Source organism: Electrona antarctica (genome assembly GCF_951216825.1).
Source record: "Electrona antarctica genome assembly, chromosome: 22".
NCBI classification, from domain to species: domain Eukaryota; kingdom Metazoa; phylum Chordata; class Actinopteri; order Myctophiformes; family Myctophidae; genus Electrona; species Electrona antarctica.
Window position 1 is genome coordinate 31,404,161 of NC_136805.1, and position 144,161 is coordinate 31,548,321.

The window sequence follows — 144,161 nt, forward strand, 5'->3', positions numbered from 1 at the left end:
TGTTTATATTTTACTATGAAAACCTGCATTTCCTGTGCGTCCGTCCGTTAGTTAGTCACCCCATGCACGCCTCCATATGGTCACGCCTCCATATGGTCACACCTCACGACATCACACCTCCAGGTCACGCCTCGTGACATCACTGTGACATCCATATATGGTAACGCCTTGTGACATCACTGTGACATCCATATATGGTCACGCCTTGTGACATCACTGTGACATCCATATATGGTCACGCCTCGTGACATCATTGTGACATCCATATATGGTCACGCCTCTCACGCCTTGTGAAACATCACTCCATATATGGCCAGTACAGAATTCATTCCATGTTGATCTGACCTAGCCTGGTTAATAAACCAGACCGAATCAGCCGTTGGCAAAAAAAAGTTGCCTACCAGCGGATTACGGTCTGGCGAGGCTCAGTAGCACGCCTCTTTCCTACAGCAGAGAACAGGTCGGACCAATCGGGACACGGTATGCAATATAGGCGGGCTTTGGTACAGTGACGTTCAATGCTTGAGACCTTTGACTGACAGTAGCTCTGACCAATTGCGTCAAAGAGAAAATGTTCCCCGGGAAATGAAATCCAAGTGGAGCCAGCCCAGACTGATATACCGCGACAGTGTTGTGTGATATTAGTCTGGCTTATTAGCCAGGCTAGATCTGACCCCCCCATGCCAAAGCACCAGCGGCATTCGGCCGTCACCCAGGCGGATGCGTGCACGCGACCTCACCACCAAGGTGGCTTCTCGCAGTCAGGCGTCTTACAGGTCGTAATAGAAGATTATTTTATATTAGTGTGATAAACTAACCTTTTATGCTTTTAACCTCACTTTTAAGTCACTACAAAACATAAATTATGATAAAATCTTTATCTTTGGGGTACAGACCCTGCGTAAGTGGGTATGAGGAGCTACAGCTATATGACAAATAGTAATAAAACAATTGTACACTTATACCATTAATGCTGGTAGAAAATATATGTTTTGAACCTAAACCGATTAAACTAGATCTTTGGTTTCAATGGACATACGGTACTAGTGTTAAATTAAATAAACCACAACACAATTAGTTATAGATTAAAACATAATAAAATCACCAGAGAAAATCACTGCTACTTTTATGTTTTATAGGCTGCTAATTTGAATAATGCAAACGGAGTAATTAAATAATTTGAAACTAACAGTAAACTAACACTAGTTTAATATGAATAAAGGCATGAATAAATCACACGCACGCAAATGTGCCAGTCATTTGTGGTGTGTCTTTGTCCAATTTCCACTTTCCCACCATCACAGTTGTCGATGCGACAAAACGTACAGTAAAACATTGATGCCATCCATGCTTGTGATCCAGTTTCATGCGTTTACGGTTTATTGTGGTTCCCCATTTAGCCCTCACGGCCGCAGTGAAGTCTACTCTTCCTGGGGCCGTATATGCATGGTCAGCTAATTGGCTGAGGTTTCAGTTCCTTCTTTAATTTTCTCGTCTAGGAAAAATAAATCTGAAATGAACTTGTCTTTCCAAGTTCCCTTAAATTTCTTCACGTTGCATTTGTGCCACTCACAACCTGTAAGGATGCATTTGGTTCCCAGTGGTGGAAAGTAACATTTACTTGAGTATACTGTACTGTACTTATTAAGTACAATTTTGCGATATTTGTACTTGAGTGTTTCCATTTTCCAATACTGTTACTTCTACTCCACTACATCTCAGAGGTAAATATTGTACTTTTACTCCACTACAATTACTTGAAAACTTTAGTTACTAGTTACTTAAGTGTATGGCTGAGCTCACACCTTTCATGCAATTCTCTGTGCTCGTTGGGTGTTGTGTCATGGCCGCCCAGCGGCCCAATGCATTTCCAATGGAGATCACATGGTTTGACCCAACATTGTGTTGTGTGAGGGGGAGGGGCGGACGACTGCGCCCCTCCCCCTCACACAACACAATGTTGGGTCAAACCATGTGACCTCCATTGGAAATGCATTGGGCCGCTGGGCGGCCATGACACAACACCCAACGAGCACAGAGAATTGCATGAAAGGTGTGAGCTCAGCCTAAGGCTGAGCTCACACCTTTCATGCAATTCTGTGCTCGTTGGATGCTCGTTGGATGCATGTTGTGTTGTGTCATGGCCGCCCAATGCATTGCCAATGGAGGTCACATGGTTTGACCCAACATTGTGTTGTGTGAGGGGGAGGGGCGCAGTCGTGCGCCCCTCCCCCTCACACAACACAATGTTGGGTCAAACCATGTGACCTCCATTGGAAATGCATTGGGCCGCTGGGCAGCCATGACACAACACCCAACGAGCACAGAGAATTGCATGAACCGTGTGAGTGCACCCTAAGGCCTCACTCACACGGTCGCTGCACTGCATTGCTGTTGTGAGTGTCATGGCCGCCCCAATGCATTTCCAATGGAGGTCACATGGTCTGTTGTATGGCTTTCAGCTGTGTTTCGACTGCCCCCCTCCCCCTCACACAACACAATGTTGTGTCAAACCATGTGACCTCCATTGGAAATGCATTGGGGCGGCCATGACACAACACAACATTCATCCAACAAGCGCAGTAAAGGTCTGAGCTCAGCCTTAGGCTGAGCTCACACCTTTCATGCAATTCTGGTGCTCGTTGGATGCATGTTGTGTAGTGTCATGGCCGCCCAATGTATTTCCAATGGAGGTCACATGGTTTGACACAACATTGTGTTGTGTGAGGGGGAGGGGCGCAGCTGAAAGCCATACAACAGACCCCTCCCCCTATGTTGTGTCAAACCATGTGACCTCCATTGGAAATACATTGGGCGGCCATGACACAACACAACATTGATCCAACGAGCACGAGAATTGCATTAAAGGTGTGAGCTCAGCCTAAGGGTGCACTCACACGGTTAATGCAATTCTCTGTGCTCGTTGGGTGTTGTGTCATGGCCGCCCAGCGGCCCAATGCATTTCCAATGGAGGTCACATGGTTTGACCCAACATTGTGTTGTGTGAGGGGGAGGGGCGGACGACTGCGCCCCTCCCCCTCACACAACACAATGTTGGGTCAAACCATGTGACCTCCATTGGAAATGCATTGGGCCGCTGGGCGGCCATGACACAACACCCAACGAGCACAGAGAATTGCATGAAAGGTGTGAGCTCAGCCTAAGGCTGTTTGCAAAAAACAAACAAACATGTTTATATTACTCCTAAACATTTTGCCAAACATCTCACACAGTCCTATCCTCCTGGTGGAGACCTGTGCCCAGAAGGGCACTTTTTCTAGTTCATGCATGGATTCCTGTTACATTCCACATTGTTTTATTTTTGTTGTGTCTGGGTTTTTGTCCTCCCAGTGAGTCTCTCTGTTTCTCCCTCCTTGTCTCATTCTCTGCAGACCTGAGGTAATCAATCATCTCGGGCTGTGATCAATCACCATTGATTATTGATTGGGGAGAAACCATTACCTGGTTTCTCCCCACCAAGTGTGTTTCCAGTTACCAGTCTCTGCCTCCCTAACTCTACCTTCACCAATCCAATGCCCATGCGACCCTAAAACCACACCAGCTTTTGTGTCTCTTTGATAACACCCAGGGCAACCTTTATATTAGGTAAGGTAAGACAGGAGCCAACACATAGGCAGAGTTAAGTGGTGGTTGCCACTTTTGTATTTATGAATGTTGGATATAGTTAGGCACTGGCAGGCAGGCTTTTGTTTTCTGTTAGTTAGACTGTCTGTGTTCCCCTATAGCTGCTGTTTTTTGGGCAACAGCCATTTCCCCTTCCTGTGGCCTATTTTGTTTCGGCTCTGTGTATGCATGTTGTAAAAAGTGTAAAAACAGTACCTGTTGTAATCTCTAAGTACTGGACCCTCGTCTGGTTCTGACAGACAGGTAGTGTGTGCAGGCTGGGTGGTGTGTGACAATCCAGTTGAAGTATTCCTTTGGTACGGCGACTGCGGCGGCGGCGGGCCCGGGAGAACAAATTAACGGACACGAGACAGTATCACGCTAAGGTTCACAAAGTTTATTACACAAACAGGAAACATATATAGTGCTGGATCATAATGACGTGACAATAGATATGAGACAGAAGAACGTGCCTACTGCAGCAAGGCTGACCTTGCTGCCACCGAGATGTCTCTCGTAGCCTATCTATAAAGTATGCTACAGTACAGGCAGTACACAATACATATCAAGTACACTGTATCTCAAGTTCAAGTACATAGACTAAGATGTACTGTGCATGGGCTAATATCATAACAGTACCTTGCACTCATACCTCGGTGTGGTCTTCCTCATTTGCACCTCAATGCTCATCCCTTTTACGTTCGTTAATCTTTACAACCTCCATCCTTTACTCTAAGACCCTATGGGTTTCTTAACCATTCAAAAAGTGCGTTGTTCCTGACCAACGAGCACTGGTCTAGTAATAATAATAAATATAGCTGCAAGCAACTATAAGAGCTGGATCAAGCCCAAAGAGAAAATATCTATATACAATCACACAATGAGTTGTTTAAACACTGATGACAAGTGATAAATAAAAATATCAACATGTACAATTTCTGAGATGACCCCAAAACAAACAAACATGGGGTAATAAATAAGTAATAAATAAAAATCACACCTGTGTGAACTGAGTGGTGCAAGGTCTTATATAGCCTGATCAGCTGTGGTCTGACGTAATGTCAGTGACCATAGTAACCATGCTCATTTTTTTGGTACGAACACGGGTACACGGGTACAAAGCCAGTTGTTGGAGTGGTTTACACCACTCAAAAACACGCGTGTGAAGTGAGTAGCGCTCTTATCATCATACGTCATCATACATCATCTCATTCCGGCCAATCACAATTTGCGTCCTCACCTTCGTCTTCAATGTTTGTGTTTACACAAACACTCAAAGCTGGACTCACCTGTGTGAAGTGACGGGCGCTCTTATCGTCACATTCCGTGCTCAGACAATCAAATCATCACAAAAAATGTGGTACACACAGACACACAAAGCCGGGCAACCAGATTTGTGTGTAACCAGAGTCAGACTCCATTCACACATGGAAATGTGATTTCTTTGACGTGGCCAAAAAAAGGCTGAAAAGTGGATCCAGCAAATCATAACAATTTACTCATCAGGAGATCTAAAGGTCCTTTGACGAATGATGAGTGTGAGCTTCAGTTCCTGAGGATTCTCACGGCCCTCTACCATATTGCCGGATGTCATGAAGAACTATAGCTCAGAACTGCCAAAACTGCTAAAATGGCGGAAACAATAAGGGCTTGACGCCTAGTAATAATAATGTTGGGAAAAAAACAACAACAACATGTAGGCCGACTGTAGTAACTTAACAGGACAGTGAAGAATATTGTATGTTGCATTTTTTTTTATACATATGCCTATAGTTTTATTTATTGTTCCTCCAATCCTCCTTACTGATGGTGTTGCGCTTCTAACGTGCTAATCTCAGGATATAGAGATTAATCACAGGACGGAACTTTATTGATATCATAACCGAGCTCATCGCTCCACAGGCTGGGAGCGCCTTTTGGGCAACATTCGATGTCATTTCCGGTTGGGACGTCATCCAAAGTGGTCCCCCTCCATTTTAGTGGATGAGACAGAAAATCTTAAAACGTGAATAACTCTTGATCTAAATCAATCCGTCCAATTCTAACCAAAGATTATGTTTTAAATCGCGTTAGAATTAATCATACCTCCCGTTGTTGTCGATTGCCTCGGGGGTGTTTTGGCTACATCTAGCTACTTCAGCTACATCCAAGATGGCGCCTGGTGCACCTTGAAATGTGCTCCGTTGCTGCAAATCGCTGGGCGCTCTGATTTAATGGTCCTAAATACCCCCGGGCGTTCAGGGCGTTAATGACCATGGCAACCCGCTCCAAGCCAAGGCACCATATTTGGGCATGGCTGGTGATGTCATGCTACATCACTATGCTTATAATATTTACAATAGCTCAACGTGACAGTATTTAACTCAGTCAATAGTGACAGTAACACACTCAGCATTCCCACTAGCCTTCTCTGCCTACGTGCGACGCATTCATATTGCTATCACGGGCAAACCCCCCCTCCAACAGCTTACAATGTCCAAGTTGGAACAGATCCTAATTACAGAGCCCCCCTCCATCATCAGATTTAAAGGTCCCTTTACAAACATAGTCACCACCGATCTTATACTGAAGAATCCCTCTGAACGTAGAGTATGTTTCAAAGTCCAGACGACGGCCCCGCGTCAGTACTGCGTGCGACCGAACAGCGGGATCCTTGAGGCCGCAGCAGACGTCAAACTCTCTATAACGATACAGCCGCTAGACAGCATAAACTTGAAAAGCAATAAAGATAAGTTCATGGTGAAGAGCATTGTTGTCCCGCCAGAAGTTTCCGACACAGATTCATCGCTTTGGAAAAATGCAAACCCCGACAATGTCATGGAGACCAAGCTGAGATGTGTCTTTGAGCTGCCTTCTGAAAACGACACAGTGAAGCAGGAGAATGACGTGACCAAAGCAGTTCCCGTGATGAACCGTGACATCCCTTGTGATCTCACGGAGACCAAGCTGAGCTGTGTCTTTGAGCTGCCTTCCGAAAGTTACGGAGTGATGCGCGAGAGTCACGTCGTGGATACGACCAAACAAGCAGTGAGGAACTGCACTACCGGTGACACGCCCTCTGCGGCCATGGCGCCAGCCAAACCTTATAGTGATTCCCTGGATGACACAGAGGTGAAGAAACTGGCCAAAACCGTCAGTGCCTCCCTGGATGACACAGAGGTGAAGAAACTGGCCAAAACCGTCAGTGCCTCACTGGATGACACAGAGGTGAAGAAATTGGCCAATCCCGTATTAAGTGCCTCCCTGGATGACACAGAGGTGAGGAAACTGGCCAAACCCGTAAGTACCTCACTGGATGGCACAGAGGTGAAGAAATTGGCCAAACTCGTCAGTGCCTCACTGGATGACACAGAGGTGAAGAAATTGGCCAAACCCATAAGTGCCTCCCTGGATGACACAGAGGTGAGGAAACTGGCCAAACCTGCCAGTGCCTCACTGGATGGCACAGAGGTGAAGAAATTGGCCAAACCCGTAAGTGCCTCACTGGATGACACAGAAGTGAAGAAACTGGCCAAACCCCCCAGTGCATCCTTGAATGACACGGAGATGAGGAAACTGCTGCAGGAGTGCAAGAGGCTGCAGGCTGAGATTAGCAACCTGGCGGAGGAGAATCGGCAACTGAAGGATGATGGTCTCAGAATGACAGGTGTGGCCCTCTCGGGCCATGTGACCTTAAACCCCACACCGGCTGAGGAGAAATCATGCTCCATCACCCGTCTCGACCGAGAAGCCAGCACGTTCTCGCTGGCCTCATGCCTCATCGTTGTATCGGCAATCTACATCGGATTATTCATAGGGAAGTTCATGTTGTAAACTGGGAAGATGTGTCACCACCAACCCCAGCTTCAGAATATGAAAACAACGAAACAAAAATAAAACCAGGCCTGGATTGACTTTGCCATAAACGTTAAAGGTGACTTCCAGTGAATCATGTCTGTAGAATCAACTTTAAATATTACCCCCTAAAAAAGGGAATAAACTGCCCAAAGACATCTCAGTTTACATGAGACGGGCCATGCGAGAAGAGAGAATCTGAGACAATAGAGCATCACAACTGCACAAAATAAGTATACTACTGTCAATTAATATCACAAGCTGAAGGAGAAAAAGTCCAGTGGATACTGTCCGTGTCCAACAACATGCAATCTTAATTTCTAAGGTATGCTGACATGGTCCAGAAAGAGAAAAGATGGGAAATAGTCTACACACAGTGAAATAAGACTTCTAGAAATGGTGTCATAACAGACAAGCACATATCCAATTATCACATAGGAGGAGGACTCTGCTTATACATCGCTGCCCATAACTCTGACTATGTTGGTCCGCGTGCGGTTATAGGTTAAGTACCAAAGTGCCGTCAGACTAATGACACTCACATTGAGCAAAACATTTAAATGGTAAATGGTGCATTTATATAGCGCATTACATTCACCCATTCACACACACATTCATACACCGATTGCGGCGGAAGCCATGCAAGGTACCAACCAGCACATCGGGAGCAATTTGGGGTTCAGTGTCTTGCCCAAGGACACTTCGACATGTAGCCAGGAGGAGCCGGGATTCGAACCGCCGACCCATGGATCATTGGACGACCTGCTCTACCTCTTGAGCCACAGTCGCCCCATACAAATACAAATACAACCACCCACGCACCAGTCAAGAGTAGTGTGGATATCCACACCACCGATGGTTTCAAACCACAGTGACAGCCAGGAGACTGAACTTCCTTAGACAGTGCACATAGATCACCACGTCATGGAGACACACAGCTGGTGCCTCAAAGCCATTATCAGCCAACTGGAAGGCAAGCATTGGATGTGACAGCCCTGCTCACATGGATATTGAACAGAAGTCGCTTTCATGCAGCTGCCTATGAGAAAGTGCATATAGCAGAGATGGCTCCAGAAATGTGTGACTGGGACTCGGAGTGCTATGGGGCTGGCTATTTAGAGGGGGGGCTAATGAATCTTGGTTTACATAGAAGTCAGTCAATTAGGCTTGCTTGGAGGGGGCTTAGCCTCCACCAGAGGGGGCTAAGGCCCCCCCTTTCTCCCTCTGGAGCCGTCCCTGGTGCAATGGTGCATAGACAGGACGGTGACTCTACAAGTTAACAATGCGGTGTAACACTGCTGTACTACTTACACTGAATTCACACCACCACTTCCGTATTCTCGCCATGGTTCCGGCATGATATGACGAGGGGCAACCAGAGGCGGAGCCAGCAAAAAGTTCCATTCAACTGAAGATGGCAAAAATAGATCTACAAACTCACACAAGCTTGTAGATCTGGTAGACCACAAGCTTGTAGATCTGCTATTTGTCTTGTGTGACAATGTCACATAATGGCATTAGTGTATGAAAAGAATAAAGTTATTTAAATGGTGCATATAGCACCTTTATCCAAAGCACTTCAAGTTGTCCATTACACTCACACATCGATGGCAGAGGAAGCCATGCAAGGCTTACCAACCTGCTTTGCAGTATAAGTGAAAATAGCATATCTATAAGCTCACCACTGTGAACTGAAATGTATTCTTCTTTTATTTCTTCATGAAGTTACTGAAAAAGGTCATTGCATCTTGTTTTTAAATTCATGAAATTGTTTTCTTTTTGGGATGTTTTTTGAAAATGTTTTGAAATAATAATATTAATATATTAAAAGAAAATTAGGAAACCCAAAATAAAGGGACAAATACAAATGTGTCCGCGACCCACAAATGGGTCCCGAACCCAGTGTTTAGGATCGAACCAACTGACATCAAAATCTCAGCCTGTAAGGCTACAATGGAGCAACACCATGGAAACAGGCCCGGATTCACTGACGGGCTATAGGTGGGGGGTTTAGGGGGGTGAAAGAAGTGAAATAAGATTAACTACCGCCGCAAGCAACACAATTAAAAAGCAAAGGCAGCTGAAGGAGCGCCAAAACAGAGATAAATCTGCGCTGCCGACATTGGTAGAACCTTGGATCCACATGATTCAACTTCCACCAAACCCATAACCTTCTTTTGTTAAGTTTTGTTGGACGTCTTTACTGTACACCTGATTTCCCATTCCTCAAAACCTCCCTGAACCCATCTATTTAAACTATAGCCTTTCTGAGTTCACATGACTTCAACTTGTTACTTCAACTTGTTACTTGTAGTGCTTTTAATTCTTATCTTTTGTTTCTTTTCCTAATAAATGTGTCCTTTTCTATGTCCTCTCCTCTGGCTCCCACACATGTAAGAGTACTTATTTTTCTCCCGATATATTATGATATCCAACTATAAATGTGCAAAATTACTGAATGTGTGCATCTGTAGGTCATGTATCTTGAACAAACAATCCCAACTTGTGTCATCCCCGAGAAGGCCAGTGCCCAATTGACACCGGTACAGGGGCAGTTCACCCATTTTCAACCTTATGTTCAAGACATTGATCCTCAATAATGCTCATTATAAAGAGGTCTGTCTTTATCTCAAAAGTTGGTCATTTCAAAACACAATTTCAAACTTATTTTCATTGATGCAAGAACAATAAGGGCTTCTATTTCAGCACAGCCTGTAGTTTCCATAGCTTGAAATCCTTTCCACTTTGAACATTATAGAGATGTTCAGCACCCTTATGTTGATCCTTCCCCTGCACCCGTCTCTTCGATCTCTCTTTTTGACTCCATTCAAATTCTAGACGAAAACTAGAGTTCTCAACAGGCCCGAAAATTAAGGGCCAGCCCAGTTAGGGCCCAGGCCTTAATTTTCATTTTCATTGCATTCTTTCTTTTTGAGTGGTGTAAACCACTCCTACAACTGGCTTTGTTAGTTTACGTGTCTGTCTGTCTGTCTGTTCGTACCAAAAAATGAGCATGGTTGCTATGGTCACCCAGTTCACACGGGTGTGATTTCATTACGTCAGACATTACGTCAGACCACAGCTGATCAGTCTATATAAGACCTTACACCACTCAGTTCACACGGGTGTGATTTTCTTATTCAGAGAGGTACATTCAACACTGTGGACGGAGGTCATCCACAACACATTCTGTGTCGTTTTGACATTGCTTTCGTAGGACACGTCAACATTCGCTAAATGCACAAATTGGCCTTAATGATATTCATGTCACATAACTGTCCATCACCTCAGTCATGGTCTCGTCTGTGTGTTTAATCAAGTCATTATAACGATCAGTAATTAGTTATCACCCTCATTATGGATTTGAGTGTAAGTGCAGATTGTTTATTTTTTACCATTGAGCTAATTAATAGAGATTGTCTGCTTGGTCATGGGATAAATTGAATCATGACCAACAGGTAGACTCTCAGAGTTAAGGGGGTCCTTGGAAATAAACCATTTGAGACCCCTAGTAGTAGTGAACTCCAAATATGCCATAGTGTAAATAAGTGTCATACATATTCAGAAGACTTGACATTCAGTAATTGGGTCTATGTTCAAAATAAAATTATAATGTTGTGTAAAACAGAAAATCAGATATGTGCCACGGACAAGACCAAGTCTTTGCCACGGACACACGTGTCCCTGTGTGGACACACTGATGACTCCTGCTCCAGATGGTAATAGCTTTGTGCAAACATATTCTCGGGCTGTCCCCTCATAGTTAAATCAATTAGTCGGTCAGTTTGGTCTTAGTTGACAACCGCTTTGCTAGTTTTTTATGCTCCCCCTCCCATGCACATCTCGTGTAAAAAACATAACCCATGCATTTCCAAAACTTTCAATAGCAGCCGTTGTGAAATTGCATTTGGGATGTTCGATTCTCAACTTCAGGAAGGTTAACTTTGTATGCAGAAAACTATGTATTAACATATTCCTATGACTATTAGACGACTAACAATTCCAGTCGAGGACAGCCCTAGTATGTTCAAACATACTAGTATTATTTGCAGCAATGCAGTAAGGCGCCCCTCCAAAAAAGCCGAATTGACTGACTTCTAATGTAAGCCAAGATGCATTAGCACCCCTTGAGCTGAGAAGTTTGGGAACCACTGTGGTGTACAAACACAATACACAACACCACAATAGCCCACTAGATTTCTTAATCTTTAAGTGATTTCTAAGCCTATTGTGTTACAGTACACTACTACACTGAACACAGTGACTCACTTTACGTAGCTTCTTCCCTCTGTGACAGAGCTTAAAGACCAAATATCACGTTGCCTAGAGACCAAACGTCAACAATCCCTTGTGTGTTATGTGTGTGCGTGCGTGCGTGTGCTGACTGACTGGCTGACTTAACAAGCTCTAACATTTCCATTCGGAACAGGGATAATCCGCCTTCCTGGGTTTTATTTACACTGCTCTTCACTTCTGTTTCGTCTCTTCATGTATAATTCATAGAGAGAGAGAGAGAGAGAGAGAGAGAGAGAGAGAGAGAGAGAGAGAGAGAGAGAGAGAGAGAGCGAGAGAGAGAGAGAGAGCGCGAGAGAGAGAGAGAGAGAGAGTCCACCCGTCAGTGGCTGATTGAATGTATTGTATTTGTACCTAGAATTTTGTCCTCAAAACTGCTTTTCTTTCTAGGCCTACTGCATCCAAAGGTAAGTGAGCGTGACTTGCATGTCTACACAGTGAAAACCTCTGTGTTAATGTAACTGACTTACAAATGGATAAATTAACATCGAGGGCTGGCTTTATTATTTAAGATTGTAGGCTGTAGACAACTATTTATTTTGCTGTTATCATGCTTAGGAATGTTATTCACGTGTTAAAATTATGTCACTAGAACTTTAAACAGCGAATGTACTGTAGGCCTATGTGAGAAATATATTTTGGGTGCGCTGGTTTATTATGACTTGACAACCTTATACAATATGAATATACTTGATCGCAACCCTATTAAGAACATAATCATTTAGTCGATTACACAGTATTATTGTGCCAAATCTGTTTACTTAAGTTATACCCAAGTTACTGCAAGTAAGTAAGTCGTTTCTGGAATAAATCCATGCATTCTATAAAGGTAAATAACATGTTTAACCCTAGACATATTTTTGTCACACCATAAAAACAAACATATTTCTCATCAAAATATATTTAAGTACAGCAATACATGGCAACTTGAGGTACTTTTCTTTAATATTTCATCATGACCTTTCACAAAAAAACTAAAAATAGATATCATGGGGAGGCCCTATCATAGGGGGGGGGGGGGAATCGGTGAAAGACATGCATATTAATATTATTTAAAAGATCACACCCGTGTGAAGTGAGGGGCGCTCTTATCATCTTTGTTTAAGCAACGGGTGCTAATGTTTGTTTAAGTCCTCAAAACAAACATTAGATTTCTCTTTATTGTCTATGGCTTTGGCATGCTGCTAGTCCTACATACTTACACCTAGAAACCCCATTCAAACCTATTTAGGTTCATCTTACAGTGGACATGTTTGCCTGAAAGGGAATCTTTGAAATGTTTCATAGTTTTAGAAATATAGTGCTTTCAAATTTGAGAAATGTATAATGGGGCTCAATGGCAGCTCTATGGCATGTCAAAAAATCACTTTCACCTAGAAACACATTTTATAATTCAGCTTACTGTGGAGACAAATGCTGGAACTTTTTACTTTGAAATGATTTGTAGTTTCTGAGTTATTTAACTTAAACGCCCAATGCATTCTCAATGGCAATAGCACAAACTTTGGCATGCTACTAGTCCTACATCAGGGGTGCACACACATTTATGACGTGAGATCTACTTTCAAAATGACCAGCTCAACAAGATCTACCCACTGAAAAAATAAGTATACCATTGCAGAAAATAGTTTAAATATATAATGTACCTGGGGGGGCTTTGGAATAGGGAGGGGGGAGAAATTATGACAGGGAGTTTCTGCTGTCAAAATATGTCCCCCCCGTATTTAACTTAAACGCCCAATGCATTCTCAATGGCAATAGCACAAACTTTGGCATGCTGCTAGTCCTATACTTACACCTAGAAACCCCATTCAAACCTATTTAGGTTCATCTTACGGTGGACATGTTTGCCTGCTTTCAAATTTGAGAAATGTATAATGAGGCTCAATGGCAGCTCTATGGCACGTCAAAAAGAATCACTTTCACCGTCCTAGAAACTCCATTCATACATTTTATAATTCAGCTTACTGTGGAGACAAATGCTGGAACTTTTTACTTTGAAATGATTTGTAGTTTTTGAGTTATTTAACTTAACGTTGAAAAACAGACCCTCAAAAATATATACAAAATAAAATAAAAATCACACCCATGAGAAGTGAGGGGCGCTAATATATTAAAGTCTAAATCATGTTAATTAGGTGATATAATGGTGATGTAAAACAAACGGTGCAAACACAAACATTAAACGACATTCCCTTCATTGTCAATGCGTTTACAAAACAAACATTGAACTAAAGACAAACATTAAACCTGTGTATAGGAGGGGCTAGCGCCCCTCAAAAATAAATGGAGCTGGGAACTTCTCCTTTGGTCCATCCATTCCTGGGATATGTGAGAATGGTCCAGAATGTTTAGTATTCTAGCTAGGGCTAAGATAGCCCTTATCTCCTGGATGTCCTAGTGTTTAATGATGTCACACATAGTTCCTTTGTCACAGTGGATATCACTTAAACCATGGTGGAACAAGTTCTAACCAGATCTTACGAATACGAGACTGCTCGCCCTGGGCGTACAGCCGGCGGAACAGCGCGGCCTGGTATTCCTAAAGTAATCCAAGTAAATGATGCTTAAACGGTTAAACCTAACCTTATTCCTAACCTCAACCTCAGTAAAACGATGCCTAAACCTAACCCTATTCTTAAACTTAACCCCAGTAAAACTATGCCTAACCCTAAACTTATTTCTAACCTTATTCTCAGTAAAACAAAATAAAGAATACAAGAACCGCCGCACCGAGCTGTCGGCGTCAGGTCGGCGAAAAAAAGCTGGGGCGAGTTGGAAAAGGGGCGAGCGGTCCTGTTACCGATCTCACTAACCAGTAACCAAAGACCATGACAAAGAACTGACAGGCATTAGGCCCCAAGCTTTAGAGCTGTTGATCCCAGCTCTTGGGACCGTGACCACTCCAACTCTTGCTCCTCTATTCTCCCAAATAATTGATTGTGCTCAGCTGGTGTCCCAGTTCTTAATAAGTCACCGATTAGACACATAATGAACACCAGCAGTGTTGTGTGTGTGTCCTCGAGGACCCACTGACCGGCCTACAGGTTAGACGCTTATATCCAACGGACCAATAGTGTAAAATAAATGTATGCTCTGTCTGCTCTTTCTTCACTATCAAGCCCAAGGCACTTAACCACACAAGTATGGTGGTATAGAGGGAGGGGGGTCCCCAGAGGACCCCAGTCAACAAAATATATACTGTAGGCTAGTAGTTATTGAACCCTTAATTTCATCATTTCTAACTGGACAAATGTAGCAAAAGGGCAGCACCGAAGTAAGACCATACACGCTCAGCCAATATTTCAGCAAAGTTTGCAACACTTAATAAAACCCTTTTGTGAAATGCTGTTGTTCCACTTCCAACCCCTGACAGCAACATGGCCAAAGGGAAGAAGAAGAAAACAGTGGAGTCTAAAGGGAAGAAGATGACCCTGAAGATGGCCAAAAGCTGCCTGAAGTCTCTGGCGGACGGCTCCAGGTGTCTGGACCTCAGTAACCAGGGCCTCTCCACCGTGCCAAAGTGCATCGTGAAGCTGTGTGATGTGGAGGAGCTGGACCTGAGCAGGAACGTGCTCCAGAAGCTCCCAGATTTCATAGACAGGTTCGCCAACCTCCGCTCCCTGGATCTGCACAGCAACCATGTGAGTTGTTTTAGGAGGGGGGTTGTGGGTAGAACAACAGTTGATAGGATAATAGTCGATAATCAATGATGGAATTAATAAAAGAATCGACTGATCCCTATTTTTGGCATGTCATTATCAGGGCTCATCAATATGTCCGTAAACGGACAAAGTCTGACAGTGTACAAATAGACCCAAATAGCAAATAATAATATAGACACCCAAACACACAAAGTTCACATGTTGGAGCGGTTGTCACCGCTCAAAATAAGTCAAATTTGCAAATCTACAAGCTCATCATTTTTTTTATTTATTTGTATGTAAATTGTTAAAAGGATCATTGGCTATTATATGACTTAATACCTATACAGTAAGTGCCTTCAATAACTAAAATTAAAATCCCTTTAAATATTATATAAACTTTATTACAGGCTCGTGGCCCACAAGGTAAGACAGTACATCACAAATAGAGAATAAAAATAAATAAAAAATACAGTACATTTACCCCGCCCCACAGGTTACTACTCTAGGTGAGGCACTCATGCCAGTGTCCTCTGATGGTAGAAGTGTACCTTACAGAACTACGGCCTGGGTCTGTCATCTGACCAATGAGTCCATTCAGTGAGCGATCCAGCCTGCTCATGAATTTGAATGTCAGGTTCCTCAACAGAGCCATGAATGTAGTGAGACCCAATGAACAGAAAAGCCCACTGGCTCTAGTGCTCCTGGGTTTTTTTAACAGGATTCGAAGACAGTCATTATAGGCTACTTGCAGCTTGCGTAGACTCTCCTTCTTATACTTCACCCACAGTGGAGCTGTGTAGAGAGGGGTGCAATAAGCTCTAAAGAGGTTTACCTTAACATCCGTAGTACAATGGTGAAATTTACGGACCAACATGTTGGCTTGTACATATAGCATTCTCCTCTGTCTAAACATGTCCTCATCATCCTCTAAGGTATCTGTTATGATATGCCCAAGATATTTTGTAATCTTGGACACGCCCATAATTTGACCAGACAGATGAAAGGCAGGAAACTTAAGTTCCAGATCTTCTTTAGTTCTACATATCAGTACCATGCTCTTCTTAGCATTATAAAGAATATCAAAGTCAATACCATAATTTGTACATACATTGAGTAGCTGTTGGAACCCACTGCTACTAGGAGAAATTATAGCAAGGTCATCTGCGTACATAAAATGATTAATCAGGCTATCACCAATCATACAACCTGTTCTGCACCCCTCCAGCTGCATTGACAGGCCGTCCATATATAAATTGAAGAGGGCTGGGGATAAAATCTACCTGGTGAAGGACATATTGTATTTATTTCATCTTTTACGCAAGGGTGACAACGCCCGTCGCAATGGGGTGTGCATGATCGGCCTTTTTCAAAAAATAAAATAAAAACATATTTAAAATATTGATTTGATACTCACATTAACCAAGAAGTATTTAGTTATTTTTTAGTTAGCACATGCATTCCATACATTCCCCCTAGGGCTGGATCACACATGGATAAATGGCGTCATCAACTTGCGACAGGTGTTGTCCACCTTGAGAAAAGATTAACTATTTCTCAAATAAATTAGGTTATTTACTGTAGTTTTAATCAGTTATAGAAGGAAAGTATGTATTAAGGCATGAGGCTTAATAGCCAGGGATTCCTTTAAACTGTGGTATTATCAAATGCATATTAGACTACATTCACTGTAGGGTTAGAAACATGCATGTGTTTAATTCAGTCTGACAGAAGAAGGAATAAATTCCCGCAGAGACATGGATTAACACCAAGCCTCCAGAGTACCTGACCAATGTTGAACTGGTCAAAGCAGAGCTGGAACTGCTTAAAATCAGCCCTCAACGGCTTCTGACATACATATGGGGAGGGGATGTGATTGCAAGAGATCGAAAATAATGCAGAAGTAGAGCGTTCTTCCGGGTCCTTCAAAAGCCACAGAGCAACTTCCATTGAAATGAGCAGTGGGGGTGGGGCTGACCGGTCTCTAGATTATAATATATCATTTATGATTTTAACGCCCAATCTTTGCATGTATGTCTCTCCTTTCCTCAGCTGGAGCACATCCCAGAGTCCATCGGCCGTCTCCAGAGCCTGGTGTCTCTGAACCTGTGCAACAACTGGCTGACCAGCGGCTCTCTCCCCAGCGAGCTGGGCCTCCTGCGCAAGCTCCGCCAGCTCAACCTGGGCCTCAACCGCATCCAGCTGGTCCCGTCCTCCTTCGCCGCCCTGAAGGAGCTGCGGCACGTCGGCCTCTTCGACAACCATCTGACGCGCTACCCGGACCACCTGCGGAACCTGCCGCGCCTGGAGCGCCTGAACCTGGACAACAACCCGATCACGGTGGCGGAGCGCGGGCCCCGCGACGCGGACGCCATCCGCAGGGTGGAGAGCCTCTACCTGGTGAAGGACAGCTGCCTCTGCGAGGAATGCCTGCAGAAGGTGCAGACGGAGAGGCAGAGGCTGGAGAGCAGGGGGAACGGCGAGCCGGTGTCGTCCAGGTCCAGGGTGACATTTGCTGGGCTGGTGTCGCCCAACTCGGTGGCCCAGCTGGACCAAGAGATGTGGAGATAAAAATTAAGGATGCATTCCCTTTTTATTTATTTTTTTTTCATTTGAGACTCAAAAGAGACATTTGGTGCCTCCACCATACCATTAGTCCGACATACGGTACATGACATACATGTGGCCGGTTAAGACACATATGTGGCCGGTTAAGACTCACCCGTGGCTTTCGCGTGCGGTTATAGGTTATAGTCCAGTAATAATGTAATTTGACCTCTAACTAATTGCAAAAAAACAAACTCAACTGATTTTGCATCTTCAATATATCCTGAATAACAGAAAGAAAGTTGCCTGGAATTGTCTGAGGGGAAAGTGTTGAAAATGGCCTGTACAGTATGGCCACCATTGACATCCTATTATAAGGCAATATTTTCTAAATTTCCTTATGCTTTAAGTAGCATGTGACATATCAAACTAGGTTGTTGTCATGATGCTGAAGCCATTCCAAGCATTAGTTTTGCATAAAAACACTCATTGGGCAAAATTTGGCCATAGCAACTTGCCAAAATGTAATGAGGTCAGCACTTTTGGGCAAGTTGCTATGGCCAGATTTAGCCCAATGAGTGTTTTTATGCAAAACTAATGCTTGGAATGGATTCAGCATCATGAAAACCCCCTAGTTTGATATGTCACATGCTACTTAAAGCATAAGGACATTTAGAAAATTTTACCTTATAATAGGATGTCAATGGTGGCCACACTGTAGAGGCTATTTTCAACCCTTTCCCCTCAGACAATTCCAGGCAACTTTTTTTTCTGTTATTCAGGATATATTGAAGATGCAAAATCAGCTGAGTTCGTTTTTTTTGCAATTAGTTAGAGGTTGATCCTGTATTTTCCATAGATTTCCTGTACTATTAGGGTTTAGGGTAGGCATGCAGGGTGTCGAACTATTGTGTGTCGGACCAAATATAATCGTTGCTGTCAGGAGGAAACCTCCTAACTAAACTTTTGCATAAATCAGTGCTATTGAACACCCTGTGTGTTGTTTTGAAAATATTGAACAAATGGAAAGTAGTAAAAAGTGCTTTGGACAAAACCACTTAACTCAATTGGACCCTCAACTCCACCACCTCTCCCCCTCTCATGGAAGTCATTGACAATATAGAAAGTCACAACACCAACTTTGATGAAAGCAGTATTGCTTTGTTTTCAAAATATACGGTTTTCTTAAATTCCTGAAAAATGTATATTTTTAATTTCCTGAAACATTTTGGAGTTGGGTTTCCTCCCGACAGCAGAGATATGCACCTACTGTAACACCTGTATGGAACTGAAATGCATGATGAATGAAACACTTAACCCGTTAAGACGGGTTAAGTGTTCAAAAAGATTCCACACTGTGAGCTTGTATGTAGATCTGCTATTTTTGAATAGCCAACGCTAAAATCTAAAATGGCATTGTTTTCCCAGTTTTAATGGGCTTTTTTTCCAGATAGTGAAAATAGACGCTACGCACTCACAACACTCTCCATCTCATGATGTGATAAGTTGTGAACTTGTAGATCTGCTAATTCCATTTTTTTCTTTTACGATTATTTTTCTCACGTTGTCACGTGTTGTGAGCCAGGAGAGGATCACCACACAAGATATTGGGAGAGTCAGCATGGAATATTTGTTTTATGAATACATGACCGATGTTATTTTAATGAACTTGTAGTTTTTATTTTATCGCTGAATCTGAGTCATGACCTGTGTGGTGCCATCCAGTAGTCCTAGTAATTTTCTCTCACTCTTCAATGTTCTTCTATCCATCTAAAAAAAATAAAGAATAAAACTAAAGGTCTACCTAATGTACCATACTGAAATGTGGTAATAATAAAAATAATAATAATAAAATAATAATTTAGTGATGGTTTGAACACAAGCACAATATTAGTCATCAAGCAATTTTAAAATACACTCACTGGCAACATTATTTTTTTTCTAAGTAGGCCTAACTCAACGACGCTTTACATGTGTGGGGGCCAGGGGAAAGAACAATAACAACTTTATTAGGAATTAAAAGCAGAAAAAACACTAAAAGTTCAATTCAAGTCAACTTGAACTCCTGAACCAGTGGGTTTTACTGCACCATCTGCTGTCCATTTTGTATTATGCAATATAGTGTACGCAAGCTCTCTTCTCCTGCACAGTACAAACACATGTTATGTTGGTCTTCCTGTAAGTATACTTACAGTATAATAGATACATGAAACATGAAAGTCAATAAAACAAATCTGTACAATTTAGGCATTTGGATCCTCTTAATCCAGAGCGATTTACAGTAAGCGATTAAGGAACACACATTGGTAATACGCCATATGCATAGAAATAGTGATCTAGGTGAACAAAGAACCTATCCTCAATCTAAACAGTACAACACCAAGAAAAAAATCAATAATGTGTACATTGAGACGATACACATACACACTATAGGATGACATGTGGTCTAGTTCTACCTGTCTGTCTACTCTATAACATGCTATCTAAGTACGATTTAGACTTATTTAGACTTTAGACGTATTATAATAACGTACCGGTATTATAATAGGAGCCAACCAATCATATCAACGATCGACAGGTACTACCCGGAAGAGCACACGCTCTACAGTAGAGGGACGTGCAACAGGCCAACAGCTCGTGCACCAAGGCCCGCCCCCGCTCAATCATGATTGGAGGAAGGCCCCTCTCATCCTGATTGGATGAAGGCTGGGCCCTCTAGCCAAAAACAAAACCTAAGGTTTTTTGACCCCAGGGCCCTTTCTGAAACCAGTCCCTTGACTTGAAGTGCTCTCAGGAGGTTCCCTCGTCAGAAAGTGCCCCTCCAGCTGAAACAAGTTCCCTTGATTAGGGTGCTGGGTATACAAAACTGTTTGGAAATACACTCGCCCTCCTTGTGCAGAAACAGGAAACAGACACCATTCGTTGCCATGGTTACCATCACGCAATTGTGTTACGTGTTATTTTGTTTGTACAGTTATATTGCATTGCATCGTGTATGTTTGTGACATGTGGATTTCATTAATATGGAAAAAGGAAATACAGCGTGACTGTCAAAAATGACATGTCATATACATCCATGGTGTTTATAAATCATTGTGTTAAAAGTTGTTGTGTGGTTTCATAACTTTCATTTATAGTTTTTTCACGGTGGGGTAAATAAAGAGCCCTTGTGAACATCAGTTGGAGCATTGTCTATTCTGCATCAGATGACGATTGTTTAGGAGGAGTTTATTTATAATTTATTTGTGGTGGTTCTTACATTTGTAGGTCGCGGTTTCCATGCGGACACAGAGCAGGGCTGCACAAGGCAATCGAGTCTAGATCGGCACAGACTCGCTCTTGAGGGCTTTATAAGCCACTTCCACTCAAGGCTGCTTGGTTTCGGACGACACTTAATATGGCGCAGCCTCGCGTGAACGCGCATATCGAGGGCAAGTGTGTAGAGCGAGTGGCGAGGAGCTGGTTTCAGAAAGGGGGCAGAGGTTAACTTGGGACAGGGAGGAACTCCTTATATGGTCAGCACTCTATAGTAGGGATGATTATCAAAAGAAAACAAAAAAAGGTGATATTTGAATTAAGTGAAATCACCGAATATACCTTTAAGTAAAATTGTGATTTGATTATAATAAAACGTATTCCTTGGTTGTAAGAACTTATTTAATTTAAAGTAAGTGAATATATTTGCTTTGTAGATGGGTATATATTCCAAAGTTGAGAAAAACAAAAACACTTGACACAATCGTTTTTCTATCTATCTATGTCCGTTAATGTAGTGGTCACCAACAGTTGACCACCATTATGTCTTATATGTGAGTGAAGGACAAATAAACCTGATATCTGTGTTTGTGTCTGTCCTCTCGACCAAGTATGGAGTCACACACTGACATCATCAATATGATATCATCAGTATGGGACCACTCAATGACGTGTGACATCACCATGATCTAAATGTATCTATTTCTAGAGAAAGTGAAACAAGAACACATCACAGAAATATCATTCCACGTCGGCTACAGAACTCAATACTGACACAACCTGAACCGGCTCCCCACTCTGTCAGCGGAGTGGGAATTTAACAAGAACTAGGATTCAAAGTAAACTTCTGGTGGCATTTTACAGGAGGGATTGTTAAAACGACTTGACTGGTTGTAGATGGCTTCCGCTAAGCCTGTCTGCAGGAATGGTGGACACGTAAGGACATAAAGGAATGCTCCGTTTTCAAGACAATACAGCATCTTATGGACCTCCTCTTAAGATCTCGTGTGAGACGTTCAAACCGGAAAAAACAGCAGAACATGGATCCGAAGGAGAAAGTAAAGGAATCACTGACCGGGAAAAAACATCAGAACATGGATCCGAAGGAGAAAGTAAAGGAATCACTGACAATATTACAGGAGAAATTACAATTATTTAATGAAGTTAAAACAAGCTGTGACCAAGCAACAGAACACATTAAGGTCCAGACTCAGAACACAGAGAGGAAGATTAAGGAACTGTTTGAGAACCTTCATCAGTTTCTACAAGAGGAAGAGGAGGCTAGGATCACTGCACTGAGGGCGGAAGAGGATCAGAAGAGTCAGATGATGAAGGAGAAGATTGAAGGTCTGAGCAGAGAAATATCAACAATTTCAAACACAATCAGAGACATAGAGCAGGAGCTGAGAGCTGAAGACATCTCATCCCCGCAGAACTACAAGGAAAGAGTCCAGCTCACGCTGCAGGACCCACAGCCGGTCTCGGGAGCACTAATCGACGAGGTCAAACACCTGGGAAACCTGACCTTCAGAGTCTGGGAGAAGATGAAGGACATCGTCTCCTACACTCCCGTCATCCTGGACCCCAACACTGCCTGTGCAGAATACGTCCTGTCTGACGATCTGACCGGCTTGAGACGTGACGACGACGAACAGCTGGCGCTTCCCGACAACCCCGAGAGGTTTGACCAGTACGGCTACGTCCTGGGTTCCGAGGGCTTTAGCTCGGGGACTCACAGCTGGGATGTCGAGGTCGGCGATAACAGATGTTGGTCGGTAGGCGTGTTGGCAGAGTCTTTCCAGAGGAAGGGAGACGTAGGCGGCCAGTACTGGAGAATAGGTTTAGACGACGGTGAATACAGAGTAGCCTCTAGACCGCCGGGCTCCTCCACCGGGTCGGCCACGCTTCTCTCCGTGAAACACAAGCCCCGGAGGATCAGATTCCAGCTGGACTGGAAAAGAAAAAAACTGTCCATCTCCGATCCCGATGCCGACACGCACCTGCACACCTTCCCGCACACGTCCACCGACGTACTCTTTCCATTCTTGTACAATGGTGATGATACCGTTCCTCTGACGATGTTACCGAGGTAAACCCAGACAGCTGCTTCTGAACTCGTTGACTGCCTCGTTGACACTGTGGAAGCCAACCCAAGTTGAACAACTGCATTGCATTTACATAATTTAATATTTTACTCATTATAGTTGGTTGGAATTAGGTGATTTAGACTAGTTATGTTTTTATTTTCACGTCACAGCCTTGTTTAATTGTTGTGTTAATTGTAATGTTTTTGTTTTTTACTTCACAGCATCCGTCACACAAAGCTTGTAGCCTGTTGAACTCTATTCAACTAAACTTCACTCCTCTCAACTAAGCTGCATTTCCATCAGGCCTTACTGGTTCAGTTGGAATGTCAAGTTGATGTTGCAGTGCTGGGGTCTCCTCCATACTAAGGGACTCCATACATAACACATCTGTCTGTTGAAATAAATGGCAGGCCAAAGGTTGCAAATCAATCAGGGGGACAACAGAAACAAGGCCAATCAAATGCAAAGCAGTCGATATTCACTGTTGGGGAAAGAGAGAGAGAGGGGGGGGGAGGGGGAGGAGGGAGGGAGGAGGGAGAGAGAGAGAGCGAGAGAGAGAGAGAGAGAGAGAGCACAGAAATTACAGTGGAACTCAAAGTGTGTAATAATAACCAACAAACGTCTATAGCCAAACAGCAAAAAAACTATCAGTCATGAACCAATACAGCCACATCATGAACCACAACAAACCTCTGCAACCACAACACAACACAACACAACCTACTGTTTATCAGTCTTCAATAAATTTACATTTGGTATTGATGGCTGTTAAAAGGAAATACACCAGCTTGAATCACACTAGTATACACAGCAAGTACAACACAAACAGCAACAAAGAAGCAAACAAAATAAGTTCCTACTTCCTACCTTGAGCCGTCTTCTACTTGAGCTCGTGTGTCTATATGTGTTTGTTTGGGGCGTGGCTACCGGAGGATTTTAAAGAGTGGCTTGAAGCCTGCTGTCAGGGTTAGGGACAGGGTGGGAGTGTCTATCAATTTGCTGTCAACTGTCAAGTGGTGAGTGCTTTAAGTGGACCAAATTGAATAGCAGTGTTTGCAGAACAGCACAAAGGGTTTCTGACTTCACTTAATGCAAAAAAATACATTTATTTATAATGTATTGAGAATTATAATACTATGAATCTGGCAAAACAAGTGTACAAGCAAAATAGGCCTACTTGAAGTCATTTATACTGTTCTTTGCCTTATAGGAGTATGAGTTTCTATACTTAAACAGTGTAATAAGGATTATAAGTATATTTTTATATAATGCTTATGCTTTACAGACATGGGCTTCATATAGGAAGTGTTACCCAACAACACAATGACGTATTGCACTACTACTATAGTGTTTACTTGCCTCTGTGCTGCTTCTGAACATTTCCTCATACAGCTGAAGGACTGAAGATATATTGTTCTGGTTGTGTCATCTGTCCCCCTGTGGTGGTTTCTTTCTCAGCAGATCTTCCACTGGCATACTGGCGGTCTTTAGGCCTATCTCACAGCCCGCTTTCCACGCCCACTTCCGGTAAATAGTGGTGTCTTTAACATTAGCATTTACACGTTTTTTTCTCTGGAGAATCTAAGTACATTTTCTAATGTAAAAATGTGACAGACCAATATTATTATGAAGCAAACAAGATGGTAAATCAGCTCGAACAGATAGAACAAACCTTACCTTGAGAAAACAAAAGTTGTAGACTTCTGTAGCGTCTATGGAGTGACGTCACGCTATCACCACTAACCCCGAAAGGGGGCGTATTAAGGGGGGCGGGGAAATTCTGTGAGATAGGCTTATTACCGGCATGCTAAGTTCTCACTTGTGTTCTTGTGTGTGTGTGTGTGTGAGTGTGAGTGTGAGTGAGTGTGAGTGTGAGAGAGAGAGAGAGTGTGAGTGAGTGAGTGAGTGAGTGAGTGAGTGAGTGAGTGAGTGAGTGAGTGTGTGTGTGTGTGTGTGTGTGTGTGTGTGTGTGTGTGTGTGTGTGTGTGTGTGTGTGTGGCCGTCTTTCAGGACCTAAAGGTCTTTATGCAAAGCGGGCGTGTGTGGTTGTGCTGTACTCTAGTCTAGTGCAGTGGTCTCATTGTCTCAACCAGTGGTCCGGGGTGATCCTTGAGGGGGTTCCAGGTGGTCCCCAGCTAAATGATCGAGAGTTGGTAACCAAATGGACCCTTATAGATCTTTTACTCTTACGAGTAAAATGGAACCAAATCCATTTGGTTTCATTTTACACTCTCAAGAGTAAAAATATTGTTAAACATCTGCATTACTTAAGTTTATTAGAGAGTGTAGAAGAATTGTTATTTTGATCAACGTTTGCCTCCTATGGTACCAACATCAATACAGCATGGAAATGTGGACATATTCTTTATAGTTTTGGGTCTGAGAGGCTAAATCTCATCAAACATGGTCCGTGGCTCAAATCCGGAATAAATAATGGGCCTTGATATGAAAGGGGTTGTAAAACACTGCTCTAGTTTCTGTAAGCAGGTGCGTGCAGCACTCCGAAAGGTGAGAGAGTGTATCGCTTACTCCTTCCAGGCAAAACTCCAGTTAATTGTTCTTCATCTCTGATGGATGTATTTTTGGCCCAATCATATAACCCTTACTATGCTACTATGCTATAACAAACGCAAATGTAAACAAAAAGAAAATACAACTCAAAGGATGCATTGTGGCAAATCAGGGCGGAGATTGGATGGGATGAATCCAACAAGTCAGTCAGCTGGTGTTTCTAAATCAATCTGCAATAAATCAATCAATCAATCTGTCTGTCCTTAAAGACAAGGATGAGAAGTTAAATAGAATACAATTTATAGACTATTTTTTTGTGATTCTCTGAGTTACTTTCACTGTAAAACAGTAAGTGCTACTTATTGGGGTCATTTTGATTGATTTGCACACATGACAACTCAAACTCAAATATTAATTTGTGTTTGAGTTGTCATACGACACACACACACACACACACACACACACACACACACACACACACACACACACACACACACACACACACACACACACACACACACACACACACACACACACACACAGCTGTAAAATATAGTCAGTTAACTCATAATTTAACATAGTCATACAAACATAATGTGCAAAAAAGCCTTTAATGACAGTTTGCAACCCCAAGAAGTCCATGTCCATGTTGTATAAAAGAAAACAAATATATACACTACTGATTTTTTAACAATACACACACACACACACACACACACACACACACACACACACACACACACACACACACACACACACACACACACACACACACACACACACACACACACACACACACACACACCTAATGCTAAATGCGTTAAATAAACAGTTTAATAGATCAAAACATTCCCTTTCAGGAAATTGATGCAAATAACCTTTTTTTGGATTTAATGTATAGTTATATAGTCGCAAGCCGGCCGTTGTTAATACTTTTGATTGGTTCAATATTTATAAAACACACAAACACACGTAACAGCTTTTACTTTTAAAAGGTTTAAAAAATAGTGAAAATAGCCATTCTACACCTGTCTCCCCATGTGGTGAGAGTGTCTCTGCTTTGTGTCATGGATGTCAATTTTCAATACAATTTGAAAATTGTGAAACTAATGTAACATAGGGCTACATTAACATAAATATCACACATATCAGTTTACATTTCCCAAATGTCATTAATTAAACAATGAACTGGCCATAAAGCATTTGCTGAAATTGTCTTTTTAACTGTTAATTATAAATGAATGGAAAACTTTACTGACGCCTCCTCACCGACAGCTACAGTAGTAGCTGTTTCATATTTGTCTGGATTGTTGAACATGTGGCTGAGCTGACATCTCAACTCCTGTTTCTGACATGTTTTTGGGGCATTTATTTGTACATTTTGCCCTGGGAGCCACTGTTAGTTGGAGCCGGGAGGACTTCCTTCCTGACCATTCCTGACTTGGGAGGATTCATAAAACTCGGGAGAATTCCTTCCACTCGGGAGGCTCTGTGAATCGTCTTAGTTTAATTCTGTCTGACCAGAAGCAGGGATAAAACATATATCCCCCTGGCAATAAAGAAAATACTGACCAGAAGGGGGGGGGGGGGGGGTCACGAAAAGCAGAGGCAGGGATTTCCCCCTCATCCTCCCCCAACAAATATAACCCTATAGGGTTTAAGTGGTTTATAGAACCATTCAAATACATTGTTCTTTCAGGAACCTTTGGAGTAGTAGGATGGTATTAACACTTGTAGAAAAGGCAGACAATGCAGCTGAACAGAAGCCACAGGGAGTGAACTACACAAGCAGAGCCGCTGATGTCTCGACCTGTTCCTGGTCCTGAGTGTGTGAGATAGAGAGAGAGAGAGAGAGAGAGAGAGAGAGAGAGAGAACACAGAAGAACAGTGGAACTCAAAGTGTGTAATAATAACCAACAAAAGTCTATAGCCAAACAGCAAAAGTACAGTATTCTGAGAAAAACTCAGCAAAACAACCGAAGGCGTGCATAGCGTTAGTCTGACGTCTCAATAATCCGACACCTATAGAGGGGTATGCGCATGCATAAAGTGAATGGCAAAATCGAGTGGCAAATGCATGTTGTTTAATGCAATTAGATAGGACTTGTCTGTTTGAATGCATGCGGGCTATCAAGGCCAGAAAGTATTTTTTTGCCACTCAGTAGGCGTTCCTGCATAACTTCCGGGTTTGATGATGATGTCACGTGCATACCCTCTATTCAAAAGCCCCATTTACACTGCAGTGAAATCCAGCCAAATCTGATTCATTTCTCCAATCCGATCTTTTGGCCGGATCCATTTGGTTCCATTTGTACACTCTCAGAGATATGGGGTTCCTTGAAATAAAAAAAAAGTTTGAGAAATACTGTACACTAAATGGAACAGTGCCTTAGTATCATCTGTAACACCTGTGAATGAAGTAGGGAAGAGGCCCGGAAGAAAGAAGCGTTATTCTGTGTGCATATGAGCCCATTGCACTGGAGTGCAAGCCCGGAATTCGCCAAGTGAAGTGCCAGCCTGGGGACCCAAGGCTGCAGACCCAAGGCCTGATGACTTGGCTATGGGCCCAGGGTCCAACACCTGCTTGCTGGGGGTGGGGTTCAGCAGTGACGACCAGTGGCAGTTCAGAAAGTTAAACGGGGTGTCAGCAGGGGGTCTCTGGCGGGTCATGGACAGATGCAGCTGACGAGGAGGGCACAGAGGGCGCAGACAGGTCATCGGAGGGGATAGATGGCCAGAGCGCCCCAAGGCAGGGCCAGCTAACGTCACATTTGGCAGGAGAAGCAGAATGCCAGCGGAGACTGGCTTCAAGGCATAATGCGGGACATCATAGGGTAGCGAGGGATCCAGCATGCTGGGCAGCTGGGGCTCCTGGACCCCTGGACAATGAGGGCTCTTGGTGGAGCCCGTAGCGGCAATCACGCCTTCTCCTGGCAGGCCTCCGGTTCCCCACATAAAGGGCCAAACAAGACCCTATCGAATGGCTGGAGGCGGTTCAGGATATGCAGGTTCAGAGTCAGGACAGACGGGACAGACGGATTCAGGAAATATAGGAACAGAATGGGTATAGGTACTAGGTTGCGGGTTAGTGGGCGCAGGACCGGCAGGCTAGAAGTTCACAAACCCATTCCTAATGGGCTGGCATGCAGACTGTGCGCTGGCATCCATTATAACAGCTACAAGGCCAGACTACAAGGCACCAGAGCAATAGTACAAAAAAGAGGCACAAGAAACACCTGGGGAATCATCAAACTACCAGAATTGCAAGACAATAGTAACGTACGGAGCTACGGAAACATGGCTATAAACACCTAAACCAAACAGGAAACAAGAATAGGACAGAGACAAATAAATGTCCAAGGCTGAAGATATACATGTCCAAGACATGACAAAAACGGAGCAGAGGAGCAAACTGTGACAGAGTGAGAGAGAGAAGGCGGGGGGAAGGGTAAGACAATGAATCAGTGATTGAATTACAGTTATGAACATTACTGTAAATCATGAACATTTCTGAAAATGCTCGCTCATATTTTCTTGCAATTTAAGATGAACAGTTAAAGAATAATGCACATATTTGACATGGCTGTATGACGTTGGACAACCACAAACCTTTGGGTAGAGTGGGATTATTAATTGTGCATTTATTTTAGCATTCCATGTGTCTGTAAGCTCACTAGCCATTATTCTTAATGATTTGTATTTTCCTCAGAATATTTTAAATTAAGTGGTCAACTAAAACCATTCAGCTGAAGCCTGTATAGTTGGTAAATTCAGTCTGAGGGTAAATTTAGTTAGTTAATTATCAAACTAGCTGGTGGAAAGTGCATAGTACATTTCCCCCTGTTAGTAGAGTAATTTACTATAGAGGAAGAGACTGCCACTCTGTATGCCCAGTCTGTTAGTAGGGGAGTAATTTACTATAGAGCGTCACAGTCCCGCCTTTTTTCATGACGATGCCAGGCCCAGGAAATAATTCCCAATGCATTTCAAAAAGTATTTATTTAAAGAACTTTTAAGCGTCGTACAAAGCCAACTCGAGTTGTGACAAATCATGACAACAAACACAATACTTTGGACCAAACAAATAATTACAAAGAAGAAAAACAACAAAAAAAAGTGTTGTAACCTGCCGTTTTTTCTTAAAAGACGCTTAAAAGGTCTTTAAATAAATTATTTTTGAAATGACTATGGGAAAAATGCATTAGGAATTATTTCCAGGGCCTGGCGCTCTATAGAGGAAGAAAGTGGCACTCTGTATGCCCAGTCTGTTAGTATAGAGTAACTTACTATAGAGGAAGAAAGTGACTGGGCCACTCTGTATGCCCAGTCTGTTAGTAGAGTAACTTACTATAGAGGAAGAGACTGCCACTCTGTATGCCCAGTCTGTTAGTAGAGTAACTTACTATAGAGGAAGAAAGTGGCCCTCTGTATGCCCAGTCTGTTAGTAGAGTAACTTACTATAGAGGAAGAAAGTGGCCCTCTGTATGCCCAGTCTGTTAGTAGAGTAACTTACTATAGAGGAAGAGACTGGCACTCTGTATGCCCAGTCTGTTAGTAGAGTAACTTACTATAGAGGAAGAAAGTGGCCCTCTGTATGCCCAGTCTGTTAGTAGAGTAACTTACTATAGAGGAAGAAAGTGGCACTCTGTATGCCCAGTCTGTTAGTATAGAGTAACTTACTATAGAGGAAGAGGCTGCCACTCTGTATGCCCAGTCTGTTAGTACAGGGGTTCTCAACCCGTGGGTCGCGACCCCTCGGGGGGGTCGCCAAATTATTTTAGGGGGTTTTTATTTTATTTTCACAATTTTTCAAAAATAGCAGACCTACAAGCTCGTAGCGCGCCACTCGGTGGCGTGCTATGAGCTTGTAGATCTGCTATTTTTCAATAGCTAAATTATAACAATGCTTAAAACACCAAAAGGGGTTCCCGCCCAAAATGGTTTAAGGTTATTGTAGCAGTCAATTTATATTGGGGGTCGGGAGGGGGCGGGGCGGGGGTCCCGAGACATTGCCAAAGCATTTCCGGGGGTCCCCGGCCAAAAACGTTGAGAACCCCTGTGTTAGTATAGAGTAACTTACTATAGAGGAAGAAAGTGGCCCTCTGTATGCCCAGTCTGTTAGTAGAGTAACTTACTATAGAGGAAGAGACTGCCACTCTGTATGCCCAGTCTGTTAGTATAGAGTAACTTACTATAGAGGAAGAGACTGCCACTCTGTATGCCCAGTCTGTTAGTATAGAGTAACTTACTATAGAGGAAGAGACTGCCACTCTGTATGCCCAGTCTGTTAGTATAGACTAGAGTAACTTACTATAGAGGAAGAGGCTGCCACTCTGTATGCCCAGTCTGTTAGTATAGAGTAACTTACTATAGAGGAAGAGACTGCCACTCTGTATGCCCAGTCTGTTAGTGGCCACGCAGGTATAATTCCCATAATCCTCCTGGGTGACATTGGCGATGGTCATGACGGAGGAGGTACCGAGGGTCTGGATGTTGATGCCCTGACCGCTGGATATTCTGAACAGGAGAGAGAGATAGATGGATGTGATATGATGTGATGAATGGCAGCCAGAGTTTATACTGACACACAGTATTCTGACATACACTAGCCTGAGACACACATAATACATAAAAAGAGATGAAGTGGCAAGGAAGAGGACAGCTGAACAGAAACGCCGTATATTTATGTGCAGTGGAAGAGAGTGTATGTACAGTATGTACTGTAATGTATGTCCATGTGTGTTTTTGTAAGGAAGGATAACTGTGCCGGTTTTCCGTCAGCCTCCCTGGATGGGGGGGACATACGATAGTCCGACATACCAATAGTCCGACATACGTGGCCGGTTAAGACTCACCCGTGTGTCCGACATGTGTTGCCGGTTAAGACACATATGTGGCCGGTTAAGACTCGCCCGTGGCTTCCGCGTGCGGTTAGGGTTTGGGGTAGGGTGTTGGACTATTGCGTGTCGGACTGTTAGTACGTCGGACAAATGATATGCACCCCCCCTGGATAAGGCCAGGTTCAGGTATATTCTCCTGTGTCTCTTCATGGTAAGGGAGTGTATTATTAAACTACTATCAGCCCATAGAGCCGGCTGACAGGCCCAGATACCAATGGGACCCTCATGACCCTATATACAGACCTCGGAGCACAAGGCTATTTTTACTAGGCATTGTAGAGGAATACAAAGCTGGTGTACAGGTCAGCAGAGATACAGCTCCCTTGTTTTTTAGTAAAGTCTAGACCTGGAGTCTCATGTGTGCCAAGAACTGACCCCGACTCACCTCTCTGAGTCTCTCGTGCAGACGTGGAATATTTGCACTTTTCCAATGTTTTGGGGTCACTTCCTTGAAACTTCTCTACTTATTTTAACTTTTTTTGTTTATGACTTCTTGGCATATATAGATATTTATAGCAAATCGATCAAGCAGCCACTATAGTTCTGACTATACAGTATGGCTTGTTACCTATAGGCCTATTGGATTGTGGTGATAAGTTATACGGTACATTGATTTATTGATTGAATCCTTTGTTAGGCAGAAATGTATGAATGACAGCACCACAATCACATCTTTATACATTAGATACACAAACAGTTCTTCCCTCACACATCATTGTGTGCTGTACTACCAACTGCAGCTACCAACATTCATGAGGACAATATGAGATCACAACATTATATCTCATATAATATCATTCATGTTCCCACTGTGAGAACTGCATTTAGGAAGTATTATTTCACCCGTCTTCATCAAAGCTGACCACCAGGGGGCAGCGTTTACCTACAGAATGATTTTCATGGTCAGCCTTGTCTATTGAGCGACATTACTTAACCTTCAGCCCTGGTTTGAAATAATTTAACCCATTGAGACCTGAGACCAGATTCTACAAATATCTTCTAAATCAGGACAGTTTTCTGAAAAATCTGAATGTTTCTACATCAGTGGTTCTCAAACAATTTCATGTCAAGGACCCCAAACATTACAATGTAGGCCTAATTGGCCTCGAACCCCCCCCCCCCCCCCCCCCCCCCCCCCCCCCTCCATCTGAAAATACGTTATACCAGGGAAGTAAAGATTTGAGTTAAAATTGTTTGCTGTGAAATAATATATAGTCATTATTCAAAGATTTGCACACGTTTTCCCGGTTTTTCAAAAACAGCAGATCTACAAGCTCATAGAGCGGCACTTTAATGGGTTGAAATGATTTGATCCCTCTAGGCCAAATTAAGTGTTGCACACAGGGTCGCACAGTGATTGGCAGGGCAGCGAGTGGGGGATCAAGAGCATCAGACAGATTGGTGAATGAATGGGGAAGGAGCATCAGATTTGGATGAGATTTGGCCTCCTGGATCCTAAATTAAAGAATATTTTGTTATCTTTGGATAAGACGTTGTCCACAATTCCATGCTGTATTGATACCCTAGGAGAGATAACAGGCAAACAGACAAAAATAACAATTCTTCTACATTCTCTAATTGTGTAGACGTCTTGTAAATTAAAGAATGCAGAAGTTTAACAATAATTTCACTCTCTTTCCCTTTATTTTATTTTATTATTATTATTATTTTTGAGCTCTTGAGAGCATAAAATGAAATCAAATGGACCTGTACGTTACAGGTCCATTTGGTTTCATTTCACGTTCTAAAGAGTTAAAGATCTATAAAGGGTCCTTTGGTTACAAACGCTCCCATCAATTCCACCTGGATCCCTCTATAAAGGGTCCTTTGGTTACAAACGCTCCCATCAATTCCACCTGGATCCACATCTCAAGGACCACTGGTTGAAAATCACTGACGTAGAGAGTCTCCAGACGTGGCAGATTGATTGAAAGTGCTCGGCAGCTGTGTCAACATGACAGTGATCAAACACACGCACGCACGCCTTGACCATCATTGCCTGTCTGTCATGTTATAGCTGACATCTCACTTTGGGTTGTCTTTTCTTCTCTAATAATAAATGATAATAAATGCACTCATTTGAATAAAGGCTCTATCGATATTTCCACAGGCTGTGATTTTCAATCAAGCAAAGTGAAACGCTATCGATCGCCAAACCGGCTATGCGGGACAATTGAAAGAAGAAAAAACGCAGGTATTTCCTTGCGCATGCATGGGCTGCCTTTCACTTATTAGCCAGGCTAGCCTTTCACTGCCTTAAGAAGTGTGACAGGAGGGGGCGGGGCAGATGGACTACCTCTGATCTAAGATCAGTTGACCCTCTGACTGGCTGCTTTAAGGGATAGTTCACCCCTTAGGAATGGGACAACTAAATAATACCCATGAATTCACGTCTCCATGGGGTGAGTTTGTAGCTAATCGATAGAAAAAAATCACACCCGTGTGAACTGAGTGGTGCAGTGACGTCACACACTAACCATAGCAACCATGCTCATCTGTACGTGGGGCCACGTACAGGTGTACAGGTACGCGGGTACAGACACGGGTACAGACAAAGCTGGTTATTGGAGTGGTTTGCACCACTCAAAAAGTTATTTTTGGGTGGACACTCACACTCCACTGATACTAATTGGGTCTTATAAGCACTGTGGATAAAGAGTAGAGGTTTCTTGTCAATCACAGTTATGTGGTGAAGTCGAACATGATAAAGTGCAGATGACTTACTGTATGTTGGGTGCTTCAGTGGTTATCTGTGGTTATTGTGTTGTACAATGAATTAACCCATTATAGTCCGTGAGCCAGGGGGGTTGGTCTGTACCATCTGGCTGAATAAGGCTCATAGTGATTTTTGTGAAGGTATACATGTCTAGAGTTAGAAAATATGTGATAGCATTGCACCCGTGGTAGCTTTATGAGTGCTATCATGCATTTTATTTTATAACACTAGGCGAAAATTGCATGGATCAATATGAAAGAAAAATAGTAATACACCCCCCAAAAATGATAGAAAAGGTTTTTCCAATTGGTTCTGGTACCTCTAGGCATGCTTAAGAATATACTGAAAATATAGGAAAATATATGTTCTGGAAAGGCGTCATTTTCAAGATGGCGTCCAATATGGCTGCCAGGAGCTTAAAATGGCTATAACATCATTATTTGGGGGTTTAGGACTAAAGGAATGTGGCTGAATCAGTGAAAGTGATCAGTTAATTATAGGGATGTGCCGATGAGACATTTTGGCCGATATCGATATCCGATATAATGAATTGCTGTTATGGCCGATAACCAATATTACCAATGTCGATCTCATTCTGTATTGAAAGATTATAATTTTGTCTATTCTGAAAAATACATGTAACAGGGTGTCTGCACTGCAGGCTTAGGCAAGTCACATCTAACTTAAATACCTTTATAATATTGTGAGCTTGTAGATCTGTTCAAACTGTTACTTTGGGCTTGTTTATCTGTAAAGACAGACTGATTCATTAATTTCATTATTTTCATTTATTTATTTATTCCATGTTCAAATATAAATGAGAAAAGACAAAGGAAATAAACGTCCAAAAATAATAATAATAATGATCTTTCATAATCCTTAACTTATGTTTATGTTCGAAAGTCGGGCAGATACTGGCACTGAGGAGGATATTGGAAGGGGTATGGGAGCGCAACCTGTCAGCGGTGATCACATTCATTGACTTCCAAAAGGCTTTCGACACCATCCACCGGGGGAAACTCATGAGTATTCTACGTGCCTACGGAGTTCCAGAAAAGTTGGTCCAGATGATAGAGTCAAGCTACAGCCAGACTCGAGCCAAGGTCCAAGTTCGGCCTCAAGCTCAATACCAAGAAAACAAAGGTAATGACAGTCAACACAGAGGACAAAACCATTGCCACTGCAGACGGGACGGTGCTCGAGCGAGTCGAGGACTTCAAGTACCTTGGGGCCTGGACTGCCTCAACTGAAAAGGATCTGAAGGTTCGGAGAGCACTTGCCTGGAAAGCCTTGCACGGGATGAGGAGAGTGTGGAAATCAGACATGGGAGAAGACCTTAAGAGGCGGCTGTTCATAGATACTGTCGAGACATGGACCCTCACAGTACAACAGGAAAAATCCCTGGATGGAGTCTACACAAGAATGCTACGAATGGCACTAGGTGTCACATCAGAAATGTGGACCTCTTCTATGGGGACCTACCACGGGTCACGGACAAAGTCAGAGAGAGAAGGATGAGGCTGGCAGGGCACTGCGTCAGGTACCCAGAACTTGAGGCAAGTAAATTGACTATGGGAGCCAAACCCAGGGCAAAGCCAAGGGGGGGAAAGAAGCGTACCACCTATGTAGACGTGCTGCGGCGCGACAGCTTGGCTAACAACACTGCAGAGCTCAATAACCTGATGTTGGATAGGACATTGTGGAGGGCAGCAATCCAGGAATCCCGAGTTGGTGTTGGCTAGACCTCACTCTCGCAGTTACTATGTTCGAAAAAGGAGTAGGGAAAAGTTTATTGAAAAACGTAATCGGTCTGATTAATGAAACCGATGCCGATTAATCTAAAAACAACTCAAATCGTCCGATACCGATGTGTTTGCCGATTAATCTCCCATCACTAGTTAATTATGTATTGCCAAATCCAAAATGGTGTCCATACCACACCCAAAGTGATGTTCTATTGTACTGCATTATGTAAAAACATTACAATTACAAAATGAACAGAATAACTGTCACATAAAATCAATTTCTTATAAGTAGGTCAATCTTATGTGCTAAAGGTCAGGTCAATGTCTGTCTCATAAGCAGGTGTGTCCAAGCATGCAGCAGATACAGTATGGTCACTGGTTGACATGCACAGTATTCACCTTACCATTGATATGCAGCTGTTTGTTGTTGTAACCTACAGCAGGGGTATTCAACTAGATTGAACTGTAGAATGATGGTGTGTGGGGGGCCGCACAGCGTGCACGCTTTACTGAAAATGTGGGGGTTCTCAAAATGCATTTGTGCTCAAACACAAAGATGTATACATTTGTGCACAGTAATGAGCAGGATAATATGACTATACAGCTATATGTTACCATAGAATAGATGTAGACCTATTTGACAGTGCATAAACATAATTGCCTTGACATTAACGACCTTCAATGGGACAGTCCTGTGCAACCTCATATCCATGTGCAAAGGCAAGATCAGAGCACAAAATACTTTGCTGGCAGGGAACTTCCCAGACTACCCTGATGTGCTGGGTGAGTTGGGTGTCACAATGTAACAATCTGTTGCTGCTGTTGTACCACGACAGTTGTACTCATATACAAGTGGAATGTGGCAGACCACCAAGCTCAATTTGAAAGTTCAGGTGATGTCACACAATTTGGATGGGAGATCCACATTTTGCTAAGGGTGACCTGACACCTGATGAGATGTTGAAGCTACAAATGAGAAGTGATGTTGATAATAAAGAGACGATGAGGTAGATCAGGATTTGGGTAAGATATTGCTGCCAATCAGGAGGGCTAGGGGGATGTGGTGGGTTGATTTTATGTTCCTGATTATGAGTTGAAGCTTACAGATATTGAATGTAGTTGCAAAAGATAAATATTATCATATTTTCTTATGCTATTATTACAAATGTATAAGTATAAGTTGTTATAGAAATAGAAATAGTTGTTTCTGTTTCATTGACCAGACCTTTAACATGTGAGATTGACCTGATATAAAGGCCTTTTTTGATTATGCCAATTACCAAAGTTTGGGCAACCAAGCTAAAATTGTCCCCAAATACAAATCAACAACAAAAACGTAATATGAAACAGCATTATTAGGTTTGGTATTGAACAGATAGAAGTGTCAAATGGACTAAAAGGTGATGTAATGGTGAACGGAAAGTTATCTTATGCATTACTTACACTGTACACTTACACTATATTTAGTTTATTGAATTTCATAAAACATTTCATTAGAATTTATGTTCTAAGATGGTTTTAAATATTTACAGTTATTTACAGAGGGAACCTTTGTGCTGCATCTTTCATGAAAACAGAAGTACGTCTCATGTAATATATAGTCCCTATATGTTGTCTCTCCTGTAATAGATAACATTTCTAGATGTGCTAATTTTAACAACTTTTCAGAGAAATATATAGTCTGAGCTGTATCCCAACCATTCTTCAAAGATATATGATCAATAATAGGAGAGAACCATCAGTTTGAAGTAGAATGCTCCATTCGGATTTTGAAAATTGAGTTTTGGCATGTGGTTATAAATGGAGTGATAACACACAGAAAGCTACCACAGATGCAATGCTATCACATTTTTCCTAGCACTAGGGATGTATACCTTCCCAAAAATCACTATGAGACTTATTCACCCCATCGGTACAGATGACCCCAGATTTGGGGTCCTGGCTCACGGCCTATTAAGACCTGAGGCAGATTCTACAAATGTCTTCTAAATCCTGAAAAAAAGTATGCTGCTATGCTAATTGAATGCTGCCCTCAGAACGCATTGCAAGGCATATAAGTCGCATCTGCATATTAGTGGTGCAAAAAACGTTGTCTTGTCAAGGACCCCCAAAATGATAGGTATAGGGCCTAATTGTCCGCTGACCCAGCGATCCCGAGAAGCAAAGGTCTGAGTAAAGCATTTTCGCTTTAAAATATATATTCAAAGACTTTCACAAATTGTCGTGATTTTTCACAAATAGCAGATCTACAACGAGCTGGCACTGTAGGGCTCCATCTTGCGCCACCCTTATCCCTTATCCCTAAACGTATTTTGCCATTTTTTACTATTTTGAAAAACATTTTAAAATAGCCGATCTACATGGAGACATTGTGAGCTTGTAGATCGGCTATTTGAAGGTTAAAATAGTAAAAAATGGCAAATTAGTTTAGGGATAAGTTTAGCTGCCAGAATTATGGTTTTGGCAGTATTTTTGTTATTTGTTATTTTCTATTTTGCTATTTGGTTTGCTGGTCATGTATGTATTTGTTGCGGAGTTTAATTTCGTCATTTCCGGTCTTATGACCATATATGGTGTCAAGTTATCATGCCTGACGAGCCTTGTAGGCTTCCGTCTGAAGTGGGCAGACGGAGGTTTGTTTGACAACAGCGTGTCACCATGTTAAGTCTGGGTTGCTTTTGATGTTATTGTGGGTTCCCTCCTTCATTCCCTTTGATCCCTATGTGCAGCCAGTGAGGTGAATATTTGATGTGTATTTTCATATGTTTATGTGCTTTATGCTTCATTTATTGTCGTTCTGAATCTGATCACTGTTTGTCTCTATTTGTCAGTTTTACGTTGGCTTTGGAGAAAGAAAGTTGCTCGAAATAAAGCCACCAGTACAAAGAAACAGCTGACTCGTTTTTAAGACATCACTGGGAGTGACAATAAGGGTTAAGGGGTGGCGCAAGATATAGCCCAATTATATCTATTTCCGAATAGCCAAACTGCCAAAGTATAACATAATGGTTAAAGTAGTTAAAATCTAAAATGACAAAGATACAGTATGTTGTATGCTGGGTTATGTGGCATCACCACGGTGCATTACCATTATAACTCAAGGAGAAAGAGCAATGACGGTTTGCTCTGAAGCAGAAGGGAGAGGAGGTTGAAGAGACACTCAGATCAAAACACCCAGACCACTCAACCATAGTCTGGAGGTATAGGGGTGAGGTTAGAAACCCTGGAGAATGCAAAATGATCCCAAACACCATCAATCTTGGAGCGCTGGTGTGCTGATAGGCCTATTATTTTATGGATGATATCCCTGATAACACCAGTTCTCCTTCTGCACAGTCACTGCTCTCTTCCTGTCACGGAACTTTTACTGCTGCTACACTGGATCCAAATGGAATAACAAATCATATATATACATATATATACAGTATAGATTTGTTATTAACCCTGCAGCATTCTGCAGGGTTATTACATTGACAACTATTGAAACGGAGGTGAATGTCACTCATCACGGTTCCTTCCTGTCTCGCCACGCTTAAACTGCCTCCATTCCCTCCAGCATGCCAGTGGAGACATTCTGTATTAAATTTACATTTTATTATTTCCCATAAGTACATTCACTTTCCATGCTCATTAGATAAGAAGTTGCAGAAACCTGTAATGTATATATTTTCAACTTTTGAATTACAGTGTGTGCGTGCGTGCGTGCGTGCGTGCGTGCGTGCGTGCGTGCGTGCGTGTACCTCATGTCGTCTCTGTACCATTCAAACTCTGGCGTTGGCACAGCGGTGGCATCACACTGCAGAATGCCCATGCGACCCACCTGGCTCTCTGTGCTCTGAGCTCTCTGTATGGCGGGAGGATCTAAACACACATCACAGGAAAGGAAAGCGTTCAACAAGTCTTACACACTTAATTTAATCATGCATAACCACTCAACTTAATCTGTTTAATACTTTGATGTACGACAGACATGCGGAAATAACTAAAACAGATCATGTAGATCAATTATTTGAGCTGAAAGCTACCAATTTGTTGATCAAATTAATAATTAACATGATGAACATAATCATATTCATTTTATTATCGGCTAAGCCTCTCCTCAGTCGGATTAGCTCAGGCAACGATGATGATAATCTATATATTATACAGTATAGATGAGAATCTATACCGATACTATTTATAGGAGGGGTCATGCAGTTCGTTTCTCCTTTGTACTTTTCAGAAGAAGAACATTTTTAACGGTTATGTGAGACTTACACTGGAATAATAGCGTACTTAAACATGATCCTACTATGCTGGGGAAGTCATCAAATGTAAAAGGATGTGACAGCAGATTGATTTAACAAGGATAGGCCTCGTGGAGAGCGAACAGGAGCTACTGAGAGGAGAGACGTCCCAATGGACTCCTGTCTAGTGGAGATGTGACGCTCCTTATGACATGTATTCAACTGGATACAGTTCACACACAATGCATTTATATCCCAGATACGGTTTTGCTATTTTAAGCTGACATAATTCCTGGCTAAACGTGCATCTGGAAACATGCCGTATCGTAGTACTGCCGGGCAGTGGTGTAAAGTAACTAAGTACATTTTACTTAAGTACTGTACTTAAGTACAATTTTGAGATATTTGTACTTTACTTGAGTATTTCCAATTCCCATTACTTTTACTTCTACTCCACTACATCTCAGGGGCAAATATTGTACTTTTAGCCAACTACAATTATTTGAAAACTTTAGTTAGTAGTTACTTGTAGATTTTGATTAGTATTCATTTTGAAAAAGAACTGATCTACAAGCTCACAATGCGCATTGTGAGCTTGTAGATCTTTCAACATATTTGTATACATTTCAAAACTTGAAATGGGACATATTCTGCATAATGCATACTTTTACTTTTTGTACTTTAAGTACATTTTGAAGCCAATACTTTTTTACTTCAATTTTAAGTCGATTTTGCATTCCGGACTTTTACTTGTAATGGAGCAATTCTACTAGGCCTAGTTATCATTTAGTCACACATTCTTCTTGTTCTTAATTATTTTTATTGGTTTATATATTTAATTATTTATATAAAACCCACAGACAGACATTTCCTATAATTAAATGCCCAAATTGTTTTCAAAAGATTTCAATTTAGCTAAATAAATTGTGGAAGAACCAAAAGATGAAATGGGTTTTCTGCAATCTATCCAACCACGCACGCGCACGCACGCACACGCACACACACACACACGCACACACACACGCGCACACACACACTCCCCTTTTGTGTCATATGTCTTACAGTTAACGACCACGTTGACATATTTGACGTCGGGCACGGCCACGCCGTTGCTGGCCTTGCATTCGTAGCGTCCCGCCTGGTTCCTCATGATACCTGTGATGTCCAGGTACTCCTCTCCATCCAACGGCTCCGCTGCACAAAGAGGGAGACATGCAACCAGAGAGAAATGGGGGGGGGGGAGAAGAGGTGAGAACAGAGAGAGAGAGAGTGTGGAAGGACTCGGAGAGAGGGATAACACAATAGAAAGGAAAGGAGGGAAGAGAAGACAGATGAAGGGATGGGACAGAACAACATTAGCTTTTTGAGTTACAACCTGGTGTAAAAATATGCCCCGTTCTTCTCTGTCCTCTTGCTTTGTCCAATAACTCTCGGCCTTCGTAATATTAATAAAGAAGGCCCACCGGCGTGTGTACTTCCTGAGGAGACCGAAGCGGGCGGGGCTGGGTACCCCAGTCCTTACCTCCTGCTACCATAGAGTATATAAAAGGATAGAGACTGAACTGGCGCGAAGCTCCGCCCCCCAGCTATTCATGTCAGTGGAAGTTGCTCAGTGGCGTTTTGAAGCACCCGGAAGACTGCCGGAAGTACCTCCTCCGGACCTAAAATTTGAGGTCCGGGGTGACGTAGGGAGTGATGGTCCTACATGTTAAAGCCCAGCTGCACGGGGTTTCCCGGTCATGAATACACGGGTCCGCCTGTAGTCCCTCCTCCTACCACTAGGGCCCAGAGCTTCAACGTTGAATAGCCTCACTGGCCCCTTGCCTGCTACAGGTGTGCGGTGGAGAGCATCCTCACATCCTGTGGCATGGAAACTGTTTTGATGCAGACAATTAAGGCTCTGCAGCGAGTGATGAAGTCTGCCCCAAAAATTGGATGCAGCCTTCCTGATCAGCAGGTCACAGGTGCAGGAATAAGGCTACCAGCATCATGAAAGATACCTCAGCGAACACGGTCTGTTCATCCCCCTACCTTAAATTGAATTTTCCTGGGGAGCAACTTCCCATTCTGTGAGCTTATATCACAGTCCTGAATATCTATTATCCATGTTGTCTGGGTGTGAAGGCTGTGAAAAGCTCATTTTGTGGGTTTCTATCACAGTTCTGAATATCTATTGACCTATGTTGTCTGGGCGTGAAGGCTCTGAAAAGCTCATTCTGTCGACAGTGGGATGAGCATTACTCGCTCTGTCCCCCCCCCCCCCCCACACACCTGTTCCCAGACACTCAATGCAGTTACAAATCCTCCACTCTGTGTGAATGATTTGTACAAAACCCCACAAGGCACTTTTGTTGTTTAAAAAAAGGAGAGAAAAAGAAACAAAAACCCATCAGAAAAACAATACTTTGCATGTGATGCCAATTAGCATCAAACTTGATCTGTACAAATGTCAAGGAATGCGTTTCATTAGAGCAGAAAAATACCACATGGGGCTAAACACCGAGATATGCAGCTAGTTAATGTTTTAACAAGCTGACAGGTTAATTATCCATGCGCACAGCACCTCTCTCATCTCCTTAACAAGGTGAATATTGATCTTGCCATGTAGAGAATGTCAAGCATGTCCATAAAATGAGCCAAGTGCATCAATCACACACAGGCGGACAGAGTACTTGAGTCAGAATACAAATACGACCTGGTCAAATTTACTCCACTACAAAGTAAAAGTAGCTCAGTCAAAAAGTACTTGCTTTTAAATGTACTTAAGTATTCAAGAGTAAAAGTACATTTCTTATTTTTGAGGGGCGCTAGCCCCTCCTATGCCCAGCTTTGTGCGCATACCTCATAGTAATGATTTGATTGGCTAAGCACGGAATGTGATGTATGATGATGTATGACGATAAGAGCGCCCCTCACTTCACACGAGTGTGATTTTTCACATCAATGAATTGCTGTAATTTTTTCACAATTCATTTATAGGACCTTGTAACGCTTGTTTCAGAGAAGTAACTCTGAATTCACCTGCACTGCATGCACTGATGCGCTTTCTTGTAGAACCACTATTTTATACATCGTAGTATAACAGGATTATACTTTCCTTTTTTGATACAATAAAGAAAAAGGTAATACTTGAATAATTGTCCCCTCTTAACAACAACAGTTTGAACACCAAGCTAAAGACATGGCTAGTGAGTGGGGAAGGAAAAATAAATCACACACGTGTGAAGTGAGGGGCGCTCTTATCATGCTATGATTAGGTGATGTAATGATGATGTAAAACCATCATTAAACTGTCTTTGTATTGTAAATGGGATTTAATGTTTGTGTTAGGGACAAGATGACGTAAATTTTCCCTCATCGTCAATGGCTTTTTTAAAACAAACATTGAACTAAACACAAACATTAAACCTGTATATAGGAGGGGCTAGCGCCCCTCAACAATCATACTTGTGTCGTGTGAAGTGAGGGCCGCCCAGTGAGGTCACATGACGTCACGGAGAGCATGCTGATTTTTGGGGGGCCTATTTTGTTTTTGTTTTTGAGGGGCGCTAGCCCCTCCTATACACAGGTTTAATGTTTGTCTTTAGTTTGTTTTGTAAACGCATTGACAATGAAGGGAAAATGTAATATATTAGCGCCCCTCACTTCACACGGGTGTGATTTATTTTACTCTCGATTGACTTGAATAAGACAAACAGATCATAAACCCGAAAATGTTGGCTGTCTGAGGCCATGGATCTCAGCTCCAGATTGGCTGATCCTCAGGTGGCCATGGATGATGATTCAGGACCATCTGTGCAGCCACCCGCTGCATAGATGAAGCTGAAACAGAAAGTAACCTTTTCCCTTACCTGAGGGGCTGAGGAGTCTCCAGGTGATAGCAGGATCTGGTCTGCCACTGGCCAGACAGCTGAGTGTCACGTTACTGCCCTCGTTCACATTGATGTCTTCTGACACTTCGTAGATATTGGCTGGGACTGGACAGACGAGGAAAGAATATATAATTTAGGAGCATTCTGCTTGGAGAATGTCACCATTTGACATCATATCCACGACAACAGGACAAACCTGGGTAATGTGAAATTTGTTGATACAGGACTTTCTGGTGTTATTATGGTCTGTTTGTCAGCTGGGGTTGCTGTAGTCATTTCCAATGACCCACAAGCACAACCTCTTGTTGTGAATTCACGAAGAATGGAGAGCTTCATGAATTTGTTGTTCTGAGTTTGAGTATAGTAGCTCTACAGAATTGTACCCATGTGAGCATCCTTCTTCTGCTGCATTCACATGGAACCAGGCAAGCGGTAGACGGCAGACGGCATGTCATTGTAGTGGACGGGAGCAGGACGTTAAACGGAACAGGACGGCACACCAGTACTGGCGACGGTAACGGCAGACGGCATCAATGTTAGAATATTTTTTTATCGATTGCAATGTGCATTGCAATCGATTTATTTTAGTCCTCAGTTGGGTCAGAGACAGAGTGATGATCACAGATCACACACCTGATATGGTAAATGGTGCATATATAGAGCGTCGCAGTCCCGCCCCCTACCAGGGCCCAGGAAATTATTCCCCGTTCATTTTCCTCATAGACATTTCAAAAAGTATTTATTTAAAGACCTTTTAAGCCTCGTACAAAGCCAACTCGAGTTGTGACAAATCATGACAACCAACACAATTTTTTGGGCCGAACAAATAATTCGAAAGAAAACGGTAACGGTAAAAACTTTTTAGAACTGATTTTAGATGAAGAGCTTAACTTCCAGAAGCACATCACTTACATCTCCAAGACTGGCTTTTATCATCTAAGGAACATCTCTAAAGTTAGATGCTTCCTGTCTCAATCAGAGGCTGGAAAAAAGGTTCATGCTTTTATTTCTAATGCTGCCACTCTTTGCTGGATTGACAAAGCAGGCGCTCCATAAACTTCAGCTTTTTCAGAATGCTGCTGCTAGAGATTTAACTATAGAACCGAGAAATGTGAACATATTCTGTTTCATCCTCTCTTCAATGGCTCCCAGTGAAACAAAGAATTGATCTTAAAGTGCTTCTCATTGAACTCTCCGACAAAGGTCTCCTCACTATAAAAAGGATAAAATCTAAATGCTTTTAGTAACTATGACTCTCTCTCTCTCTCTCTCTCTCTCTCTCTCGCTCTCTCACACACACACGCACACACACACGCATAAGCCATCCCTCTAATACCGAGAGACACCAGCGGCACAATCTTGTCAAACTGCATTTACTGTAAATGAAGCTACAGCGTTATAGCTGGAGTCAAACGACCGGAGCCAAAATGAAGATACGCTTCCAGATATGACAGATGGGGTGGGGCAGGGGGGCAACGACAGGAGCGATACTAAAGGCCGCAGGAAACTAGATTGAGGTGACAGAGAATCCAATTGGCTTTTTTCCCCTCTCACAAACAACGAGCAAGCAGCCCAACCCCAACCGCAATTAAATCCTACAACGGGGGGAGGTTTTTGTTTCGAGCAGGGAACCGTCTGACTAACCTGACTCCGCCAGCTGGTGGTTAGCAGTGAGTTCCTCCTCCAGCTCCCATCTGGTCCCTCTCGGGCAGAGACGATGCACTCCGGACCATTTCTGACCGGAGACAGACACGGCCGTATGTGGCCGCTAGAGGCGGGATCAATGCGATACTGATGACGTATTGAAGCGCTGCCACAGTGCAAATGTAAACATAACCTAACAGGACTACAACTCAAAATTCATCCCGGTTCATCGTTTCTGCTTGAGAGAGACCAGATGCAGGCAGGAGGAGGGAACTTGTGAACTCAATACTGCCGCAATGTGACGGAGTCAGGTTACCGTCTGACTGGACATTGATACAAAGAAGCTCAGGTTTAAAATAAATACATTCATTAATTGGAATTAAACAAATGCTGCCGTATTGATATGTCTGATCAGTGATCACTCCCTATGACATGGGGAAGAGAAGAGGGGAGAGTAGAAAATGGGAGGAGAGGATATACTATAGAGGTTTGTACTGAAATGTATGAATTTCAGTACAAACGTGGTTTTAAAGAGGGATAAACATACTTTTTGGACATGCCCGCACACACATACACACACACACATACACACATGCAGTGTGTTTGTGTTGTTTGTGTGTGTGGGAGTGCATTGACGTATGTCCACATCAGGACTGTCGTATGCATTAATTATTTCCTGGGAGAAGTTGACCAAAGAAGAATGGTTTCAAAGTTATTGTTTCCCTCAATTCCCTGTCTGCCTAACGGCTGCTGGATTAACACATTCTGATTGGTTAACTGACAACACGACCACTTGCTTTGTTTCAGATCTACCTGAGGTAACAAAAAGACAAATAAACAAATGCCAAAAAACATGACATTTAAAACATTTAAATTGCCAACTCGTTACGGTGCATTCCGTCGATATCACCGATATCACCTTTTCACCTATCCAGTGTTAGTGGTACATCTGAGCCATTTGGCAATTTCAATCTGCGACGTGGAAATATAGAAGGATAAGCAGAGGGTCACCAAGCCCCCTTGAATATTTCTCCTCAGTAGAAATATGTATTCCTGAGCTGAGCTGAGCTGAGCAAACTAAAGGTTGCATCACCAACTTGCTCCACGAGCTCCCATGGGAAATAAAATGCAGACCTCTATTAAAACTAAGTGGACATATGCTGCATTACAGGCTGCAGAGTGGTGTTGCCATGTAAAGCACTGTGTCAGCGAGTGGCGACCATATGGTCTCTCTAAATACCATGCCAGACATCTGGTACACACACACAAACACACACACGCACACACACGCACACGCACACACACACACACACACACACACACACACACACACACACACGCACACACACACAAACACACACACGCACACACACGCACACACACCCAAACACACGCACGCAACGCACATGCACACACACACGCACACGCACACGCACACGCACACGCACACACACCGTCTGCCCCAAAAAAACTTTTTTAAGCGTATTGCAGATGCTGTGAGGATGTTTGCTGTGTCTGAAATGCATCCTGATGTGCACAACTTGCACAACATGTAAAGTTGAAAGACAAGTGCAGGGAAATGAGTTTACAGGATGGACAGTGATGGCAGAAGTAGGCCTACTCTTTTTGAGGGGCGCTAGCCCCTCCAATGCATGACATGCTTTTGAAATTATGTCATATCTGGCAGCCAAGTCTATGGTCCTGTTGTCAAAAATATAATTATTTTGAAAAAAAATTGGGAAAATAAAAACGGTCCAATATAACTTTTCCATAGTATTGATGTATGTATGTGTTAACCTCTGCTGTTGGTTAACACATGTGCCAGCGCCAACACACACACACACACACACACACACACACACACACACACACACACACACACACACACACACACACACACACACACACACACACACACACACACACACACACACACACACACACACACACACACACACACACACACAGCAGCGTTGCCCTGCCCCTCTTTTCTCCTATCCTCCACTGCACTCTTATCGTTGCTCGTATTTCTAGTTATTATGCAAGCTATGCTCGTCAAGATGGCATGTGAGATTGTGCGTAACCTCCACAGCCCGTTTTTTTTTTTTTTAATATTTTTTATCCCGCGATTTTGTAACCCATTTTTCACCCCTGTGTCAATCATCTAATGTGATCCTGGGCTCTACACACCCTCCGCCAACCTAGTCCCCATATATGGGGGACATGGGGAGAGCAACGGACTTGAACTCATGCTTCCATCATGCCTGAGTGTCCAAATTGCTCCTTTACACCTGACAGGGGGGGGGTTTCCCTGGTTGGACGTAGCGCGTGGAAGGAACACATTATTCCAACCAGTTCCTTTCCCCTCCATCAGGCGCCCCGGCTGGCCAGGGGGAGGCAGTTTAGAGACCAGGATTACTGCATGTTTTTTGTGAGGGTACCTACCCTAGGGGACACGGGGAGAACATGCAAAATCCACACAGAAAGGCCCTTTCGCCAACCCCGCCTCAGGTATGGGCACTGATGATACGGAGGAGGAAACACACAACACAAGTGATGTTTGGAAATAGCATGCGCGCGTGTGCGTTTGCGTGTGCATGCGCTCGCGTGTGTGTGTCAAAATTATCGGATAGCCTATTGTTTGAGTAGGCTGGCTTTAGAACGGATGCATTCGTTAATATCTGAATTGAAACCAAGATGATGAACAAGAACTTTACTTTAATGTGTACTTTGGTTTATGATCCATACTATGTATAATTGCGACCGCAGGTCACATTTACTATGAAAACGTGCTCCATATATGGCCAGTACAGAATTCATTCCATATGTTGATCTGACCCCCCCATGCCATGCCAAAGCGAATTGAAAATTGTATATGTGTATGTGTATATTCAATCAATCAATCAAGTTTAGGGCACTAATGTGACTGATGTCTCCTATAACTCCACCCTGTAGCCTACATTGTCCTTCACATCATCTTCGTGCAGGTTTTTAACCCCGCTCCTCAATTTCACCTCACAAACGTTTCTGACAGCCAGGAACCAGGCTGTCCGTCTGCTTTGACAGGTCTGGATCATGGACTCGGACTGTGGCTGTGGGAGTGGGGGGTGGGGGGGCTGTTAGTGACAGATAGAGTGGGGGTTGAAGGGAGGGAGAAGCTATAGAAGTCCCTCCTATATCAGAGCTAAGGGGCGTTGAGGGGCACAGCGAGGACACATGCAGAGGCCATCGTCCACCAAGGATGGATGGCTGTGGAGCCTTTAGCCAGATGAAATTCGACCAGTCACATATTTCACTTGCTACCTCGCCTACCTCGAGCGTCCGCGTGCATGTGGAATGTCCCCATTTAAATGCATGAGGGCACCTCCTCCACCGCACATGAAGAAGATTAAAAGAGAGGTCTGGAACCTTTTGTTTTACTGTGTAAATAAACTTCCAAGGGGGGCTGTGTGGGCTTTTTTCCCGCCACAAATTTGGTCAAAAAAGGCAATTCTTTTTTAACCAATCTAAAAAACAAAATAATCATTTGATTAGGCTATAGATTATATTTTATAACTTTAACTAGGATATATGTTTAATTTAACCACTTAGCCCTATTCAATTATGTTCAATAATGTGCCGATTTACAATAGCCTAATGGCATGCCCAAGATAGATAGGGACGCTATAGATTGAGAGTGGTAAAAAAGAATTCAGGACATCTGACAACTGAACTGCATAATTGCCGATACCGATGTCGTCACAAAAGTTAAATAATGGACCATCGGTCTAGCTCTCGTACAGTATGTCCCGGTATCATTTCACCACACAGCAGTGTTTGCAGGCAAACCCTGTCTTTATATCTGGTTATGGACTAAAGATATGTGCCATTAATAACCATTCAAAAGGTCATAATGTGAATTGATGTTCCCGCTGTGGGTTCTGTGGCAGCGGATTGCCTCTTCCACAATCCATTGTGTCCGGTTATGTGTCGCTTGAACATCGGAATGTCCTACTTAACTCCCCGAGTTTGTGTCGGCGCTCTCATTTGTCACAGATAATGTGACAGTTGGAGCCAAACATTGATTCTGTTGCTTCCTTCCTGCCATGTTGCACTGCCACGCTGCATCCCCACACGTCCATGTTGTCCCCACACGTCCATGTTGCACTGCCACGCTGCATCCCCACACGTCCATGTTGTCCCCACACGTCCATGTTGTCCCCACACGTCCATGTTGCACTGCCACGCTGCATCCCCACACGTCCATGTTGTCCCCACACGTCCATGTTGTCCCCACACGTCCATGTTGTCCCCACACGTCCATGTTGTCCCCACACGTCCATGTTGTCCCCACACGTCCATGTTGTCCCCACACGTCCATGTTGCACTGCCACGCTGCATCCCCACACGTCCATGTTGTCCCCACACGTCCATGTTGTCCCCACACGTCCATGTTGCACTGCCACGCTGCATCCCCACACGTCCATGTTGTCCCCACACGTCCATGTTGTCCCCACACGTCCATGTTGCACTGCCACGCTGCATCCCCACACGTCCCTCTCTCTGCTGGTATCATTGTAACATAACACCAGTGGTGGACAAAGTGCAATATATAAGTATACTGCAAAATATAAGTGCTCTGTTACAAGTAAAAGTCCGGAATTCAAAATGTACTTGAAAAAAAAAAGTCTTCTGAAAGAATATATATTCAAAGATTTGTGCCGCATTTTCACGATTTTTCAAAAAATAGCAGACCTACAAGCTCGTAGCGCGCCACTCGGTGGCGCGCTATGAGCTTGTAGATCTGCTATTTTTAAGTTTTTAAGTTTTTAAGTTTTTCAGTTTCTAAGTATAACATAATGCTTAGTTAAAACACCAAAAGGGGTTCCCGTCCAGAATGGATTAAAGTAGGCTACTCATTACGCAGAACGTCCCGTTTCAAATGTACACAAATCTTTTGAAAACAGCATATCTATACGAGTGAGTTTGTAGAACGGCTATTTTATCAAATGGCCGAAATGTACATAGGTCTGAAGAAGTGGTTAATGTATGTTTGTATTTGTAATAAGAATTACATTCTACAAAGTAACTAGTAATTAAAGTTTTCAAATGAATGTAGTGGAGTAAAAGTATTAGGATCCGAGATGTAGTGGAGTAGCAGTAAAAGTATTGGAAATTGGAATTGCAGCGAGTGCAGTAGGAGAGTGTGTCACACCTCCGGGGACGTGAACGGCTTTAGGAAAGAAAGGTGTGTGTGTGTGTGTGTGTGTGTGTGTGTGTGTGTGTGTGTGTGTGTGTGTGTGTGTGTGTGTGTGTGTGTGTGTGTGTGTGTGTGTGTGTGTGTGTGTGTGTGTGTATCTTACACTGCCCCTCAGAAAGAAAATAAAGAATCACACTTGTGTGAAGTGAGGTGCACCCACACTGTAGTTATATCAGCCGCAGATGTCTTACGTTGTCATTTACAGCACTAAAGAAACATTAAAGTCCATAGACTTGGCGGGTAAAGGAATTACACCATAACTGCCCTAAACAAACATTAAATTCCATAGACTTTGCCGGCAAACATTTTTGTTAATGAGGCTCCAAACAAACATAGACTTGGCTGCCGCATGATGTAATTTCAGAAAGCCATGCATTGGAGAGGCTAGCCCTTGGCACCTCTCAAGAATCAATGGATCAAGTTTTCCACTTTATGTTATGTGTCACCTTACAATGGATTGTCTTCATCAATCCACATACATTGCAATATTCCACAATGATGAAAACTTTGTGTTGGCTGTGTGCCAGATGTGGAGAGCGTTGTAAAATATGCCAATTAAACACCATCGCACCAACAGTGGATATGTATGTATGTATGTAAATGTACACCCCCCCCATCTCTCTCCCCATTTCCTGTCAGCCTACTGTCTGTCCCTCCATAAAAAATATAAAATAAAGGCGAATGCCACCAAAAAAAACATTTTTTTTTTACATATTCCACGACCATCGTGGTTTCCAATATTACACCAGCCTGCTTTCTTTATCCCGTTTTTATTTCTTTATACTCGTAACTTTCTTTCCTTCACCATGCTGATTGCAGCCATGGGCCAGCTGATTCAAATCAGTATTGATCTATTGAATTAATGTCAGACTCAGTACTCTCTGACAGTATACGCTTGCCATTATATTTAATGTAAGCTCCCATGAAAGGGTAAACGGCCATTCATATTAAGGCATTATACAATGTTCCTCATATTTGTTAGGTTTATACCGGTATTTCAATCTTGGTTTTACTTGAGTGTCTGCATTACAAACAAACAGACGAACGGACTCTGTAAGCGTTTCCCAGACGCAGTGCCAGAACAAATCTGAAGGGAATAGAGCTTTAAAGACCATAAATAGTTCTACAGTATGTCTACAACACAATAACTTCTGTTATAGCAGGTGGTGATAAGACCTAAAACACAAACACAACATGACTAGTCTAGATGCCACTGGTTCCAAAACATTGGGTCAGGACACAGTTGTGGGTCACGGACAAATTTGTATGGGTCACGACTCGATTAAAAATCCTCTCTCTCTCTCTCTCTCTCTCTCTCTTGTAGTTCTGCTAAGGGTTCTTACGAGAACCAGAAAATATGACCATAATTATTGTCTCCACCAGGCCGAAGGCATGGGGAGAGAGTATGTTTTGCACTCCGTCCGTGTGTGTGTCCGTGTGTGTGTGTGTGTGTGTCCTTCCGTCCGTCTGTTACCAGCTAATCTCCGGCACCGTTAACCCGGTCGATGCCAAACTTTGCACACACACTCCCTGGATGCCAACGATGAACCTCTGCCCCACATTTTCCAGAACGGCCTGTTATAGCGCCACCAGGAGGCCGCTTTGTGAAAAACAGGTTTTTGGACAGTACACCTACAGATTTTGTCCAAACATCACACAAATTGGTACACACTCTCTCTAGAGCCATTCAACGAAACAGGTCTTTCAGATTTCTCAGACTCCATCCTGATTGGCTAAGATTGGCTTCCAAAGTTCGCAGGAGTGCTCAGTTTCAAACAAAATGCTGCAAATCATGAACACATCGTGTGATTTCCGTGAAATTGTGCACGCACATTCCCACTAGTCCGAGGAAGAAATGCCACATGAACATTTTCAACTCAGCCTCATGGTGGCGCTATAACTGGCCGAAAAGTGTCTTTACCTCTAACTGCATGGATCTGTGGATAACTTTGTATGCCAACTCCCTAGAGGCCAAGGAAAAACCTTTGCCTGGAATTTTTCACATCTGCTCTTTATAGCGCCACCAGGAGGCCGACATATGTAAAACACATTTTCTAATATTACTCCTTCAGATTTTATCCAAATTTCACGCAAATCAGTACACATGTTCTCCATAGTCATGTGATCAAGACGGGTTTGTTTGATTTCTCATAATCCACCCTCATTGTCTACGATTGGCTTCTAAACTTTTCAGGAGTAGCCCGCTTTGTACCCGCTTTGTACAACTACTCAACGCAGCGTCCGATTGCGGTGAAACTGTGCATGCATATTCCCACTAGGCTGAGGAAGAAATGCCACTTGACAGTTTTCGAATCAGCCTCATGGTGGCGCTACAACAGGCCAAGCCGCGTCTCACACACACACACACACACACACACACACACACACACACACACACACACACACACACACACACACACACACACACACACACACACTCACACACACGTTTATATATTACTCCTACACATTTTGCCAAACATCACACACACTGGTGGAGACCTGTGCCCGGAAGGGCACTTTTTCTAGTTACCCCTGTTCTGGCCTTACTCCACTTGGTACCTATTTTTTTGGGCTGCACCTGCTTTTATTCCTACCCGCAACCTTATATCGGCAGACCAGCTGCTACTCAAGGTCACCACCATAGCAAGGCTTGTAAGTTGTAACAGAAGTGGATATAGAGCATTTGCGGTTTTGGAATCAATTTCCTCTGGAAGTTAGACAGACAAGTCACTGGGCACTTTTAAAACTCTCCTAAAGACTCACTTCTATAGTGTGGCTTTTTACTAGAGGATTGGATTGTTTGTGTGAGGACTCTATTGTACTGCCTCTATTTATTGCTTCTGCTTATTTGATTGCTTTTGTTTTTTAATTGAACTGCCTGTGCTGTCTTTTTGTTTCTTTTCAGCTGAGCTCCCTACCATTATTCGGTCAGTTCAAAGGAATGCGTCAAAACAGTTTTAACCGTGATTGTTCCTGTTTCAACTGTTTTTGTTTGTTTGTTTGTTTGTTTGTTTGTTTGACTGGTTGCTCTGCATAAAGTTCCTTTGTAATTTACCCTGATTTATAATGTATACATTGAAAATGAGGGCTTGCCCTCGATTGTTCCGAGTATAAATAAAGGTGATGATGATGATAGATATTCATTCCAGTTCCACTGTTCTTAGCTTACATACTGTATGATTCATGATGACTATTTTCATGTATTTGACGTATACATGTTTTTGTTCTTGCTTACTGCTAAATGCCTAAATTGTAAATTGTATTCTGTCAATTAAAATCCAACCAATGTCAATTAATGTATTTTATCGATATGAAACGGTTTTGCTGAAAATCAACTTTTAACACTGGCCCGGTTGCTAGGCAACACCTTGCATACCCCCAGCACCAGGAAACGTGCGTGCGCATCCCATAGAGTCCCATTTAAAACAGGATTTTCCCTCTATTCTCTGAAACTACGAGCGCTGTCCGTGGTGATGATCATACCTCCAAGGTTCGGTTCTGATTTGTGATTTTTTTCATCGCATCGCGATTGAAATATTAACGTTTCTGGCGAAAGATAAACATTGTGAGCTGATGCTATCATGAGCTGTTTCTTACAATGGATGTCTGCAAGCCGAGAAAACGACCAATCCCAGCTGGCGCAGCTAACTACCCTCTATGGCCACACGGTGGCAGTTACCTTGTTAATAATTAGTCTAATATGGAGTTCATATTCATATACAGTATAGTCCATTTGGTTCCATTTGAACACTGATGATTTTACAGTGTAGATTGGGGTCCCAGAGAAGAGAAAATGGTAGCAAATGGGATCAAACTGGAGGTTCTTAAAGAGAAAAAGGGTTGAGAATCTGTGAGGTAGACATTACCTTGTACAACGAGGAAGACCTGCGAGGATTTAGGTTTCTGTTTAGTCTGTATGGAACATGTGTAGGAGCCTTCATCATATACATTCACCTATAGAAATACAGAGGAGAGAAATATAGACACATTTCCAGACAACGTCACACTGGTAATGCTTACCAAGGTAAAGGTGTCACTATCACCTCTCAATTTGTTCCAAGCCAACTCCCTTGGGAAATGTTGTGACAGATGCTGAACGCTGGGGCATCATTAACAATGAAAATGTTCATTCTGCTTGAAGTAGCATGTGACTTTCTAGGGGGTTTTCGACGTGTTTCTGAATCCATTGTAAGCATTCGTTTTGCATGAAAAACAACGCCTTGGGCTAAAAACCGCCATAGTCGTCATCACAAATGTGATGAGTCATCACATTTGGAAGAAATGGCAAGGGAAGAACAGGGGAAACAAATCTGGCAGTAAATGACGCGTAAAGGAGCACTTTATCTTATAGTAATTTGCCCTCACTAATGCTCATTTAGGGCTACTCTACTTTAGAAAATTCCAAACGAAGTGCCTGACAACAGTGTATGACGCGTATGACGAAGTGTAGAAGACACAAACGTCTAAATATGAAACACCAACTGTGCATTGTTCTCTAATAGAACACACTGTATCGTTACTGTAACCTTCTATATACATTGTTATCTAAAACGTTATACTACAGTACTGTACTTTATGTACTGTATGTGCATGATTCTCTATAAGGCCATACTGTACCTTCTGTATGCGTAGACTGTACTCCAGCTGTCCTTTAGTCACAAGGTCTACTCGGGGGTCCAGGGACCACTTGTCCTGACCAGTGAAGATGATGTTGGATCGATTGAGCCAGGCCACCTTGGACACTTTGTCATCCACAAAACACCTGCGTTTGGACACACAGAGAGCAAGAACAGAGAGGTGAGGAATACTAATGAGGAACACTTTGATTCTCATCATTATGGGACAAAGAGAAAGGTGTGAATAAAAGGGTAAACCACTTTTATAATCTCATTAGGAGTGAAATGCCAAATGGGAGGAATTATAGCTATTACAAAGAGTAGGAGGACAGCGTGAAAACCAGTTTGGTTTACGGCAAGTCGAGGGTTTAAAAACCAAAGAAAATCAGAGACATATTGATTCAACAGTCAATGCAAATTGCACATTGTTACATAATGGAAGCACTTGACCTGCAACCCATACACTATAGTCAATGCTCTTCCTATCTACAGTACATGTGTCTGAATACATCACTGATCATTACTGTCGGGCAGAAACCTTGTATATCTATATTTCAACTTTCTGTATTTTTACATAAATGAATGCCCCACTTTGTCGCACAAGAGTGTTGCGTAAACATTTTGGAAATAGTCGATCAAAGTTTGAGCTCCATTTTCATTAGCTTTGAAAACATTTGAAAGTAAAGTGAAAGTGGTTACATGCAGACAGCACGGTTAAAAACCCACAGTTCCTGATGCCACCCCCAACTCATCTGACACGATTGTTCCATTTCTGATTAGAAGCGTCTCTGTTCTCGCTGTGACAAACAGACTGGCTCTGCTGGGCAGCAGGTGTATTAACAAGTGTTGGCAGACACTCCCCATGGGGGGGAGAGGGGAGCAGATGTGTGCAGTGTTATCTCATCTCCTCTCAGCCACATCTCGTCCTGTGTGACCAGCTGAGCTCCAGCTTCCCTCCTATAACCTGAGCTCAGAGCCTTTTTGTTCTTAGTTTGAGTAAATTCCACTCAAACTAAGAACATAGAGGAGAGAGACAACAGAAACTGCATTGCCAAATTGTATACTTGAGTCAGAGTGACTACTAATCTAAGATCATCCACAGAACAAAAAAGGAAAAAAGAAAACAACCTTGCCTCCTGGCTAATCTATTCTCTCTAAACACATTCCGACACACTGGAACACATCCAAGGCCCGAGGAGGGAATTTACATGTGAGGCACATCCGCTGTCGTCTTTCATTCCGCCCAATATCCATTCACAGCGATTCCCACGTCTTCTCGCTTTTAGATTTATTCATTAAGCAGTCGCGTTGCCAGCACCAGGCGAAGTGTGGCGTGTGGGCTTATACGTTTAGGCTTCCGAGAGTGCACAGCAAGCAGGAGAAAACAAGAGATACCGCTAGCTGTCTTTATCCATCAGGACATACTCACTCTTACAGAAGACACTGTATTCATCACAGAGATGTTCGGGATGCAGAAGGTGCCTGCTTAATGAACAAATATAAATGCATATGAAAGAAGACGTGGGAATCAATGTGAATGGATGTCATTATTCCGACCTCTCAATATTCCGCCCTCCCATAATTCCAAACTAACAGTAATACTATCCCTAACCTCGGTATTAACCGGCCACGTAGGTTGCTAACCCGAACCTCAATCTTAACCAGCCACACCTCAGTCTTAACCGACCACGTAGGTCGCTAATCCTAACCTCAGTCTTAACCAGCCACGCCTCAGTCTTAACCGACCACATAGGTCGCTAACCCTAACCTCAGTCTTAACCGACCACGTAGGTCACTAACCCTAACCTCTCTTAACCGGCCACGTAGGTCGCTAACCCTAACCTCAGTCTTAACCGGCCACATAGGTCGGACCAACGGGAGGTCGGACCCCCATGCAGGAGAGGGAATAAATGGAGAAGAAAGAGGGTACGGACGAATGGACGGAGGAACGAGAAAATGGAACGGAGCACTGCCGGGTGGAATGTTCAAAACAAAGCACCCGCAGTGTTCTAATGGAACCAACGTACCGGTAGTTATTATTTAGTCACAATCTCTTTTCATTGGTTCAATATCTATATATAAATGCACAAAGTCTCTGTACGTATGTCACCTCACAGCTAGAAGGTCCTGGGTTCAATTCCCAGTGGGGACGCTGTGGGCGTGTTCTCTCCTCCACGTCTTCAGTGCCTCTTCTGTGTGGAGTTTGCATATTCTCCCCGTGTCCCCTAGGGTAGGTACCCCCACAAAAAACATGCAGTAATCCAGGTCTCTAAACTACCTCCATGGCCAGCCGGGGCGCCAGATGGAGGGGAAAGGAACGGGTCGGAATAACGTGTTCCTTCCACGTGCTACGTCCGGCCGGGGAAACTCCCCCCTGTCACGTGAAAAGAAGCAGCTTGGACTCCTCATGAATAGAAGGAAGCATGAGGTCAGTCCGGTGCCCCCCCAGGTTGGCAGAGGAAGTGTAGTGCCCAGGATTACATTAGATAATTGACAGTTGAGACTGGGTGAAAGAATGGGTTGCAAAATCATGGGATAAAGATTATATATATAAAAAAAGTCTGTACTTATACGTCTGTAATCCACATAACTGCATGGAGAACCGTTCGCCTCACCGACTTCAAATTGGACACGCGTTCCACACCACCACAGGGAGTGCAGTGCTCAGTGTCCGTCACCGGTCTAGTTTATAAAGCCCACAGACACACCGCCGAACCACTTTCACTTTCCTGTCAAAATTAAATGTAGTAAAAAAACAATAGTGAAAATAGCTGATCTACAAGAACCGACAACCGTAACACTTTCTACGGTGACTTTGGGAACGTCTTTAGAGCTTTTACATCCAGATGTGTTTAAATCGACCATACGCCGAAACCAGCACAACATCACCCTGGCGATGTCATGACTGCCCCAGACAATCAGTTCAACATTCACTGTCAGTGAAGTATAGTAGCTCTTTCTTTGGATAACGTCACGGCACGCCACGCCACTCAAGGTAAGTGTCATAGACTTGTTTGTTACTTCGTGGCAGAGGAGTAAGAGGAATGGAGAGGACTGATGGTTTAGCTACCAGCCGTCCCCATGCTCTGCCTCCACCCCCCCCCCCCCCCCATCTCTGTCACTCTCTCACACACACACACACACACACACACACACACACACACACACACACACACACACACACACACACACACACACACACACACACACACACACACACACACACACACACACACACACACACACACACACACACACACTTTCTTTCCTAAAGCCGCTCACGTCCCCGGAGGTGTGACACACTCTCCTACTGCACTCGCTGCAGGGCGCCGCTGAGCATGCTGGGTAGTTAGTTGCGACGTCCTGTTCTGGCTAACGAGCTGCCCTCCTATCAGCTGTCAGAGCAGCGTGTGTCTGCTGCAGAAGGAGCTGTCAGGGTGTTTGTGCGAGTGTGTGTGTGTGTGTGTGTGTGTGTGTGTGTGTGTGTGTGTGTGTGTGTGTTGTGTGTGTGTGTGTGTGTGTGTGACGTGTGTGTGTGTGCATGGGGCTGAATGGCAATGAGTGCAGGTGTGTCTGGGGTCAGTCTTATCTGACCTGAACTGTTTGTTTTGGTAGGCCACAAGCTATTAGTAAAGAGGGTTTGGGGACAGACAATTCACTTCACCTATATTCAGGAGTCCAGTATACTGTATGTGTAGCCCACAGTCATCCCCTCGCAACACGGCCTAATTATTTATTTTAATGTACTTTTTACATTTCAGAAGAAAAAAAAAAGCCCCTTTTACATTGAGCTGCCCACTATATTTAGCTGCCCATACTGGAACTGTATCTGTCTGGGGGTACAGTGGCCTTTCACATAGAAAGGGGCCAAACGCCCGAAGTAGGCTTTTTTCTAGTTACACAAAGTTAGGACAGTCACTATAATTAATGAATGGACACAAAAAACCTGCATGCTGTGTTGTTGTGAGAGCCCAAACACTAGCAGTGATGGATGCCAAGCGTTGCTGTCCAGCACTATTCTTCCCAGACCTTGTTGATTGCTCTTCTGCAGTGTTAAATATACCCTGTCCCGCCTTTCTGTGCGGTGCCAGTGTGGACCGGTCAATAGGCTGCAGCTGACAGGGCTCTGTGTGGGCGGACAGATGCCTGGACATAGCTGCTGTGCTGGGTTGGCTTTAGAGCCGAGTGGATGGATGTGTGCTTCAGGGCAAGCTGTGGGGGGGTAGGACCACAGAGCAGACCAGACTTACTGTAATGAGAGGCCATGCACAGCCATGCACTCTGTAGCCAGAGTCTACCAGATGTCATGCACTGTACTCCTATATCCGTTCTCCTCCTCTCCCTCTGTTCTCTCTCTCTCTCTCTCTCTCTCTCTCTCTCTCTCTCCAGGAGTAACGTAAATATTCGTGCCTTTCGCCCAAGGTGCTTTTCATTTTTATATCCTGTGTGTGTGTGTGTGTGTGTGTGTGTGTGTGTGTGTGTGTGTGTGAGATAGAGAGAGAGGGGGGTAAAAAGGAAACAAATCTAAAGCTGTAACAGATCAAAGTCAGGTCATTCCTGTGTTGGCCCAGATAGCAGGTCCTACGTTAGCCCCGATAGGTTCCCTCAGTCCCTACGCTCATTCTGTAGCGAGATGAGGTCACGTCCAACCCCCCTCCCACTGCGGTTCAGAAACGGCACATGGTTTCCACCAGGAACACTGCTTACCCTTTTCTGCACATCGTATCCAAAAAGCAAAGGTCCGCCAATGGGCTAAACTAATTTTAATTTAGGAACAGACAAGAAAATCTAAGTCGCTTATTATGTCAGCCGGTTCCATGTTTTTCATGTCCCATTTCAGATCCATATAAAGCGATATAGGAAACGTATATACGTCAATCGCAGACAACAGATGGCTATTAAAACACGCATATATTTGTCAATAGCAGACACTGTGTTAAAAATGCCCATATATATGATGACCACGGATATGCTCATTTCACCAAACCTTTAACAAGCTAATTTAATTTGACCATCTGAGTCATTAGATCCTAACACACACCAGCCTGTAACAGATGCACATTGTTAATGATGAGTTAATGAGTCATTATCCTTAATGCACACCAGCCTGTAACAGATGTGCATTGGTAATGCCGCTTTTATTTTCTCAAACTAAAGTCTTTGTGACAAGGTGAATGTGTGCCTGCATACATGCATGATTACCAGTCTGTGTGTGTGTGTGTGTGTGTGTGTGTGTGTGTGTGTGTGTGTGTGTGTGTGTGTGTGTGTGTGTGTGTGTGTGTGTGTTCTTGCACGTGTGCGTGCGTGCGTACGTAAAGCAGTGGTGACAGCACCAGTTGGTGAGACAAGTGATGGACCAAATGCAGAACCAAAAGCATAAAGTTGAAGGGTGATTTATTCACAACTGGACAGGACATACTGTACAAGGGCAGGACACTGTGACAACAGACTATAAACTGGCAAGTGAACACTGAACACAGGGAGGTTTAAATAGACAAGACACAGGTGCAACATAACTACAGTCAACACACGATAGGCTGACACTAAACAGGACACAGGTGAAATACAAAGACTAATCACAAGGTTAGACAAGGCAGGTAGCAAACATTAGAGCAGACAGTTAACACTAGGAACTACACCACAATAAAAGTACACAGTTCGTGACACCAGTCCGCTTTTGAAAAGAGATAAAGTTAAAACATCTCTGTTCGTCTCTGTTCGTTAAACAGAGCAGTTGTGACGTCTCTGGCCTCGGAACACATCAGTGCCTGGAGCAGCAAGCCTTTTAATCAGGGCAGGACATGATTGTTTTGAGACCAGAACAAAAAACAGCAGGGGGAAAGTAATGACAAAAACAAAACAACAACAAATATAACAATTCAGACTTTTTTCAGGTCTCGGTTGATTGATGGAAATTGATGGAAATTGGACATGGCAAGGGACTGGCAAGAGACCTAATGGCTTTACCTGTGCCAGCAATGTTGGGTCTCTCTTCCAAACATGGATCGTGTTTTTGCTCTCCAGCAAAGGTGCTTGGACACAACGAGCTGGTGACAGATAGCAGCTCTCTGAACAGAGTGCCTCCATTAAACCTTCAGGGAGAATGTCTCTTTGCTCGTCCCACTCGCTCTGAAAGCCTCTCTCTCTCTCTATATATTGACTTTTCTACTTTCCTACCAAGCCGCCTCATCTCTGCTTTTCTGTCTTTCCTGCCCATCAATTCATCATTTCATTTTCGCGCATCCATGTGATGTGATGTGTGTGTGTGTGTGTGTGCGCGTACGTGCATGCGTGCGTGCGTGTGCATGGATACATACAGTAGTATGGCTGTATTACAGACTCTTTAACTGCTACAAATGGTACTTATTTTCTCTGCCTCCATTGCTGCAAGGCAACAAACCTCTTCTGATCCAGGCATTAGACTTTCTAAAGGGCTCCAGTGGAGATCATTCACTTCATTCATCATCATATCACATCAAATTAAATTCAAATATGATGTCATCATCATAGTTAAAAAATAAAAGTATGGCTACTGTACAAGAAAATGTACTGCATTTGGCCAGTGCTTCCTACACTAACGTATAGTTCCAAACACTGAATCATTATAATGGGTCTTGATGAAGCACTTCATACATAAACCATGGATACATAAACCATGAGATCATATCGCAGAGAGAACACAGTGTCCTCCATGATAAACCATTTGAAGAGGCAGGTGATTAGCTACAATCCTATCATCTAGCGACGGATCTCCTCTTGCCAAGGATACTTATTTGTGATTTTCAGTATGGCTACTGTATAATATGCAAATGTACAGTACACAGGATAAATTATGGCTATTGTATAATTATGCAAATGCTCTGCGTTTGGCCAGTGAAACTAAAAGAAACAACGCAACATCCCAGAATGCACCGCGGTTCCATTGACATCACGCTGTGGGCTACAAAAGCTCAGGAAAGCACCCAGAAACAAAAGACTAAACGCTTTAGAGAAGAAGAGATTCTAAAGACTTTGACGTGAAAACATAATTAAGTCCTACAGCCGCACATACCTCACTGACGTGTATTCCTCCCACGTTAAGACAAGTATAGTATAGTGGGGAGGGATGAGCCTTGCTCTGGGTAGTTGGGGATTCAATGGAAAACATCAATGGAAAAAAATCTCACAAAGAAAATATATATACTGTATATACTATATTTGGCATTGTGTGGTTTGTGGATCTGTGTCATCATCATATGGGCCAACATGCTCTCATCAGTGTTGGGCAGTAACGAGTTACTAGTTACGTATTACTGTAATATTATTACTTTTCCCAGTAAAGAGTAAAGTAAGTTATTACTCTGCCAAAACAGTTATATAGCACATATTACATATTACTTTTTGTTTTGTTGGATGCCGTTTGAAAACATTTCATTTAAAAGGTAGAGAGATTATTATTATTATTTTATAGCCTTTTTGGCTTCTTAATATTAGTATTCAAAACAATTGGATTCAGTTAAAAAAGAAGCTGACTTAACATATTGTGTTGTTGTACATTCCTTTTTTTGCGGGTGGGGGGGGGGGGAGTGATATGTAATATTATATAATATCAACAGTCTGTCTTGAGAGACTATAGGCTGCCTCAAAAAGGTCAGAGACTGTTGCTTTATTTTATTGTTTGTTATTTATGTACACAATATATACTGTCCGTTTTGAGATGCTGCAGCCATGTGTGTGCAGTTCAGATTGTTGATGTTGAATTCCAAATGTGGAATATGCAGCAGAAAAATGCTGATGAGAGACTGTTGACTATTTTTGTTTTATATCCTGCAATTATTCAGCTTGGCTGATTGGAGACTTCTTATTCCAATGAATTGGATTCAGTTGTAAAAGGAGCTGGCTAAACAGATGTGTTCTTTTGCGGGTGGAAGGGGCCCGGGTGAAATTTAATATAAAGTAATATGTAACTACTGTATATTACTCTTGATTCCAAGTAATAAGTAATGTAATATTATTACTTTTTCTAAGGAGTAATAAGTAAAGTAAACATATTACTCTCCTAAGTAATATTGCCCAACACTGGCTCTCATACACATGAATACATGGACATACAGTACAGTATAATGCAACCTGTGTGTTAGCAGATCTAAAAGGCTACAATATACCAACACACAGTGGGGTTCTTAAACCATCTGTCCTAAGCAGGGCTGCAGAAACAAGACTTGGCACCAATTCACTATCTTTTCACCGTCACAGATCCTTTAGCTCTTCAGGGCTTTTTTGTCATTTGAGTGAGCAAAATTGTCATGGAAGCCGACAAGAGCATGTGGCCTGCAATACAAAGTGATTTCCTGTTTTCAGTCAGTTTAAACTTTAAAGTGATATGCTGCATGGCTCACGGTCAATTCCCTGTTACCTGTGACAGATAGAAATTGGCCCAAAATGCAGCAAGATGGGTTTTGCACTTGATGTGAGTGAGAGAGAGCTCCTATGCTGGCAGTATCTACAAGTGGAATTTAGATCATAAGGCTGGAGTTGAACCCCCCCCCCCCCCCACCCCCCACACACACACATAGTTATCATGGTTTACGTGAGATGTGTGGGTGCATGTTCTGATGAATTAAAAAAGGTGGACCCTGTTGTAAACAAGTGCAATGCTTTATCAGTGTGTCGTTCACAGTAACATTCTTTGTATTGCGTTTGCTTTCATGTGGAATGTACCCATTCTGCAAACTGTTAATAAATACTTCAATCAATCAATCATTCAATATCCGACACACCAAAGGTCCGACAATGCGTTGGTTTGACATGCATTGCTCCATGCTTGCGGTTAGGGTTAGGTTAGGGGTAGGTTGTCGGTCTAATGACAGTCGAACTGATAGTATGTCGGAACTAAAGCCTGTACCGCAAAGATCATTTTGATGGAATGTCATGTCATGCTTCAGTCTTCACCCATCTGGATGTCATTTTAGTTAACCTCCTGCTATCGGCTCTAAGGCTTTGAATACAAGATTATGACAAGAATGCAAGATTAATGAGATGGCTTACTGTAGAATGGCTGAATTTAACCCATTTTGGGCGGGAACCCCTTTTGGTGTTTTAAACATTGTTATAATTTAGATATTGAAAAATAGCAGATCTACAAGCTCATAGCGCTCCACCGAGTGGCGCGCTACGAGCTTGTAGGTCTGCTATTTTTGAAAAATCGTGAAAATATTTATTTCAGAATACTGGAGGATTTAGAAGATTTTTTTTTAATTTCGAGGTCAGGTCTAAATGGTTTAAGGACCACTTCACCCATTTTCACCTACCTTCATATAATTGGTTCTCACTAATGTTCATTATACGATGGCACCATAGAGGTGGTTTACTGTACAATGGCCGCATTAGTAGTTTATCCCATTGAAACTTGAAAGGTAACCATGCATGGTTACACACAATGCCTTCTGATATGTATTACTCTCCTCTGTTGCCATGGCTACACCATTTTAACCAGAAACCAGTTTAAATCAGAATCAAACGATTGCTCCTTTTTTCTGTCATCTCCACTAGCCATTTATTGTCAGTCTAAGAATCATTGTAGGTTCTTATAATTGAAGGTTAGAGCTGCAGAAAACAGCCTATTTTGTCATTGTCGAGTGGAAACGAATTTACAAAACGGATGGAAAATTGGAAATGTGTTCCAATGAATCGAATGTTGTGATTTAGGATACATTTATGGAGGCAATAGTATGATCTTTTTGTCCCAGTATCCCTTAGTTTATACATTAACTTATTATGTATTTCACAATTGTTTTTCTAAAGATTTCACATTTTCTCAAAATCTTTAGAAAATCCAATCCAATAATCCACAGCTACAGTATACACACAGTAAGGTATAACTAAAGTTTTCAAACAATTATAGTGGAGTAAAAAGTAGAATATTTGAGATGCAGTGGAGTGGAAGTTTAAGTATCGAATCATTGACATACTCAAGTAAACCTCACATCTCATATAACTTTACCCATCCACCACTGGATAAATGTATTCACGTGACACAGGAGGGAAGCTCATGTTCTATACCGCTGGATGTCACATATTTCAGACACACAATGACAAGTAGCTGTCAGGTTCCAGTACATCGGTGTGACTTAATTATTCCCTGCTGTGCAAAAAAATAATCCCCAAAAGGCCAATCTGACCTTCTCATTATTTGGCACGACACCTGCCAATCATATACTGCACATGCAGCAGTGTTTCTCAACGGAGGTTCCAGGGATGCTCAGAGTTCCTTGACGGGGTTAAAATGGACCCTTACAGGTCTGTAACTCTGACAGTGAGTGTACGCAATCCTTTGTAATTGTATGGATCCTTCAATTTCAAAGGTTTGAGAATTAACTGATCCTCACAGGGAAAGAAGAACAAGATCGCACACAGACACACGGACGGACGGACAGACACACACACACACACACACACACACACACACACACACACACACACACACACACACACACACACACACACACACACACACACACACACACACACACACACACACACACACACTTTAATCATTTATTTATGTCCACATAAGAGATACAATACAAGGACACAAATATTTACAAGGTGCTGTACAGAGTGCAATCAGCAAATCCCGGACAAATACCCACACACCCTTCAGGGGTACACATAACAGCGTCTTCGCCATATTTGGCGACTACCGATAGTGGAAGAGATTGCACAGAATTTCGCGAGCCGTTTGGCTGCTTTTTTTGGAAGCCTCTTACAACCAAACTGTGTACATGTCCTAGGCTGCCGAAGATAAACACAAGTAGATTGCACCTATAGCCTAGTTCAATGACACACACACACTCTCCACCCCATATCTCTCTCCACCTTACGTCTCCTGCTCCACACGTTTCTTCTAATCACATTCCTCTCCATTACCCAGCACCCATAGTGACAGTTTGGCCCTGAAACTGTGCTCTCACACACGCTGGGGAGAAAATAGGCGACGAAACGAGTGCAAGCAGGTTAGAATGGGTGGAGAAATGTTTGGCTTATTCTTTGTTTTTTTCTCTTTCCTCTGTTTTCTTTTTCACCTCCTTTCATTGTTTTTCATTATCTTGTACATTACATAATGAAGATCGATTTGTCTTAACAACAATAGAAATGGAATACCGATGTACAACAATCATGAACTCTGTCACTGGGAGTGAACAGACCAAGAAGGACTGAAACCATTCATATATGTATGACCCGTAACATAATGAATGTTAATAGTAGAAATGTAACAAATGATTTGTAACAATTACGAAATGTACTGTGATGCCCAACACGACCTACCTGTTCACCAAAAAAATCGAAAAATCGAAATAAAAGACCAGCTATGTTGTGAGGTTCTCTCTGGGAGTAACAAGGATGGATCAGGATCGAGTACATCAGAGGGACAGCGCATCTCAGATGTTTGGGAGATAAATCCAGAGAGGCCAGACTGAGGTGGTTTGGACATGTACAGTACAGAGGAGGGATAGTGAGTATATCGGTAGAAGGATGTTATTGTTGAGGTTGGAACTACCAGGCAGGAGGCCTAGAGGAAGACCAAAGATGTATGGGTGTAGTGAAAGAGGACATGAAGTTAGTTGGTGTGAGAGAAGAGGAGGCAGAGGACAGGGTGAGACGTCCTCGATCAAGTTCAATGCTACTCACCTGGGTCGCTTGGGGAGAGTAAGGCTGCAGCGGGTGCTTTACTAATAATCTCATTCCTCACTGACTCTCCAGAGGGACAGATCGGGCATGCTCGGCGGTATAAGCGACATCTCACTCATTCTCTGCCAAAAGTAAATAATAATAAGTATGATAAAAAATACTAATACGCGTTTTAGGTAACCCGCCACCCCCCCGATCGAATCTTGTGACAAAGTTCCACTACCCCAGCCTGTGTATAGACGGGGAACGAAGTACCTGTCCGCAGCTGGGGACAAAAAGTGTGTGATATTCAGAAAGCCAGACTCACCCAGCCCTGTTAGGGAGAGAAACCTACCTACCTCGTCAAACCTACCTGCTGCTCCTCCTCTGGGAAGACAACGCCGACGACAGACCTATAAAGGGAAAGAAAAGACTTTAAACCTGAAAGGGAAAGAAAGATTTCACTTAGTATTTCATGCCTTTAAGTTAAGCACTCGTTAACCAGCTGTTTAGAAAACGAGTCTGTAACAATAAACGGCCAGGCTGGCCAGACCTTGAAAAGTGTGTTGAGTTTTGGTGTTTGCTCAGTTGAATAATGTTCCTGTTAAAAATAGTTATTTTCTTTCTTGGTGTGTGTGAAGTCCTTGTCCTTTCTGACACTGTTTTCACACCAGTTGACGCGTAAAGCAGAGCCCTGTCACTGTGATTAACGACTTCCGAGCCTAGATGACATCACACACACACACACACACACACACACACACACACACACACACACACACACACACACACACACACAATCAACATCCGCAAATAACCCAGGGTTGTGCGTGCGTGCGTGCGCATGCATTGGTTGTGCGCGCGTGCATTTATCACCCTTCTGTACTAACACATGGTACACCATAACGCATTCTCACAGATCAAAGGGAGTCACACAAAGCCTTTGCAGCTGCTGCAGGAGTCAGCAGTTGGATGAGAGAGGACTATCTATACAGTACAGCATATCACTGTAGTTCATATTAAATGTATACTTCTCAGAAACCCTTGACACCAAGGGCTGGTGTAATTATTTTGGATTTCAGTGTCTGCTTGATTTGATAGGCATGCCGAGACAATAATCTTTGACTGTATATCAGCTGTGTGAGCACCCTAACCCTAATGAAGCATTAGGGTATGTAGGCATGTCAGACATGCCTACATACAAATGTTTACTATAAGTATAGGCTATTAGCAGCCAGCAACATGTACTTAATGTACATGTTTCCACCACTGACTATTCCAGACCAATTCCAGATAATGTATTTGACAAGACAGACTGACAACAAAGCCCAGCAACCTAGCCTAGCTGCCACCCTCCCAGTTATACAGATTATTTTGTCTGCAGTCAGCAGATTCAATTTAATACGGGCAAACAGATACCACAGAGCAAGTTAATCTCATTCACTAAATACCAAGTATGGGGTGAAGTGGCTTATAAATAGATTTCAATCGTTTTATCGCTATAAATGGATGGGATGACCTTTTACGCAGAGCTTGGGAGTCGATGGTCACTGAGGGGGGCGCTTCTTTTATAGGCGACCGGATTAAGGTTGGTGAGGGGTCCGTTAAAACGACCGGATTAAGGTTGGTGAGGGGTCCGTTAAAACGACCGGATTAAGGTTGGTGAGGGGTCCGTTAAAACGACCGGATTAAGGTTGGTGAGGGATGCGCTGCTCCGTGCTTGCGGTTATGGTTAGGTTAGGGTTTGAGGTAGGTTGTCGTTTGGTAGTAGCCGGCGCTGTAAAACAAGCGTCCCATCAGCGCCCATCAAAACCGAGGCTCTGCGCTTAAGGGCGTCCCATAAATGTATACTATTGCAATGTCAAGTCATGAGGGGTGTCGGTGGGGTACTTTTCGTACACTAAACCCGGACAATTATATTTTTGTAATTTTCAAATGTTGCCGATTTCTGAGGTGGGTTAGGGTTAGGTCTTTCAGTACCTTCATGATGCTCAGTGACATCATAGAAGGTAGGTTTGTTTCCCTACCCATATCCCTGTTTTTTTTGTGTGTTTGGGTGAATTTCATCCGTGTTAGTGATAGTGATAGCGAAAAATCCCATACACCCACAATTAGTTTGACCAGATCCAAACTGTTCATTTGAGGGACAGAAGTATTGCTTGTGTGGGACGGGACGACGGGATGGGATTAGCAACTTATTACCTAAATTGCTATTAAATGCCTTGATGTCATATTCAACCATACGCCTAATATTGCCTATCATTTTGTTATTAAACCCCTCTGGCATCTCACATTTCATTTTAAAATACAAATTTTGGTCATGTATGGCTGACTTGTTGCTGTAGCCTATAGGGGATATTCTTCGTGTTATGTTAACAAGCATACAAACACATCTTGCTGGAAAATAGACAACGAGCTTTACAACATAAGGCCAACTATTATGGGACTAACTATTACGGCATTTGAACACTGTCACAATGGCCCTGTCACAATGTAGGACAGGGCCATTTCGAATTACTGGGCCATTCTCACATGTCCCAGGAATGGGTAGACAAAAGGAGAAGTTCCCAGCTCCATTATTGTTTTTAGGAATATTTTTAAAATAATACACACATTTTTCACAGATTCTTTTTGTTTTGTTTTTTGTGAAAAGTCATATATTAGCTGCTGTACTATATTTTGATGAGAAATATTTGTATGAAATATATTACATATACCGTACCTGGGTTTAGTGATGGTTTGACAATGCCAATACTCAAGGATTTTTTTAAAATGTTTTTTGTGGCTTTCGCCTTTATTTTATATTTTTTATAGAGGGATAGACAGTAGGCTGACAGGAAATGGGGAGAGAGATGGGGGGGGTGACATGCAGTAAAGGCCGTCAGGTTCGGGAGTCAAACACATTGCCAGACTGGACTGCTGGCCCAGGCCAAGGTCAAGGACATTTAGATTTCTTAGAAACTTTACTTGAGCATTTCTATATTGCAGTATTGACCCTCAAGGTTCAAGGTTGTACTTTATTGTTACATCTTGTTTACATAAGAGTAAAACTTGTTTTTGTTTTGGCTTCCTTACAGACAATGCAGCAGCATAGATAGCATAACATTCAAATACTTTATACTTTTATATGCTTTTATACTTTTACTTAAGTAAAATATGTGAATACTTCTTTCACTGGACTTTTTTTTTTCTTTTTATAAAATGACAAAAGTGACTCAAAATGACATAAAGTGCAATATTTGAGTGCATTTAATTCCTCACTGAATTTTAAAATAATTTATCTGGCAAGACATGGCATGATGACTGTACCCCAGCACCCTTCCATTCATGCTATTTTTATACCGTATAGCCACTGGGTACGGTGTGTGGACACAATGGTATGGACATGATACTTGATAGCGCTTCTTCGACATAAACCACATATCCAAGAAGCACTCCTCAAGTTTCAAGGAACTTATTTGGCTATAAGAATGCTATCGCAATGTCAAGGATAGGACCTTTAAAGGCCGTTCCCACTTTAACATCACGCATCACATGCCATAAACAACACATATAAGCATGATGGGACGGTTGACTCGGAACCCACACTGCCGAGGAGGAGAGAGTTCCGTTTGGTGGTGAGTGAGACTTCAGACTTCATCTGTCCTTCACAGTCATATCAATTGTTTTAGAGATGTTAGCTAATTATAGTCATATAAATGTTTTAGAGATTGTTCATAGTCATGTAAATGTTTAGAGATGTTAGCCATTCATAGTCATCTATTAGACAACGTTAGCTACTGTATGCAAAATTGTTAACACGACTCTATACATAGTGCCACATACAGTAGCTATGGACATGAGCCAAGGTTGCACACCACACACAGAACAATGAGTGGACAGACAGCATAATTGATGTTATATCGTACAGATTGAAATGATTGATTGTGATTTATTTACAATTTACAATTTACAATTTAGGCATTTAGCAGACGCTCTTAATCCAGAGCGATTTACATTAAGCAAGAACAAAAAAGCATATTTAATGATATGGTTTGGGCCCTGATTGGAATTAGCTTCATTTGTATTTAGACATTTCAATTATGTTTAATTTAAATATATATAATATATATTTAATAATGCATTGCATGTACTCTATTAGAGTTGGCTGTAAAACATGGACATTAGTAATAAGCAAATAACAAACAAAATAATGAAGATAAATGAAAGCATAATTTAATTTTATCGCATTTAATAATATTGGAATGGATATTTAAGGACTTTTAAGACGTTTTAATACAGAATTGATTAATTAATCCATTAATTCATTTGGTCAGTCAGTCAGTCAATCAGTCATTAAAACAGATAAGAGCATGACTATATCAAAAGTAATCAACAACGGTCCTAGACTATGAAATTTGTCGAACATGCCAAATTGTCAAATATTACCCAAGAAAGAGGCAACACATTTCAAAACATGTAGATCAGCTATGTTCACAACATTGTCGAGGATGTCAAAACATGTAGAACATATCAAAAGAAATCCCAGTGGTGGAACATATTGAAAAAATAATTAATTAGGATTCATGTGTAATTTAATACACGCATGAGTTGTATTAAATAATTCAACTCATGTTAATATCCTCAAAATGATGTGTTTTTCTCATGCTTCAGGGTTCCACACAAGATTCCACTGCTACTGAGAGAGAAAAGTAAGTGTTCATAATATTTCTATTTAACCTACACAAAGCTATAAACATAAGAATATCTCCACAATTATCTGCTCGGATCTCAAGTCAGCAAAGACATCAACACCATCTATTTGTCCGTCTTCAGAAAGCCGCCACCATGAGTACGGACGCAGAGATGGAGCAGTATGGCAAGGCCGCCATTTACCTCCGTAAGCCAGAGAGGGAGAGAATGGAGTCTCAAAGTGCACCCTTTGATGCCAAATCTGCAGCATATGTGGCTGATGCTAAGGAGCTGTATCTCAAATGTACAATCCTAAAAAAGGACGGTAACAAGGTGACCGTGAAGGTGCTCGACACAAAGGAGGTATGTGGGCAGAGGTGGATGTAAAAATAAATGGTGACACAGTACAACTGTAATTGCAAGACATTCTACTAAAGTTGTGATTTATTTTTTTAGGATAGAACTGTAAAGGAGGAGGATGTCACCCCTATGAACCCTCCCAAGTATGACAAAATCGAGGACATGGCCATGATGACCCACCTCACAGAAGCCACTGTCCTGTATAACCTCAAAGAGCGTTATGCAGCATGGATGATCTATGTAAGGTTTTCTACATGCTGAGAACAGTACAGTATTGCAGTACAAGTTCTGGCATCAAGTGAATACCATAGAAAAACGAATGCAAACAAACTTGTGGTTCTGAAGTTAACTTGATCATTAGTTGATGCCACTTGCCACTCGTGACTGTAATCCCAGCTCGTAGTGACCCTTTGTCCCGTGGCATGCTCAGTGCTACAGTATATTGTTGTATGATGTTAATGTTCTCTCTCTTCTCCCCTTCAGACCTACTCTGGCTTGTTTTGTGCCACTGTGAACCCCTACAAGTGGCTCCCAGTGTACGACCAGGATGTTGTAAATGCCTACAGAGGCAAGAAGCGTATTGAGGCTCCACCCCACATCTTCTCTGTCTCTGACAACGCCTATCAGTTCATGCTGATGGGTACGTACAACACTAGACAGGACAATGTCAAAAATATAAAAGATATTGTGCTGTATCCATGACGTTTGCTTTACATTTTACAGATAAAGAGAACCAGTCTGTCCTGATCACGTAAGTTTCCTCATCTACTAGGCATTAAAAATATATATATTTTACATAAATTCACTAAATTCACTAAGTGCATTTCTCTGAATGTCTGCATTTATAACCAGTGGAGAATCCGGTGCAGGGAAGACTGTGAACACCAAGCGTGTCATCCAGTACTTTGCAACAGCAGCAAGTTCTAGTGGAGAAAAATCTGCGGCGGATAGCGGTAAAATCAAGGTATAATGTTTTTCACTTTAAATAAATACATGTTTTTGAACATAAAGCATCGATACGCAATATCAATTGAAAATAATTCTGACCAAAATTTTAATTGCGTGCATATCTAAAACATTCTAGGGGTCACTGGAGGATCAGATTATTGCAGCCAATCCCTTGCTGGAGGCCTATGGTAATGCCAAGACTTTGAGGAATGACAACTCCTCTCGCTTTGTAAGTGTAAATAATGACATTTTATGAGAAAACCTGCAATAATGCCACAGTGTAGAGGTGATGCAACAAATTGTGCCCTATCAAACAGGGTAAATTCATCAGAATCCATTTCGGCACAACGGGTAAACTGGCCAGTGCTGATATTGAGACATGTAAGTATATTCACAGATGATAAATCAAATAATTATGCGTTAATTTGAGCATTACATTTTCAGTTATGTACTGCAGCCTACAACACATATATTATTATTATTAGTAGTAGTATAGTATTATCATTATTAGTTATGTACACCCCATATAGATCTGCTGGAGAAGTCCAGAGTGACCTACCAGCTTTGTGCAGAGAGAGGTTACCACATCTTTTTCCAGATGATGACCAACCACAAACCTGAGATTATTGGTAAGTGGAATTACCGATGATTCAGTGAGAACATAAATACATGAATGATTAAAATCACATGGTCACCTTTGTTTTAATCGCTTTTCAGAAATGTGCCTGATCACCTCCAACCCCTACGACTTCCCACTGATCAGCATGGGTGTGATCGCTGTGGCCAGCATTGATGACAAGGCGGAGCTGGACGCAACTGACGTCAGTGGACATTATAGTGTTTTACAGCACATTTTAGCTTTTAGTTATAGTCTTTTGTCTAAATGGACACATTTTAGTAATCTGAAATGTTTTAGTGTTAGTCTAGTTTTAGTCGTCCAAATATCATACGATAGTCGACTAAATCTACAGTTGATTTTGTCGACTAAAGTGTATTTTGGCAGGCCTTGATGGGGTGGGTCATTGGCTGATTTTACACTTGGATGAATGCTGAAAATAGCCAATTTACAAGCTTACAACATGTCGCAGTGCAATGCGTTGTGAGCTTGTAGATCTACTATTTTCAGAGCACCCAAACATCGCAACCAAACATAAAATGATTTGTCTTTTAGTTCTACTGGATCTCTTCTCCACTCGTCCCTCCCTAACATTGTAGTCTAGTTTTTATTTCTTGATGAAATTGTCAATATATTTAGTCTTAGTTTTAGTCATCATTAGTCATTAGTCATCATTAGTTTTTATTTAGTTTTATACTGGAACATTATTTAATATTTCTAATACTCACTGTGCACTGCAGTCAGTTTCTCTGCAAAACGTATTTTCTAAAGCAGTGCTTCTCAAAGTTTTCAGGCCATGACTGACTGACCGAATTAATTAATGGATTAATTAATCAATTCTGTATTAAAACGTCTTAAAAGTCCTTAAATTGTTACTATAAAATGTGCAGATACCGCATGCATACACATATACTTTACTGTTGAGTTGTACACACTTCTGAAGGATGTTTGTTAATCTATAATGTTTAATCTCAATATTAATCTTTTGAACACACACTCTGCTTATTGACATCAGGAAGCTATTGACATCCTGGGCTTCACCACTGAAGAGAAACATTGCATCTACAAGTTCACCGGTGCAGTGATGCATCATGGAGTCCTGACGTTCAAACAGAAGCAGAGAGAGGAACAGGCGGAACCTGATGGCACGGAGGGTGAGCTGATCTTGTTGTTATTATTATTATTATTATTAGTAGTAGTAGTAGTAGTAGTAGTAGTAGTAGTAGTAAATGCTAAATGCCTAAATTGTAACTTGCTAATTGTATGTACATTTCAGTGGCTGACAAGATTTGCTACCTGTTGGGTCTGAACTCAGCGGATATGCTTAAAGCATATTGCTACCCCAGAGTGAAAGTGGGAAACGAGTTTGTCACTAAGGGACAAACTGTGCCACAGGTGAGTAAGTTAGATGATTTCCATGTTCTGATTTCACACACCTTGTATTCTCAACACAGCATACCATAAGAACTCAAACAACTCCAAAAGGATCCTCCAACATTATTGTCTCAGCCAGGCAGAAGGTGTGGCATATAGACTATGTTTTGCACCCTGTCCGTCCATCCGTCCGTCCTGTCAGCAGTCTGTTGTCTGTCAGCAGATAATTTCCTGCACCGTTGGTCCGCAAAACTGCACGCACCCTGGAGGCCAGAGCCTATAGACATTAAACGAAATTGTTCTTTCAGATTTTTCATATAAGATTGGCTTCCAAAGTTTGCAGAGGAAGAAATGCCACTTAAAGTGTTCAAATCAGCCTCATGGTGGCGCTATAACAGGCCGATTCACATATTTACCTATAACTGCACCAATCTGCGTAAAACTTTGTGGGCTATATCTTGCGCCACCCCTTAACCCTTATCCCAAAACTAATGGCAAATACATTTAGGGATAAGGGATAAGGGTGGCGCAAGATGGAGCCCTACTGTATATGCGCTCCCTAGAGGCCAAGGAAAAACCTTTGCTACATTTTTCACATACTGCACCTTATATAGCACCACTAGGAGGCAGATTTTTGCTAAATCTGTACTATATATACGCAAATCGGTATATATTATCTCTATAGTCATGTGATCAAGATGGATCTGTCTGATTCTTCATATTAAATTGTAAATTGTGCAATTCACAACCCTACTAAATCCCGTTCCTATTTCCTCAGGTAATGAACTCAGTCGGTGCCTTGGCCAAGTCTATCTATGAGAAGCTGTTCTTGTGGATGGTCATTAGAATCAACGAGATGCTGGCCACCAAGCAGGCGAGAATCTTCTACATTGGTGTGCTGGACATCGCTGGTTTTGAAATCTTTGATGTAAGTATGGACTTACACACTGGCATTGGGCTTGTTTTAAGTGACATCCATGCTCTTTATTATTTTTGTCACAAAGACTTTAAAGACTGCAGGCTAATGATATTTCCACTCACAGTTCAACACCCTGGAGCAGCTGTGCATCAACTTCACCAATGAGAAACTGCAACAGTTTTTCAACCACACCATGTTTGTTCTGGAACAAGAAGAGTACATGAAAGAAGGAATTCCCTGGGATCTCGTTGACTTCGGCATGGACCTGGCTGTCTGCATTGAGCTCATTGAGAAGGTATACAACATATATGTAAAACTCAAGGCCCGGGGGCCAAATCAGGCCTGTGAGTGAATTATCTTTGGCCCGCGGGATGATATTTAATTAGTATTAGAACTGGCCCTCTGGTATATTGCACGGACCACCATAATACTACAAGTCCCACAATGCACTGCGAGTGCATTGGCACATATCACATACTATGAAAGCAGTGCTTGGTGAGGATCATAGAACAGGAAACTGAGCTTAATAATAATGCATTTTCAGTTTTAAATGCATTTACTTTTGCCTGGGACGTCCTCATGACCGCGGTGCCCGTGTGTTGAAACACAGTCCGGCCCTCGACCTCGACCGATTTCTTTATTTTGGCCCACTGTGTATTTGAGTTTGACATCCCTGGTATACAAGTATTATTATATTTGTATATATTATCATGGACCTGGCTGTCTGCATTGAGCTTATTGAGAAGGTATACAGTATACACTAATGTTGTGCTTTAATTGGACAACATGATAATGTTTTAGTTGATTTGTCTCTTTTGTCTCCTTTCCAAAGCCCTTGGGCATCTTCTCCATCCTTGAAGAGGAGTGCATGTTCCCCAAGGCTTCAGACAAAACGTTCATTGACAAGTTGCATGGCACGCATCTAGGAAAATGTAAAGCCTATGAGAAGCCAAAGCCCGCCAAAGGCAAGGGTGAGGCCCACTTCTCCCTGCTCCACTACGCTGGAACTGTGGACTACAGGTAAACGGGAACCCTACTGTATATTATATTATAATATGTTATGTATAATATATTATAACCCTAACCCATTCTGTGGACTACAGCATCACAGGTTGGCTAGAGAAAAACAAAGATCCGTTGAACGACTCTGTGGTGCAGCTGTACCAGAAGTCTTCAGTTAAACAGCTGCCCGTGTTATATCCCCCTCCCGAGCCTGAAGGTATGTTTATTCATGAGAATAATACTATAATAATTTGTTCTATCGTCCTCCTGAGCCTGCATGTTCATTAATATAATATAATGTGTTATATGATATCTCCCAATTGATCCTGACAGTTGTATTAATACTATATAAACACTCAGAATCTGACAAGAAGGGGAGGCATTTTCATTCTGTATAACTACCAGTAAGATGCCCTGAGTGCGAGAAGCGTGCACGCATCCGCCTGGGTGACGGCAGACTGCTGGGTGAGCGCTGGCGCTTTGGCAAGGGGGTCAGATCAACATATGGAATGAATTATGTACTGGCCATATATGGAGCGTGTCTTGAGTGTACAGGGTTTGATGATATCATTAACATAATTATGGAATGTTAGAACAGGTCAGCTCCATATATGGAGATCTAAGGGTGGCAGCAGGGGCAGTGTCTTGAGTGCACAGGGTCCGTCTAGAGTTTGAATGGACAGGTATCAGTGAAAAGGGAGACATCGAAGAGGAAGGACGGGTGGGGTGGGATCAACATAATATGTCAGAACAGGTCAGCTCCATATATGGAGATCAAAGGGTTTGAGGTCAGATGTAGAGTTTCTGGCCGGCTCACGAGGCGTGATGGACTGACGACCATATATGGAGGCGTGACGGATTGACTGAAAGACGGACGGACTGACAAGTTTTGCAGGTTTTCATAGTAATCTGTGACCTACAGTCGCAGTAAAAGTATGCAATATGTCTGTTTGTTGATTTCAACAAATGACGCAAGGGTGGTGGGGGGGTGTGGGATGATGATTCTAATTCTTCATGATTGTAACACATAAACAGATAACACAAAGAAGGGAGGACAGAAGAAGAAGGGTGGTTCCATGCAGACTGTGTCTAGTGCTTTCAGGGTAAGAACATTTATTCAGTATTATCAACATTATTCCTGCAAGAATAAAGCATTATTATTATCAATGTAAGAACTAGGCACGTCTTTTCATGTTCGAATTAAACAATTTCTGTATCACATGTTAGGATCAGCTACTTTGAATGGCTGAGGTTTGGCTGAATGGCTGAAGTTTAAAATAGGGCATAAGTGTATGTTTTAGAAAACAATAAATCTGAAATTTAACTACCGTATCTAAAGAGTTCAAATAATGAATTGTAGTGGAGGGAAAAGTACAATATTGTATCACTTTTTGAGTGGTGCAAACCACTCCAACAACTGGCTTTGTTAGTACCCGTGTGTGTTTGTGCCTGTACGGGTGAGCATGGTTGCTATGGTTAGTGTGTGACGTCCATGCACACTCAGTTCACACGGGTGTGATTTTTAATATTAGACCAATTGGCTCTTTTATGTCTCAATAGGCAAACTTGGGGGTGCTGATGACCAACTTGAGGAGCACTCATCCTCACTTTGTGCGTTGCCTGATTCCCAACGAGTCCAAGACTCCAGGTAAACACAGAAGATAAACATTTGACGCCTTTTCAATGTGAATACACTCTCCTAGAGGCCCCAAGGAAGACCCTGTAGTAGTGCTAAGCAATAAGCATGGATGCTCATTTTAAAGATGGAGTGCCGTGATTTTTTTCCACCATAAAACATGATCATCAGGTATTTGGAACTGGCCCCTGTAAAAACTCAAAGCCTACTGATAATGATAATGATATGATAATAATAATATCTTTACAGGCCTGATGGAGAACTTCCTGGTAATTCACCAGCTGAGGTGTAACGGTGTGCTGGAGGGCATCAGGATTTGTAGAAAGGGCTTCCCCAGCAGAATCCCATACGCTGACTTCAAGCAGAGGTATTCATTCCTTTTTCCAGAAGCTTTCCATTCCAAACCTATTTAACAGGAGGCACGCAAAATGACCATGAACTTCTGCAAAACAGGTACAAAGTACTGAACGCCAGCGCATGTCCCGATGGCGCATTCATGGACAACAAGAAAGCTTCAGAGAAGCTGCTTGGGTCCATTGACGTTCCCGTTGAAGAGTACAAGTTTGGACACACCAAGGTAAACACTGTTAATCTGGTTTTAACATACGTATGGACTATGGACAGAGGCCAAAGTAGATTTTACAGTTGTTAAATTATTACAGTGTTTGTAACATTGTGTTCAGGTGTTCTTTAAAGCTGGTCTGCTGGGAGTCCTGGAGGAGATGAGAGATGAAAAGCTGTTTGCTCTGGTCACCCTGACTCAGGCTCTCTCACGAGGTTACCTCATGAGGAAGGAGTATGTCAAGATGTGTGAGAGAAGGTACTATGAAAGCATATCATTTAGTGTGGGTTCCACTATTGTAACTAAAACTAACTATCGTAATTATTCCGGGTCATTTCATTTGTCCACTGGGCTGTGAAGTCATGTTGGTCAACCAATGGGAAGACAGAAGGAGGGGGGGAACTGCGACGCCATGTGGGTCAATGCATCATCATCGAGTATAGCTACTCGAGCCCATGCACATTGTTTTTTCAGGAACAGTATTTTCTAGTTATATTTTGTATCATTTGTAAGTACACATGTTGTTCAATACAAATGTGTTAGTGTCAAATCACTATAATAAAAGTGTATACTTTTTATATACCTTTTATTAATGAATTCATTAATTGTTATATTTTATTATATTATACTTTTATTATATTTATTTATATTGTAGCCTATATCATCACTGTCCACAATCGTGACTTCTCCACAGAGAGGCCGTTTTCACCATCCAGTTCAACCTCCGCTCGTTCGTCTCTGTGAAACACTGGCCATGGATGAAGGTCTACTACAAGATCAAGCCTCTTCTGCAGAGCGCTGAGACTGAGAAGGAGCTGGCATCGATGAAGGAGAACTACGAGAAGATGAAGACTGACCTGGCTACTGCCCTTGCCAAGAAGAAGGAATTAGAGGAAAAGTTGGTGGGCCTGGTGCAGGAAAAGAATAACCTTCAGGTGGCAGCGTCATCAGTAAGTACACTATAGACATTTTACAATTCCCATTTTACAATTAGGGGGCATGGTGGCGCAGTTATAGCGCTGTCGCCTCACAGCTAAGGTCCTGGGTTCGATTCCCACCGGGGATGCTGGGCGCTGGACCCGCGTTCTCTCCTCCACTGTTATTTTTCACACTTGCTCCCTAAGAGTCTATTCCCCCACAACAGGCAAATGCAAAAGTATATCTCTACCAGAACAAAATAATGTTTTCTCCCTTGTGGTTATTATTATTTATTATATTTTTTTCATTGAAAATCAGGGAGACGAGGCACTGAATGATGCAGAGGAGAGATGTGAGGGTCTTATTAAAAGTAAGATCCAGTTGGAGGCAAAGCTCAAAGAGACGACTGAGAGACTGGAGGACGAGGAGGAGATGAATGCTGAGCTCACTGCCAAGAAGAGGAAGCTGGAGGACGAATGCTCTGAGCTCAAGAAGGACATCGACGACCTGGAGCTCACCTTGGCCAAAGTGGAGAAGGAGAAACACGCCACTGAAAACAAGGTTCATGATCATACACTATCCTATCCTATCTCCACATGTAAACCTTTTGTGTTTTTCGTAAATGAATGCCCTACTTCATCATAAAACAGTTTACTAGTAACTGTTTCCGCACCCGACAGAGACCAAGTGCAAAAATGATCTATTCCATGACAACACATTATGTTCTCCTTCTATCAGGTGAAGAACCTGACTGAGGAGATGGCCTCTCAAGATGAAGGTCTTGCTAAGCTGACCAAGGAGAAGAAGGCACTCCAAGAGGCCCATCAGCAGACCCTGGATGACCTGCAGGCAGAGGAAGACAAAGTCAACACTCTGACCAAGGCCAAGACCAAGCTGGAGCAGCAAGTTGATGATGTGAGTGTTACCAAAGTGAATCAGATGTTTCACTGATGTACAAATATTCTATCATTGTGCAGCAGTGTTGATTTCATTGACTGAAACTATGACAAAAAATATTCGTCAACTACCTTTTTTTACTGACGAAAACTAAATGAAAACTAAATGAAAAACTAAGCCATAACGACTAATCATTTATCATTGTGCAGCTGGAGGGTTCTTTGGAGCAAGAGAAGAAGCTCCGCATGGACCTGGAGAGAACCAAGAGAAAGCTTGAGGGCGATCTGAAACTGGCCCAGGAGGCCATCATGGATCTGGAGAACGACAAGCAACAGTCTGATGAGAAGCTAAAGAAGTAATGTGGACCAACAATATGAATAACGATATGAAATGCCAGGGAGGAAAAACTATGACTAAAATATGATGTACTGTATTCCACAGGAAGGACTTTGAAGTAAGCCAGCTTCTGAGTAAGATTGAGGATGAGCAATCTATGGGGGTCCAGCTGCAGAAGAAGATAAAGGAGCTCCAGGTATTTATTTTGTTTCATCTTCTTTAAAATTATTGATAATAAGCAAGTGTGAATTAGGATTTTAACATGTTAATTAATTTGAAAAGGCTCGTATTGAAGAACTGGAGGAGGAGATCGAGGCAGAGCGTGCTGCTCGTGCTAAGGTTGAGAAGCAGAGAGCTGATCTCTCCAGGGAACTGGAGGAGATCAGTGAGAGGCTGGAGGAGGCCGGAGGAGCCACCGCCGCTCAGATCGAGATGAACAAGAAGCGCGAGGCCGAGTTCCAGAAGCTGCGTCGGGACCTTGAAGAGTCCACCCTGCAGCATGAGGCCACCGCTTCTGCTCTCCGTAAGAAACAGGCCGACAGCGTCGCAGAGCTGGGCGAGCAGATCGACAACCTCCAGCGTGTCAAGCAGAAACTGGAGAAGGAGAAGAGTGAATACAAGATGGAGATTGATGACCTGTCCAGCAACATGGAGGCTGTTGCTAAGGCAAAGGTACAGTATGATGGAATGCCTGTGTATAATATAATTCTTAATCTTGAGAAAACAGTTTATTTTTTTAATTTAATTTCGCCTTTATATATTCAGACAGGTCAATTGAGGGCAAGCTCTCTTTTCCAATGACGCCCTGATTACAGTAAACAGCATAACATTAAACAAAATAAATTACAAAATAACAGACATTCAGGTTCCACATTTCAAAGAATGCAAGTGCAGACAGATTTCACAAGAGAATTCTCAAAAACGGTTTAAGTAATCGAGTGAAATGAAATTATCCGATTTTAAACTGGATTGTAGACAGTTTAGAGGCATAAGGCATATAGTAGTGAAAGGTCTTACCCAGCTCAAATGTATCAATGGGAGTGTTTAAAACAAAGTAATCTTGCGAACTGAAAATTGCAAGTTACTCTAAATGTTAATAAGCTGATAATGAATCTGTCCCCACATTAACAGAAAACAGAAAAGGCAATCGTACAGAGCCATGAGGGACTCTTCTCAACCAGGTTTAAGTGGTTGGCTATTAAGTAAGACTTTGTAGATAAAAACAGTGCTGTTCTCTCCTCATAGCTAATGATGCCCAACCCAGTGATCAGTAAGGAAACCATCTCCAGGTCTAAAGAGGAGGGCTGAATGATAGACTGCATCAAAGCAATGCAGTCAATCAGAACAAAATGAGGGTTGAATAATGATGTCCAATGTTCATTTACAGGGAAATCTTGAGAAGATGTGCCGCACCCTGGAGGATCAACTTGGTGAAATCAAGGCCAAGAGTGATGAGAACATTCGCCAGATCAATGATGTTGGAGCTCAGAGAGCAAGACTGTTGACAGAGAATGGTAAATGTTCATCTTAAAGTCTACTCTGTTCACATGGTTTGTCGATGGTACTTGAGCAATTTGACCATAATTAGAGACAGCACTTGTTCAAAGGTTATCCTGGGACTTTGATGATGTGTTTGAAATGTTTCAAACTAGGTGAGTTTGGTCGTCAACTTGAGGAGAAAGAAGCTCTGGTCTCTCAGCTCACCAGAGGCAAGCAGGCCTTCACCCAGCAGATTGAGGAGTTGAAGAGAGTCGTTGAAGAGGAGGTTAAGGTGAGGAATAGATCCTCCCCTTCCCATTTGTTAAGCCTATGTTTTATATATTTTTTTTGTATTTGTATCCAGCTGACATTATTTTGGTACTTTCCTTTTCACAGGCAAAGAACGCCCTTGCCCACGCTGTGCAGTCAGCTCGCCATGACTGTGACCTTCTGAGGGAACAGTTTGAAGAAGAGCAAGAGGCGAAGTCGGAGCTGCAGCGTGGAATGTCCAAGGCCAACGCTGAGGTGTGTCAGTGGAGGAGCAAGTATGAGACGGATGCTGTCCAACGCACGGAGGAACTGGAGGAAGCTAAGTAAGTGATGATCAGTGTTTTAAACCACTAATTAAACCAATGATTTTGATGCTACATTAACAACTTCTCCTGGGGACCCCCTGGATCTCCCCAAGGACCCCACTTTGAGAACCAATGTTTTACACTGACAGGTACCACTCGCAAAATATTGCTCACAATAATTTGATTCCATTCAACAGGAAGAAGCTCGCCCAACGTCTTCAGGAAGCTGAGGAGCAAATCGAGGCTGTGAATTCCAAAGCTGCCTCTCTGGAGAAAACCAAGCAGAGACTCCAGGGTGAAGTGGAAGACCTCATGGTCGATGTGGAGAGGGCCAATGGCTTGGCTGCCAACCTTGACAAGAAACAGAGGAACTTCGATAAGGTGCTTTGACATTCATTAGTTTAATTCTCGCCTCCTTGACACAATTCATTACTGCTGCTGTGCAGTGCAGGTCCTTAACGTGGGGTAAATGACACATTTCATTACTGCTGCTGTGCAGGTCTTGGCAGAATGGAAGCAGAAATATGAAGAGGGACAGGCAGAACTGGAAGGAGCTCAGAAAGAGGCTCGTTCTCTCAGCACCGAGATGTTTAAGATGAAGAACTCCTACGAGGAGTCCCTGGACCAGCTGGAGACCATGAAGCGGGAGAACAAGAACCTGCAACGTGAGTCTTTCCCTGGCCTAGATCATTCTTTACAGTTTGAATTTTTGAGTATTTCTTCATAGGCAAAACCTGGTTTTGTTAATGATAAAAAGGTCATCATTTTGCTTTTTGAACGTTCAAGATTAAGTGGATTATAATGCTACGCCAACTTCATTCTAATGCAAATACAAAACAGTGGTGGAAAAAGTACTCGCATGTTTTACTTAAGTAAAAGTGTCAATACTGCATTCTGTTACAAGTAAAAGTCCAGAATTCAAAAGGTACTTGAGTAAAAGCACAAAAGTGTTATTATCAAAATGTACTTAAAGTACCAAAAGTAAAAGTACTCATTATGCATAATGTCTCATGTCAAGTTTTCAAAGTTTCAGTTTCGTACAAAACTTTTTGAAATCTACCAGCTCACAATGCGTCACATCGCAAAACATTGTGAGCTTGTAGATCGTCTATTTTCAAATGGCTGAATTGTATAGGGCTGAAGTGGTTTATGTAGTTTTTTGTTTTGTTTTTATTTTTGTTTTTTAATAATAAACAAAATCTAGTAAGAAAAGTTTTCAAATTCATGTAGTGTATATTTCGATCCAAGATGTAGCGGAGTAGAAGTAAAAGTATTGGAAATTGGAAATACTCAAGTAAAGTACAAATACCTCAACATTGTACTTAATACATGTACTTAGTTACTTTCCACCACTGATTGTTTTCAACCAACTGCAGAGGAGATCTCAGACCTGACTGAACAGATCGGTGAGTCTGGAAAGAACATCCATGAGCTGGAGAAGTCCAAGAAGCAGGTGGAGACAGAGAAGTCAGAGATCCAGACAGCCCTGGAGGAGGCAGAGGTAAAGCTTTTAGCTTCTAGATGAACAATGCAGTGGTTTTCAACCTTTTTCATATCAATATGCATTATTTATTCGCCATTTATATAAGCCACAGACCACCATTCGTTGCACTGTTCACTAAATTGGTGTCAGAGGTTGGATGCCTGTCGTCACGTGAGGAACGTGGAGCGGTATGTGCTTGGACTCCAATGGACTCCAACTGGGAACCTCGAACCGCAAGCTTTTTTTCCTATTTTTTATCAGATGTGCGTTAAATGAAATAATACGTCCCCGAATGAAGGCCTTAAATGTTTCCCATAGAAGGGATGGGGAGACCAATTCACTTCTGTTTGTTTGTAGGAAAACATGAAATGAAAAACATTTTTGAATAGTTCAACTAGCCAATCTACATTGACACACTGTGAGCTTGTAGACTGTCCATTTTAACTATTGAAAAATGTTTTGCAAAATAGTAAAAAAAAGGCAAAGAAGTTTAGGGATAAGGGGTTTAGCGGTGACGAAAATGGAGCCCAAGGTCTCCACACACCGGGCGCGAATCGGATGCGAATTCAGATTTTTAGCGGCGTTTCTCCATCGGTTTTCCGAAAAACGCGGTCGGTGTGCAACCACCTTTAGTGTCAGAATCAGCTTTATTGTCACATTACACATTTACAAGTAAAGACTGGGTCAAATGTGTTTTTGTGCATAGAAAACAAAGAAAGGGAAGAAGAGAGGAGATCAAGGCAGAAAAGAAGAAAGTTTGAATGCTTGTACCACAAAAAAGTACAAGTAAAGGGTTTCAGATATTTAGAAGCTTGTTTCATAAACGACACAACCATAGGGTCTCTCTTAGCACTTTTTCAGGCTGTACAGCCGTACAACCAAGGGATTTCTTTTTCCACAAGAAATGTACACATAGTACCTGAAATAATGCAAGACTCTGAACCCCCAATTGTTCTCGATGTGCAGGCTGGTGCTTTGCATGGTTTCCTCCGCCATCAGTGTATGATGAATGTGTGTGTGAATGGGTGAATATAATGCACAATCTATGTAAAGCGCTTTGGATGAAGCACTACAGTTGGGTGCCACCGATATTGTCCCTTATCATTTGACCCATTTAGGCCTGACCTCAAAATTTAAAAAAATCCTTCTAAATCCTCCAGTTTTCTGAAATAAATATTTTCACGATTTTTCAAAAATAGCAGACCTACAAGCTCGTAGCGCGCCACTCGGTGGCGCGCTATGAGCTTGTAGATCTGCTATTTTTCAATAGCTAAATTATAACATAATGTTTAAAACACCAAAAGGGGTTTTGCGCAGATCACGCAAACCTCAGCAAAAAGAAAAGGACAATATCGATGGCCTCCAACTGTATATAAATGCACCATTTACGATTTACCAATGCACAATTTATTTCAGGGTACTCTGGAGCACGAGGAGTCCAAGATTCTTCGTGTAGTGCTGGAGCTCAACCAGATCAAGGGTGAGGTGGACAGGAAACTGGCAGAGAAGGACGAAGAGATGGAGCAGATAAAGAGGAACAGCCAGAGGGTCATTGAGTCCATGCAGAGCACTCTAGACTCCGAGGTCAGGAGCAGAAACGATGCCCTGAGGGTCAAGAAGAAGATGGAGGGAGACCTGAACGAGATGGAGGTTCAGCTGAGTCACGCCAACCGCCAGGCTGCTGAGGCCCAGAAGCAGCTGAGGAACGTCCAGGGACAGTTTAAGGTGCAACATATATTAGTCAGACACATTCAAACAGTGGAGCTACTCTGAAAAAAGTCACATTCTGATGTTTCTCTTAACCACTTCAAATGTGATTAATTTTAGGATGCCCAGCTGCACCTTGATGATGCTGTCAGAGCTCAAGAAGAGCTGAAGGAACAAGCTGCCATGGTGGAGCGTAGGAACGGCCTCATGGTCGCTGAGATCGAGGAGCTGAGAGTGGCTCTGGAACAGACGGAGAGAGGCCGCAAAGTGGCTGAGCAAGAACTGGTGGACGCCAGTGAGCGGGCTGGACTGTTGCACTCTCAGGTACGTTAAGTCAATAGAAAAAGAAAGTTCAATATTCAAAATAAAATATTTACACCATGCTTACTTACATTGTTCAACTGAATGTTTATTTTAGAACACAAGCCTTTTGAACACCAAGAAGAAGCTTGAGGCTGACCTGATGCAGGTCCAAGGTGAAGTGGACGACAGTGTTCAAGAAGCAAGGAATGCTGAGGAGAAAGCCAAGAAGGCCATCACTGATGTAAGTTAGGATGCTCTACCCTTATCTGTATTAGATAACATCATTAGGGGTGTGCTGAAATATCGATATGGCGATATATATCGATACGTCCTCCCGCGATAAATAATCGATATCTATTATTGAAAAAATTCAAGAAGAAATAAAAGAAAAATCCAAGAAATTCCATGAATTAGAAAACAAATGTTTAAGAAGTAGTTAAAATAGCCGATCTACAAGATCACAAAATGGCGCATTGTGAGCTTGTAGTTCGGCTATTTTCACTAGTCCACTTATTTCTATTTTGGGTTATGGGCTAAAAAGTTTGGGAACAACTGTATTAGATATCCTCATGTGATACGTCATATTAGCATACTTATCTATTAGATATCCACATGTCATGCTTCATATATTAACATAATTAACAATACAATGCAACGATGACTTTCCAGGCTGCTATGATGGCCGAGGAGCTGAAGAAGGAGCAGGACACCAGCTCGCACCTGGAGAGGATGAAGAAGAACCTGGAGGTCACAGTGAAGGACCTGCAGCACCGCCTAGATGAGGCTGAGAACCTGGCCATGAAGGGAGGCAAGAAGCAGCTCCAGAAACTGGAGTCTAGGGTAAGATGTAGTAAGATGTAGTAGATGTTTAGCTGTAAATGACATTGTGTGTCACTAGTGTGTGTGTGTTTACATGGCTGTCATGTTGGAAACAGCAGTAAATCAAGTGGGGCGCAGCCGCGCAGCTGGTGCTCAGAGGGCTTGATTAGGCAGCGGTCTGTTATACAGCGGAGCGGTCATTATCGACACATAATTCACAGCTGAATTAAGCGATCAAGCATTCAACCAAGCCATGTAATAATATATAGTATAGTATGTATAGTTTACATAGATACTCCCTGTTACGCTCTTAGTTTACGCATGATTCATGATAACTACTTTTTATATATGTGATGTATGCCATGCTTTTGTTATTGCTTAATGTAAATCGCTCTGGATTAAGAGCGTCTGCTAAATGCCTAAATTGTAAATTGTAGTTTACTGCAACACAGGTTACAGTCATGAAATAAGAAGAAATAACCTCACAGGTTATAGTCATAGACGATGAAATAAGAAGAAATAACCTCATAATGTATAATTCAACTGTGAAGGTGCGTGAGCTGGAGGCAGAGGTTGAGTCTGCACAGAGAGGCGGCACAGATGCTGTTAAAGGTGTCCGCAAGTACGAGAGGAGAGTGAAGGAGCTGACATACCAGGTATACTATATGCAATGTTCACTAAACCCATTTTGACCTGAGATCAGATTCTAAAAATGTCTTCTACATCCTGACAGTTTTCTGAAAAAGCTATGTTTCTATGTCAGTCGTTCTTTGATTTTTCACAAATAGCAGACCTACAAGCTCGTAGCGCGCCACTCGGTGGCGCGCTATGAGCTTGTAGATCTGCTATTTTTCAATAGCTAAAGCATAACATGATGCTAACACCAAAAGGGGTTCCCGCCCAAAATGGGTTAAATAACCATCATGCCTCTGACAACATGAATAGATTGCATGGACATACAACTAATGCTTTTTTGGGATCAAGATTGTATTTTATTTTTTGTTAAAAATGTTTCCCTGAATTCACTCTGACTTCAGACTGAAGAGGACAAGAAGAATGTGGCCAGGCTTCAGGATCTGGTAGACAAGCTGCAGCTGAAGGTGAAAGGCTACAAGAGACAGGCAGAGGAAGCGGTAAGCTTAAATACATATATATGTGACCGGGTCTGGCAAATAGGCCCTCATCTCGACCAGAGTAATGTTTCAGTTTTTTACAGATTATCAAAGTACAGAATGTAAGCTTTCATATGATGTATTATTCAATGAAATTGGAAAATATTTGAAGGAGATATGACCATTTTAAAATGATTGTGCCGTTTTACCCAAAGCTGAGAAAATCCCCTTTGAATGTTCACAACATTTCAACACCTAGAGCTGGCTAGCCTACTTTGACTTATAAATGTATACATTTAATTTGCCCAGATCAATAATCTGTTGGAATGAAAACCTTCTTCAACATTAAAACTGTGTTAATATGAAAAAAAAATGAAAATCACAAAAAAAAGAAAATCAAGTTTATTTTAGATTTTCTGCCTTTTCATTATAGGCGAGATGAGGACCATTTTGCTAGACCTGGTCACAAATACATATATTCAATTATTTCAATATAGCGGTAAATACATGGTGATGAATAGTGTTGTAGTCGAGTCAACCTAAAGCGAGTCCAAGTCAAGACAAAGGGGCGAGTCCGAGTCGAGGCCGAGACCAACGGGAGGCGAGACCGAGTCAAGACCGAGACCATTTGATAGGTACAGAAAGCACTGCGAGAGCAGGCAGGCGCTACACTCCGTTAGCTGTCTATAAGCACCAGGCAGCTCTAATAATGTTAATGTGAGTGGGACCCAGTGAGACCCAGTCAAATTACTGTATGTGCGATCTGCGGTATCTGCGGTATGGTATGGCATCCGCACCACGGGGAAGCTGTTACTGTAAGACAGTGCTGAAAAGAAGGGCAAGCTGTTCCACAACAATGCACTCATGCTGCAGACGCAGGCAGTGTGTTTCAGGCAAAATGGTAAACATGTCTAAAGTAGACTACAGAAAGCAAATGGAATGATTCTCTATTGCTTAACATTTGTTATGATTCCACTGCCAATCTCTCAGTCAAAATCATGGGGGAAAAAAACTAAAAACTAGTTGCCTAATGGTCGACTACCAGTCGACTAGACAACATTAGGCCAATCATAGTCGACAATACAAATCCTTAGTCGGGGACAGCCCTAATATCTATACAGTTACGATATCAGAGGAAGGTTAACCATCTTTATCATATTGTAGGAGGAAGCAGCCAACTCTCACCTGTCCAAGTGTAGAATGGTTAACCATCTTTATCATATTACAGGAGGAAGCAGCCAACGCTCACCTAACCAAGTGTAGAATGGTTAACCATCTTTATCATATTGCAGGAGGAAGCAGCCAACGCTCACCTAACCAAGTGTAGAATGGTTAACCATCTTTATCATATTGCAGGAGGAAGCAGCCAACGCTCACCTAACCAAGTGTAGAATGGTTAACCATCCCTATCATATTGTAGGAGGAAGCAGCCAACTCTAACCTGACCAAGTGTAGAATGGTTAACCATCCCTATCATATTGTAGGAGGAAGCAGCCAACTCTAACCTGACCAAGTGTAGAATGGTTAACCATCCCTATCATATTGCAGGAGGAAGCAGCCAACTCTAACCTGACCAAGTGCAGGAAGGTTCAGCATGAGCTGGAGGAGGCAGAGGAGCGTGCTGACATCGCTGAATCCCAGGTCAACAAGATGAGAGCTAAAGGTCGCGACGCCAAGGTAATACATGTTCAATATGAAGGTTCATTATGTTGACTACCGGTATCTTTAACTATGATTTAACTCAAGATATGTTCCTATTTTTTTTTTTACAGGGAAAAGAAGCTGCTGAATAAGTTTTCCAATTCAAGTCACTGTACAAAGTCATAAAATATGACCCATTGTATTCAATAAAGGTTGCAACAACATAATTGAGTTGTTTCTTGTATTTATGGCCTCGTCAAACACTTTGTATTGTGAGGTTTCTGTTCCCAACTCACGTGTCCACTATATACTATTTTGACCCATCGCAGAGATAAATAAATGAGCAATTCATCTTAGATGATTTCAATGCAAATAAAGTGCCAAGACTCGTCAGCATGCTCATCAAAATGGTGCTGTTGAGACACATGATTTATTTGCCATTACAGTTAGCTTGGTGGTTAATAACACATTATTCTGTGGTGTGACAACTTGACAAGCTCACGTATATATATTACTAGCCTGCCATGGCCAGACTAATATCACTGCGATAGTAGTCTGGAACAGTATGGGCGGCTGTGGCTCAGGAGGTAGAGCAGGTCCGAATCCCGGCTCCTCCTGCCCACATGTCGAAGTGTCCTTGGGCAAGACACTGAACCCTACATGGCCTCCAATGAGTTGGTCGGTGTGAGCTTGCCACCATTGGTGTCTGAATGTGGGAAGTGAGGACGCTGGCGTCGAATGTTCGCCGCTTCACCTCCCAATGTATGAATGAATGAACCATTGTAAAGCGCTTTGAGCACTTGGAAAAGCGCTATAAAAATGCAATTCATTCATTATGGAACATTTATTTCCAAGGGGCGGTTACAAACAGATTTCAACGTCACAGCAAAAAGTCTCACTTTTGAATAGTGGGCTCTGATTGATCACCCACAATGTGTGATTCAGCCAGTGGGAGAATGTGTGGTGTGAGTTGAAGAGTTCATCCAGTGTTAAAGTGTTATTTCCTTCACATGTCTTGGTTGTATAGAGCCAGGGAGGGATGAGCCCAACTAGCAATTAAAACTATTGAACCATGTCAATACATTAATACAAGCTGTAGCCTATTACAGCCTGTGCATTCCTCAAATATGAAATAAACATTATCTAGGTAAACATCCCCATGCTTCTCTCTGCTTGGATAAGTTAAGTATATCGGTCCCAAGGTTCCACTAAAGAAGTTATAAACAAAGTTGAATCATATACTGTATAATAATAATGCATGCATTATGAAATCTCACAGTACATCTATCTGGCCCCCTAGGCCTTATTTTTTAGACCAAGACCTTTTAAATGTATTTTTTTGTGGCTTTCGCCTTTATTTTATTTATTTTTTTATGGAGGGACAGACAGTAGGCTGACAGGAAATGGGGAGAGAGATGGGGGATGACATGCAGTAAAGGCCGTCGGGATCGGGAGTCGAACCCGCGGCACACTGCTAGACTGGATTACCAGCCAAGGTGCCTGGACCACTGAGCCACGGCCCAGGCTAGACCAAGACCTTTGCTCGTCCTTGGACCGACTTGAGGATTATATGTCAGTCTACTTTATGTGGATTATGAGGTCGACACTCACATTTTGAATAATGGTAATGATATATTGTCAAAGTTGTCACTTTATTAATCCCAAAGGGATTTTTTTAAGGTTTGGACTTTATTCCCAATATGAATAAATTAAGTCGGTGGTTCTATATGGGCTGTGGCAATAATTTTGACAATAGCTCGCAGCAACATATGGGGGGGAAAAAAGAAAAGAAAAAAAGAAAGAAAAATAATTAAAAAGAACTAAACAATTTCATTTTTTGGTACTATGAACTTTAGTTCCCACACACACACACACACACACACGCACACACACGCGCACACACACACACACACACACACACACACACACACACACACACACACACACACACACACACACACACACACATCTGTACATCACTGTTATATAGGAACGTGGCAACACTCCACAGCCATGGTCACAGAAGGAATAAAATGGAGCGTGGAAACACACGGTAGCTTGAAAGAAAAACAATTTCACATCAAATGTAACAGGAACGGAGCGAGGGAATTTATTGGCTTGAAACTAAATTACTTTCTCACACATGGCGTAGTGAATGCATCGAGGCGATAAAGCACTGTGCCTACAAGGGAGCACTTGCAAACACACACACACACACACACACACACACACACACACACACACACACACACACACACACACACACACACACACACACACACACACACACACACACACACACACACACACACACACACACACACACACACACACACACACACACACACACACGATACCAGACCTTTCCATTGTGTCGGACCACCGTTTGTCAAGGAAATGGTCAGGTGCATTGACGAACACAAACAAATACACAGCTGTCATTTCAGATCTGATGCGTGGCCCCGGCGCTGAGTGAAGTATGATGCTCTGCACTCCACACTCTGACAGCTGTGCTGTCTGTAGCGCTCAAGGAGCACTTGATTCACAGACAGGATCAGATGGCCTAGAGGGGTAAAGAGGCCGGCCAGTAACCAAAATGTCACTTGATCCCCAGCACTGACAAGACAGTTATGGACTGGTGAGTGGTGACAGGAAACAAGAGGCTGGTATTGCAGCTATGGTGCAATAGCTTATCTGCCTCAGAGAGGATGGGGCAAGTAGTGGCTCTCAAACTATTAAATGTCAAGGACCCCTAAATTGAAGTGTATTTGGCTGCAGACCCCAGTGATCAAATGTTTTCAATCATAGCAGATCTTTAAGTTTAGAACATGCCGCAATGTGACACGTGAACTTGTATGACATGTAAAAAATATATATTTTGTATACTGTGGCATTGCTACTTTTACTTAATTAAAAAAATGCCTTTAACCCATTCAGGCCTGACGTCGAAATTAAAAAAAAAAGAAGTTTTCTAAATCATGACAATTTTCGGAAAGATTTGGGCACATTTGAACGATTTTTCAAAAATAGCAGACCTACAAGTTCATAGCGCGCCACTCGGTGGCGCGCTATGAGCTTGTAGATCTGCTATTTTTCAATAGCTAAATTATAACATAATGTTTAAAACGCTAACGCTAACGTGACATGGATGCGTTCCAGGTCTCAATGGATTAAAACAGTGGTTGAATTATTCATGCTTTTATTTAGTTATTGATGCACTGCTGTGAAATAATGTCCACGTCAGGTTGCAGTTACATGGGTTACTACAGGTTGTAGTTACAGCTACATTTATGGAATATACATTCTGATTAGAGGCGAGGCATTGCTCTCCACGCTCACTGAACTGCTAAAGGCGGATAGAGAAAAAAGCAAACTCCAGGAGAGTTACAACTTACAACCTCACGCATAATTATGGGACTTCATTTTAGCTGCAGCTTCTGCCAAGGTCAGGTTGTTCTCCTGAGGCGAAGCTCCCAGTCTTTCTGAGGTGAACTGATGCGTTCCTAACGATTTACTCAACCCCTCCTGAGAGACAGCGATACAAAATAAAAGCATAACTTCCTCTGGGGTCTAAAACCTGTTGAGGGTGTGTTTGAAATTGCCGACTAGAAACCTTGTATCTCCATTTACACAGCAATTTGTTTTAATGTTTTTTCTTTTTGAGTGGTGTAAACCACTCCTACAACTGGCTTTTGTGTGCAGAAAAAATGAGCATGGTTGCTATGTTCAAAATAATTTCTGACGTAATTAAATCACACCCGGGTGAACTGGATGACCGTAGCAACCATGCTCATTTTCTCTGCACAAAAAAGGCCAGTTGTGAAATCACATCCGGGTGTGATTTCATTACGTCAGATCAGAGCTGATCAGGCTATATAATACCTTACCTTATATAATACCTCACATCGGACAAAAACTCCAGCTGAATCAACTTCATGGTCGACCCTACCTACCAGACCACAGCTGATCATGCTATATAAAACCTTACACCACTCAGTTCACACGGGTGTGATTTTTTTCATAAATGAATGCCCTAATTCATCAGACAAGAGCACCATGAAAACACATTTGGTCTACTACAAGCTCAGCTGTGGGCTTGTAGATTGACGATGTTTGAAACATTAAGTGGAAGTGAAAGTGTGGCTGTGGGTTTTATAAATATTGAACCAATGAAAAGTATTAACAAGAGCTTGTGACCTAATAATAAGTGCATTCATTGAAAAACTATTTTTTTGTCCATTTCCTGAAAGAATATTTTGGACATACAAGGTTTCCACTCGACAGCGTCTTAATTTGAATGTCTGTGAGGGGAAATGCAATAGTGTACCTCTTTATGCGTACACATCTCTGTAGTGTACATAAGGAAACACCCAGGAGTATGCTTTATAGCAGGGTGGTAAAAACAACAACAAGCTAACTAAATTGATAGGCTGCCAATCAGCATGGATATATTGAGTGGCTATGTGATGATCAGCTAATGCTTTGCCGCCACTTACGTCATACGCAGAGCCCATTGAAAGAAAACAAAAAAGTTCCCCAAAATCTTGACAGATGACCAACGTGCTTTTGACATGTCGAAAAGAAAATCAGCTCATCTGGAGTCCGGCTGAATGGACTCCTTTGTTCCTCAAACAACTCTGTTCTGTTAATGGTGCTGCATGAATATGAAAATCTGTCCTGTCCCGCTGAGACCCCCCTGCGCATGTCAAACAAACCCTAACGTGTAGTCTGGACCAACCAAATAATTAAATAAATTTAAATATATACAAATGCAATTATTAATAAGTAATGTATAAATATTACAAAGAAGCAGTCTATAGAGGGTCTGAGTCTTATCATTCCATACACAAACTCAATGTGAAAACCATATATGACCACTTCTTGATTCTCCACCTAGTGGTGGAGCTAGTGTGGTGTGGTTTGGTGCAGCTAGATGGCAATACTTCCATATTGTCACGCTGCAACGGACCATATTGACAACTAATTAATGTATGTGGTTTGAGTTTTCTGTTACTCTTCTCTTTTCTTTTTTTTTTTACTTATTTCATTATTATTATTATTATTATTATTATTATTATTATTATTATTATTATTATTACTATTATTATTACTATTATTATGTTATTTTCTTAGTTTACTGTCTGACAGTTTTGTCATCTTTATTATCATTATTATTATTATTATTTCTTTTTTATTTGGTTCTGTAAACCAATAGGGTAGGCAATTATAAGCTTTTAGCTTCAGCCTACACCTTTTCGGGCCACTCAAGTGTATAATGTATTATGTATTGTTATACATGTGAAAGGTTCGAAATAAACTAAACCAAACTAAACTTCATCATTAAGGATTACAGGAACATTACATAAGCATACTGTGGATGATTTATTGTTTCAGCGGTCTATACAGAGAGTCTAGAATTCCATCCGTACTTTAAGAAAAATGAAATAAAAAACACCTAAACATAATTGCTACATGCCACCTCTGTGTGGCCTCATCAGTCAAGGAGCAGAGAAAACACTGAATTTCATCTGTCTGTCTATCTATCTGAAGTAGTTTACATAACATGTTTGATATGAGATGATGGTTGCTTGGAGCAGAGGACCCGGAGAGAGTCAGACACCACACGACCCAGATTCACACGACTGCTTTTACTGTAATTAGGAGAGGTGCTTGAGTGTGTGTATGCCTGCGTGCATGCACGCGTTCGTGCATATTACACCCTGGGCTCAGCGTTACAAACAGATAGAATGCTAAAGTTCTGTCTCTGTCTCTCTTCTCTTTTCTTTTCTTTTCTTCGAAAGGAGAGAGACTGATGAATAATATTCATTTGTGACAATGAGAGGGAGGGAGAAGAACAGTATGTACAGTATGCATGTAGGAGAGAGAGAGAGAGAGAGAGAGAGAGAGAGAGAGAGAGAGATAGAGAGAGAGAAAATATCCTTTATTAAGAAGTGAGGATAGTGTGTGTTGGAATACATTTGAATTGAAGGGCAGCGAGAGATGAGAGACAGTGGAGAGAGTCGAAGAAGAAGTAAGATTGAAATAGAGTAAAAATAAATAAATAAACAAATCCAATAACAAATTTGGCTTAATTGACTACGCTTACTAAAGGCTACATATTATGACCGCCTGCACTGTACTCTGTAGGTGTGAACGAAGGAACATAGCTCCTTTGACCTTGTGGTACTTGGAAACAACATGAATCAAAGTATTGTTTGTGAAAATGAGGGGGTGAAACAAGGACACTGCTCATAGGTACAAGAGAGGCTGAGCTGCAGAGAAAAGAGTCCCTAATGTGATGCCAAGTGTTCAGAATGGGTGTAGGAGGAATTGACATCATGTGTGAGGAGGAGAGACACTGAGGCACAGCGGGAGTTGAGTGGATCAGATGTAGGATTATCACAATGTGTTCTCTGCAGCTTAAATGAGGCACAGCCACTGGGATTTGGCGTGCGTGCGCGCGCGTGTGCCTGCGTGCGTGCGTGCGTGCGTGCGTGCGTGCGTGCGTGCGTGCGTGCGTGCGTGCGTGCGTGCGTGCGTGCGTGCGTGCGTGCGTGCGTGCGTGCGTGCGTGTCTGTGTGCGCACGTGCAAATTCTTGGCTTAGGAATGCGACAAAACCCAAAAAATATCCATGAATTCAAGTCTCCAGATGGGGTGAGAAATCTCTGGGGTGAACTATCCTTTTAATACAACACTCCTGCAGTAATACTGCTGTGACAGAGAAGTGCACAGAGAAGTGTTGGACTCACTCTGTGTCACAGTCGCAGTATACCTCAAGTCAAAGTCAAGTCCCAAATCTCTATCAAGTCCCTGTCCATGACCAAAGTCACCCACATATCAGTCCAAAGTCTGGTTACACAACAGATGAGAAAACAAATCATGCCTTATTCCAAACTCTTTGACATACACTCATCATGAATCAGACAGCACATACTTCAGCTGGTACACAATAGATGATTTGGTATGATGATAAGAGCGCCTCACTTCATACGCGTGTGATTTTTAATTACTCGCTCATTTATAAAAGATGAACTGTCCAAGTCTGACTCATTCTCTTTCATACAGAATGTGCATCAAACGAAGCAGGGGGTGTGTAGGAGGCACAGCAACATTCTGTTAGAAGTAGAACGTGTCCTCAGATGACACAAAGCCACAGCTACGGTATGGGTGATGGAGGCTTCATTCTGCCTTTAACCAGTATGCTGTCCCCAGTTCACAGCCAACGTTTTGTCTGTTTCTTTCATCTCTTTGTACTTTGAGTTGTATTATGCCCCGTTTGAATTCATAGCATACACACCACAAACAAATTTCAGCTTCCTTTTGGTCAAATACATGCATTTGCATTTGTGTGTGCATTTGTGCGTGAGTGCGTGCATTTGTGCGTGCGTGGTTGGCAGGCCAGGATGTGTTGTGGGGTTTAGTGGTGTGTACATCATGAGCAGAGCGGTGTTAATTTAGATAAGGACAGCAGTTTACTGTATTTACAGTAGAACATGAAGGAGGGGGATCAGGTTACCAGATTTCCTTTCAGGGTGCTGTTACTGTTAGTATGGAGACTAATCTAATCCTGTTTGTAAAACACCACAGGTGGCAGGATTAAACCCTGCAGACTGTCAGCCCCATGAACAGTAGCGAATGCAGGAATTACAAGTTGGCCAGGCGAAAAGCTGGGCAGAAAGCAACAAGAACACATCGAAACGTTAATTAAGGACAATATAAATAAATACATAAATACGGTGTCTTTGCACAGACAGTATGCAGCATTACAGATAAGGCGAACATGACGCCAGCACAAATTAGCGAATTGACCGCATTAACAGCCAAATCAAATAGTGTTTGTTCACGCTTAGTGATGTCTCAGAACATGAGACGGCGGGTAGTTCAGACCTTCGGTTAAACCTCTCTCAAACGCTAGGAGACATACATTATTTAGGCGAGAGGTTGTCATTGTACTTTTAAATGGGTTTGTTTTTTTGCGGCTTTCGCCTTTATTTTATATTTTTGTATAGAGAGACAGACAGTAGGCTGACAGGAAATGGGGGAGAGAGATGGGGGAGTGACATGCAGTAAAGGCCGTCGGGATCGGGAGTCGAACCCGTGGCACACTGCCAGACTCGGGCTACCGGCCAAGGTGCCTGGACCGCTGAGCCACGGCCCAGGCCGTCTTTGTACTTCACCGTGCACTTTTTACTCTTTGTACACTAGTAAACAGGCGTTCAACAGTACATGTGGCCATTGGCAGTGTAATTACTAGTGCCCTGCACAGTGGCGAAAACATCAGCTGAGCACGCATCAAATACCTTCAGTAGTGTGTGTCAAATGCGTTCTTTGATAGCATGGTAGAACAGGTATAGGCTATCCCCGACCCTGGCTCCCCTTGGCTTGAACACAAAAGCGTACACATTTGCATGTCTATGGGAGGGTCGCGCCACGGAATGGACAAGTCCGTGAATGTCTCTCTTTTCTGGTCTGTTTTCAAGGAGAGGCGAGATCGAGACTTAGCCAGACGGCGGACTGGCCTCGCCTAATTGTGAATACGCCTCAGCTCATGTATGGACAACATGTATTGTATTTGCATACATGCACTCACTTGTGTGCGGCCGCGCACACAAGTGAGTGCATGTATGTGTATACCGTAGCCCTCTCATCCAGTATTGCCAACTTTCTTGAGAGAAATAAGCCAACCCACCTCCAAAAACAAACCAAAAAGAAGCCAACTCTTGCGACAGAAATAAGCCAAATCTCCACTCTAAAACAAGCCAAAACATGCCCAATAATATGGCCATATAATCCTAAGAAAAAGATTTGATGCACATTATTATAAATACTATAATAATGAATATCTTTGGTCATTTATTATACTATTACACACATACTTTAGCCAACCAGACTCATTCTCTCACTCAATGTGATTCACACTCCCCCAAACCTATGGGTATTTATAGTATATACAACAAAGAAATGTTGGCTTGTTTGATTTTCAAAACAAGTCCAAACCGCAACCCGCGACACAGGGAAAAAAAACAGCAATTCTGGAATAACAACAAGCGACAAAGTCGCGGGAAATAAGCAGACTTTGCAACCCTGCTCTCTTCTCAGTCCCCACAGTGAGACATGGATGTGGAGGTGAATAGCCTGTGAGAGATGTGTTTTCAACAGCTCATAAATATGTAACGTGATCCAGCAGGCGCGAGCAGAGAGTGTGTGAGCAGGAATAAACAGCGTGAAGATACAAGATATACAACTTCCTGCTGACATACTGAGCAGTGGCGTATCCAGGAATTAAGTTTTGGGCAGGCAAGATATGTGTTAATTGTCTTCTCCCCGCACACAATCGTAGCACTAAAGGTTTTCAAAGAGATATACCTGCCAGACGAGTAGGATACAAAGGCTGAAAGGCATGCATTTACATTCCAATGGGTGATTGAGGGTCGCGCTCTACCGCAACGGCCAATCAGCTGTCCATTAATAGTTCTCAGATCTTGTTTTTGTCCTCTTTTTTGAGTGGTGCAAACCACTCCAATAACCAGCTTTGTCTGTATCTATGTATCTATGTATGTGTGTACCTGTACGTGGCCCCACATACAGGTGAGCATGGTTGCTATGGTTAGTGTGTGACGTCACTGCACCACTCAGTTCACACAGGTGTGATTTTTTCTCATTGCATGGATTTTGGCCAGGCCAGAAATGGATTTGGACAGGCGGACGCCTGCCCTCGCCTTATTGTAGATACGCCTCTGATACTGAGATAGAGTCCTAATCTAACCACCACTAACCTGTGAAGGGAATCCATAACTGACAGTGTGAACCAATGCTGTGATGAGCACCAGGGGATCACAACCTAACCTTGGTTAAACATTGATCAGAACACCTTCGACTGAAACTATTTTCTTTCACCTGGAAAGGGATCGTAAAAGTGAAGACACGTGAGGCAAAGTGAAGAGTTTTGTCTTACCTTTATAGTAGAACAGTTCAGAGGAGGTAAAACACCAGGAGACGATGCAGGACACCGAGGGGGAGAAAAGGAAAGAGAAAACACTGTGAGATTGGCTCAATTTGGCTGTTCACATTTTACTACTCGTCATCAGACAGAATAAGAGACTATAGACTCCACAACGTTAAAAGCACTTAAAAAAACAGACTTTCACAACACCCAATGAATATTAGGGGCAGCGGTCGCCTAAGGGTTAGAGGAGCACCCTTGTTGCCTAAAGGTTGCCGGTTCGATTCCCCGGACGGGCAGGAAAAATCTGGGTGGGGAAGTGCTTGTCATCACTCACCCAACACCGCTGAAGTGCCCTTGAGCAAGGCACTGAACCCCCAACTGCTCCCCCTGGAGCTGCTTAGTGGCCAACAGTATAAGACTGTGGTTGTACTGGTCAGCTCCCAGGTTTTAGTGTGTGTGTGTGTGTGTGTGTGTGTGTGTGTGTGTGTGTGTGTGTGTGTGTGTGTGTGTGTGTGTGTGTGTGTGTGTGTGTGTGTGTGTGTGTGTGTGTGTGTGTGTGTGTGTGTGTGTGTGTGTTTGTGTGTGTATGTGTGTGTGTGTGTGCTGAAAATGAGCACTTGTGCTCAGCTACTACCCTGGATAAATAAAGGATACAAAATTAAAAAAATATATGCAGTTGAACACCTTAATGGACGCTAAATTATCCGTCATCATCATTGTGCGCATCACAACTGTGACCTCGGTCATGAGCCATTATCATACACCGTAGAGTTATAAAGGATAGCGTGTGGACAGCCCCGCCCCCTGCAATTCATTTCAGTGGAAGTTGCTCAGTGGCGTTTTGAAGCACCCGGGAGAACGCTCTACTTCCACATTTTTGCTCAATGTTAAACCACAGCTGCCCCCAGCTGTTCCCTCATGCTAAATGCAGGGGCCCGCCTGCACTTCCAGGGGCTTTAGCCCCTCCTATGTCCAGCTTTAGGTGTGTGTCCACAAACTTTGTCCTACATAAACATTAAATTCCCATTGACAATGAATGTGTCATTTTATGCCCATATATGGAGTTCATTGTAAGGCATAGCCAAATATGGAGTCTATGCAGATGTCAGAACATCATTGTGATGTCAGAACAGGCCACCAGTTCTCAGTTATTGAACCTGAAGGCAGCTGTTCTCACAGACAAATGAATCTCTTATGTTCAGAATTCAATGTGATCTGTGGTCATGAATCACAATGGTAAATTAGGCTGCTGTCCGGTCTGTTCCTACATTTCCCATGAACTTTATGGATTGCATTTTTATAACGCTTTTAGCTACATTGCTCACACTGTAAGCTTGTAGACCAAGATTGAAAGCATGTCTACATCTTCCCTATACATGGTCCTCACCCCTCCCCCTCCCCTGGACACAGAGTAAATGGATGTCTGGGGAGCAGCTATAGTCCACATTAGAAAGATTCTGTTGTCTGTGCTGTGAGGACACATTATTATTAAGCTGTCAGCCAGTTTTTCACTGGCTGCCCCAGTGGTTCTCCAGAATCTCCACCCCTCAAAAAAGAAAAAAGAAAATAGTTCTGATTCAAGTGGAGTTTTGTTTGTGAAGTACTTTGATGGAATACTTTCAGTGATTGCTTTGACTTTTCCCTGAGTGATGGAACTGAACAAAACACCAAGGCCTGACTGTCCACACGCTGCCGCTGTGCGTGTAAGAATTCTACTTGAATCTGGCTTCTGCTGAATCTGTTTTTGTGTGCTTTGGAACAATATGTTTGATTAGTCTCAGACAGCGTCCCTCCAGGATGGTGCTAGATGACAGTCTGTGATTGTGTTTTATAGTATGTGCATTTGATGGTATTGATTGACTGGTGTATCTGTCTATTCCACGAGCCAACAGGGACGACAGACGTGTCTTTGTTTCTTCATTTTAGCATTTTCATTCACCATGGAATGATAGCATGCACGCACGCAAGGCACACACACACACACACACACACACACACACACACACACACACACACACACACACACACACACACACACACACACACACACACACACACACACACACACACACACACACACACACACACACACACACACACACACACACACACACACACACACACACACCAGTGCTGCATTGTTCAGGGTATGAATGACACAATTCTCCCTTCAGAGAAACACAAACACGTACACATGTGCGATCTATGCAGGCACTCGGCAGCAAACAGCTGTCTGCTGCATCAGAGCCCACTGTGTTCCCTTGTTGGCTCATTCACTCCTCCCTTGTTCCCTTGCACATACATTTGGTTGTCAGTATACAATGCTTCCATCCACCCATCCTCCTGTGGGTGATGAGTGGATGGGAGATAATGGCCTCCAAGGTGTTCCGTAATGAGGTAGAGAGACACACACAGAGAGAGAGAGAGAGAGAGAGAGAGAGAGAGAGATAGAGAGTGGTTTGACTAGTGAAATGCTGATGCACACTCGCACCTTCATTTGCTTATTTATCTGTTATATAAATGCATAGATAAGGCGTGTTATTATTAGAGGATTATGGTTGGCAGTGTGCCATGAACCTTCAGTGTGATTGTGTGTGCATGGGGGAGAGATCATCCATTGGTTTCACTCATTAGGAAGCCTGCGGCAGACAGGATTTGGAGATAAATCCTATAAGATTCAAATCCAGTCTCTTGACCAAACACAAATTAAAGTAGGCACAGTAATTGTGTTGTGTTGACCTTCCTTGACAAATAAAGAGTGTTTGTGGTTTGTGTTTGACCATGATGGTCAGTGTGTTATCAGGGTCACATAACCACTTAAGACCCATTTAATATTATTATTGTTTTCTTCACACACACATACGCACGCGCGCACGCGCACACAAACGCACGCACGCACGCACGCACGCAGTGCACACAAGCACGCAGTGCACACATACACAGTGCACACACACACACACTTTTCCACCACTGGTGGTTACTAATTGGAGCCCGGAGGTTGGATGGGATAGAGTATATATAGAGGACGCTTGTACTGTAAAATGACATAGATTATTGGTTAGGATGTAATTAGCCCTTCGGTAAACCCCACCCCAAAAGCGATTGTCCAATGCCAATCCAAATAGTTTAGCAACCGTTGCTAAGGATGGCAATCTTTCATCACCTCATAGCTGTCAGTGTTATGCATTGCGTTGAACACATACACAGCTTAACGTCAGGAAAGTTACACTGAACCACTCAGGTGATGGAAATAAGACTAATCACCATAGTTACCGTGCATTACATGAAAACTCCTGTCGGAAGGTCGGAGGTTGATTGAGTTGGATACCGTTTATCCCTCTACGTATTTCTAGTTTATTTAAATAATGTCATGCACATTAGTCCAGTCATAGCCTATACTATAGGCCCTATAGCCTACATCAAGCGCGAGGTAGACTCGGGCAAGTACTGTGGCATGGTCATGCTGGACCCCCCCCCCCCCCCCCCCCCCTTCCGGGCGGTGCAGTGGAGCAGTAGAGAAGTGATGTGATTGGCCCATCATCACACGACGGCCACCCATGGTCTTAGTGCCTGACGATTTTGAGGCTCATTTTCTTTCCTTTTTAAACCCAATACTGGCTTGCGGTGACGCGGTCCAAACCGGCTCGCGGTCCACGCGGAGACGTCCCGCAGCCCACGGGGGACGAGACCGTGTCAGATACGTCCCTGCTAACATCTCAATGGCACAACAAACTAAGCTCCAGACCACCCAAAACAAACTAATCCGACTCCTTCTAGGCCTAGGGCCCATGACCAACCTTTATGCAATGCAATTTGATTGAAGACAGAGTCAAGCAACTGAAAATGGGACTGACATTCAAGATTGTAAATGCAGCTCTGCCATCCATGCCCTTAGTGCCCATGCATTTACTTGACTGATTACCTCAAAAATGTGAGCCACACCACAGAATTCCCAACACTAGAGGGAGTGTGAATAATGATCTGGTGCCACCCATGTTTAGAACAAATATTGGTAAATCCAACTTCCACAGCACTGCCACTCATCCTACTATAAATGCCCCACATCTCTGTGTGTGTACGCGTGTGTGTGTGTGTGTGCGTGTACGGTTGTAAGGCACGTAACTCGAGAACCGTTTGACCCACCGACTTCAAATTCGACACACGCGTTCCACAGCCCCGCAGGGAGTGCAGTGCCCGGTATCGAGTCGGTCGGACGCTTCTCCAGAACCACCACAAAAGGCTCTGCCAGTGGGCCTAATGAGGCCAACTCTTTTCACCTGTGCAATTTCCAGCCTCTGCCTCAGCTAATTGAGGCTCAACCAATCAGGCTCTGCCAGTGGGCCGAATTGATTGCCAAATACACTTTTCAGTTTGTAGTCTTCACACACAGGCACACAGGCACATACACAGATCTCCATGTGGGACACCGGCTGACGGGTGCTATGACAACGTATATCATTAGGTTCCCAAGTTGCATCGTTCCCAAGTAGGCCGGTGGCCGACTGCACGTACAGGGCACGGGCACGTACAGGTCTAGTCCAACTATAAATGTGCCACGTATCTGTGTGTGTCTGCGTGCATGTGTGTGTGTACGGTTGTAATGCACAAAAGTCGAGATCTGTTTGCCCAACCAACTTCAAATTCGACACACGCGTTCCACACCCCCACAGGGAGTGCAGTGCCCAGTAAATGGTAAATGGTAAATGGTGCATTTATATAGCGCCTTTATCCAAAGCGCTTTACATGGCGGAAGCCATGCAAGGTACCAACCAGCACATCGGGAGCAATTTGGGGTTCAGTGTCTTGCCCAAGGACACTTCGACATGTAGACAGGAGGAGCCGGGATTTGAACCGCCGACCCATGGATCATTGGACGACCTGCTCTACCTCCTGAGCCACAGTCGCCCCTTGAGCCTTGAGTCGGTCGGACCCACGGTTCCCCAGAACCACCACAAAAGGCTCTGGTCAGGCTCTACCAGTGGGCCTAATCAGCCTAAATCCCCTCACCTGTGCAATTTCCAGCCTCTGCCTCAGCCAATTGATTGCCATGGCAACCACACACCTGCCAATTGATTACTTAACCAGTCTACTTTTCACTAGGTGCGTTTCCATAAAGCCTTTTTTTTGCGCATTAAGGTTCTTTCGCAAAATCTCCTGGATGGAAACACCTCAAAATGCGCATAAGTCTGCATTTTTCGCAAAAACACTTTTCCGCTACAAGGTGGCGGATTTTGGGGCTATATCGAAAAAGTGAAATGCGCAAATGGGTTATGGAAACACTTGCGGAAAATATTTCTAATTAGAAAGCATTGAACTCGCATTATATCGCTTTTAACAGTTGGAAAAGAAAAAAACACGCGATGGTGAGTAGCCTATAGTGGACTTGTGGAGTGATCGAACGGGAGGGTGGGTGGTATGTGGATACATAAATTATTAAATTTACACACTCGAGTCTCGAAGCCTCTGTCTGCAGGCTGAGGCTCTTTTGCTCTCCCCGGTGAGGGCGTTCGCCGTTGATCATGAAGTTAGATCGGTGATATTTCTCCTAAACAGCTCGGAACGAAACGGACGAGAGGAGACTAGTCAAAATGGAAATGTACTGTCAAGTCGCAGGGCAGGGGTCCCGATCGTCCCTGTACTTTGAAAACGAAACTATACCAGCCCCTGTCTAGACAAAAACACACGCCTATTTATTTAACAGACAGCCTGTTTGAAAGACAGCCTGTCCCAGTGGCCCATCTGGACAGCGGACTTCATGCAGACCAACTTGAATAGCCTAAAAGAACGTCAAATGCACCGTGGTGAAGAACAAATCAGAGAAGTGTGTGTGTGTGTGTGTGTGTGCGTGTGTGTGTGTGTGTGTGTGTGTGTGTGTGTGTGTGTGTGTGTGTGTGTGTGTGTGTGTGTGTGTGTGTGTGTGTGTGTGTGTGTGTGTGTGACATGATCAAATAATCGTGTAAGATTATCCTGTAGTGTAGTGTGTGATACAGATGCTATCAGATTTCAGACATCAAACGGTAAAATAAATGTCAGATAATATGCGCCTCTCTGCGCGTCTCACTTGACTGGCAAATAGCGCCATCTAGGCCTACTGCTTATTTCATATTTCCAAAGAAGCGCATTTTGTCAGTGGATGGAAACAAGAAAAATACGTTTTTCTTTTTTCGAATTACTTACTTATTCGCTTCCTATTTTCGAAATGTTTTGATGGAAACCCACCTACAGTCAGTTTGCACTCTTCACACACAGGCAGACAGACAGATACAGAGATCTCCATGTGGGACACAGACAGACAGTAAAAATGGGTGCTATGACAACAGGTATTGCATACTACAGATATCTCCATATACAGTATGGGCACAAAAGGTGCTTATTAGGTTTCCAAGTTGCATCCTTCCCAAGTAGGCCGGTGGCCGACGGGCACGTACAAGTCTAGTGTATGGAATGCCCTGCCCCCTTCCCTGAAAACAAGAAAATCACTGGTTACCTTTAAAAAAGGTCTGAAAATGAGCCTGTCCCTCAAAGGGAGAGAATGTAATTGCCCCACCTCTTTATCCCTCCCCCCTTTTTTTCCAATTTATTTCGATTCCAACATGTACCTAGATATAATGTGTTTGAGATATGTCATCGTTGATGTCATTGTTTTTTAATGAATGCATGGGACCCGAATGGAAACAAGACCGCAAGGTCTATCCTTTTGGACCATTTGTGCTTGACTGTACCCCTGTACTGTTGTTTTAATTTTATTGTCTAATAAATGTATCAATCAATCAATACTGCAGGCCAGCTGGTTGACTAGATTTAGAAGACATTTTGAAGCTCTTGCTACTGAAATTTATACAGAGAAATCCCATCATTTAACATGCATCTCAATGGTTGAGCTTGGCGAAGGGCTAATTGGTCAGTGCAGCCAAGCGACACGGACAGACCGGATGGATGGAATCACTGACCATGGAGAATGAGAGAGGACGGTTAATGATTGATCATTCCCTCCCCCAAAAAAACCCAGAGCTCATAATGATCTGTTGGGATTATTGAGCACCATGCTGGCCAATTAGAGGGAAGAACGGTATAATAGCTGATCCCCTCTGGGACTAACCTCGTGGTCTGTCTGCTCACAGAGAGGACATCTGAGTTGAAAAGGAAATAAAGAATCGAGCCGTGTGGATTTCTGCATCCACATGGGAACGAACAGCTCTGATGTGGTTGTCAGATTAATGTGAGCAGCCTGGCTGTATTAAACATAATGTGGACAGAAATGTGTGTAATCCATACTTGTAATGTACACCGACATTAGGTAATGAACAGTCCAGTATAGTCTCTTGAAAATACCTCAACACACACACACACACACACACACACACACACACACACACACACACACACACACACACACACACACACACACACACACACACACACACGAGAGCGAGCTTTGGGAGTGTACTGGTCTTTGAAAAGACGCACTGTGATTGGCCAGTAGTCACTTTGAGTGGCAGTTGGAGCAAACGCTCGCTGATTTATACGATAGCGTAAAGTCTGGATGTGATCCCAGGAGGTTGGGGAATGGAGTCTAATGATTAGCGAAGCACGCCACTCATATGAAGCCCTATAGCGCTTTTCAACTTGTGAAAGCTGATATGCTTTTATTATGAAGGCAAAAGTTTCTGAACGTCTCACGTCCTGCATAAACACTTTGTGAGCTTGCAGAACAGCTATTTTCAGCATGTAACGGCGAAGTATAAATCGGGCTTGACTTGGATAGTCGGGAGATGTGTTTTGTTGGCCGATATACCGTGGCAGCGGTGGCCGAACGGTTTGCGGAGCGGTCTTGATACCGGAAGGTCGCAAGTTCGTATCCCCGGACCGGCACGTTAAAATTACCACCGCTGAAGTGCCCTTGAGCAAGGCATTGAACCACTACCATGAAATGTTCTATGAGCAGGGCCTGGCTGTAAACAAGTATCTGATGCTTAGTCCATTTACCCTGGGTAAATATAGTAACTTTGCTTTGCTTTGCTTTATACACACAGCACTCCTCGACGCAAAAATAATAAGCTATGGGAAGCTATTTTTCGGTGGCACGTTATGTTTAACAAGTTTGTGTTTGGGTCGGGACATGTTCTGTGTCTGCGCTGGATCAGCCATAGAGTTGGGATCAGCGCGAGTGAGCACACATCATTGAGTTGTGAGCTGCGCGCACCAGAAAAAGTGCACGGCAGAGAGAGATTACGTTAATTTGGTGTCGGGACAGATTGGGTAGTTTTCCCACGTCATCAACCAGCGGCCACTCTGTCTATGCTTTTCTCACTGTGAAAAAAATAGCACCAGTTGGAGACTCAACTCGAGAGTAAAACCTATACGGTAAAAAGTAAATACTCATTTTGCGAAAGTTAACTATGGAATCGAGCATTTCCCGTCAGTGTGTCGGTCACCATATATGGTGCCCAGGTCTCGTGACATCATGTGACATCATCAGGGATGGAGTGGTGCAGACCCTGATGCTGTCGCAGTTAACTCCATATATGGAGATCCCTGATGTCATTACTATTGGCCAGCAACTCTACACTGACCACTGTCAGATTCAGTAGTACAAAAGAACAGACTGCGTGCGGTGAGTTTAGTGAAGGAGACGTTGCAGGGCAACAGCAGTAGCTGTGCAGTGTGCGTTGATACGATCAGAAAACACGGGTCGATTTCACCTGTTTAGTGTTTACATGTCCCGCCTACCTTGGAGATAGGACCCTTTCCAGACTGAGTCGCGAGTGACAAAACACGAAACAAATTCACAGAGCGCAGCGAAGCAGGCTGGAACCCAGGCTATATTAATGCCTGTTTACGGGGTGTTTTAGCTGGGTTTTCGCCTGGAAGGCCCAATCTAAAGCACACTCTTGAACGAAGATATACTGTGAGATAGAGAGCAACGTTTAAACACACCATGAACGTTATTGTAGACGTGTAATACAAGCCCCATTGTTAAGCCCCATTGTTACATTACAAATGTGTTCTGTAATGCAAATGATGTATCAAGTAATTTCCAAATTCATGCATGATGAAAATGGAAAATGATGGTCTCCTCCTGTATTACATGGACAATATCAGTCGTTTTTTTGGCCAGATTACCTTGCACTAGTATTCAGCTGCCCATACAAGCATCCAATTACCACCAAACCAATTCTACGTTCTTAATGAAAGGGCAGCAGAGGTTGTGTTTTGGAAGCGGTGAAGACGTCACCCCCTCTGGCCCAGAATGTTGGAAACATCCTATTAAAATGCCAGTGTGATTTAAAAGGCCAGAATGTTAATGCATGGGTGGACCGCATTGTGCTGACACGCACGCACACGCACACACACACGCACACGCACACACACACACACACACACGCACACGCACGCGCACGCACACGCACACACACACAGTCCTGTTACACTACAATAAACCTCAGCACATATTAGAAATTGTGGATGTATGAGTATAAAGAGCCCCAATGACACTGCTGCCATTACACCTGGTGAAGATAAGAAGTTGCTGAGCAATGCATCAAGTACCTGTAATAGGCACCATGTGAGTGTCTGCTTTGAATAAGAAAAGTATGTTATCTTATCTGCAATGTACAGTAAGTGGAACTCGAAAGACTGGCCTTTTTTAATGTTAGCTGCTCTGTCGAGCTGTGTCTTCAGAAAATATTTTGCTGAGTGGATCAGTGCTTTGGATATCACGTCCAGAGCATGCTTGCACAGAACATATTAAGCCTGGGTATACAGAGGCTAAACGTTTATCGACTCCCACAACATTCAAACCTATCAACGTTGAATCATCTGCATCATTAACCATTAACAAACAATTTACAACTTAGGTAGGCTATTTAGAAGACGCTCTTAACCCAGAGCGATTTACAGTAAGCAAGGACAACACATAATACATCAAATACATAGAAATAGTCATCAGGAATTATATGCAAGCTCAGAAACCTAAAACAAATGAACAATTCAGACTTAGGTTGTAAATGACCAGGTTATGAGACACAGCTAAAAGGATCAAACGTGGCCTTATAGGCACCGGGGTCCTCTCCAAAAGTTGAGCTATTGTCAGAGCTCCCACCAAAAAACAATGGACGCTGAAACGCAATGCTCAGCGCTAGGAATTCGAAGCGAGCACGAGTTCCAGCACATCTTTACCTTACTTAGAATTACATGACACATAAGCCCCTTAACCTTTTCTTTCTCTCCGTGTGAAAGGAGGTACATTCCTCTGCCTCCCACATGTAGCTTTGTTTACAGCCTGGACACATCGCGCCGGCTCTTCAAAATCGAGTAGTTCACAAAAACGTTATCACTCAGATAACGTGATGTTTAGCAGTGAGCCTGGATCACCCTAGCCTCCGCTCAGGGAACATGTACATGAGAGCATTACAACTTTATCCACCTGCTGCTGCATGTTAATAAAGTCCTCATTTTTCACATCCCACCAAAACCCCACATGAAAGCATGAGATTCAGATGGCTCACAGTCACAGACATGAAATATACTGCTTTGAAAATAATAATAAAAAAAGAAAAAGGCCTACAGTAGTTGTTCACCAAGATCCAACAGCCGTGCTCACACTCTTATCCACAAGAACCCAACATGTCTTTTCACCGCTTGTCCCCTGGTGGTTTGTCTCTTGAACGAGGTGTCTCTTCACCTCTGTGCTGTCCTGATAAATATGATGCTCTAGTCTAGCACATAAAATGCAGCTACATCTGTGCAGTGGAGAATTAACCGCAGCAAATACCACTACACTGACTGTCTTAATAAAACAACGCAGTGTGTTTTTCAGAAAACTCTTCAGGAACAGTAGTTTTTAGAACAGTGGTTCTCAAAAATAGCAAATATGCAAGCTCACAGCTGCGAGCTTGAAAGCGTTTGCTTTCACAAACCTTCTCTTCTGGTGGTCCCCATGGGACAACACATGTTCAGATGGGGGGGGGGGGGGGGGGGGGTATGCAGCCAATACATATCATTTTGGGGGGTTCTTGGCACGAATCAGCCTCAGGTCTTAATGGGTTAAAGTAAAGAGATCACAGGGAAGTCATTTAGAGTGCACTGTGGAAGTGCTGCTATATTTATTGCAGTAGACCTACACGTTCTGAAAGATAATCATCAGGGCTCAATGGTTAATAATGAAGACAAATTAAAATAAGTGCATTGGTGATCCTTAGGCAGTTTCAATTTGTCTAATTCCACCTCCTGTGTAATGTCTGAGCCTCTAGCGGTGTTCACACATACACACTGTTCTCTCAAACTCAAATTAAAAGCAGAGATTTGTGGGTTTAGTGGTGACATCGACCCTGCAGGGTAAACCGTAAATCACAAGGCGACAAAAATCATCTCCAGTGAAAATAAGGAGGCAGAGAAGAGGATATTGTCAAAGCTCAGATAATTGACCCAGAGGAGAGCAATCACACCGACTGTGACATTAATACTTTAATTAGTAATTGTCAATTTCCAGCACTTATATCCCCACATGGCAACACTTCAGCTTAAGGCCACCCTGCAACCAGAACACAGGAAAAAAGCAATTAAAAGTAAACTAGTGTGGCAAACTATTGTAGCGAAGAAACTTTTCCCTTCTTTTTTGGGTTCATATGGCGTGACTCAGTGGGAACAAGGCTAATTATATTTTGCCATGTCTTCTTTATTGTTTCTGTCAAAGGGGAAAAGTCACATTTTCTGCGGAGCCTCTCGGAAATGTGGGGCATTCTTCACTGACCTAAATCTTTTGGATATGAAACATTTAATACACTATGATTGATGTTCTTTCTGACTTACTTGGGGCAAATGTCACTCCAAGCAGAGACACAACTGCTAATGGTCCTCCTCCTTGGCTGCAGACTATGAGGAGACACATGCAGAGGAGAGACCTCTAAGGTTCTGAGGTCGTGTTACTACCGGTATATATTTTAGGGTTGACGTGCTCAACCGTTATGTGGTTGTACTGATTCACTCACATCTACGTGAGCATATTGATGTATGATATTGTGACTGCTGGAAAATGGTGGCTGCATTCATGTAGTGCCTTTCTAGTCTTTCCAAGGATTTTAAAGACATTCAGTGCATTGCTCAAGGATACTCCAAAAGCAAATATAACATCGTAGGAAAAAAGGTCTTTTTGACCTGAAGTCAGCTTGTGTGGTACTGGCCTTACTATAGTCATGTGAGTGCGTGTGCAGGAAGTTGAAAGAAAGTACCATAGCGTTAAGGAGACTATGGACCAGAGCTAAGCAGAGTCAAGACATTTTCACTTTATTGGCATCAGGTTGGGGCGGGTTAAATAATGTCTATAATGGGATTTTAGTTACACATGACATAGTGTTGGCACTTGTCCTGCGGTGAAGTTTGGTAAACATAAAATCAAGAGTGTGCACTTTCCCGAGAGTTGTGGAGCTGTGCTGGGCTTCACCATGGATAATTGTATTGACCTTGATCTCCTCCTTTCACCAATAAATCCAAAAACAGTATGACTGTGAATATTTCCACGGCCTTACTAAAAGCCAAGGTAACCTCTCCGTCTTCTCTCAATCTTTGCCATGTCGCTCGCACACGTGCAACAAATTAATTTAAAGAAGACCAGTCTGTCACCCATGTGGCACCAAAAGTGGTAACCCATGGAATACGGTAGAATGATTACGCAACTATCCTAGACTGCAAGGCATCGTTGATAGGTCACCGGTTTTCATGTAACACCAGGGGTGAAAAAGCACTTCGGAAGAATCAACCAACAGCGATTATAATTAGAATAACCTCCTGTCTCAAACAAAAATAAAAATCCTCGCCAGTCCCCTTGCAGTGAAATCCTGCATATGGGTTTACATAACCCAACAACCCGGTAAATTCACCACTACATATTCTGTTCTATTCTATTGCTCTGTCTCTATCTGGAGGTCTATCCACAACAGGGATTGTAAAGTTGTAAAACCAACAGACAACCAATATGAAGTCAATCATGAGTTAAATCACAATTATTACATATTCGCCCGAGCACAATTGTTTGAGAATAATCAATTAATTTGTGAATCACAATTATTGGTGATTGATCCTGACAGCCCCATTATAGCAACACTCAACAGTGATACCACAATACATAAATACAATATAGCATCTGACTGGCTCACAGTAGAATAATTGGCATGAAACGGTTCATTTAAAGCCATCTGATACGGATGATTGCTTCAAAACAACCAGATTAACCTTCTGACACTCTGCTCAGTAACTGAGCGATTAACAGTTACTGAGCCTTTCCAAATGATTCATAGAGTTTATTAAAAGGGACATTCATTTGTAGTTTTGCCTAGCAAGCCAAAGAAAACCATCAATAAAATGCAGGTTGTGTGTCTATTCCCTGAAAGACACAACAACCGGCAACGATATTTACAGTGTGCAGGTAATCTGACAATGGGAGATCATGTACAACAGATGTTGAATAACCAAAGGGCCATGTGTTCCCAACGGGCATCGGCCTAGTAAACAAATCAATCATTAGTGTGGTTGCTGTAGGCAACACACTATTGTTCCAGGTCTGAGAACTTTTATGCCCGTTTCTTTGTGAAATTGTTTTGATCATTGAGTTCAACAGGCGTTTTTTTAGTAACCTTTTCTGTAACCCCAAAAGTCAATTTTCTGTCCATTTTCTGATTGGACAATATAATGTCCAATCAGACAGTCAGTGACATCACAATATGTAATATGAATTAAATGGCAAGAATAATTCATCAAGGACAGAACTTTCTAGTATAAACCCATGGATTACAAGTGTGCACATGCGGCTCGCCGGCTTCCCACATGAAGAAGAACGAATATATGAAGAATTCAAGACGGAATTTGTGTCTCGCGTCAGTGCAACCACACTTGCAATTTCCCAGAATTGCGCATTGTTTTAATGAGGACTAAGGTAAACTATACACAATTGGGTCAGATATGCTTTCATGTAATATAATTATGCTATTGCCATTCATAGAGAGCTCATTAAGCCCTGACATGTACTGTAACTCTTTCATAATGGCTGGCACAATACAAACCCCAATGTTTTGGCAGTAGCAGTCGCTTTTTCCAAACATTTCTGAACATGTAAAAGACGAAGCTCAGTGTGACATTGTTGTTGCGGTGTAGTAAATTCTGAGGTCAATTAAAACAAACAAATGGTTGTGATATACTCACTGATCATGAGTGTGGACTATTATTAGCCTATTCGGGTGGAATATGACAGAGAAAGAGTAAAATGAGTGCTTCTGTATATTGGCTAAGAGCAGCAACACAATAGTTATGAATCAAAAAGAAGAAACAACATCACACAAAACTCCATCAGCAATGAACGAAAGTAGAACAGTGTGACCAATAGTCAACCACCAAGGGGAAAGGAAGGACACATGTGGGAAGTGAGGACGCTGGCATCGACTGTTCGCCGCTTCACCTCCCAATGTATGAATGAATGAACCATTGTAAAGCGCTTTGAGCACTTGGAAAAGTGCTATAAAAATGCAATTCATTACACAAAGCCGGGCAGCTTGGTAAAGTACAGTAGGTCTGCCTCTCATTGCACAGAACACAGCACCATTTAATTAACACAATGTGCTGCAGGTGCACCGGTGAGCTGGCAGAGCCAGACCTGTCACCCCACCCAACGGCCAGCGCCTAGATCACGCCCCCCTGCCACAAACCGTATACATGTATAAAAAGTAAATACTATATGCGTCATTACAGTATCCTGCACTAAGCAGACTAATCTGCATCAGTACAATAAGCACACCATAGTGTTACTGAGGAATACATTGATGATAATGCAATACAGTCTCTATGCAGTAGTCAGAGTCAGTGTCTGTATGGCATTGTACTGGTGTTTCTTCAGAAGATGACTCAATAGCTGGAAACGGACCACGGACGCACGCACGCACGCACACGAGCACGCACACACACACACACAGCTTCCACACCTGACATGACATCACACACGTGCATTTTGAATGTTCAGATGTAGCTGTTCAAACACCGATATCCAACGTGTACAGTATGTGAAACATTATAACATTTAAGTGGCCTACTGCTTTCCCCCCTCTTTATTTGAAATGTCTAGCATTTATTTTAAAATGCTATCTGTGAGCCTCCCTATACCACACCCACTGCTCCTCTTTCCATCACTGAATAGAGTGACTGACGTATGTTCAGTGCGCTAGCGGCTAGCTCATCACAGTGTTCATTTCCTATTCTAAAAAGTTGCCTTATTGATTATCTGAACCCACAGTTCATTGTGGTGAACTGCTTGTGTGAGAGGATTATAATACTACAGGCCAGACTTCCTTGCTCCAGAAGCAATGGGGTGTGGAGTAGAGGATGATACAGGGTTGGATTTTCACTCCTGTCCCATCCCACTCCCACAGAAAAAAAATCCAGACCGCCCCAATCCCCCGGCTAGAGTAACAAAATGATAATAAAATAATTCCTATCCCGTCCCAATCCCCGGCCTGAGTAAAAATCACACCTGTGTGAACTGAGTGGTGCAACTCCCCTCTCCCCTCTCCCCCTGCCTCTCTCTCTCTCTCTCTCTCTCTCTCTCTGTAATTAGCACTAGGCAACATTGCAACACTATCTCTCTCTCTCTCTGTTTCTGGCACAACAGCACCACTTTTGCCCCTACTGGTACTCATAGTCACATATTCACACAGTCACATAGGTTAACACGAGTCACATAGGTTAACACGAGTCACATAGGTTAACACGGACATTGCTGTTCCTTGGAGTGGTTGCACCACTCAAAAAGAAACTCCCATCCTGGGAATAGGGCCAAAAGAGCACAGAAATCATAAATCCACATCTAAATCATCTGCATTTTCTAACCATCACAAACACACGCCTGGAGTCACGTGTCAGCTGACAGCCTGACATCTGCCTATAACAGCATCGCTGTAACAGTTGACAGCTTGCATTGTCTGCACAATATACGATTACATTAAATAGACTTAAGTCTTTAAGAACTGACTCAACACATAAAAGTCTAAAATAGACAGCTACATGAATGCTACATGAATGACTAGAAAAAGTGCTCCTCTGAGCACAGGTCTCCGCCAGCCAGGTCAGGGTAGGTTATTGTGACCTGGTGGCCAATGTGAAAAGGGTGCCATTTTTATGCCTTTGATGGCAAATGGATGTTCAAATTCATGATTTGAGGCATTTGGTTCCAAAATTTTGGTTTGCAAAAATCCACCTGTTGGTGGCACTATAACACGGTTCACTTTTTCGCTTTTTTTTGTTCAAAATGGACCAATCCTGCAAACTTTGGAAGTCAATGTTAGCCAAATAGGATGGAATATGAAATATCGGACAGATCCGTCTTGATCACATGACTATAGAGATACTGTGTACCGATTTGCGGGATTTTTGGACAGAATCTGAAGGAGTAATATCAATAAATGTGTTTTACAAAAGTCTGCCTCTTGGTGGTGCTATAAATAGGCAGATGTGAAAAATGCAGGTCAAAGGTTTTTCCTTGGCCTCTAGTGTGCATGCAATGTTTCACGCAGATTGGTGCAGTTATAGTTTAAAATCTGCCTCATGGTGGCGCTATAACAGGCCGTTCTGGAAATTTTGGGGCAGAGGTTCATCGATGACATGATGATGTCGTGACACACGGACACACACATGGACGGACAGACGGACGGAGTGCAAAACATACTCTCCCCCTGCAGGCCTGGTGGAGACAACTATAAGTGACGGAGGTGAAATAAATGGTTTTCTAAATCGATTATTATTCTATCCGCTCCATTCCAGCCCCTATGTTCCAGGCTCATGTCTCCGCACTGATAAATACTTATTCATTCATGGATCCATTCAGATTGCATCTGTGGACACACTGTGTGACACGCTTTATTATATACTCCTTTTGTGTTGTACAAGCACAGTGATAGCATCTAATTGAACTGCCCTCCTCGAGCATAAACTGTGCAATGTGTTTAGTTTGGCGAGATAAACTTGGAAGTATTCAATTCATTCAGCAACCCAGGCATCCTATCAGTAACACATCGACATTCATTCATCACTTTCTTTGTTTTTACAGCTACAGTACCTCCCGTCCTCATGAACACAAACAAATGTGTTTGGTCTGTTTTCAGTGTTTTCTATATAATAGTATTCATTGTGGAAGCGTGTAATGTTTATGGGGGAACTGTGAATGAGCATTGAGGACGGGTGCTGAGGAGAGCAGAGTAAAGTTGCTACCAGACAGGCAGTCCTACCTGATCACGGCTGTGTCTCCCTGTCGGATGGTGATGTTATCCGTGGCTCGCTGCATATCCACACTCCGGACGGGGAATCCTGTGGGAATAAGACACAGGAGTCGGAAAAAAGAAGCCTGCAGTTGTCTCCAACACGATGATCTCCGTCCAACCTGCATTTTAACACAGGAGCGAAGTGCGCGCTTCGATAGATCCAAAGAGGGAATGAAATGAAATAAAATAGTTGTCCACTCCAGACTTCTCAAAACGTGTTATGTCCTAAAACTCTTCGATAGGTGATGTAAACTATATATCCAATGCAGCAGCAGCAGCATATAACAGCTTCTTACTCAGTGACTACAAAAAAAGAACACTTTATATGGAACATGCATGTTAAGTATTATGGTCTGACTGGTTCCACTGATGGCTAGACTACACTGCTCACTGCATTCTGGGCAGAGCAGCAGTGCAAACCTACAACGAGAGAGAGAGAGAGAGAGAGAGAGAGAGGGAGAGAGAGAGAGAGAGAGAGAGAGAGAGAGAGAGAGGAGAGGCAGAACAATTATGATCAGCTAGTCCCTCTTTTCAGCGCTCCACTCCACCACAGTCTCTCTCTCTCTCTCTCTCTCTCTCTCTCTCTCTCTCCTCATGCACATTATTTCTGCTGCCTCCCTTCACGAGACTGTGACTCTCCCATGGTTGTCAGGACAACAGCACCACCTCCTCCTTATTGGGGGAACCTTCTTTTTGTAAGAGACACACCAGGAGACAGTCCATATAGCACTGTTTCCCAAACAGTGGGACAAATCCCAATTTGTATGGGTTGTATGGGTTATTTATTATTGTTTCTACATTTTGTTTTTAATTATCATTTCAAAACATTTTCAAAAAACATGACCAAAAAAGCTAATATTTTCATGAATTACTACATTCTGTGATTTTAAGTACTGAAATCAAAGAAAAATATAAATTAGGAAACACATGTTTAAAAAGTAGTGAAAATAGCCAATCTGGTGAAAATAGCAGATCTACAAGCTCATAATATGTCGCTTTGTGAGCTTCTCTCTTCACTAATTTGGGTCCTGTGCAAACATCTAATTTCTCTTTTGGGTCACAAAGAGAAAAAAGTTTGGGAACCACTGGTCTATAGGAGGACACACAGACAGACAGACAGACAGACAGACAGACAGACAGACAGACAGACATTCTGTGGAGGAGAGACAGACAAGAGGAGAGACAGACAGACACACTGTGGAAAACAGACAGCTGCAAGGAGTCAGGACAATACAGTATCTTGGAATTTGGAATTGGAATAAGCAGAGTGAACATGAACTCTAGTCAATAAACAACACAGTATGAGATCAGTAGCGATATCTTGGTCAATCACTAGCATCAATGGAAAGAAAAGGCTGGCAAGAAGGGGCAGCCTACAGGGAGAGTGATGTGCTAGGGGGGTGAGGTGGAGTCTGAAGAGGTCAATGCAGGGGGTGAGGTGGAGTCTGAAGAGGTGACTGGTAGGGGGTGAGGTGAAGTCTGAAGAGGTGAGTGCTAGGGGGTGAGGTGGAATCTGAAGAGGTGAATGCTAGGCAGTGAGGTGGAGTCTGAAGAGGTGAATGCTAGGGGGTGAGGTGGAGTCTGAAGAGATGTTTGGAGTTCTGAATAAGGAAAGGGCATGTGGGTTAGAATGAGAACAAGCTGTACAAGAATATTTCTATTACTGCTTTATTCTATTCAAGTTAGGGTGCAACAGTAAATTCAACTATCCGGTGTATTTACGTCCATGTGACGTCCATTAATATGCATTGTCCTGTCCAAATAAACAAATAAAGTAAAGTAAGGAAACTGCAGGACAGAAACGGAAGCTCAGTTGAAGTGACGTCAGTGCAAAGGCAGAGCAAGCGTCGTCAAAAAGTTTTGTGCGCGACAGATCAACGGCATGCCAAGCGCATTTGCATACCAACAGCTGAGACAGGAATTTAGAGATTCCTCCTCCTGACAAAACATTCCGCTGCAGCCTGCACACAGCCAACTGAGCCAGGCACCCAATGTGCCTAATGTCCTGTAAGTATACTTGATTGATTGATTGAAGAATTTATTAACAGTTTGCAGAATTACAGTACATTTCAAGCACAAACTCAATACAAAGGCTGTTAACTGTGAGTGGACGACCCAATTAAGCATTACACTTGTTTCCAATAGGGTCCACCATGTTCAAATCATCAAAAACATTTAGAGACGTACAAATAGACACTTCTATAGACAGAACAGGAATTCATCATAAAGGAGGTAAAAAGGGAAAAGAAATATATACAGTGAGGGGAAAAAGGGGGGGGGGCGGGGGGGTGGGATTCAGATTTTACGGGGGCCAGTTTCGAATTGCAGCCATCCGTAGGTGCCCTTTGAGAGCGGTTTTGAAGGAGTCAAGGGATTCGCATGTCTTAATGACAGTTGGTAGGGCGTTCCACATTTAACTAATCATTAAAAGTGGCTCTTATTTTGAAAAAGTCAGATAGAGGACGTCTGTTCAGAGCGCTAGTCAAAACCATGCATCTGTCACTTAAACAATGTACACACTTTGTGTTTGGAATTACTTAAACATGGGACAGCTGCAGCATTAGGTGAGTAATTCATTGTCTCCACCAGGCCGAAGGCATGGGGAGAGAGTATGTTTTGCACTCCGTCCGTGTGTGTGTCCGTGTGTGTGTGTGTCCGTCCTTCCTTCCGTCCGTCTGTTACCAGCTAATCTCCGGCACCGTTAACCCGGTCGATGCCAAACTTTGCACACACACTCCCTGGATGCCAACGATGAACCTCTGCCCCACATTTTCCAGAACGGCCTGTTATAGCGCCACCATGAGGCAGCTTTTCACATTTTTTACCTAAAACTGCACCGATCTGCGTGAAACGTTGCATGCACACTCCCTAGAGGCCAAGGACAAACCGTTGACCTGCATTTTCCGCATCTGCCTTTTATAGCGCCACCAGGAGGCCGACTTTTGTAAAACACATTTTTTTATATTACTCCTCCAGATTCTGTCCAAAAATCTCAGAAATCGTTACACACTATATCTATGGTCATGTGCTCAAGTCGGATCTGTCCAATATTTCATATTCCATCCTAATTGGCTATAATTAGCTTTCACAGTTTGCAAGATTGCCCCGTTTTGAACAAAAGCCTCAAATCATGAACGCAGCATGCAATTTACGTGAAATCTTTCACACATTTTCTTACTAGGCTGAGGAATATATCCCACCCTTTTCACATTGGCATGTTATAGCGCGTGTGTGAATTGCGTGTGTGAATTGCCTGTCTGTATTAACCTGTAAAAAGGAATAAAAACAAAGTAAACAGAGACAAACGTCCTCCTGCTGCTTAACAATTACAAATACTGTCTGTTACTCTGTGTAGCTTTGCATCTTTGTACCTGCCCGTGTGAACGCAGAATAGTAACGTAGAGTACAAATGTCCATAGCACCCCCCCCCCCCCCCCCCCTGTGCGCACCAAGCTACATATCCAGGTGCTCCTTTGAGGACTAGCCCAAAATAATAATGTGCACCCCTGACTATAAATGCACTTAATCTCTGTGTGCATGTCTACAGTATATTGAATTCAATGAACCAAATTCCTAGCTAGGCAAGAATTTTATACCGTAAATGCACGTTGCACAATTGGGAATTGGTTTTCATTCAAAAAGTGTTGCAGTCTAAATACTTTGATCTATGGCTCTGGGAATAAAGAAAGAGACAGTACTGCTCCTCCACTGTTAGTCAGAGTTTATTCTGCTTTGACTGGAGTGTCGGCTCAGAGTCACTCTGTGTTATTGTGACTAATGAGATAAGGAGGAAGCCAGGACAGCTCCCATCCAAGCTGCACTCACTGCCCTTCAATCAACACCTAATGTCACAGCTCACAAGAGATGCCAACGTTACGTTTTGCAAACCCAACTTATTTTGTTTTTTGTTTTGTTGTAATCAACTGCAACTGCAAGCAAGTGGCCACCTCAAGATAAGCTCAAGGTAAAGCAGATTACTACCATCGATCCATCCATCTTCAACCGCTTACCCGGAGTCAGGTCACAGGGGCAACAGGTCCAGCAGAGAGCTCCAGACTTCCCTCTCCAGTGCAACATTAACAACTTCCTCCTGGGGGATCCCGAGGTGTTCCCACGCCAGTGTGGAGATGTAATCCCCCTACCTGCTCCTTGTTCTGTCACAGGCTCTCCTCCCTGTGGGACGCGCAGCGAGGACCTCCCTAGTCCTAGGGAGACGCCTGTAAGGTCGATGAGGCTAGTGCAAGTGCTATGGCAATTGGCAAGTGCTACGGGCTAAGATGGACTCTGAAGAGGTGGGTTTTCAAAGACTACGGCGGAAGATTGGGAGTGAGCCTGCAGTTCTGATTGCAATTGGAAGTTCATTCCATAGTTTTGGAGCCAGAAGGGAGAAGAGTCTGGGACGTTCAGAGTTTCAGTGAATGCTTTAGTGAATGCCATGGCAATCAGTTGGCTCAGGCAGAGCCTGGAGATTGGACAGGTGTGGGGACTTAGGCTCATTAGGTCCACTGGCAGAGCCTGACCAGAGCCTTTTCTGGTGATTCTGGACAACCGTGTATACGACCGACTCAAGGCTGGGCACTTGGACTGGAAACGTGTGTCGAATGTGAATTCTCGAGTTGCGTGGATTACAGGCGTACGGTACATGTATACACGTACGTACACACGTACAGAGATGTGGTGCATTTATTGTAAGATATATTATATCTTCATTAAATATATATCACATATAACTGGCAAAGAAGTTCTAAGCCACGAGTACGAACATACGGATGAGCAAAAACCAACAGGGACGCTGGAAGCCCAAGCAGAAGCTTAAGAATGTTGTCAAAGGCTGCAATCCATTTTCAAGGAGTGGGAGACAGCTCTTGACATGTCAAGCTTCATGTCAATCTTCAACCAACTGAAGCTTGGCATTGATAATCGGATGATTGACCTCTGCAATGACGGTGCACGTCAAGGTAGTAGAAAGAGACGATCGGGACAACATACTAAATGGAACAAACACTGGGAGTTGGCTGGCGGGATATACGGCCGCTTTGGACAGCAGGAGGACCTGGCAATTGCCATTAATTCAAAATGGAAGAGACGAGGACTCGCTACCAGGCTGATGAAACACTTTGACATGTACTTATTTACTCTGGAGAACATCTACATTCACGTCTTCACAGGAAACATGGGCGACCAGGCTTTTTTTTTTCATGGCATTTTTTCATTTTTATGGCATTATTTTTCGTTTTTCTTTTAGGTTTTATGACCTCAATTACACCGAAAAAACCTGAACTTTGAACATTCAGTGGATTTTCTGTGGTCTGGGATTTTTTTGTGTGTCTGTGAAGCCTTTTTGAGCTGCAATGAAAACAGGGAAAACAGTGACATCTGCTGGAAAATCCCATTGTCATATATGGGATTTGCAGGCTGTGACATCACAGTCAGCAGGAAAATCAGAGCACTTGTTTGAGCCAGAAAACCCCAGACCACAGAAAATCTACTGAATGTTAAAAGTTCATGTTTTTGCGGTGCAATTGAGCTCAGAAAACCTAACATTTTATGTCACAATGGTGTTTTTTTGATTGATTGATTGAAAATTTTATTAACAGTTTGCAGAATTACAGTACATTTCAAGCACAAACTCAATACAAAGGCTGTTAACTGTGAGTGGACGACCCAATTAAGCATTACACTTGTTTACAACAGGGTCCACCATGTTCAATTCATCAAAACATTTAGAGACGTACAAATAGACACTTCTATATAGACAAAGAACAGTACAGGAATTCATCATAATGGAGGTAAAAAGGGAAAAGAAACATATACAGTGAGGGGAAAAAAGGGGGGGGGGGGCGGTGGGTTTGAGGCAGAGCAGACTGAATCTGCACCTGGTCGATCAATCTACATAATCTAGAGAAAACGGAAACCGTCTGAGAGGTGTGTGAGGCTAACCTGGGTTGTGAGGACATGATGGATACAGCTGGAATCATCACTGCCTACACTGCCTATACTATGGACCAATCCCCTATTAAATGTCAAACCACTCAAAGTTGATAATGATGATCAAATGATATTTTCATTGAGTCTGACATTGTTTTACAACTATTTTTATTTTTATTTTGTATTGCAATGTATTATTATCTCCTCTATAATTTCTGATATTCAGTAGTGTAGTGTGTAGTGTGTTAAAAATAAATTAATTATTCAGACAGGCAGTAGTTACAGTATGTTCAGGACTGGATTGATTAAAATGTCTCTGTTTTACCTTAATTAATCAGAGTTCTATTTGCGGCTACAGCCTCTTCAGCCAGTATATCTTCCTTGATCTGTGTTCATTAAACAGTCACAGTTTTGAACAGGTGCTGGACGTTTTGAAGGCTTCTTATCTTCACTGATAAAATGTTCTGTTCCGCACCTCTTTTCCAGTCTTACATTTTAGTCTAATTTCCCTGTAAAGCCCACAATGTCACATCGCACACATTCAAACTGGCACAGGAAGAAGCAGGATGAAGAGAATACAGTCTTTCAACCTGGCCTGTCCCTATTTTAGTCATTAGTCAAATTGTGTCCGAAATGTTCAATGTTTTTCAGACATTTGCAAAGACTTTCAGAAAGTGTTTCTCTTTCTTCCCCGTCCCCATTGTGGTAGCCTACTGCTTTATAGTCAGGTTCCATTGTGGTAGCCTACTGCTTTATAGGCCCCGTCCCCATTGTGGTAGCCTACTGCTTTATAGGCCCTGTCCCCATTGTGGTAGCCTACTGCTTTATAGGCCCCGTCCCCATTGTGGTAGCCTACTGCTTTATAGGCCCCGTCCCCATTGTGGTAGCCTACTGCTTTATAGGCCCCGTCCCCATTGTGGTAGCCTACTGCTTTATAGGCCCCGTCCCCATTGTGGTAGCCTACTGCTTTATAGGCCCCGTCCCCATTGTGGTAGCCTACTGCTTTATAGGCCCCGTCCCCATTGTGGTAGCCTACTGCTTTATAGGCCCGTCCCCATTGTGGTAGCCTACTGCTTTATAGGCCCCGTCCCCATTGTGGTAGCAGCCTACTGCTTTATAGGCCCCGTCCCCATTGTGGTAGCCTACTGCTTTATAGGCCCCGTCCCCATTGTGGTAGCCTACTGCTTTATAGGAAATAGTGAATTATATTTCAGGGAGGATTATCCTGACATCACTGCCAGGCCAGAGCACTGACTTATGACAGTGATACCAGCATGCGTTTACGCACGCACGCACGCACGCACGCACGCACACACGCACACACGCACGCGCACACACACACACACACACACACAGAATGTATTCTATCCATTATGCAGTATCTCCCACTGTTGTATGAAAACAAAGGGCAGCCTCTAAACATTGAACCATAGAATATCAATGAGCCAGACCCCTCAAGCTTTTATTCTAGTCCCAATATGCACAAATAACATGTCAAATAACGATAGGAGGATGGATGGAGGGCCACACACTCTCGGCAGCGATGAACGCAGCCGTTGTCGCCTGGATCAATGACAGGTCTGCTGAAGAGGGACGCGACAACGCAAGCGTAAACAAAAGCTAAACAGAATCCAGGTCTGGTGAGTGAGTCGCAGGCGTGTGCACGAAACGAGCACGGCACGCGCAACAATTTCACGGGACCGCGCCCACGTAAATACGCTTGCGTTGTTGATCCCTCGACTTCTCCGCGCGTACAGAACAGAAACGCAGGTCTCATTGAAAATTAACTATAGGCGAGTTAAATCACTGTCCATTTGAAAGGCCCTTCATAGAGAACGAGCGAGAGAGAGAGACAGAGATAGACAGAGAGAGAGAGAGAGAGAGAGAGATAGACACAGAGATAGACAGACAGAGAGCGAGAGAGGGAGAGGGAGAGAGACAGAGATAGACAGACAGAGAGAGCGAGAGAGAGGGAGAGAGACAGAGATAGACAGACAGAGAGAGAGAGAGAGAGAGAGAGAGAGAGAGAGAGACAGACAGAGACAGACAGAGACAGACAGAGACAGACAGACGGAGAGAGAGAGAGAGAGAGAGAGAGAGAGAGGGAGAGGGAGAGAGAGACACGTCTTATGCTAAATCATGCATAATGCACCCTGGCTTTCATATCTAGACTAGACCTGCATCTTGGGTGCAAAAAGACACTGCAAGACATTATATGCACGCACACGGCGCACAGGCGCACGCACTCACACACACACACACACGCACGCACACAGACACACCATTGTGCTCCAGTGTTAGTTTTGTATAGGTCGTTAATGGTATGGTACGCCAACTTTCAGCAGCTGTCACAAAGTTTCCTAAGTAATTGTGAAAAGTAAATGATTCCTTCTCCTTCCGCCAATTAGGATATGTTGACTGAAAGTAGCATTACCACAATGTAGAAATACTGGTGTCCATCCAAAATACATCTTACAGAACCAAAGTAAAGCAGTTCAAAATGTGTAACCACAAGGTAGCGCCGATTTTTTTTAATAACCTCAATTTGAGCCTCAATGCAGAGAAAAACACAGTCAAAGATCGTGCTTATAGTGGAAGTGGAACGGCGGGGAAACATTTAATTGATGGACCACAGCAGAAGCGAGCGATGCCGAGCGTCGGGGAAGCTACTTTTATGCCCAAACACGACCCGACCCGTCGTTTTCAGGCTGAGCGGGGCCCAAAATGTATGCCAATTAGTCGGGCCGGGCTGAGCCAACCGAGCAGGTTGGTGCCTTGCATGGTTTCCTCTGCCATTGGTGTATGAACTATGAATGTGTGAATGTAATGCAATGTGGATAAACCTGCTATATGAATTATCTGGGGTTGACACTAAGGGTTGCCCACCTGTCCCTGGCAAGTAAATAAAAGATTTGGGAGTTTGCTTTCAGGTTGCCCGACCGGGCAAGTTATAGTTGGAGAGTGGACGCATATAAAATACCAAGTGTGAACCCTCAGTCATAGGCTATTCATAGGTATTTGTCATTATCATTATCACACAGCCCCCGAAAGTGATAAATAAATAAAAGAGTGTTAAATTGAACGGTAATTCAAATTTTACCCATACTTTTATAATGGACAATTTACTTTTCTGGCAAGTGGGCAAGTAGAACATGTGCCTCTGAGACCTTAGTGTGTCAACCCCTGCTGAATGCACCATTATGTGAACAAGATTATTCCTATTACTTATGATCAATATAATTAATGCAATTTAATTGCATTTAATAACTAAACTTTTATAAAAAGCTGTATTGCAGATGCAATGCACGTGCTGCATGAAGTAAGTTTAGGTGACTTTACCCTGCACTGCAGACAGTTACAAAGCTGTATTAATTTGGTTATAAAGTGGATTTCATTGTTGCATAAGATATTATGCGATAAGGTCTGCTGCTCTGACAAAACGTTACATCACACTTTAACTCAGCACTATGCAAAAAAAGTGCCAAAAGTTTGACAATACACCAAGCACAATTCGTTGGAAAGCAGATCTACAAGCTCACGACGTGTTGCATTGCGACACGTTGTAGGCTTCTGTAGATCTTCTGCTGCACCCCATTCGACTGTTTCAGTGCATAGAATATGCAAAATCAACCGTCATCAGGAACATGGAATGGGCCCAGTATGGACATTTTCCACATACTCACTGTTTCAGTATGTCATTATCACCTATTGTGACGGGTGATAATGGTATGTTTGTGTCACTGATGTCAATGACAGAGACGCGCCGTGTCTGGTGGCCTTGAGCCACGTGAGGCACCGACGAGCGAGGCGCTAGCCGAGCGAGGCACCGTGCCGAGCGTTGCGAAGGCCACCAGACCCGACTCAGCGCCGTCCGAGTTACGTCCCGATAGGCAGAGAATAGTATATATTAGTAGCCCCTAGTTTCCATGTGCCGACAATAGAGTTGGAAATGACACGTGACACCACAATGTCTAGTATGCCAGTATGGCCATATTGGCCGTATTCCAACGTCCTGATAAAGGTTGATTTTGTCTATTTAATACAGTGATAACGGGTGAATCCGCTGTCTATTTCTGCATGATGGCACTGATCATTAATATCTTCTCCTTCCAGTAAAAGTATAACTTTCACTACCTCTGTGTGACCTGCTTGAATTACACTAGCATAATCATTCTGTCAGCAATGATGATGAAATGATCACCTGCTTGTCTGTTTGGCCACAATTCAGCATCTCTGGGCATTGCACCGTGCACAGACTGCTGTGTAGCTACGAGCTATCATTTATCATCTGGCCTTGTTTGACCCGTCCAAGGCATACACATGTCTAAATGTCAACACACACTGTGCGTGCGTGTGTGCGTGCGTGCGTGCGTGTGTGTGTGTGCGTGCGTTGCTCTGCAACCCATGACAGAGACAGCAAGAAAGTGGATGGAAAAAGAGGACCTGAGAGAAGATGAAAAATGTGAGGGTAAATAAGAAAACAGAAGAGGAGAGAAAAAGAGAGAGGAAAGGAGGAGTGAGGAGAGGAGGAAAAGCAGAGAGGGAAAGGAATGTTATCCTGGGAGAGAAAGTCCACACAGTGAAATAAAGCAGAGGATATGTAGCTTAGAAACACGGTGATATAAAGGAAAGGACATAAGCTCAGAAACACATGGTTCAAGGTTGTAAACCTTTGCAGGACTGCAGGATGTGCAAAATGCACTTTGCACAGTCTCTGTCTACACCGTCCCCATCAACAGACTAAAAGCTTCCCTCGCTATGAGTCAACTGAACTGATGACAGGAGAGCAGAATTCACCTTAAAAAAATGTTATCCTTCCTTCCCACGTCTCTTCTACAAGGCAGTTCATCTAAGAATATAATTTTATTGTTTTAGAATATACCTGCCACTTCTGACTGGATATTAACATCAAAGACGGGGGGGGGTGAATTCCACTCAAAGAAGTGAACAGATGAACTGCGTTAATGTTGTGGGAATGTGACAAAACGCTCTACCCCCAAAAAGCACTATTTCCAAATGCTGTCAGCCAGTGATGGACATAGTCCGGAGGCTTAGTGAAAGGATAGTGCAATTGCGGATAAAAGCGTAATTTTTTGCATGATGGTTTGTTAGGGTCAGTTGTTGAATTTTAGCCTAGGAGCCCTTGTCAAATATCTATTTTAAATATCAAATTGCAAGACTATTATTATCAATGAAATATGTGAAATATGTGAAAATCCGCCTAGTATTTTTCAGACTATATACATCATAAAATGATCATATTATTTCCAAATGTGATAAAGTTGACTTATTTTGACATTATTAAAGTCACAGAACATGAAATATCATCAATAACACCTTTATTGCAATGAAGAATACATACAAATGAACTAGAACTCGACCGGCCATCGGACGGTCTCGCGCCACACCATCCAGGTGGCCAGTTGTCCGGGTGGCCACTTGTGCAGGGTGCCCACTTGTTCAGTCAGACTACATTTTGGGTGCGATACTGAACCATACTGTAGCGTACTGTACTGTACCATACTGTACCGTACTGTACAATACTGCACTGTACTGTACCATACTGCACTGTACTGTACCAGACTGTACCGCACCGTACCATACTGTACTGTACCATACCGTGCTGCTGTGTGCGTGTGCATGTGTGTGTGTGTGTGTGAAGTGAAGTGAAAAAGGGAGGGGTCGGTGAATGTGGAAATTGTGATATAATTTGCGTCACAGCAAAATGTTGCACAATAACAGTATGGCACACAAAAGCAATATTTGTACAATACATATGACAGGTGAGCGGAGGCAATGTAGTGCAGATGGATTCCTGTGGCATGTAGAATTTTTTTGTGCTTCTTCTGTCGTATATGTCCTTAGACCTTCAGCTCCATTGCAGCAAACCAGTCCAGTGTGTCATTGTCTAGGTCAATTAAGCCTTGATCACCATTTGGTGGCCGGTATGTGGGGCAGCTGGTCAGCACGTATTCCACAGTCTGTAATGGATCCCCACATTCGCAGTGGGCACTTTCTGTGACCCACTTCTGCATGGATGCACCAAAGCGTCCCACACCCGTCCTCAGGCGGTTGAGGGTTGTCCACTCCCTGCGGGGGAGGTGCTGGCCAGGAGCATCTGTGAAATCCTCGATGTAGCAGTGAAGCCTGGAAGGATCTGCTGCCTTCCACTGGTCTCTCCATCTTGCCTTCACCCAGGAAGCCTTGGAGGTGTCGGCTGGTGTTGTGCCGAGCAGTTCCTGGGCCTGTGTGGCAAAGGGCCGCCGGGACTTGAGACACGTACGCTGTGGTGTCTCCGTGACGACCTTGTGGAGGAGGTGAGATTTGCTCAACTGTGCCTTCCGAGTGAGGGCCAGTGTGGCTGCTTCTCGCCTGACCTCTGCTGGGGCGATTCCAGCAAGGACTGGCAGTTGGTTGGTTGGCGTGGCTCGTAGGCATCCAGAGACCATGTCCAGCTTTTGGATATGGGGGCTACGGCTCCAGGCTGAGGCACAGTATTCAGTGGCAGGGAAAACTAGGGCCTCGGTGGAGATGCGCAATGTCTTTGTGGTGACTCCCCACGTGGTGCCAGCTAGATACCGTATCAGTGCGGCACGGGCGGTGGTCTTTCCCTTAACACTGTCCAGGTGTTGTTTAAAGGACAGTGTTCTGTCGAGCTTCACTCCAAGGTATGTCGGTGAGGACTGGGACTGTAGCCGGGCACCGTCGACCATGATGTTGATTTGGCGAGTTGCTTCCCTTTTGTAGAGGTGGAACATTGTTGCTACAGTCTTCTCAACACTGAGCTCCCCCTTTCCATTATAGTACAAGGATATGCATCATAGTGTGAAACATGTTATAGAGCTGTGCTTTCTGCCTAGCTGTGGGGAACAGTCCAAATTTGCATTACTGCATTTTCAGGTACTACACTACAGTCACCTTTACAGGTGCATGTAAACCTGTAATGGTCAGCCAAACTGGCACCCATGACCCTTCTTCCTTAACCCACCCATAGTTCTGTGGATAAGGAATCACTTGGTGCAGGCTTCGTGTGCTGGTGGCCCAGATGCCCGCTTGGTAGACTGCAAAAGCCTAGGGGAACCCAAATCTCGAGCCCTGCCTATGTTTCATGCATATTCCGGTTGTGACACAACATATGCCTTAATAGCCGGGGAGCCAGTCACCCAAAATTTGAGAGGACCTGTGATGTCATAACATAACATTTTTTTCTATTAATTTGGTCAGAGCAGACCTCTCATTCTGTGGACCTTAATGACCAAGTGAATAGAAAAAACACAAATAAAAAGTATGTCATGACATCACAGGTTCATCTCTATTCCCGCTCCCCGGCTATTAATGGAAAGGGTAAGAAGTCAGCTTGGCGGACCTGGCAAGCCTATGATGCTGCGACAGAAACATTCGTCAATCTGACAAAGCATCCCTTCCAGCAACTAGATGTTGACTGCCAGCACTTCCGGGAGCTTGAAAGACTGACAGTAATTTTGTACGACAAATCCAGTCCTTTGAGCTCCATCAACGAAAAAAGAAAATAACCCTTCTGTGAACAAAATCGAACGATTGAGAAATTACCTCCCACCCAGGGTGCACTCACATGTGAAACGGGCAGTCTACCAAGCAGGCATCTGGGCCACCAGCACACAAAGCCATCAAATGATTCCTTCTCCACAAAACTATGGGTGAGCCAAGGAAGAAGGGTCATGGGTGCTAGTTTGAGCTTGCAGAGAGCTGATCAGATGCACCTGTAAAGGTGATGTATACCTGCAAATGCAGCAATGCAAATTTGGACTGTTCCCCACTTTGCAAATGCAATTGTGACAGCTAGGCAGAATGTGCACAGCTCTATAACATGTTTCGCACTATGATGCATATTAATTTGTATTCTTCATTGCAATAAAGGTGTTATTGATGATATTTCATGTTCTGTGACTTTAATAATGTCAAAATAAGTCAACTTTATCACATTTGGAAGTAATCTGATCATTTTATGATGTATATAGTCTGAAAAATACTAGGCGGATTTTCACATATTTCACATATTTCATTGATATTGATAGTCTTGAAATTTGATATTTAAAATAGATATTTGACAAGGGCTCCTAGGCTAAAATCATTTAGCATGACGTAAAGAAGCCTCATACAAAATTTGGCGCTTTTATCCGCAAGTGCACTATTCTCCTAAAAAAGTGCACTAAGCCTCTGGACTAACAGGACAGGCTGAAAGGCAGACAGATTGCAGTGCAGCTGGTTACATCTTATTTCTCCACTCAGCTAACTTGGAGTCGACGATGATGCCATGGAGAGCTGAGAGGCCCGCTCTGCTATCTGATGCACAGGACTCTAATATGCTTAATACCCACCCACTCCATTAGGGGAGGGAGAGAGAGAGAGAGAGAGAGAGAGAGAGAGAGAGAGAGAGAGAGAGAGAGAGAGAGAGAGAGAGAGAGTGTTATAGGTTCACTAATCTAAGTAGACCAGAGTACACATTTTAACTGATCTGCCAATTAGGCCATGTTCTTACTTCTTACATAGATCAAGATAAGGTGTGTGTGTGTGTGTGTGTGCACATGCCTGTGACTGTGTGACTGTGTGTGTGTGTGTGTGTGTGTGTCTGTGTGCGTGCGTGCGTGTGTGCACATGCCTATTGATGTAGGTCAATCTATCTACAGAGAGAGGAGCAGAGGCTACATTGTGTGAGTGAGTTTAAATGGTGGGTGCGTACGTGTGCTTTCACTGAACATAATGTGTCAACAAAGTTAACGAGCTTCAATGGCAAATAAGATTCTTTTGCCATAGATTCCAGTAGTAAAAATGGTGATGTAAATGTTCTTTTCAAAGATTTGCTTTATGCTCTTTTGTCTTGTTCACACCAGAGACGTGTTGAATAGATTTAAACGATTGCGGATCCATTCTGTACACTGTCAGAGTTAAATTAGCGCTTTCACTGGGTTAGGCATTATTTATTGTACTAACAAACAACCCACCACATTTCACAGTAAAGTATTGCATTCAATTACAGTTGCTGGCTACAAAACAAAAGCAGAGAAAATGTGATAGAATAGCGTTTAATCATTCACAACAAGCTGGAAGTCCTCATATATTGTAAAAAGGGCATCTAGTGTGTGATGCTGTGGAAATTACAGGCAAATGGCCTCCACAACATGTCTGTCTGTCAAGGTCAGGACTGTAGAAAAATCAGAGTCACTGTGTTGGAAAGCAGCAACTCTCAGATTTTTCAGCCCAAGAAGCTTCTCTCTTCCTGAGAAGAAAGATATGAGAAATCATATTCTGAATGCAGTGTAGAATTATGAGTTAAACATTATGAGTGAATAATCATAGCCTATATATGTCAGAAGAAGAATATAAAATGGATAGTTTTAAACCTATAAATCTTTCGTCTCTATTACACATAAAACAGCCCTGAGAAAATTAAGGTTTCCAAGAAACTACCCACATTCATTTAAGAATCTTTACAATGCGTTCTTGAAGTATAAATTAGAATGAATGGATCTTTAAATGAGCGAGTGGTGAAAGAAGTACTCACGTTTTCTACTTAAGTAAAAGTAGCAATATCACAATGCAGAAATTATCGGTTAGAAGTAAAAGTCCTGCATTTATCTGTTGGGTCTCCAGCTGAAAAGGTTGGAGAAACCAGGGCTGCTGTACTGCCAGCATCCCATTCTTTCAAGTCTGAGAAAGCACATTTATTTCTTGGGGCGGCAGTGGTTCAGGGGTAGAGTAGCCTGGAACTCACCTATGCTTTTTATGGCATAGGCAGCTCCCGGCAGGATCCGCCGGTAGAAACTATGCGCAGCTGCGCGACATGAGACTAATTACTTAGAGCGACAGAGAGGGAGAGGAGTGTGTGTGTGTACATGTGTGCGTGTCAATTTAACAAAGGTGCAGACGATCAGAAATCAGCAGAGAGTGAGCGATGTTTGCGCTACTCTATGCCGAATTGAAGTGGACTCGGACCCAGACTTTTTTTTTCTCCCTGGAAATAAAAACGTGGGTTTCCGAGGCTAGGGGTAGAGTGACCGGGTGGCAACCGCAAGGTTCCCAGTTCGAACCCGGGCTCCCCCAGAGTTAGTGTGGAAGTGTCCTTGAGCAAGACTCTGAACCCCTAATTGCTCCCGATGTGCAGATTGGTGCCTTGCATGGTTTCCTTCGCCATCGGTGTGTGAATGCGTGTGTGAATGGGTGAATGTAATGCCCAATCTCTGTAAAGCGCCTTGGATAAAGGCGCTATATAAATGCACCATTTACCATTTATTTCTTTCACTACAGTACCATAGTTGTTTGCAGTTTAATGTATGCAAATGTTTTTTGTGTGGGAAGAACATACCACAGTCAGTAAAGAATGCAGTGGGTGGATACTGGATACTCATCGTTTAAAAACAGACACATCAAAAGGTTCTGCGTTGGCATCCAGCATAGGGTCAAATCACTTTTCACTTATCATCCACTCACCTAGCTATTTCAGAACAGACGAGTATTTTCTCTGTTTGCTCAAGGTCCCTCTGTGAAATCTCAGTCGCTATCTGAAATATCTGGGCCCAAATAAAAATGAATAGAGGTAATATAACCATAACGTGCGATCTGCACGAAGCCCCGTGACCTGTCCCTGTCCCTCAAGCGGTGGTGGAAAGTAACATGTACTTAAGTACAATTTTGAGGTATTTGTACAGTACTTTACTTGAGTATTTTCAATTTCCAGTACTTTTACTGCTATTCCACTACATCTCAGAGGCAAATATTGTGCTTTTACTCCACTATAATTATTATTTTTTATTTTTTTAAATACATTTTTATTTCATTTTTGGATGAAAGGCACAGGTACAGGCATACAAAGAAAATGCACATAAAACATAATTCAAATTCTTTGCCAACTGCAATCAGTGGCTTGCCCCTTGCCTCATTTCAGTTCAGTTCTATATACATTTCGGCTATTTTCAAAAGATTTGTATACATTTGAAATGGGACATTGTACATAATGCATACTTTTTACATGTTGATACCAATACCTTCGTACTTTTACTCAGGTAGGCTACATTTTAAATTCCGGACTTTTACTTGTAATGGAGTATTTCTACATTGCAGTATCGATACTTTTACTTAAGTAATGCATTTCAGTACTTTTTCCACCACTGCCCTCAACCATCTTTATCATGTTGATCAAAAGTGACAGCTCTGTATTGCCCTTGACTACAGCCCACCGGCAGATGAATTGAAATGAGAAATATTAGTCTTTCAATAGCAACAATACACAGGGGCGATCGGGCACATGTGAGGAGATGGAGAGAGAGAGTGATGTGATGTGGCGTTAATCTGCCCCAGCGTCGCCATTGACTCCGTTTCGTTCAATAATGACCTGCATGTGAGGAGATATGGGGACCAACGAGTCCACTAGTTACACACATCCTGGTTGCATATAAAATAGCTAGGAGGGGGACATGGTTGCTAGGAGGGAGACTGCAGTGGTGCTAGGAGGTATAGAAACAGTGGTGTCAATAAGGCTATGACAGCTGCCATACCTTGGCTCCAGCTAGAAGGAAAATAATAATTTACAAAAATATGAAAATATGCACAAAAACAAATAGCATATACCGCACAAAATGGAGGAAAATAGGCCTCGACAAGGTATGACAGCTGCCATACCTTGGCTCCAGGAGGATTTTTTTTTTTTACAAAAATATGAAAATATGCACAAAAACAATATACCGCACAAAATGGAGGAAAATAGGCATCGACAGCCGTCTTGGTGAGGCGCTTGGCTTCATCATTTATGCGTTGTGCCTCAGCAGCCTGGGCTAGTGCTATATGTCCAGGTTAAGCTAGTGCTATATGTCCAGGTTAAGCTAGTGCTATATGTCCAGGTTAAGCTAGTGCTATATGTCCAGGTTAAGGTAGTGCTATATGTCTTTTGCCAGGCCTTCGTTGTTCCGAATGTTATCGGGACAACTATCGGTTTGGCACAACACTTTGTACGTTTTTCACTAGTAATGACACAAAACTCACTTTGCGTTGTTTTAACTGTGGTTTGAATTCACCTATTGAGCAGAATACAAGTCACCTCTCGGTCCAAGTGTATGCCACTTGTCCTTGTGAAGCTATTTAGACGGGTTTTCTTTACCCTTCAGTGATAACACAGCTTGGTTCTGTAAGAAGAAAAGGAAAATGGGTGGAGAGCTAATGACACATGGGGAACGCGCCTGTGTCATTGCGCATTGCCCGTGGTCTTAAAAAGGTACAGTCCACGGGAGTGTATGTATACTAGAAATATAGATTTCTATATTTTTCTGTAAATAGAACAATTGGATGTTCTCTCATACGTGATATGGAGCAAGATGTTACTGGGAAATATAACCAATGTTGCGTGCGCAATGTGTGTGTTGTGAACTTGCCATACCTTTAGCTTTTGCTGAAATAACACCACTGGATAGAAATGTGTGCTGGGAGAGAGAAATGTGTGCTGGGAGAGAGAAATGTGTGCTGGGAGAGAGAAATGGGTGCTGGGAGAGAGAAATGGGTGCTGGGAGAGAGAAATGGGTGCTGGGAGAGAGAAATGTGTGCTGGGAGAGAGAAATGGGTGCTGGGAGAGAGAAATGTGTGCTGGGAGAGAGAAATGGGTGCTGGGAGAGAGAAATGGGTGGAAGGACATCAAGATAGACCCTGGAGTCCGCTGTGGAGAAGGGAAAGCGGGATGTTGCCAACAGTGATGATGGCGAGATTGTAGGGGGGGGGGGAAGGGGTGATGGGTGCATCTAATGGAGGGGGACGGATGAAAAAGGATGGGATGGATAATGGCACAGATACGGGGGAGAGGACCTGGGGAGAGACTGACTGGGCAGAGTGCTCCAGAGATAATGTGTGGATGTATTCAGGTGGTAGTATAGGCCATGCAAGCCAGCACTGGAGATTTAAATTTGTCCCATAGCTGCCTCTCTCCATACTAATGGGAAAGCATCGGTCATGAGCAGAGGACCACTGATAAATTACATCCCACTGACCGACAGGAGACCTCCACCACCGCTACACTTTCTCCAGCAGAAGGTGGAGGGGTGTGTGGTGGTGACTGAGCAGCACAAGGTGGTAAGTATAATATAAAATGCATGCCAGGTGTGTATATAACATCATCAAAATATTAGCTAATCAGATAGCCGGATCACCCCTTTATAAGTAGAGCAGGACCACAGACAGGCCAGGTCTCTGTACAAGTAATGAACGATCCTAGGTGGAACATTAAGGAGGAATGGCGAGGTAAGAGACCAAGGATGCACATCAGTTACCCTGCAGTGCCGGGCAGACATTCATCATTTAAATGATCCCCTGCATGTAGGATGGCCTGCGGTTGAGAAAATCCATTCCCACACAGGCGTAGATTCATCCTCTCCACATAGAGGTGGTTTATGTGGAACTGTAAAATCACACTTGTGTTTAGTTCAAATGATGTGGCTGGCGGTGGTTATTCATTGTTGTTATTAATGAAATGTAACCAATGGGTCCATTTGGAATTAAATTAACACTAAGAATTTAGCAGGGGACACAGATTGAACACATGCCACTCATTTTACACACATTTACACTTTAAGGACCATTATGGAAATCATGTATCCTTTTGACAGATATGTGCAGATCATGATATGTACACGTCATGTAGGCGGCAGGCCTACTGTATACAACTAATATACACTATGCAGTATGCATGTTTGTCAATAAAAAACATCAATAAAAGGGAGGGAACGTGTCATGTCAGAACAGAAAGGCTATGGTTCACCCTCCCAGTCTATGTGTGGAAGAGTCTCTGAATTACAGGACACAGATTGACAAAGAACTGTGTTTTCACACAGCAGGTCATTGGGGTCAATCCAATCCCATTCTCTCTCTCTCGCTCTCTCTCCTTTCAGAGCAGGAAACAGAACAGAGGTTGATATCTGTTCTGTCATATACCACACAATGCTCACATGACTACCCCATGAAGCAGAGCCTATGGACAGAGTTGTTATGGACATAACATGGAACCCTTCAAGGGAGAATTAAGATACACAGATATGTAGTTCATGTATGAATTCTGTGGATTGTAATGATGTTGTGAGTGGAGAGGAGAGGAGGCTGCATGGGGAGGGGGAGGGAGTTTGATCACTGACAAGCTGGTAGAGGAGAGGAGGCTGGGGAGGGAGTTTTATCACTGACAAGCTGGTAGAGGGGGTGAACTGCTGAGCATGTACTACTGTAGTGTGAACACCACCTCTGCTTAAAAAAAGGCAGCTTTAGAATGAACCATCAGGATTGAGGGCGTTTGTGTTAGCTTGTTGTAGAATCAGAGGGAGGTTAATTGAGTATGGCTGAGTGTGGGAAACGCCTGACTGTCGTGACTGCCTGAACTAACGTGGTGCTCGATGTTTGCTGTGCCGAGTCAATACCTACATTGACATTCCACTTCATTATTCAATTATTCAGCTATGCAATTTGGACAGCATTCAATTAATGTTTCAACAGCACATCTCACCGCAAACAAATTACTGTGTCAATATATACTGTTACCTATACTGCTTTCAAAGACAAGCTGTTGAAGCTGACACCTCCTATACGTTCTTCCCACACAGGCCAGCCTCCTGCAACCACAAACGAGTGGGAGAGAAAGGGTTTTCCAGGGGAAGGTGAAACATTGGCAAAGTTTCCTGGAGCAAACACACAATAATTGTTATTTAGACTAGAGACATACAGAGAGTCAGACTTAATAACCCGTCTGTTATTTAGAGACAAACAGATCCACACCCGTCCAACCTGGTTGGCAAAGATAATGAAGAAACATCTCTTTTATTTTTGTTGAAATTATTTAATAATATATGCAAATAGAAACTACAGCAAATGATCCGGGCACTCATGAGTAAAAAGAGGAATAGCCTTTATTTAATTACAAAGCAACTGCCACAACTTATTTTTCTTTCGGCTTTTCCTTTCAGGCGTCGCCACAGCTAATCATCTGCCTCTGCCTCACCGTGTCCTCTACCTCCTCTTCTCCCACACCATCTAAGTTCATGTCCTCTTTCACTACATCCATAAATCTTCTCTTTGGCCTTCCTCAACATCCTTCCACCGATATACTCACTATCCCTCCTCTGTATATGTCCAAACCATCTCAGTCTGGCCTCTCTGGCTTTATCTCCAAAACATCTGACATGCACTATCAAATATGCTAATCAACTGTCACAAAAATATATGCAAATGATCTCAAGAAAACAATCTGACGAAAATGCTGAGCACTTAATAGAGGCACTTAATAACGGATCACCCAATCAAATGCATTCAAGCGACACTAAAATGATTATGCCTTCATTAATAACGGCTGAATGAACTGAAAGTTGCTCACATAGAAGAGCACCATAGAGAGAATAGAGTGCAGATGAATTATCTCTAAAGTCAGTTTTCCCAGTGGTTCCCTCTGTCTCAAGATATCATAGCATGAAATGTTGCAACGGTTGAACGTTCTGAATGTCAGATTCTATACAAAGTCTTGCAGTACCGAGTGGTGTAAGTCAGTGGTTTTCAAAATGAGCTATTTTCACTAGTTTACATTTTTCAACTGGGAGGCTGCAGCCACAGGCTGTGACTATTTTAGGGTGCTTGGCATGGAACAGTTTGGGACGAGGCTTTGGCTTTCACCCCGAGTATAGGGTTTGTTTCCTCATCCTCAGCTAGACAGACAGTTTGGGGCAGCGGTGGCCTAAGGGTTAGAGGAGCACCCTTGTTGCCGAAAGGTTGCCAGTTCGATTCCCTGGACGGGCAGGAAACATCTGGGTGGGGAAGTGATTAGCGACTTTAAGCAACCGGAAATGGATCAGTGCTCGATACATAAACCTGCTCTCCGTCGCAGCCCTTTCTACTACGGCAGAAGCTACACTTACACAGAGTGTCTACAACGCCATGTCATAACCATGTTTATTGAAATTATACATTTACACCGATTGCTCCATCACCTCTCTTATGCTGTGTAAAGTGTTGGCATGCTCTGAATGAAGAAATAAAACTAATACCATATGTCATATTAACCATGTTTATTAAAACGGTTTTAGAATAACACAGATTGCTCCAGCACGTTCCTCTTTCCACTGCTGATCATGTCCAGCGCATGTAAGAATTAAGCAATATCGGCAAGTTAGCTGACGCGCGACGGGGTGTTTTAAAAAAAAGTGTTTATGTTTGACACATGCTGCATAGACACGTCACCATGGGAACCAATGTCGCCGCCGCCGACGGCTGTTTTCTTAACGATTTTGACAGCTACTGCGACGTAGCTGCGACGTCCTGAAACAGTCGTTGCTTAAAGTCCCTATTGTCATCACTCACCCAACACCGCTGAAGTGCCCTTGAGCAAGGCACTGAACCCCCAACTGCTCCCCCTGGAGCTGCTTAGTGTCCAACAGTATAAGACTGTGGTTGTACTGGTCAGCTCCCAGGTTTTAATGTGTGTGTGCGTGTGCGTGTCTGTGTGTTTCTATGTGCAGGGCGTTGCTGAAAATGAGCACCTGTGCTCAGCTACTTCCCTGGGTAAATAAAGGATAAAAAAAGGTCAACCCCCCCCCCCAATCACCACTTCGCTGTTGACAAGAAGAGCTGCGCATACAGATGGTGAGAGGTGAATTATTTGTCAGGCTGAATTGAACACTTTGTAACGCCGTTATCGAACAATATTTCATAAATCCATACTCTGCGGTCATTTGTTGACGGCGGATATATTAAAGGTCGTTGTGCATTGACATAAGGTTAAGACAAGATTTTTTTTCCAAATTTTACTGTACGCAAGAGGAATTTGTCAGATGACTGGGTCACAGATGACAGATGACAGTTGAATAATGATATGCCTAAAGATTTTCTTAGTTTCTCTTTAGTCTATGAATAACCACTAAAGTGTCTCTCTACTGCAAAGTGAGCCAAATAAGTGGGACAGTTTCTTCAATACTTTCTGTTCTCTTCAAATGGCCTCTAGCGGTTCTACTGATTCAGAACAGTCTTTGTTCTACTGCCAAAACAAAGTGACCTGAAAATATATTTTTAAAGTTTTCATATTTTCTCCAAAAAGCCACAATGTTAAGGCGGTTTTATGCTACCATTTTAGATTATTAGAATGTTACCTTTTAGGTGTAAATATTTCCTTTTAGGTGGAAACATGTTCTCCTAAAAGGTGATTTTGATACTAGGTGCTCATAGGCAGGGTGATTTTGGTTATTAAAAACAGAGAGATCCATAAGTTCTGCGAGGCCAGAAGGCTGGGAGCTGGAAATGGCGCGCGCGCGAGCGTGCATACGTGTGTGCGTGCGTGCATGCGTGCGTGCGTGCGTATGCATATGTTTGTTTCTATGGTCGTACATCAACGTTGCAAAAATAATCGCTCGCTGCCTTCATCCCATAGAGTTACTGGATATATAAACTAGAGAGCAGACAGCCCCGCCCCAGCTATTCAATTCAATGGAAGTAGCTCAGTGGCGCTTGAAGCACACGGAAGTTAAAAAAAAACATGTCACTTTTATCCAATCTTTTATCCAAGAGAGAACCCCACAAAGCTTTAATTTTATTTTATTTCAGTTCCAATTTTGTCTCCACTTCCACCTAACTTGTTAATTATTCTGTATCCTGTAAGTGTGCATGCATGTGTGTGCGCACACGTGCATATAGGCCTATACACACGCTGGTCTGGTGTACTGAGTTGAACTTTACCAGATTTCATGAGCTGAATCTAGATCTAATATCTTCAAACATAGCTCTGCAAGTGCAAGCAGTGCCATGGGGGGGGCTTTAAAAAATAAAAGGCTAGATGTGGTCGTATACGCGTTTTTTTGGGGGGGTCTTTCCCAGGGACAGGGACTGCATAAGTACAGTAACTGCAAATTCTTTTAAACACCTTACACTTTCCTACTTCCTCAGAAACAGCTGATGTAAGCTCCTGTGCACAGTGCAAGCCTGGAGGCAATAAATATGTGCTGTGTTTGAGTCATACAGTATTATCAGCATTCATCAAACACTGTTTGGCCACATTGAGCTGCACACAGCTTATGGCTTAGTGTGCCACTCAAATATGGAATAAACATGCAGATTTGTATTCCACGTGTGTGGGTGTGTTTCAGATAAAATGTGTAGGGTTGAGAAAACGATGCATTATCGCGTAAAGTTAGGAGAAGAAACTCTTTCCCAGTGCCCACTCTGTAGAATCCTGTTAATTTAATATTATTTAGTTAAAGCTCTATATTGTATGGTGGTAATCATTGCTATAGTGTTTGTTCAGTAAGATAATGGAGTCTGTCTCTTCAGCTCCTAAATAAATAAAATATGTTTTCAGGATATCATTTTTATCACCACAAAGCTTTAATTGTAGATTATTCCAGTTACAATTTGGTCTTGCTTCCTTGTTTGTTCCTTCCAATTATTCCACTTCCACCTTAACTTGTTTATTTTGTATCCTGTATGGCCTCTTGCGGTTCATGTAGTCTCATCATAGGCTGTAAATTATAATAGTACAGAGTGTGTACACTGTACAGAGTAATGTAATAATATAACGATGACAGAGAATAAGACAGTATTTTGTATGAACAGAAAGAGGAGAAAAGATGGTTGTTTTTGTTCTGAATATCTCAATGTGATCAGCTGGTTGTCCTCTAAACTGAACAGCTGGCTTGGTGCTGCTGTACTGCGCATAAAGCCTGCCGTTGTCCAGTGTAATAGCGACACCTGCTGGTTAGCTGCTGTGTTGCACTTTCTACAAATGATTCTCATGATTTCATTCCAATGCCCATCAGGTTGATCTATGCATTAGGCCACACTGCGCCACATACCCCAATCTGATACTATATTCTTATTTTAATCTCTGGGACCCCCCAATCTACATTTTAAATCCTCGGTGTTGAGGGTGAGAGTGTACAAATGAAGCCAAAAAGACTTGATTGGTAGAAGTAGACAGACAGAGATATCCAAACTGTATCCACGCTGTAGCACCCCTCCTTACCCCTAGGGCAACACGTGCCCCATTTGAGAAACACTGTTTTGTTTTTTTGGGTTTCACAGTAGGGGGCCACGGCCAGAGGTTATGACTATACAGTAAATGAGTCACTCAGCGTGAGTGACTGATCACATTACAACGCTGCAGCATCAAGGGGGAAATAAACACAAGTAGGCCAATAGAGGTCAGCAGAACAGCAGAGAAACATTCACAGTTAGAAGAGTCCTTGAACCCAGAGTGCTGTTGGCATGTGAAGTGTATAAGAATGAGATAGTGATAGAGTCACTACTACCACACTGACTGTGGATTTGAGTCTGGGCTGCTTAGCATCTATACTTCGTCACACTGTTCACACAGCGCTGCCTGACTGTCTCACACCATCCAATATGTGGTGGACGGTAACAAAGTACATTTAGTTGGGTACTGTATGTAGATTTTGCTGTACTTTTGCTTCAGTATGATAATACAGTAATACTTATGACTTTCACTCCACTGCAATTCAAAGACCAAATAATGTTGTACGTGTGCCTAAACTTGGGAGGCCATAGCTGAATGAGGAGAGAGCTAGGCCACAGAGATGAGCACTGAGCAGAGCACATTGTCATATGGGTAATGATTGATTCATTTCACTTGGTGCTCTCTCACTCACATGCACGCACGCACTCTCACACACACACAGCCTAGTGTCAACGCTATATTGTGATTGATTTACTGAGAGAGAGAGAGAGAGAGAGAGAGAGAGAGAGAGAGAGAGAGAGAGAGAGAGAGAGAGAGAGAGAGATAGAGATAGAGATAGAGATAGAGATAGAGATAGAGATAGATAGATAGATAGATAGAGATGAAAATCAGAGATCCAACCACGGCCCAACGCAAGTATTTATTAACAGTTTGCTGAATGGGTATACATTTCACATGAAAGCACAACTCAATACAAAGACTGTTACTGTGGACGACACACTGATAAAGCATTACACTTGTTTACAACAGGGTCCACCATTTTCAATTCATCAGAACCTTAAAGACGTACAAATATACACTTCTATATAAAAAAACAGGAAATCATGTAAGGAGGTAACATGGGAAAAGAAACATATACAGTAAGGGGGAAAGAGGGCAGGTGGGGGATTCAGAATTTACAGTTTCGAATTGCAGCGGTCCGATGTATTTAGTCCCTTGTTTGTGCCCAAGTTGACGGTCATGACGAGCAAGCAGAAAGCTCTTTTCAAGAAATAACT

The 144,161-nt window shown here is 42.9% G+C and overlaps 4 protein-coding genes across 5 annotated transcripts; 3 read left to right on the forward strand and 1 right to left on the reverse strand.

Annotated features, from left to right (window-relative positions):
• Positions 1-12,032: 12,032 nt before the first annotated feature.
• On the forward strand, positions 12,033-18,119 carry LOC306915326 (leucine-rich repeat-containing protein 18-like). 2 transcript variants are annotated; one of them, XM_079492628.1, is made up of 3 exons: positions 12,033-12,158; positions 15,128-15,395; positions 17,448-18,119. In XM_079492628.1, exons 2-3 carry the CDS (start codon positions 15,132-15,134, stop codon positions 17,964-17,966), a joined length of 783 nt encoding a protein of 260 aa, XP_079348754.1. In that variant the 5' UTR covers positions 12,033-12,158; positions 15,128-15,131; the 3' UTR covers positions 17,967-18,119. The 2 variants fall into 2 exon arrangements, with proteins under 2 accessions (XP_079348754.1, XP_079348753.1); XM_079492627.1 differs by lacking the exon at positions 12,033-12,158 and adding an exon at positions 14,769-14,798.
• Positions 18,120-22,291: 4,172 nt separating this feature from the next.
• LOC306915088 (E3 ubiquitin-protein ligase TRIM35-like) lies at positions 22,292-23,290 on the forward strand (the record flags this gene model as incomplete). Its single annotated transcript, XM_079492333.1, has 1 exon — positions 22,292-23,290. One exon carries the CDS (start codon positions 22,292-22,294, stop codon positions 23,288-23,290), a length of 999 nt encoding a protein of 332 aa, XP_079348459.1.
• A 3,257-nt stretch (positions 23,291-26,547) lies between these two features.
• LOC306914797 (limbic system-associated membrane protein-like) lies at positions 26,548-118,420 on the reverse strand. Its single transcript, XM_079491999.1, has 8 exons — positions 117,975-118,420; positions 55,758-55,902; positions 55,007-55,094; positions 44,234-44,359; positions 41,445-41,576; positions 39,897-40,017; positions 31,164-31,312; positions 26,548-27,617 (listed from the first exon to the last, which is right to left on the reverse strand). The coding sequence occupies exons 1-8, from the start codon at positions 118,130-118,132 to the stop codon at positions 27,520-27,522; spliced, it is 1,017 nt and encodes a 338-aa protein (XP_079348125.1). The 5' UTR covers positions 118,133-118,420; the 3' UTR covers positions 26,548-27,519.
• Positions 72,058-90,990, forward strand: LOC306914681 (myosin heavy chain, fast skeletal muscle-like). The gene is made up of 41 exons (XM_079491838.1): positions 72,058-72,096; positions 72,221-72,439; positions 72,533-72,676; positions 72,920-73,076; positions 73,160-73,187; positions 73,289-73,400; positions 73,521-73,613; positions 73,702-73,765; positions 73,915-74,013; positions 74,102-74,205; positions 75,016-75,154; positions 75,277-75,395; positions 76,153-76,302; positions 76,418-76,588; positions 77,126-77,313; positions 77,397-77,512; positions 78,331-78,398; positions 78,856-78,943; positions 79,181-79,298; positions 79,385-79,508; positions 79,615-79,751; positions 80,188-80,443; positions 80,730-80,972; positions 81,150-81,326; positions 81,518-81,663; positions 81,750-81,840; positions 81,927-82,316; positions 83,032-83,158; positions 83,297-83,415; positions 83,520-83,716; positions 83,896-84,079; positions 84,198-84,363; positions 85,075-85,199; positions 86,598-86,906; positions 87,009-87,212; positions 87,307-87,432; positions 87,861-88,031; positions 88,562-88,666; positions 89,048-89,143; positions 90,671-90,799; positions 90,895-90,990. The coding sequence occupies exons 2-41, from the start codon at positions 72,233-72,235 to the stop codon at positions 90,913-90,915; spliced, it is 5,808 nt and encodes a 1,935-aa protein (XP_079347964.1). The 5' UTR covers positions 72,058-72,096; positions 72,221-72,232; the 3' UTR covers positions 90,916-90,990.
• Positions 118,421-144,161: the final 25,741 nt, after the last annotated feature.

Bases quoted from the DNA above. Each gene is read 5' to 3' on its own strand.
- LOC306915326 (XM_079492628.1), top strand. From the start codon at position 15,132: ATGGCCAAAGGGAAGAAGAAGAAAACAGTGGAGTCTAAAGGGAAGAAG. The intron at 15,396-17,447 runs GTGAGTTGTTTT...TCCTTTCCTCAG, and splicing joins TGGATCTGCACAGCAACCAT to CTGGAGCACATCCCAGAGTC.
- LOC306914681 (XM_079491838.1), top strand. From the start codon at position 72,233: ATGAGTACGGACGCAGAGATGGAGCAGTATGGCAAGGCCGCCATTTAC. The intron at 73,188-73,288 runs GTAAGTTTCCTC...ATTTATAACCAG, and splicing joins AACCAGTCTGTCCTGATCAC to TGGAGAATCCGGTGCAGGGA. The intron at 77,314-77,396 runs GTAAACGGGAAC...TGTGGACTACAG, and splicing joins GCTGGAACTGTGGACTACAG to CATCACAGGTTGGCTAGAGA.
- LOC306914797 (XM_079491999.1), bottom strand. From the start codon at position 118,132: ATGCAGGTTGGACGGAGATCATCGTGTTGGAGACAACTGCAGGCTTCT. The intron at 41,577-44,233 runs GTAAGGGAAAAG...CTCTTTGTGCAG, and splicing joins GAGACTCCTCAGCCCCTCAG to CGGAGCCGTTGGATGGAGAG. The intron at 27,618-31,163 runs GTAAGTTACTCT...TCACACACTCAG, and splicing joins TGGCAGTCTCTTCCTCTATA to GACCAGGAACAGGTCGAGAC.